Genomic DNA, 101,192 nt, shown 5'->3' on the forward strand with positions numbered 1-101,192 from the left:
CTTAGGTCCAAAAATAATGCCCAAGATGGTGCTTTGGACGCCAATATTGCTAAGAACGCCGAACAAGATAATGCAATCAGTCACGCCAACGATCGCAATGCCGCCCAGAACGCCGCTCTTGAAAAGATCGTGAGTGAAAATGAGGAGCAAGCAAAGAAGATTAAGACCATCCAGACAACCATTGACAACATGAGGCAGTTTACCACCGATCTTGTCAATAAGATGCTTGATGAGTTCTCCGCTACGATGCACAAGAGTGTTTTCGCAAAAGATATGTTCCTCGTCATGCTCAACTCCTACATTTAAACTGGACCGGAACAGCTTCACTGGATCACCGGATTTGCCAAATTATTTTTCTATTTTGCTTCTAGCGTTTGAATCTGCAAAAGCGTTTCACGAAAATAAGCTGGGTGAGGTGGTGGAAAATGTATCGAAAATAAAAGATCGCATGCATCTGTGCGCAAGCGTTAACCTCGGGAATGGAATCAATCCGTTAAAAAAATAAAACGATTTCAATTGGTAGTCAATAATGGTTGTGCATTTTTAAGTTCAGGTTATTTCAAAGTTGACTTTAGCACAACAGCTTTGAATTTACAGTGCAAAACCAGATGCGTTAAACACGTGTTATAGCTAAATCTTTATCCTATAAAATGCGGTAAGGTCGCACCACAGAAACTCACTGCGTTATTTGCTTTAAAAATCTTTCAGTTATTTTTTGAAAACATGACACGAGTTCAAATCAAGCATATTTTATATATATGCAGGCACTGCTTTGTTTGGGCTCATGTTTAGCAGAAAATTTTGTCAACATATCTAGTATCAAAATAACACGACAAAACTTGTGTAAGTTCATAAAACCTCAAAGCGGCACACATACGTATATGTTAAATCAAACTCTGTTATTTTAATCCTTTATTAAACTATCCATTATAATTATTTGCTGCCGTAGCCATGCAGTTCTTGGGTGATACAAACAAGTTTCTTTATTGCAGGAACCGGATAAGGCCACTTTACAAAACGTTGTGTTTATTTAGAACAAAAACTAAACTTACAATGAAACAAAGCAAATTCATTTTTGAACAGCACTTTCAAGTACAACAGGAGAAGACATTCCCAAAAGCATTTTTTTCCAAAAAAAAAATAATTCGATTTTTGATCAAAAACAAACACTTTACCATGCTTTTCTCTTTGGAGGTTTGTTTGTACAAAACCACGCATTGTACGTCAGTGGTAAACCTAACCACAATGCATTAAGAGCTCTTGTAAGCTTCAGTGGCTCTTCACTTGAGTTTGCTAAGCAGGAAATGAAATTAGTTGTTTTTTGTACTGGTACGTTGGCATAACACTCATGCATAAGCGTTCTAGCAACTTGCTTTTCACGCACTTGTGCAACACTGTCGTCAATGAAATGAAAACAAAGCCAAACGAATACGCCCCTATTGTAGCAAAGAAAAAGGGAAATGAAGCATAAATCGGTTGGTCAGTGCGTTGGACATGCACTAGGAGGGCAGAAAGCCCGCTAGTAGCGTTGACATATTTTATTTCGTTTAACATATAAGTGAGCAATAAACATTAATATGAATGTGGTCCAACCGAATTTTGTATTTTTATTGATAAAAATTTCTGTTGCACAGATTTGTGCCTAAGTAAAACAAAACTGTTTTCTGTTCAGAAAAGAAACTAAGCAAGAAACATGAAGTTGATTTCTGTTGTGGCGTTTGTGCTGGCTGCATCAATGATTCTGCCGGAAGCCTCCGGGTACTACTTGGTAAGTTGATTTTCGTTTCATTTATTGGACTGCATATACCATCCATTTTCTCACGTTTTTTTCTGACAATCGCTGGTATGTGTTTATGCGTTAGTTGACAAATTACAAACCATGCATCGATAATAGGGGAAACCATTTTTAACAAGGTCACTTAACGTTTATTACTTTCAGCGTTGCAGCACTTTTGACGGTTACAAACGCGATGTGAGCCGTGCCTTCAGTTACCGCGACTCGAGAATCAACTCAATGAATAGTTACGCTGCAGCCATCAACAGGAAAGTTTGCGCTGTCTACACCATTGTGAGAAACTTCAACAGCGCCCACGTCAAGATGGAGGCCGCAATCAAAAAGCAGTCCTCCATCAACGCTCAACTTGCACGTGACATTTCTTACCTTTACAATGAAAACAAGGAGCTTGAAGCGCTGGTGGCTAAGATCCGCATCGGAGTTGCTTCTGCACAGAAAAAGAACAACGACCAAGATGCCCAAATAAATTCTCTCAAGTCTCACAACTCCAAGCAGGACTCGCGTCTCGCTGGACAAGAAAATGTCAATGCCGACCAACAGAATCAAATCAGTTCTATTCGAAGTGTCAATTCCGCCCAAGAAAGTCGCTTAAGTGATGTTAGAAGTGTTAACAAGAGGCAAGACGACAGTTTCAATATGCTTAGATCCAAAAATAATGCCCAAGATGGTGCTTTGGATGCCAATATTGCTAGAAATGCCGAACAGGATAAGGCCATCAACCACGCCAACAATCGCAATGCCGCCCAGAACGCTGCTCTTGAAAAGATCGTGAGTGAAAATGAGGAGCAAGCAAAGAAGATTAAGACCATCCAGACAACCATTGACAACATGAGGCAACTGACCATCAATCTTGTCAACAAGTTGCTTGCTGAGTTCTCCTCTACGATGCACAAGAGTGTTTTTGCAAAAGATATGTTCCTCGTTATGCTCAACTCCTACATTTAAACTGGACCGGAACAGCTTCACTGGATCACCGGATTTGCCAAATTATTTTTCATTTTTGCCTCTAGCGGTTAAATAACAACAGAGTTTAATGGGAAAACTAGGGTGTGGTGGCGGAAAGTGTGTCGATAATAAAAGCGCAAATATATCTGTGCACAAGCGTTAGCCTAAGGAATGTAACCTTCAGACTTCGAAATAAATACAAACCTGCCAAATCGCTGTCAACGTGTGTGTATTTTTGTGAGATTTCAGAGGGTGACTTAAAGTCCTAAACAACCACATAATCCACTAGATGGCGCTAAAGGTCTGTTTTGCGTATTTTTGAGACGAAATTGGGTTTGATGCTCCAGGAGACTCCCGGTCAAGTTTTTTTGTGTCTGCTGTATATTAGCCAGACGCGTCAGACCATTCGGCCAAGTTCCAGGGTTCTAAGCTGGTAAAAAATGGATTTGATAAACCCTTTCCTCGACCTTTGTCCACTGGGTATGAACGCTTGTGTTACATATAATCTGGTTAGGGTTATCCAACTTTTTGTTGTTGGGGGACTTTAAAATCGTTAACTTACTCCGCGGGCTAGTGCCTAAGAAATACTGTTTCTAGATTCCAGTGATTAACACATCATTACCAAAATCCAGACATCGCATTTATTAGGCTTAGATTGCATAGAACGCAAAAAACATAATTTTCAGATATTCTCTGTCGTTTAATCCTCACATTTTGGGACATCGAAAACAAAAATTATCCTTGTCAATAAAACGTTGGACTTTCGCGGGCCAACAAAAATATCTCGCAGGCCACAATTGGCGTGCAGTTGGACCACGTTGAACCAGTTAATACATTTCAAGGTCCGTTAATTTAAAATTGTCTATGTCGTAAAATCAAACACTCTTATATCTTCCTCAGCTTAATTTTTCACCGCGATTTTATACGTCTTGTCCTGTGTTGAAGTATTTTGGAAACAAAAATTAAATCAACGTCAGTAAAAGTAATTTACATAAAAAATGGGCATATATCTTTAACCCGTACGATTCTGACCAAAAACAAATTTGAAAATAAAAACTAAAAAACAATTAGCCCAACAACCAACAACATTGTCTGTTTAATGTCCAACAAAGCAAAACCAACAAAGAACGAAATCATGCTTGCTACAGGGATTGACCTATAAGGGCCATGTTACCCAACTTTTTTGTCTTATTGGACGAAGTTCGGCTAATAAACTTGCTGTCCTGACCTGCTGGTCAACACCACACAATGATTGGCAAACTCTCAGTCACTGCAACGACGCAAGAACCATAAATCATAGTTCCCCCTTTTCACATGTTTAATCAGAGGAACGTTTCGTTTTAAAACATTACATCAGTTGTTTATTTTAAAAACGACATTTACAACCAATTTGTTGTTCCCTCTACTTGTCAATGTTGTGAAGCAAAATGTCTTTCTAAAGCCTTATCGATGAAATAGTGACTATAACGTAACATTTCAAGCACCTACAGTTTGGACCTGTCCCTATACTTGTCAATGTTTACTTTTTTTGTTTCTTTGCTTACTTCTTCATGGTGCTCGTAACTGAGGAGCGAGTAATTACACACATTTAAGCAAACTGACGCAGCCTACCTTACCCAAAGCAACTTACACGGGAAAAGCAAGTCGTCTCTCATTCCCAAAACAAACCACAGGCAATAAGTGGTACGTAGGAGTAAATAGGAGAACTGAACTGCACATAGTAAGTGTCAGGCAACATTTGAGTAAGATTCCACAAACCGTAGTGTTGGGAAGTTGGTACAATTAGGAGATGATTCGTGATTTATATTCGGGTTATTTTATATGTCAGCTACCGTGGTTAGCTGCATGACTCAGATACTACAGCGGCTCGCACCCGTTAAAACGGCTACAATTTGTGGTTGTTTGGCCACTGGCGCGGAATTTCCGTGGTGCTGTAAGCATATCAATTAAGGCGGAAGATAAGAAAAACGAAAAATGTATGGTCGGAAGCCAGGGTCATTTCCCACCACTACCGTGGGACCTGCAATAAACAGTTAAGTGTTTCAAACGAACAACCGAAATAAACAAACAGCTGTTTACATGTTTTTGCTTTATCAGAAGCCGCAAAATGTCTGAGATCTTGTCATGCAATGTTGCCTTAACGATTCAAAAAACACCCAGTCAAAAGCATTTTCATTGTGTAGATACTATACGTTCAGAGGTGAACTGACAGCAACCGGTTAAGTACAGACAGTAGCGTTGTTTAATCAAAAGGTTTTTATCTGGCTTGCACAAATTTAACTACCTCTACACACGGCTACGCGGGCTGTGAGCGAAAAAGGCAGACTGGCTCGGTGAAGCATAAAGGATCTTGTTGATGTGCCATCCGATAGCACACAACAGTACTCATGAGCATCAGACAGAATGAGTGCAATGAGAGGAGGATATAAGTGGGTGACAAGTCGACAGGTACGGAACATGCTACAGTAAGAACTGCCATCAGATTTTAGGGCATGTATTGTAAGCGTTAAGTCTGGGCACCGTAGTGTTTATACCCCAGTGCTAGTGTTGGGCTGTGCGCAATGTAGACTAATACGCTAATGAATTTAATGATTATGACTAATGATTATGTTGATATCATGCATATGTAAAGCCGTTCAATATCAAAAGTACCTGCGTATCAAGTAAAGGGCATATCCAACGCAACTGACTCTGTGTTGTGAGAACCAACGGCTTTTGCACGTTGTTTGCCCCGGTGAAATAGTTTTGAAGTAACGAATTCCTTCTTTTATTATCCCTCGAGGGGCTTTCGTGGCCCCGAGGTTGTAAGCCGCCTTTGATCACTGATGCAATGGAAGTGCGATCGACGCGTTGTCTGCCGCAACTTTTATGGTACTAAGGTAGAAGTGTTGGCAAGGTGATAGGTTCTTTAAATGTCGATGTGTTTCTTAACAGATTTGACATGCGCGACCTGACATGCAATGCTTGGGGGCGTTGCTGCTTGCAAGGAAATTCGATCGTGTGTGTGATGTACTGACTTGAAATTTGCTTCAGAAATTTTGAAAGTAGTTTATTTTCAGCATGTGAAAGAAATACTGTTTGTATTCTTTAGATACCAGAAGGAAGAAATCTTTACAGTTAACTTACGTTCGTTTTTACTTAAAAGCTATCTGGTGTATTGGGTGCTGGACAGTTTGTATTGTCTTGCTAAATTATTCCAAGCAGCAAATATAGGTAAAATTGTTAAACAGTGATGTGTTACGTGGAAATTACGGAACAAATCTAAAGACGTGCAGCAGCTAGACGAAAATAAAGACACTAAGGGACGGGTAGTATTAGGTTAAATTGACCTCCAAATTGGCCGTTCACTTTGGCTTTGTTCGAGGGCTTACGTAGGAAATATTGCCTGATAGACGACCACCTTTTGACCGGAAAAATGTTTGCGGTTGGTATAGCGAACAAAGAAAACATATTCTAACCGGTTTTGTGCTTCAGTAAATAGAGATTCCACTTTTGTTCCCATCATTGTTTGCTGTGAGAACGTGTCTTTGCACATTTGATATTAAATCGCAAGTCGTATCGTATGATTGTCACACTTGCAATAACGGTACATTCGGTCTTTTGTTAAAGAACTGAGAAATGATGATGGATTAAAGTCAAAAATGACTTTTCTGGTTTTATCACGTAACAAAAGTATTGTTAAATCACTTTAAAATGCTCTCCAATGTATGGTATATAGGAGATTAACTTACGGCTCTTTTGTACGGAAACTCAAATTATGGTGATCAAACCATACATCACACGTTCTAACCGGATTTACATTTCTACAGGTAATTTTGCATGTAACAACGTCTGCAGTAGCAAACTGAAATGTCCGCACCATCCAAGAAAGCGCTGCAAGACAATAAAACATGTCAAGTTCGTTCAATTCGAGGATTCGTGTTTTTTGCTGGAATTGTGATGTGTGGACAAATGTCTCTGGCTATTTACAGCAAAAGCGTCTTAACCAATATTGAGAAAAGATTCGAAATTTCAAGCTCTCTCGCTGGTTTCATCGTTGGATCATTCAACATCGGCAATTTGCTGTTTGTAGTTGCGGTGAGTCAGCACCCTGACATAATCTAGTCCAGCATGTTGGGCGGTCGTCCAAAAACCGATCATGATTCGGTTTGTCTCGACTGGATTGCTTGGCAAGCGGATATATTAGGATTAATATGCCATTTTCTCCCCTGCAGTGGGTTTGTCCCAAAAAACAGTGTGAATGGGCGACAATACAGAGGATGACCTTTTGATCATAGACAAATGCAGATTTAGATTTAATTGTAGTTATTACAGGCCCTGACTTCTAAAATTAAATTAAATTTTCATTTGAACTTAAAACGAGACTAAAATAAACGGCATAAAAATAACCTGTATCTGGCTATTTCTTACAATACCTATTAGCCACTGGTTGAATCGCAGTCCGCCCAGCAACACATGTTTGGTGGTGCGGTACCGATCGCTTGTTTTTCCGACTTAGGGCATTGGCGAGTTTACATTGTTTTAATCATCACCAATTGCCGCCGCGACAAGTTCAATGTACATGCACCAAGTTCAAATGGTTTTTAAGTAGCGGCTTGTTCGCTATTCAGGATGTAATCGAAGGCAGGTTGACATGTAGGTTGACGACCAAAAGTACGTGCATAAACTGCTGTGTTGTGGTAACGCTGATCCCGTATTTGTGTGATTGAGAGGATATTTTTGCCCTGCCCGCATGTCAAAGTAACCAAGTACAGTTTTCCTGGAAATTGTGTTTTATTGAAGTTTTTACACAGTATTCCAGCAGAAAAATTGTCTTTGCATTTGTTTGAATAATAACGTTATACACATTCGCAGTATGAGTGGCGTTTCACATTCACGTTTACAAAAGGTTTTCATTTTCATACTTCGAACAAAGTTCTAATACATTTTTGCAACAGATAGGCCTACTCAAATAAGATATTTACATGTTTACCACAATCGTAAAAAATCAAGAGAATGTTTATTTTTTTCCTGTGTAAAAATGAGTTATCGCGAAGTAAAATGTTGAGCTCATCTTTTATGTGAACATAACAGTGTGGTGCATAATTTAAAAAAAACTACAAAAAAAATTCATCATAGGTTATTATTTTATTATGGGTCCCCTTCTATGAAGGGGACACATATTGTTTTTGTCCGTATTTTTTTTATATTTTTTTTTCTTTTTTTCTTTTTTTCTTTTTTTCTTTTTTCTTTTTTCTGTCTAACGCTGGTTTGTTAAACACGTTTGGTCAAGAAAGAGTGCTCCAAATTTATTAAAATTTGGACAGATGTTACATATTAATCCAAATTTGATCCTCCTAAAGTTTGACCCCGAATGACCCAGCGGTTCACCCACAGGCCCCCAAAACGTAATTTTTTTAAAACGGCTGTACTGACTAAAGTACATCATCTAGGAGTTATGTGCTCTGTTGGTTGGTGCAATGTCAGGTTTTCTAAAGAATTTTCTAACTTTTAACAGGATTTACCCATTTTTACCCCTTAAACCCCGAAATATTCGTTTCTGTCAAACGCTGGTTTGTCAAACGCGTTTGGTCAAGAAAGAATGCTTTAAATTTATTCAAATTTACACAGATGTTAGCTATCGTTTTAAACCTGATACTCTTAAAGTTTGACCCCGAATGACCCAGCGGTTAACCCACAAGCCCCCAAAACGTAAATTTTTTAAAACGGCTGTACTGACTAAAGTACATGATCTAAGAGTTTCATGCTTTGTTGGTTGGTGCAATGTAAAGTATTCTACATAATTTTCTAATTTTTTATTGGATTTACCCATTTTTACTCCTTTAACCCCGAAATAATCGTCACCCCTTAAATCCCGAAATAATCTTTTTTGGTTTTAGGCCAGAAATACAAGCCCTAATGTGCTGAAATTTGAAACATTTGTTTGCAGTGGTTTACTCGTTTAGTATTCAAAAATTTGCCTTAATCGGCCAAATAATGACTTTCACAGCCCATAGTTCGTGTACACTGTCAGTCAGACAGAAGTCCCAAGGGAGTCATTCACTGGTTAACGATTAAAACGGTTTTGTGCTGAGCGGGAGGGATCAGATTGACGTCCGGACAGACGTTTTAAGAGACAGTCTTTTCGGTGATTAGAAATCAGCTGTGTTTTTTTTCCTTAAGAATCTAAAAATCACCGCAACATTTCTTTGCTGTAAATCCGCACAGACATGCGTGTGGGGACCCATCAGTTTTTGTTTACAAAAACAATCATATGTGTAGATCAAATGATGTGTATAGTAAATTGGTAAATATCGTATAGAATATATAAAATGAAAGTATATCAAAAAGCCACCCTTCTAGTTTATCCCTTGAGTTACTTATATAGTAGCTGCAGAAACCCCGTTCACAAAGACGGTGCCGGTTTCACAAAGACGGTGCCGATCCCTAGTGTATCGTTTTTAAAGTATTATTGCATACCAAAAGGGTTTTACGATAGTGAAGTGTAAGGGCGTGGTTTTAGACTAGTGTAATCAAAACTTTAATTAAATCACAAATTTGGGAACTTCATAGAGGTCTGCTACAAAATCTACATAAACGTCAAGTGTATGATACACTTTTAACTGTGCAACTTAATAACATGTGTTATTTCCTATCATGTTCCACATACAAGATTTAAATTAGTTTGCTTTCGATAAGCGTACATCCCGAAATCTGTATATTCTACAACATATTTGATTCTATTCCCTTAGTACACCGCATACAGTATTTTCATGTGTCAAGCAAATAAGAGATATTTGACATTTCCTGCAATGAGCGCAAAATTGATGCTAAAATTAACTTTGGTTTCGTTTGATTGACAGGTTAGCAAGCTGAGCAGCAAGCGACACAGACCACGAATTATGGCATTGGGTTCTTTGCTGATTGCTGTTGGTGGATTTGTCAACGCCATTCCACATTTTGTCACCAGCCCTTACCAGCCATCGCTACTGTAAGTTTGTGGTTGGTATAATTAACGGTATTTCAAGTTGTATTGCCACAATACAATGCCACACTGTAAAGCAAAACCACAAGCATTTTATTTGCGATGTTAAACAAGAAAGAGGTTAAGGCTTCAATTGTTAAGGCACTGTGACGTTATAAGGCACTGGAACAATGTGACGTTATAAGGCACTGAAACACTATGTGACGTTATAAGGCACTGGAAACCAACACATCGCAAAGTTAAAGTTTGTAGTATAGTGCTGGCTATGTGGAGGACAGAAACAAATAGTTAAGTTTTTATCACAACCAACACAGAGATTAAAGACTGTCGCCAGCCAATTTCTACAACTGCTGTGCAGTGAAAATTTTACACACATTTCGTGTTTATGATGTAAAAGTATGTTGCGACCAACGTACAGTTTATGACGCGATTACTCCCTCCCGTATCCGCAAACCTAACACGATTTCCTTTGTGTTGTTCGGTGTTTTAAGCATATCCTGCAGTTTGTTCGTCACTTCCATCCTAGGAGAATATAACACCCTCATTAAACACTATTGTATTTCGAAGCACCGTATACAGTAGTTTTCTTGTGACCGGCGATTGTGATTCGGTTATTTCGGTTTTACATGGATTGTTCAGAAAAACTAAACGTTTTCCCACAAATCACAAGTAACTGTATTTTTAGAAACGAAACGCAATCAATGACCGACTGTCCTGGAACAAACAACAACGGTACAACTACGTATGTAGACAATGGAGTTGGGTCACATCTCTTTCTTGTGCTCATTCTGGGCGAAATTCTGCAGGTTCGTAATGTTCAAAAGGGTATAAATAAGAAGTAGAATCTACTATTTGTGTTTAGTTTGAAGAAGTAGTGGAAATCGTGTCTAAAATATGCATGAAACACAAATAATTAGCGAAACAATTAATTTATCGAAATTTGCTTTTTTAACGATTTATGCGCTAAAATGACCACTATAAATTAATACACTTCTCTACATTGCTCGGCTTGTGCAGAAATTATGGAATCATTCTACGAACAATACACATTGAGACGTCTAATAAGACAAATATGACTAAGCTGGATGGTTTCAGGATGCGAATATTCCATTGTTGCGGTGATTCAGTGGTGAATAATTGTTGACCATGCGGTCTATCCGTTCTATTGTCAAGCGAGCACGCATAGTCTACATTCGCGAAACGTGCTTTACCAGTGAGATCTGAAACGAGTAGTACTTTGACAAACCTGAATACACACGCGCAGGAATCTATGTGTCAACAGTCAAATAGCCACATGCCACTTAAAAGGAAAAACTTAGCCTGACCACCGCAGAAGCAGCCTGTGCAACCCCATTCACGCTTTAGTACATGATTTTCATGCAGTGTGATTGTATAGTTTTTTTTTGACAGGGCATTGGGGCGACTGTTCACATTCCGGTATCGTCCTCATACATTGATGACTTCGCTCTCCCATCCAGATCTCCAATATACCTCGGTAAGTTTGAGAAGTTACCTTAGACAAAAATATTTTGACGTAGATATATATTTTTACATTTCTACAAACTTAACATACTCGAAGATTTATGCAATAACCCAAAATTGCCAAAACCGTGGTTTAAGTTGAATGAAATTAACCCTTTCCCTCTGCATCGGTCTGTTGATCGTGTATGGCTTCTTCAGACAGTCCTGTCGATTACATTGACATAAATTGGCACGTGTTATGAATACATCAACTTGAACTTTACGCTTGGGTTCATTGTTTTCAAACCGTACTTCTTTCTGTAACTCGCGTTTACTGGCAACGTGTTTTTAAGGCAATCTAGCCGTTATGGTGAAAGCTTGGCATGCATGTGTTGTCAAATACTTTGTGTGAAGTTTTACTTTTGAACTTTTTGTTTTTTCTCAAAACATGTTTTGTTGCGCTCCGCCTCACGTTCACTTACGCCAGGGTCGCATCAAAAACGAATTGCATCTTATTTGAACGAATAATCACCAGCTATGGCAAATATTGTACGTGTGTTGGCTTTATTGGCTTTTGCGAAGTATCGGCACACATTTTTTGAGTAATGTGTGTGGTTATTTGGGATGCGAACCACTCCTTTATGGCTAACAAGCCGAAATTAAATAATAATTTAATTCACCACTATACATGATTTTTTACTTCACAGCTAACCTCTAGCAAAAGTCAAAAAACTATGATTTGGTTGAAATCGGCTTTATGTTTTCAGCATAGCTTAGCTTTTATATATATATATAGCATGGAGTTTTGTAAAAGGCGAGATCCGACAATAATCCTACTAAAATTTTCCCGAGAATATTACGTCCCATGTTGTGGGTTTGTCGTTTATTGCCAGCTTTAAAAACGAGGCTGCAGGGCTTATTTACCCTGAGGTAATAGGCTTTTCATCGTTTTGCAGGAATTTCCTTTGTGTTCCAAAACATCGGGCCGGGAATCGGGTACGTCATAGGGTCATGGACTTCAAACATTTACGTTGATTTTGATCGAGTCCCGGCGGGTACGATTTTTTTTGTTTTTATTTTTTTTGAGTTTATTTTGTAAACTACATGTTCGGCAACTGGGCACATCAAGCTCTGCTGCAAAATTTTAAACTTGCCTTGACGAGTAGTTACCTTACCAAGCTTTTGACATCTTGAGAAAAGAAACCCAGATTAAAGACAGGCAACACGGCGCGAATGTTTGCTTTGTGTTCCGTTTGGAGCTCACCATGCGTGTAAGATCCTGCACCGTTTGTCTTCAAACAGATTAGCGCCGCTGGCGTATTTTAACTGGCCGAAATCCGCTCAAGCCTGAAGCTGGCCTGTTTAAAAAAGGTCGCGGCCTTGGCCGACTGCCAATGCATGATTGGGTTATGCGAGTTTAGTTTTTCAGGCCTAATAGGACACTTGAAACCTATAGTATCTGTAGCTTATTCTATGCAAAAAGATAATAACCGTAATTATAAACACCAAAAGTAAAACAGTTCGTTGACCACAACTTGTTTTATGGAATACTCTCTTTTATACCACGATAGGAATACAAAAAAGTTTTAAGCGTCACAAAACGATTTACAACAAGTTTTCGATAATTTAGAAAATGTGACAATCACTAGTGAAGACAAAACGGTTTGGATCGGCGCTTGGTGGCTGGGCTATCTGGTCATCGGCACTTGGGTTGCGCTGGCTGCTCTTCCTCTATTACTCTTTCCTAAACGACTTCCAAAAGAAGTTGACAGTGATTGCGACCCCGACTGTGATGATTCGGATTCGGTGGAAATGCGACCTCTCGAAAACGGCGGGTCGATTGAGAGCAAAGAACATGGAAAAGGTTCAGACGAGGACACTAGTTTCCCGCTTGTGTCTGGAGATGCCTCGTCAAAAAATCCCACTCAAACGCAAAACGAAATTGGGTTCTGGCAAGGTAACTGTGAACTCCTTACAGTGTTTGTGTAAGTGTTTTGGGTTGGTTTGACTTCCTCCAAACTGCATCCAAGCCTTTTAGGATTTCAGCATATCTATATAACGTCGAAATGACACAAAATCGTATTTAATGTTTCGATCTGTTTCTGGGTCAATCATTAAAAAACTCTAAAAATAGACTTAAATATTTGTGCCGTCGTGCACATAAAATCCAAAATCATCAAACTAAAGTCTCATAAAACGATTGATTAACAGTTATTTTTTATATGTTTTAAAACACAACTATTTGTTTGAGTATGAATGCAAACATCCTGGTTGGTCCCCTTTGCTAATTTAAATGTGATGACATATGTAACATGAATGATTCACTCGGGAACATGATGTTCGCTGTTGCCAAAGTCGTGATTATTTCCTCGCCGAGGGAATTGTACAACACGATTGAACAATGTACTTGAAGTTGGTTTGGTTGTGTACCCTGTGTGTACAATATATTATTTGATACTCTGTTATCTCCTGATAACCTTAATAGATCGAAGTTGGTTTTTAGGCAGTTTTTACCCATTACCATCGAGAAAACATAGGTCTACCATTTAACCTAGTTAAACTTAATTTATACATTATCTGCTATTACAACTGCACGTTTTTAATCCGCTTTTCATGCACTATTTTTCAAGCGTTCTGCGTAACCCGACACCGATAATAAAATGAACATCTCATTTCCTACTTTGGCCTCTTTCTACTATAGCAGCAAATAGCCCCACATATTTCCGCTTATTTTCTAATCACCAAGTGTTAATACACTAGCTGTTCAGCAGAGTCTGAATGATCTTTGTTGAAACAACAACATTTTCGTAAAAACCAAAGCCGTGTTTGTTTTTATTCAATTACTTCAGCGGAACGTGAAACCAACTAACCACATGGCGATAAATCAAGATCACATTTTCTTCCGCAAAATTGCAAGTGTTTAAATTACACCTCCTTCTTCTTTTGTAGACTTTGTGACAACCGTCGTTCGTCTTCTTTCCAATGCGCCTTATGTCATGGTTATCTGCGGCTATTCAGGGATTATGTTTGTCACCGGTGCTTTGACGGCTTTCATGCCGAAACTTCTGGAACAAGCTTTCGACAAGTCGTCAGCCGATGCGAACTTCTTATTTGGTAAGTCGACTTGTGATGTTTCCTACTGCTTGCTTTCCACTTACTATTCCGTATTTTATTACTTGAATGCTCAGAAGAAGTAATTTTAGTTAAAGTTTGGATACATACAATGGATTTATGCTTGTCAATTCGCTGTGAAAGTAAATGGATGCTTTGTCTTGGTGCAATACGCACGATACGCCGATCAAAAGCTCATTTATCTTTAACTTATGGGTGGCCGGGAGATAGATTATTATCGGGTTTCGCGGATCTACGTTTGATGTATTACCGGTTTGGATTCTATGAAACGTGTTGCTCGCAGTTGTGTATTATAATCTGATTACTGCCTAAAATTTGTAAATTACACCATTTCTGCACGTCAATTTTGCTTCAGGCGTGCAGCTACGCTATTTGGGATTGCTACGGTGTTTTTATCTCATTTTTTATTGTCAAAGAAAACAGTTACTAGGATACTTGTAACAGGTGGCGAAACCTCAAAACGCTATCTCATATTTACCACATAACACATTCCGACCCCTTGCCTTTGCACCGTAAAGTTTGGTTTCACGCTAAAGTGTGCAAAGCAATCTCTTTGAGGTGATTCAGCTGGATTGTACAAGCTCAGTCTTGGACTTGAAAAAGAGGGGCGCCATAGCAAATGAACTCATTACCCGATTACTACAGCAAACAAGGGCAATCGTGCTTCCTTGTACTAGTTCAACGGTCGCCAGGGCGTCTGCAAGTGAATCACTCACCCCGGAAGTGCTACCGGTATTGCTTCCGTTGTAAGCCAGAGCGCCGACACAGGAAATTAAGTTACCGGCGTCAGGTTGAAATGTTGATATAAGGCTAATTGCTGAGTAGCATTTCGGGCTTTGGAATCTTGGCAGAATATCACTGAAAACTGATCCAAAAGGTTTGGGATAGCCAACTGTTGTTAAAAGTTAATTGCCGAGGTCTTTTAAAATAAACTTTAGGGCACCTTGCAATTGTTCTGATATCCATATTTGATGTTAGGTAGACTGTAAAGCAGCTTGCTTGTCGAAAACTCCACCACCGTACTGTTGTGACCTGGCATTTTGGGCTCCACGTGCATGTCAGTGAAAACTATGCAATTACTTCGGCAGCGACCCGTAACTTTTCAAGCGGTGTTTGCACTGTTTGGTTTATATCGAAATGGGTAACTTAGCGATGTTGTATTTGTTAGAATTTCGTGAAAACTCCCCAAACTAAGTCCACAAGTATTTACCTTTTAAACCAATTTAAATCACTGTCGTCTTGCACTTTTACATTGACATTTATTGTACATTATATGCTTAATCGTCTTTTTAATTATAATGACTTCATTGATTAAGCACTACCATTAAGCCGCTGCACCTGTGCACATAAGCAACCTTACGTTTTGTCTTTTCCTGTTTCAGGTATTGTCATTCCACCGGTCATGTGCATCGGGCTTTTGTCGGGGGGAATTATTGTCAATAGACTCAAGTGGACAAAAGATGAAATCCTTCGCTTCATCGTAATATGCGGAGTTGTTGCTTTAATTCCCATCGTTGCCGTTTACTTCATATCCTGCACCCCGGTCGATCCGGTTAGTCCTGTTCGTTTTTTGTGTTTATTTGTTTTACCTGATAAAAGCCCATGTTTTTTTAATATAAAAAGGATAACCAAACGTAAATGCCATGCCAAGCGTAGTGGTATACTGTATTTACGATGAAATAATTTTCAGGGCAAACCATCGGAGTTACAAATAATTTGTAGTGCACATATTATAGTGTGTTTTGTGGTGTGTTTCTGTTGCTTACGTTTGGTCATTACCTATATATGCTTTCATAGAAGTAAGCTTATTTACAGTTAGTGTATAAGGTAATCAAATTCTTAAAATTCCGCTTTAACCTACAGTCTTTGTTCTTTTAGCCTTTTGGCAATGGCCAGATAAGCAAGCTTGACAGATTCTGTAAAAATATTTCTTTTTTAAATCCGTTGTAACAAAAAGGCATGAGTGTGAACTAATCTTAAACAAATGCTTTTTATCGCGGTTCTCATTAAAGTTATAGACTTCTTTAGTTTTCAATGTTGACATTTTAAACCCTCGGTGGTTTTAAACAATGTAACGACGCTTCTTGTCCTATCCTGTTTTTTAATAGCAAAAAATACTTGACTTTGGCTTTCGATTCCCAATGTCTCATGGAAATAAAGTCGTCCAGGATCCGATAGTTTTTCTCGTCAACTACATCCTAGTTGCAGTCATTGTTGGAATGAATACCACTTGTGTTGGGCCCATAAACGATGTCCTAACAAGGTTTTATCCACAGGTGCCGACAGAATTGACTTGTTTATGATATTTGTGTCTTTGGCGAACAGTATGCCTAGCCTTGCAACTGTGGGGGTTGCCTATCGATGGGGATACGCGTTAACCTTGTGTGACTGGGGCGTTTTTGGTGCTTTTGCAATTTTCTTCCAGTCGCTTATTGTTCAAAATTCAGCAACATGGTTTCAGATTAAAGAGGTGCTTGTGGCTATCTCGTTGATGAGTGTTGTCTGTAAAATAGGAATGGGTATTGGATATTGGGTATTTGCTGTTTCGGTAGTCTTATACATCCTTATTGATTGTTGTTACGGCTACCGGGTGTATTTAAGCGACTAACGTCCGAAGCCACCAGGGTATGCACAGCCCTTTATTAGAGCTGCAACAAAGTTATTAGAGCTGCAACAAGGTATAAAAATATGTCTTTCGTCAATGCCTGCAGCAAATCAGCTTCCTTGTGACTTGTTAAAACAAGAAGAATTTGTCCTTGTGACATTTGCATTGGCTTCTACACATTGCTTTTCGAGAACCAACCTAACACGTTTGTCTTCTGTATTGCATGCTCCTTTTTCGAGCGAGAGTCATATTAACACTGTATCAGGAAACTTCGTTGTTGACTACTACTTCTCTTTCACAATTGGAGTTTTTCTGGTCGGTCCCCTGATGAGTAAATTTAAAAGCTTTAAGACAATGGCAATGATAGGCTGCTGTTGGGACGTTTTTACGTTTATTCCAACGCTGGTTGGCATCCGAAAGAAAGGTATGTGGCCTGTTACGCGAAGTTACGTCCTAAACCAGCAACACGGGTAGTATTGTTTGTCCTCCCGCCAAGCAGCTTTAGCTTTAGTGCTCATAAATCGTTTCTATAATAATACTGGCGTTGAAGAAAGTCAAATTGCTTCGTTCGCAAGCTGACGAGAGTGAAGACCAACCGTTGCGCCAAAAGTAAACAATGAAGTGTTTGCTCAACTCAGTATACAATTTGGATTCTCGTGCAACCTATACGCTGTTGTGATAAGACCACAGCTTCCTAACCTGAGGTTCTCTTGCAAGATTTCTTTGTCGGTCGATGGCAGCTACGTCCATTCACTTCAATAGGATTATTCTTAATTATCATGAGCTTGCTTGAATCTCTTTTCGCTATGCGTCTAACTTACGTTTTGTGGCAATATTAGACCGTTTTTGTGAGGCAACAGCTCTTGAAACTCAATTGCATCAGTTAAAAACATATTTGAAATCCAATTGTAGAGTTGCTATTTTTTGCTATTTAAATTTTAGACCAATATTTTAGAGCAAACATGTTTTGTAATAAATGAACATTACAAAACATGTTTTATTGCGACATATTTCAAGCAGCCAGTATACGACATTGTGCTTTTTGTGACAGGTACTCCTTGCATTTTGTAAGTCAATAACCAACGAAGTATAGTTTAAATATATTTCTTTTTATGGTCTGTTTCTTTGTTATCAACCCAGCATTATACTATAGCTTTAACTTTCTTTCAAACGCAATGATTTGCGGACCATTTAAATTTTGTTTTAAGATTCCAGCGAGTCGTTATGCAATGTAGTAGTTAGCCAGGACCACCAAAGTTAAACAAGTCTGCCAAATGACACATGAGTGGTAACAGAAAGTTAAATAAGCAATTATGCTTGTACCGTTGCGTTTTACGTTTAGAATGACTTGAATTTGGAAAATATCAATGTGGAAAAAGTTTTGATTTTTAGAGAACTGTGCTCAGGTTCACTGAAACCCATGACGACAAAGCAAACTGGAAATTGTCTTTTATCGCCCGATCTGTTTTACATCTGGATCTGGTACTACATTTAATCGAAAATTAACGCCACGACAAGGCGATAAACAAATAGAAAGCAATTGTTAACGCTTTTTCGGAACACATATTCCGATAATGTTGTTTTAGTAATATATGTTAACATAAGCAGTCCCGCCCTTCACATTAAACAGTCAATTATGTTTGTATGATTAATTTTACTGTTTTGAGCCTGCAAAGTGTGCAGCAGAAAAGTTCGTTTCTTGGTGTGCCATAAGCACCGAAACGGTCCCCCAAATTTCTCCAGCGGTTTCCCAAAATTTGGGAAAAAGCAAATATGGCTATTTTTTGGTATTTAAATGAAACACTTGCGGTCTCTTAAAACTACTTAGCTCACCCAAACCAAACCTTAAAAAAACCCTGGCTGTGATATACGTGTTGTTCATTTCATCAAACGGTTTGACAGCTAGACACACCAAACCATTTTTAGGAATTAATTCCCACTACAAAGTTACACACCCACTGACATAAACCCGCGGGAAGAAAGGCCACTTTATATCTACGACATTAAGCTTGCTATGACTACTTCACGTGAAGTAATGGTTTTGACATAAGCACTTATTTCGCGGAAACAGGGTTCTCGCAATGACGTTATGTCTTCTCTTTTTGAAATTAATTGCAGGATTGCAAGAACATGAACTTCACGTTGGGGGCCATGGACGGACCAACGCAAGTCATAAACTGTCAATCAGATTGCGATTCAATGACGGTGGTTTTCGTCATCGTGACGTCAATCGCAGCGTTAATTGCGGCCAACATGGTGACGCCAATATACACGGTCGTACTAAGGTAAGAGTTCGATTGGCACTTGTCGGCTCTAACTGGGACTTTTTGCATTGATAGTTTTGCTATATTTCTCTTTAGACTCACTAAAAATGTGTATGTCTGAAGCAGTGGTGAAAAATCATGGCATAGTTTCCAAATCGTTGCACAGTCTAACCTAGCTTAAAAATCTGCTTCTGTTCGCAGGTCCGTGGCGGCTGAAGATAAATGCACCGCAATCGGTGTCATGTTTCTCGTCATCCGAGTCCTAGGTAAGTTGTTTGTTCGTTAGTTTACATTCATATTGCTTGAATCTAGGATCTGCGCTTAAAAAAACCGCCAGTGACACACGAATGTTTTTTGTTTTTAATCTTCGTTCGTGACACAAAACAGAGTAAAACCTGTGTGTGGCCCGTCCGTATTTACCGTTTGTCAATCTTATCGTAATTAAGAAAGCTGTGTTATCAACTCAAAGTCAACATTTTTTGAGGCTATATGTCAAGTTTTAAGTTTATAAATGTAAGGCGCCTGGCAAAAGCTACTAAAACCAAATTTGGAAGGAGTTTTTTTTAAGTCAGGAAGCTTCAATTAAAAAAAATCCCCAAAACAAGCAACGTAATTAAATTTATAAAAGTATGGTGCTATCTCCGAGCAATTTGTTTTTGGTAGTTTTGCTGCATCAGGACTGACCTGTATTGTTTGTTGCAGGCCTTGTTCCGGCTCCAATAGTGACCGGTGCTGTGATTGACAGCACATGTTTACAGTGGAAGCAAGAATGTGGCGATGCTACGAAAAACTGCATAGCCTATGATGTCAACCGCTTCAGGTGTGGTAACAGATAGAGTTTCTGCCTTCAAGTTAATTAGCTGGCGTGTTTTCGCATACATATAACTATTTGCTTTGTTTTGTAGGTTGAGCTTCATCACCATTCTCCTTCTTGGAATCTTTGTCTGTTTGCTCTTCAACTTTTTTGCCTACGTTATTGTTCGGCGCAAAAACCGCACAGACTCCGGATCCGGCTCACTGTGTTCAGCTTTGCACGCATGCAGATGTTACTTTCGTAACTGGCGCGGCAATTCCGAATCAAATGGGGAAGTGCATGTTTAGCGGTCGTACTGGGGCCGAAAAACCGCAGAGGAAAGGAGGTGACGTCAACTAAAGGCGTAATTAGGCACAAACTTGACGCCAATATCCCTGCTATACCAGGCCAATGTCAGCTGTGCCTTACCATATTGGAAAGTGAGAATAATTGCCGTCGAACTGCTGGAGACAATTCTTCTGGGTTAGCGCGAAGTTTACGACCACATCTTTTACATGTATGTGGATTATTGATTCAGAGAAATTTTGTTACCCAAGGCAAAACGTATAAGGCTCTCTCTTCAAAAATGCCGCACGGTGACATGTTGGATTTTTGTTTTAAGTGCAAGATAAGATCAGCCAAACGCAAATTTAATAGAAGCAACCGGTTACGGCCACCTGCACGTCTAGCCCACCGATTTCAAAGTCCACGAAGCATGTCCAAACCATTTCCCATATCCATTTGTTTAAAGCACTGCTGCTTCTTACTTATACAGTAAAAGCGGCACAAAACGTTTATTGGATTATGTTTAATAGCGGAACGCCACATGACAATGCACATCGGAAACCAACCGAGATCCAGGCAATGTCGCTACAATGTGCTTGACTGCTGTGTAGTTGATGATGACAAATCTCGACCTTTTTTATTTTCCTAGACACTATGGTACTAAGGCTATGATTTCAGCATTATTTTCCGTTCTTGTTCGTCCACTGTGCACCAGTTTCAAGCATCGGCGAGACTAAATAATATGTTGTTTTGCATCTTGCCAAAATGCAGCCTATGTTTCAATTGACGCTTTTTGCTTTTCATTTGTACGCGTTAAGAATTTTTGATAAACCTGAATCACTCTGATATCTTACAAAAGACTTTTTGCTTGTAACTTTTTGAAGTAGATTTGGGCGAAGGCATATTTAGCCAATAGCTTATTTGCATCAAAACTCGGTAGAACAAAACCGGACGAAAGTCATTTTTACGTGTGTATGCAATTAAAAAACTAGGGGTAGGCAGACAGTTACAAGCAAATTTCATTTATGTGCCTTATGTGTGTTATAAGTCTGGTAGACTAAAAATTATCACTGAAAAGTTCGTCTGACACGCTGTGCAAACGCATAGATTAATTTCTGAGAGACTTTTCCAAACATTATAGAATATGTAGGCTGTTGACGGTTCATGGACCAAGTCCGCTTTGAACATTGTAACAATCACGCAACCTGTTTTTTTTTAAATATGTGCATCAACACTTTATACAGTATTGTCTTCTTTTAGCTTTTTGTTGCCTAAATGTGTTTGTTTTTCTTGATAATAAAGCGAACACGGCAATTATATACCGTGAAATTTGCAAAGACGACAAACTGAAATAAAACATCGCTCTTTCAACGATACTTCTTGTTATAGAATGCGAGGTCAGGTTGGGTATAGCGCATCAACACAACAAAATATAAAATATAGAAAGATCTGACAAAAGTAGAAAAATACAAATCTAAGCGAGACATAACAATCTGAATTTGTTCACAGTTGACGTAAGAACATCAAAAAATATTTAACAAAACAAATGTTATACAGTGTTAAAAAGTTGTGGTATATTAAAGTTGACGTTTGCTTTTTGTTCTCGGGCGCGAAGAACGTGGCTTTTGACGCGCCGATGACGTCATACTGCTTGTGTCGGTGTCGTCATCCTCGCTGACCAAGAATGCGATGGGAGCTATTCCACGTTTCTTTCCCACCTACCAAATGATAAGCATGTTTATTCAACGCAGACAAAAACAAGGCAAAATAGGCAAATGCAAGTTCAAATGCGTGCAAAATATCTAAAGTTGGGACGTTTATACGTTAAATCAAAAGCACTTGTTAACCAGCCATAAATGTCAGCATAATCCTAAAGGGTGATTTTCTGCCGGCAAACGCGGTAAGAAGATTGCACAAATAGGACTTTATCTGTACACCCGCTGGCTTATCTTTTGTCACGGCTTTTTGGCAACGAAATGATGATGGATGAATAAAGCCGCACGGTCTTACCATTTTAGTGCAGTTTGCATTTTTTCGCAGGCTATTTCTTTTGTTACCTGACACGTTTCAACATTACAAAAACTATTCTAATTGGAAACAAATATTACAGAAAACTATTGAAAGCAAATTTTAGACAATATTGTGTAGTGTAGGGCAAGGGTCGGCAACCTTTTTTGCTCTGCGGTCCGTTTTCAAAAATAAAATTTTATCGCGGCAAACGCCTAAGTTAGTTTATCATCCCCGGGATATACGGGCAAAATGTTAAACCTGAAAAAGAATACGGCCTGGTAACGAACTCCTCGCGGACCGTCAGCGGGCCGCGGACCGGCGGTTGCCGACCATTGGAGGCTTCCACAAACTTAGGAAGAATTCCTGATAACAATCACTGACAGCGATTCGGGTGCACCACTTATTGCCAAAAATACTTCGAAATGTTATGGGAGATCGAATTTGATCCTTCAACACACGATACGTCTGCACCAATACGCTTGGGAAGTCGTTTTGGAAGAGTGACAAAGTCAAATTAACTGTGAAATTGCTAAGTTTCGAAAGCACGCACCTGAACGTCGCAAAATCCATCGGGTCTCGGGGATCCTAACACTAGGACAGGAGATCCCTTGTTGAGTCCAATCTCCTCATCGTGCGACTTGTACGGGCTATCCACAGCAGGATCGTAGTCGTACAATGCTGTGGCACGTCGTATTGGACTTCCGAATAGGTTTTCACTTGCGCTCTGCTTGAAAAATTATATGGGCGTGCGACAAATGGAAATTAAACTTGACAGTCCCGGAAAAAGCGGCACAGTTTCTGTTGACTTAACCGTTATGCTGGTTGCATTTTGGCGTCGCCGGCCGATTTCAGGAAATGTTTTTGACCGAGCCCCGCTGAAATGTAATTTATCACATATGCTGCTGCCGTGCAGTTCAAAAGTACAAAAGTAGAAACAGTGCATTTTTAAGAGAACTCTGCATACCTTTAGTAAAGGAAAATTGGGCGCTACCACGACAAAACCGAATGTTTTTGTCTTGTGACGTTTACATTTTTTCCAATTGACACATCAGGTAACTTCAATCAACCGCATAAACGTCCTTTAACCCAGGGAGTCGGAACTAAATCCGAACCCGCAAACAAGTTTGAACGGTTGAACTTCACTAATCCCGAGCCGAACCAAACTGTAAATTTCATTTTTTTAAAACCTGAACCGGGGTTAAACCCTATGTTTTGTTTGGCTTTGAACCACAACTGGAACCGAACCAGTCAAAAAGGGAGGTCTGAACGAGTAATTTTGCCTGAACCGGTACAAACCTGATAATATACATATTTTGAACATGCACCGAACCCAAACCCCTAAAAACAATAGAAAGTGAACCTGAACCGAACCCGAACTCATATAACAAGTGGTTTGGCTCCTTGTGTTTTAACACACAAAAGTAAACGTGCAACGAAGCAGACCTTTAAGTGGCCAACGCTGCCATTACGAGGGGTTCTACCTCCCTCGCCTGATTTGGCAAACGAAACCACCAGGAACGAGGAATGCGCGAATGGGGCTGGTAAACAACTGACAAACACATGAATCAACGGCAATCCTCACGTAAATAGTTTACTACATGACCTAATATAGCCACTGATACCTTGTTACTTTGTTGTGGAGTGCTGGTCGACTGCATAACATCAGTGCCTGTTTGGTTAAATGAGCCGGCGAGTTCGGACTGTGCAGAAAAATCGGCATTCGGCGAGTACATGACCTCGGCCGGGCGTGACAGTGTTCCCACGGAGCTGACAGTTTTCACTTCAACGAGGAAGTTTCGAGTCAAGTCGAGGTCACCCAGGATCGCCTGTAATTCATTTTTTGGCAACCGTCACTAACAGTTGTCTGCTTGACAGCTTGCTGCTACAAATTTGTCTTTTGCCAGTGGTTGCCACCGTCGGCGCGTTTAAGCACAAGGGAACACTGATACCGATGGTTGATGGCCTGCCTGATATGGAGCAATGAGTTGATTGGGCAAAAGCATTTTTTTCAACGTCAAGATTACTATCCGTTACGCAAACACACGTCAGAACCCGATTTAGCATGATAAGTTTTTATCTGATTGAAATCATGCCACATACACCAAGGTTGTATATGCGAAAACACGTTTCCTAAACGTTATTGAAATTTGATTCATTTTCCAAAAATAATGTTCTACGAAGGTGTTGATAGGTAAACGACAGAATGCACACAAAATTGCGCAAGTCGGCATGTTGTTTGGACAAAATACATGTTGTTCAGTAAAAGAAAAAAGCCTTGAAGTCGCACAGTGCTTGCTGATCTCATTGTAACATTGAAGTGGATTAAAAGCTAAAACTGGCGCACATGGGCGTGGTACTTGAACATGCTAAAAGCGGTGATGCGAGTATCTCATAGCCTCTCATTAGTTAGGAAATCCGATAATTATTGTCTGATGCAACACCAGATAAAGAGCAAACGTCTGTGAGATGCCTCAATGTATATTGCTTATTGCACTTCAAAGAGAACCCGAAACGAAACCCAGAGATTTGTCAAGTTCAGAAGCGGTAACAGTTGGTCCACTTGTTTTTCATTTTAGATAACGAGGCAAAGTATGCCAAATATTTGGCAACATTACAATTATTTAACTTCTTAAAACTTTTTTTTCAACACATCCCTACACTAGTGTACGGTGGTTTTAGTCTGTTTTTAATCAAATAGGGTTTAGATTTGAAGTATTTTCGAAGCAGTTTGGTTTGTCAAACGAAATATTGCTATATGAAACAGTATACACGGATCTGTTTGTAAGTTTATTGAGAAAATTAACAGCCCAAATACACGTAAAAAGCGACGTGTTTTATTATTAAAACGTTTTGGCAAAAATATGATCATATCACTGAAGTTAGCATGAGCCGAAACGTTTGAATGATAAAGTATGTCGCTTGGTTACATCTTTTAGGTCGTTATTTTCCCTATTTAATCTTGCTATGTTATGAAACACAAATTGCTAATGATTTAACCTTGTTAGAGTAGGCGCCAGAAATCTGTACTCGTCTCTCCCCGTCGATCGATATTTCGTATCCAATCACTGGGATTCCGTTGCTTCTGGAAATCTGTATGAGAGAGGCGGTTAAGATCAATGTTAAGTGATATCGGCCCAGACACGTTAATTCAATTGTATTCGATCGTAAAGGACGACATACCACGCTACAGACAGATATTAGCCCTAAAATGCAATAAGGTTTATTTAGGAGAATTACACCTTACGGGTTTTAGCTCGTAGTTGGACTTTGTCTTTTCAGATGTTGATATACTAATACCGCACCTTTACCCAAAGATCTTACTCTGATATGTGATAAGCTATCGTCGCACAAGGTAATACGTGTTCGCCGAAGGCGGTCACTCTGCATTAACACACACCATATCAAGCACAGGCGGCGTCCAGCTGATAATCATACTCTTCTGTCCCATTGTCTTCTCGATCACCACAAACGTCGGACTTCTCGGCGAAGAGAGGACGCGCGGTGGCGCTAAAGTGCGCTCAGTGCTGGCGTTCTTGTCACGCTTGCTACGCCTCTTCAATGACGAATGCTCGTCTCTGCGTGGTGGCAAAGAGGAAGAGCGGCGGGATTGCTTTTCAGGCAAGAGCAATGGAGTACTTGACCGGACATCGATGTCCAAATCGCGGCTGATTGGCAGCACGGGGCTGATGCTGCGCCGCGATGACCTGCCGCTACTTCTTCTGGACCTTTCTAAATGACGTTTGCTCGGTGGTTCTTCTCCTTCGGCGCCTTTTTCGCTTGAGCGCGACTTCGGCTTCCTTGGCCACTCGCCCATGAACGAAGGGGAATAAGATGTCGCTGATCGACAACCGTCATCGTCAATGGTCGCGGCCCGTCTGTCTTCGCCACGGTTTTCCTGGTACTTTGCCGTTGAAGAGGAATACGGTTTGGTGGAACTAAGCGGCGGCTGATTTATGTCACGTGCAGACGAATCGAACGAATTTGATCCCGCAGTCGATTTACTTGACCGAGAAACCCTAAACATGCAAAAAACGAATTTTGCCGGTGTAATTTTTACCATACTATGTATGTGCGAAAGGTTGTTGTTACCTGTCGATCTTGTCGGCCACTAACAGATGAGCTTGTTCGAGTTTTCGATACAAATCAACTATCTTCTCAGGACTTGAGCAGGGACTCTGGAAATAAAATGTATGCACCCAAGTTCGACCCAATTATTGTTAAGTCAAAACTTTATTCGACTGTACCTTTTTCTTTTTCGACTTTTCCTGTACGAACGCTTGCATTCCTTCGACCTGTTCAGCGGCCACAAGGTGAGCTAGAGGCACGAAACCAATCTTACCCCTAACCTCAGCAAGTTGATAAAGCTGTAAAACGTGTTTATCCGTTTGAGTTAAAGTTGCGCAATTTAAGAAAAAATATGTATTTCGGATCAACTTTAATGAGTCATGTTGTACAAGTGTTACAAAGGGCACGAAAAATATTAAAACACAATTATCATACCTTTCCGTCCCCTCGCTTGTCTGGGTTACCAATAGCAACCACCGTGTCGCCAGCCAACACAGGTAGATCAGGGAGTAAGGAATGTGTTACTGGCGCTGTGGGGTCATCGTCTGAACGCGCCGAGGGGGCGTAATCCCTTTTGGCTACGAATATCCGATGAGTGGGCGGAGAAGGTGGTGACTTGCTGGATTTTTCCGTAAGCGAGCGAATGAGGGCAGAAGAAGGTCGCGGAGGTGAAATAAATTCTTTAAAAAAGGTGAATTTGTGTTGAAAAATGTCCGAAGTGATGCTTTTGCCATTAGTGGTATTTTTTGAACTTTTAATGAAATGTCGGGGTGTCTGAATTAGCCATGTAAAAATCCGGACAATAATGGTTTCAAGCTTTGGTGGATGAGTGATCCAGGTCAATGATCAAAATACGGAAATAGGTATTGTTAGTCAATACAACTTTTATGAGGTTGGCAATGAACCATATAGTACTTTACAAAATACTCACCGTTGCTTTTTCCTTTTTCGTCCTTTGAAGTTGTTGCAATCAAACTGTCTGCGTCCGACCAATCGCTATCCACCACGTTAGTGCGAATCAACGAATCAGCTTTCGCTAACATTTGATCCAAGCCGACCGATGACGCAACTGAAATGTCATCATGCGATTCGCTTACGTCATCGCTGACGTCGTGCTTTTTCTTTCGAAGTTTTAATACCAGTTTAGCCAGAAGCTGATCGCGCTCCAAACATTTGCGTTTAAGCTGAGATACTTTGGCCTGAAATTTACAAAAGCTTTAACTTGCGGTCGGAACATAAATTGTATTTCTTTGGACTGCATTCACTTCTTTTCGTGTTTTAAAGGCATTGACTTGGTAAATGTTTGGTACGTTACAAATCTAACAAACTAAGCAGTGTTCAAGTATGAAACTATTGTTAATGTACCTTTTCGGGAGCTAATGTAAGCTCGGCGTCATGTTTCTTTAAAACAAGACTGGTAAACTAAAAAGCACAAATTGAAAGGGTTAGTGCAAACGGGTTAGTTGAACACACAAAATGCGAACTGTAACTAAGTTATGAAATAAAATGACTCTCGTTAGTTTATGTCAACGCAAAATCTAACATTTCGTTCTACAACAGCAAACGAAAGACGCCAACAATAAGCAAGAACTCACGTTGCCTGCTACGTATTCAAAACTGTCTTTGATGCTACGAAGTTGGTCTTTATCTGCTGGAGAAAGTTCGACAATTGAGGGCGATGCTTCAACCGATTTCGATTTTCGCGGCGTTGAAGCTAACTCACTGGCTGAAGTGTTAGCTGACGGAAGCTGTAATTCGCGCAATGGGGAAGACGGTTTCTATGCAATATGGAAAATAGTTACAACGCATGAAGTATGAAATTCGTATATCTGTAGTGATCTGATCTTCAGTACATTTATATGTACTTGAATTGAATAGCTCAACAAACCGTGTTTTTATTACGAGTTTCGATCGATCACTCGTGAAACTAATGAAGTGAATCTTCTACAGCATGGGCGAATAGAAAGTACTATCCGTAAAATATAATAAATTCAGTGTTTCTTTTTTCTTTCCTTGTTGCCACCGCCATGTAAGAAAACAAGTAAAATGAAGTAGTCCGATACATATGTCCCAAGTACAGATTGAAAACCTTAATTACTAATAGTATTCGAAGACAAAGTTGTCGAAATTGAAACAAAGACTACACACCGAAGGAAAACAATCTCTTACTCTTTCTTTGTTTTCGTGTTTTAAAACTTCAATGTTTTCCTTGAGCTTTGCGTTTTCAGCCTCGACTTCCTCTTTGTCAAGCAGATGCGCTTGAAGAAGAGCGCTTCTTTCCCGAGCCTCTTCCGCTTTTCTATTGGCTGCAGCAGTCTGCGCGCGAAGCGTTTCGAGGTCACGTGTCACTTTATCTACTTCTTTCTGTTTCTTCTTTAATGTGGCATAACTGTGCGAAGAAAGTTGGTTAAATCGTGTAACACTAAAAAATATAAACATGTTGTTTTATTGTGGCCATTTTTGACATGTAGTTTGTAAATAACACAATATACTTTAAAACCCAACGTTTAAACGGCTATTATTAATTGATTCTATTATTAGTATTAAACACTTGGCAATCAGTTTTGTCATAAATATAGAGCAAGGGTTCTTAACCTGGGGTGCGAGAACTGTTCCTAGGGGGTGCGGGGATGCTGAATCATTAAGGTTGGTTAGGTCTATTCTATTTAAGCAATTACAGAAGGGGGAGCGAAAATTGGTTAGTGATTTAAAAGGGGGTGCGAAAATTGGTTAGTGATTTGAAAGGGGGTGCGAAAATTGGTTAGTGATTTGAAAGGGGTGCAGCAAGGAAAAAAGGTTAAGAACCACTGATATAGAGTGTCACAAAGTCAATCTTTTATAGTTTGCTTACTTATCCTCGATGTCCTGCAAACGATCCAGTTCGCTCTCTAGCTCCGCCAAGCGTCTGCTCATGTTGCGTTTCTCACGATCTGATTGCGTCACTTCCTGAAACCACTTGCGCGCCTCTTCCCTAGCCTTCGTCACTTCCTGTACCAGCGTAGGGCGATCGTCGGGAAGAAGCGAATGCTGATTGGCCACTGCTCGGTCACGTGCTTCGAAAATGTCGGTATCATTTTGTTTGGAATCGTGTGGGGATTCCTTGCCTCTTTTTTTCTTTTCTTTACCTCTTCTTTCCGAGTCTTTAAAGTTTTGACTCGATTGGTCGGTTTGAACAGTTTCAGCTCTTGCTTCTCTCGGTCGTTGAGAATCTAGAGGTGATGATGGTTGCCGGACCGAAGACAAAGAAGATGTGGAAGACGAAGACATATTGGTGCCTCTTTTTTGATCTTCATCTTTTGTTTTTAGTAACCCATTAGGAGAAACGGCTTCCTCTGGAATCAAACCTTCACCGATGGTTGAAGATCGCGATGGACCGATGGGATCTGTTGCCTCTAGGGTTGCGTTATTCGAAGGCACAGATATAACACTAACCAAGTCTTCTCTCATAGGATCCGTGTTATGCAGTTCAGTAAGGCTGTCACTTTTAAGGGCGACTACATCTGGTTCTTGCACACCTGTGCCAAGTCTTAGGTTTTCATCAAACTTGTCAATTGATTTTTCCTTTCCGCCCTTTTGTTTGTCGCCTAAACCAGGTACATCTTGGACTGAGTCGTCTTGCCCGAAAGGTGAGTTGCTTGGAGGGGCATTTTGTGTGTGGTCTTGAACGTCCATAGGTGAAGAAACGTTTAAGCGATTAGGACGCACATTTCCCAAGCTAACAGACTCAGAAGATGATGATGAAGAACTGGTCTCGTCCTCTTTTTCGGGTTCAATGGGCTTAGCATCCGTTCCAATGTCTTCTGTGCTGCGATGAAGACCAACATGTGGCCAAATGTTAATCGGTTCCTTGTGAATGGGACTCTTAACAGTGGAAGCGCTTCTTGGAGTATCAAGTACATCGCCAATATCGTGCACCTTTTGTTTCGCACTTTCGATGCCGCTGCGCAAAGGGCTTCTCATACGCTTTCCGTCGGAGTCTTCGTCAACCGATGAACTGGCTCTGACCGGTCCTGTCGACGATTCAAAAGATTCTGCACTGCGATGGGTTAAATCGCTTTTGCGTTGTGGCGAAGTTCTTGGGGTCGAGGAACGGGAAGATGACCGTGATCGGAACTGCATTGAGGTGTTAGGAGAGCGGAATGAGGTAATTGGTGACGTCGGCATTGAGTTGACGTCGTTCAACGCTTGTCGAAGATTGTCGATTCGTTCTCGGAGGCTCGCGTTTTCCCTCTGTATTGAAGTTAAAATCAAAAAATGGAACACAGGTCAAATATATAAGGTACAAGTAAACATGTGCTTACCTGAAGCGATTCAATTTCCCATTTCAATTTTTCGATTTCTTTGTTCTTTTTCTGAACTTCCTTCTGCAATTTTTCGATCTCAAACTCTGATTCTTCAAGTTGATTGCATTTGTTTTTCAGATTGTATTGCTTTAGCTGAGTACAAAAACGTTATGTCGCCAGTAAATTCGGTTTACACAAGCCAATTTGCAAAGTTGGGGAGTTGTGTTATCGGGGTGATTTTATAGATTGAGTTCTTAGCTGCTAAGACTTAGCATATTACGTTGCATTGTAGGTTCGTAGCAGAGTTGCAAGCGGGCTGAAATCGTGCCCCAAACAGGCCCCGACCGATTTTTTCAAAATCCAAACACGAATGAGGCCCCAAAAGTGGTGAAAATGCCGTAAAATGACGCCGCGTGTCAAGTCAGACCGAATCAAGCCGGCCCTAACCCGATCCGAAAAACCGGGACTTCGTAGAAACAACTCTGGTTCGTAGAAACGCAAATAATGTGTAATGTGTATCTATAAGAGGCGTTTTAGTAAGCTGAAGTTACTTGATCGTGTATATGCGAACCTCAATCATTTCTTGACAATCCTCGACTTGCTTCTCAAGATCCCGAACTTCCTCCATCATTTCCGTTTCCCGCTCTTTATTTTTCTTTTCCAGTTTTTTAGCTTCCTCATGATGTTGTTTCTTTACATTTTCTAGTTGATGTTGTAGCTCGTCAACCATCACGTCGCGATCTGAATTACAGATAAATATGCGAAAATTTTTTTTTGTCTGCGCTCTTACCTTAAATTTTTGGACTACAAGGCATTTTAGATAAATCTCGAGTTATTTTAAAGTCTGCCCACATAAACAGTGGTATTTTATACTTAAAACAGCTTACCTAACGACATTGACCCCTAGACAAAAAGTTTTTATTCGGAAGTTTTGGCATGGTGCCTTTTTTACCTTTAAGATCTTCTTCTTTTTCTTTTATCTTCGCCTTTAAATCTTCGGCTTCTTCCTCCAGTTCCAGTAGTCTTGCGTATTTTTCTCCATGGTTCGAGTTGTCGCTATCAGAATCACTTCTACTTTGTTGATCCTCATATTCACGCAGTTGTTCCCGAAGCTTCTCAGCCTGAACGACCATATAAGGAATGTTAATATTTAAAAATCTACAAAATTTTCAGCTTTATGTTTTTAAGAACGAAACGAACCATAATGTTCAAAGCTAACCAAGTATGGTAAATTATAGGTAAAAGTGTAAGCAGTAAAGAAAAAGAGTAGCATTTTCACGTGATACTACAAATGTTAGTTCTGATGGGTGTTAAAAGAAAAAAAAACATAAAGTAAGAGCTAAAACAGAATAATGTCTGTTCAACATTAAGTTGATGAAAACCATTACCGCATGCAATAGATTTATTTGTGAGTGAAGTGAAATTTATTTTGGTGCACAAAATCCAAATTATATCAGTAAAAACCAACTTCGGCCTTGAAGTTGTCGCATTCCTTCTGCAGTTTTTGTATTTCCTCGTATTCCATCCGCTTTTTGAGGGTGAGAAGTTGTGTCTGAAGATTCATGCACCTTTTGTTCGCCATGTCCAGGTCCTGTCGGGCAAACGCGACCACGAGTTTGTGAATAGTTTGGAAAAGTAAGCAAAGTGGGTGCCAGAGCCACTACATGCATTTCGATATGAAGTAGAACAATGAATCAGTCAGATTTTTGTTCAATAAGCGAATGAAGAGCTTAAAAAATAGAAGGCACCAGTATTTAAGCGCCATATTTTTCAAAGGCCACCTTTCTATTAGGCATGAGTGGAGCATGCAAGGGAAGACAAATTACATCAACAGGTGTAACGATATTCTGTCTCATCAAATTACTCACACTTCCTTTTAATTTAGAATAATCCTACCTTTCTGAAAAATAATTACATTTTTAAAACCCTTTTTAAAATACTTATATACCTGTTTAAGGTCTTTTCTCTCTTGGTCCGAAAAAATCCGATTGTTTCGTTCCAATAGCGCCACCTGGCCGCGGAGTGCGCTGATTTCACGTTCCATTGCTTCTTTGTCGTCCTGCGTCATCGCTGCCCCAGCTCCGTCGAGTAGTTCCTGCGCAGCAACAGTGGAAACATATAATGGAGCTTTATCTGCTAAAGCAACAATGAACAATCGGCGACCCTTTGGCCTCGCGCTGACTTTCAAAACAAACCCGAGACACCTGTGACGGATTTATTGAAAAACTTACGGAAACTGTGTGGTGTATCTAGACAGAATTGCTACACTGTACTTTTCTACATTAAAAGTGTATGAAGGTTATCCAACAACATTATCTTTTACTGCCAGGTGTTTATACTAAGTTATGAAACGTAATTTTACGTGAGTTTTGTCCATCAATTCTTTTATCCTGTAGACCCGCATCTATTAATATTACATAAGCATTAATTCGCACATGCACAAGAAAAAAAACTTTACACTCTTTACATACACCGTTTAGATATGCGTTTGCATCAGCGGGTAAACCCACTTGGGTTATGTAGCCTAATACATTAAATGCAACAACATGTTCAGCATTTTATGTTCAAAGACTAAAACGAACAACTTCTTACTCTCTCAAAAACACTTTTTGCCTACTGACCTGTCTCAGCATAGCGTCGATAGTGTTTCAATTATCCAAAATACCACATATCAGGCATGACTTTCTTGCATTACCAACTCGGTATACATTGAGCTGCCACCTTCGTAAAAAACTCCTATACCCGTGCTGTGTTGACTTCGCTTTAATTCGTGTTTTAGTTCGAAAATCGAATCACGCTAAACCTTGTTTGGCTGACAAATTTCCAGTTAGTCTGTGTCCGCTCAAAACGTAATGCGATGACCTTGTGTTTTTGGTTCGTGCGAGTGGCCACAAACGCTGAAAAGAAGTGTGGCGGCCCAAACTGACAAAAATAACACTAGCTCCATTATGGACGGACACATTCAACTTTTGTTGATTGACGCAATAAATTGAGGTGAATAATTGGTTGTGCTATGAGAACTTTCACATGCTCGGTTTGTTTCAAGTATTAGCATTTATGTTGTTTATATTTTATCGAAGAGCTATAATAAACATTGAATCCACCTACATAAACTAAAAGTGTATTAATACTACGCCAGACCCTTTCTTGGAGCTTCTAAGCATCTTCTCAAACCCATAACAGGTGCTTCTCTGGCGCTGATTAACTAAACTACACTACCATAGTAGCAATAGCGTTGAAAAGCCAAATGTCATAATGTGTCTGCGGATGTGACTTACCCATCCGCCTTAAACAACAACGCATTGTCCAAATTTTCTAATTCAGGCAAAAACTATTTTCAGTAACAACGACTTGAAACGTCTTTTCATACCCAATCTTCGTTTGTTTCCTGAAATCCAAACACACCTACCTGATTTCGCTTCTTTAGTTTTTCGATCATGAGCTGGTATCCGACAATTTCACTCTGCAACGATTTTATTTGATCACCGAGCGATGCCCCCAGTTTGGTGGCGATCGAGATAGATGGGGGTTCGGAGTCGGGGGTCGTCGTACCTTCCCCCTTTTCTGTTTGGGTCACTGGGGCTGGTATGTCGGCTTTATGCACAAAGAATAAACTTTGATAAAAACGACCTTGTGTACATTCAAGACACAAACAAACTATACCATATAAATGTAACATATTAGAGATAGTTATGCTCGTAAGTAAAGTTTATGAGAACAGTTGCTAAAAACATATAGCTTACCTTCATTAAATCGCTCTTCGTCTGGTGCAAGTTTTTCACGTATGATACTACGTTGCAGGAGCAAGTCGTTCGCAAGACCGTCGGCCCCTGTACCGCCACCTTGTGACTCTGGTATTGTTAACAATTCCGCCGCCAAACGAGTTGCCGAACCCGACGAGTGCGAACTGTCTATGTCCGAAACTTCATTTTCTGTGTAACAAACTACATAATAATAGCAAACTACATTTATCCTGGATCTAAGCATTCGAAAAGTGCAACTCAACAGGGACCTACGTACGATCAAACAACTTAGTAGGCCATAAGCTTAATCCAATAAACCATTTAATTAAAGTAACCTTCTTGACGTTTCGCTTTATTATATTTTAAGCCAGCCAAACAGGATTTTGCTTTTCAAAATGAAGAAAAATGTAATGAACGATGCTTTTTGGTGCAAAAAATATTAACCCACCAGTGTCAACCACGCCGTTTGTAGCTAATTGTCGTTGTTTTCTGGCTTTCTTTGTTTTCTTGAGTTCGCGTATAACGTCATCGAGGGAGAGTGTTTGGACGCACGCGTCGCACGACTTGGGTTTCATTTCGACACCATCCGGGGTCTGTAATACCAAGCGGTATATTGTGTCGTTGCGCCCTTTCCCACAAGCGGCCAGATATCAAGTGGTAAGCATTACAACACAAACACGGTCACTGCACTTAAATTGTGGGTAAGGTTTAAAACTATGCAACTATAGAAGATAGGTATCGCAAACACAGGATGTTTTTAGCCTTTAAAAAGTCAATATTTTGGTATTCTTCATAGTGTGCCATTCGCAAGCTTTGTAAGTTGATGACAGGTACATATCATTGTGTAGTAATTACATCGCATTCAATATTGCAAAGCGTGTTCTGTCCCATTTACTCTGCATTAAAAGTGATAGCAGTCAAAGCAAAAAATCTCAATTCAGGTTTAGTAAATGACATAAATACTCCAATGCTGCTACACTATTTTTATGGACTTAAAGCGTTAGTCCCCACGGTGCGTTTGACAAGACTTTTCAACGTTACTCTGAAAGTTAAAATTGTCTTTGGAAGAAAGAGTTTAAGACTCCGAAATAAAACATTGAATAGTAACTTTCTGGTCGAATTATGTAAACATGGAAAACAAAATTGTACGTAGGGAACATAAATATGATACTGTCAAACTCAACATCTTATGAGCTTTTTACAACGTCCTTTAGAGTTCGGAGCAGCATAGTAAGATTACTACAAACAAAACAAAATGGAATTCTAAGAAAGTTTTAAACAGCTGACATTAGTCGACTTCATTTACACTGTTTCGACTTCTGGTGGTTTAAAAAGTCCTAAAGTAGATAATTTTACAGTCGTCTGGTCAGCCTGTCATAGCGCTGATCCTGTGTGTTCTGAGATCTTATCTGTTCAACAATGAATATAGACCCTTTTGCTCCTTTTTGTAATTTGCTGAACTTACAACTTAACTCATTTTACTCGTTGGCCTACGCCCTTTTGAATGTGGCACATCTAGAGTAGCGCTATTCGCAACAATGAAACACAATGGCGCACATGTAAGCAAAACAAATACGCGATACGCCCATGTATGTTTCATACGACGGTCCTTTGTTGTCGCCAGCGTCCCTAAAACTTTGTGGCGGCGAAGGGGCCATTTTTAAACTTAATATTGTTTTATATTCCAGACTGCCCTGCAATTAACGTTCAGTGTTGGATGATAAAGTCACCTACAAGCTACTACAAGAAAATGAATATAAAATCTTTCATAAACTGCTGCTTTTAACGATTCTTTAAAATGTGCCTAAACAAATATCTACATGATTTAATATCTCCATTACTAAATATATTAAACTGTATGGCGCCATAAAACTGTATCCAACGTCATGTATAATTTTAACATGTAAACCAGCTACTGGATCCTTGAACCTGTGAACAAGTTATACATGCCCTACGATACGATGCCAACCAAAGTTTATGGAGAGACAGAAACTTGTCCGGACATGACCCGCCGTTTTACAACCGGGATAGGAAGGGAATGGCGAGTAACGACCCGCCTTGTGTACTGTTACAATGCGACGCAAGCTTTGCGGCAAAAGAGCTTGTCGTGGCGGTGGCGTCTGTTCTGTTTGCGCAAGGACAGATCGATCTGGCGACCCCTAAGATTTTGTGTTGACTTCCCGAATTCTGTTGCCTTTGCGAACCGAACTTTATACCAAGAATATACATTTTTGAGGTTAGTCTGGACAAAAGGACGATTTATAGCACAATAGGCTTTGAGGGATTGGCAGCCATGATGAACAACCCTAAAGCGGCGAAACTAAAAAAAATTGGCTCATTGGACAAAACATGCTATATAAATAACGTGAAAAGTGGAGCGCTTAAATGCATGCTCCACCTTAAAACTCTACAAAACAATCATCAAAACAATAAAACCAGCTGCGTAGAACTAGGTATTTAGCATTAAAACTAGGTATTAAAAACTTTGTCAAGCAAGTTCGGGCCTGATTGGTTGTTGAAAAGACTTTGAGGGGTTTTTAAACGTCGCAAACAAAACAGACTCAAACAAACCCTCATTTCTTATTCAGTCCGACAACAGACAAAAATTGCAATTCTCCTGACTCATCACCCGTCACTCACCTCCACATGTTGTTCGCTTCCTTGGCGCATCATCTTCTGACACTCTTGATCGAGGTCAATCAGTCGACATTGAAGTTCATGGTTATCCTCTTCAGCACGTTGCAACTGGGACCGCAGTTCTTCAGCCATTTTCTGCACCTCCTGGTATCTATTAAAAAGACGAGACAAAAGTGTCAGGTTAATGCTGCCATTTGTTGTGTAATAGTTACTAATCACAGTTTTTAGTATTTAAGTACTAATGTCGGTTTTCAATATTTTATGTACTAATGTCAGCAAGTACTTATGTCGGCTTTTGGTATTTGTTCGGTAATTTCAGATTGTCGCACAGTGTAGAATTCTTTTAACTCGTTGGTTAAGCAGTTCTTTTTTAAAAATCATTGCACTTGTATTTTTTGCTTTGAGCGAAAGTACGAATAAGAAATACGTTTAGTCCGCAAACTCTCTTCACAAAACAAAACTGATTGCAAACTCGTCATATAAGGTCATGTAAATATAAATAAAAAAGCAGACCGCACCAAAATTCTTCACTTGCCTTAAGAACATGAGCCTAAAGATTTTTTCGTTACCAATCGAAATAATCTTGACCTAAATTACTTTATATTGACATACAGTAAACGTTGCTAGCGCAAAAGATCAACGATTGCCCTGATACAGTTTGTTTAGCTCACGCTCTAAGATCTCTACGTAACAAAACAAATATTTGTACCTGGTACGCCATTGATTTTCGGCACCAGAAACTTGCTGCATTTGTGCCGTCGCTTCTTCCAGCTTTTTGTTTTTTGAATCCAGCTCCCCTTTCAATGAACTGTTGGTCGTTGATAGTTCGTCGATCTAACACGAAGTTAAAGCTTTTTTAATCAAATGTTATGTTCGGCGTGACCACCCTACCATTGGCTTACGCGGTAAGCCGTCAGTGCAGGGCGACGTTGTATTTAAGTTAGGGGCGGTGATGCCGCTTTAATCATGGATGGGTTGGGTAAGCTTACTTTATTTAGTAAAAGTTAACCACTTCGCCTTTACCAAACATCCTGGGCCAAATTCAGATCACCTAACTAATTCGAACAACTCAAAGATGGACTTAACAAGTATGTTTCATGACAGGCTTGGTTTCAAAAAGTTTCTTAATTGCTTTCTCTCTTTCTAAGTTTGTACGCTATAATTATTAACAACGTCGTATATCAAGAAACCATCACCCTGAAAACTGTTTCCAAAGTCAATAATATAGGCTCGTAAATGACGCTTGGTCGCTTTTACTTTGGCCTTGACAACGTTTCATTAAAAAAACTTGAAATTATTAAATACTGTTTTTATTTTACTCCACAAAAATGCCCACAATCCAAATGTTTATCAACCGAAATTATGCACAATGACAGTTTACCCAACCACTTATATAATCGCAACATACCTGTGACTGGAAATTCTCATGTATGGCACCAAAAAACTCGCTCTGCATATCCTCGTTGTGTTTGGTAAGCTCCTCAACACGATCTCTTAGGGACACAGTTTCTTCTTCCATCTCTTGCACCTACATTGTCCGTAAAATTAACACCCAAACTCCGCAATCGTTAAAGCACTCTTAACTTTGTGACCAGGTCGCCACAAATGCGATAAATTTCTGGGTGACACAGCTAGACGACATCGTAAAGTATGCTTTCGCGTGTAGTTATTCAATACGTCAGCAATATGAATGTGTGCGTACACGATCGAGCTTGGATCTATGTCAACATAACCCATTGTTTGCGGTCGTCCTGAAAAGGTTATTTTCCGATTTTGGCGATTTAAACGATTTTAATAGTCGACGATTGAGCATTCCAATTCGAGGTTATAGTTACTTGCTGTCACGCTCTTGTTTAAAACGTCTTCCAAATAACGTAGAAAGACATAATAAGTTGTAAACTGACCTTTGCTTTATATTTTGCTATTTCATAGCCTTATATCTGCTATTTCCTAAGGAACTCTTGGTGTATTTTACATTTACTCCTTAGTAGATTTCGCTGCTTAAATATACCCAAAGTTTCTCACAATACCTAGACGCTGGTTGGCCTTAAAGTACCGCTGGTTGAGACCTTCTATCTTAGATGATGAAGACCACGTCAGTAATAATTTGAAATTTTTAGCATAAGGTCAAATGATTGGGTATTGTTTGCTTAGGTGTGGAATCGACACATACTGGTAGAAGCTGGTAAACACTTAAATAATGCAAACACAATGCGGAAGAACGTGATGTTTGGTGACGCCGAGCGTGTTGAGACTCATCGCGAAGCATGTGGTCATAATTATTGTCAATCACGACCGTTTTTAGAGGTAATGTCTTTTACAAATCTTTTAAGCTGTAATAGTACCAATTCGGAGCCAAACGATCTACCTGTCAGAAATGGGTCACGACTACAGTAATACTGCCGTATGCCTTTTGGCCTTGTTGTAAACTTTTTCAAATAAAAAACTACACATTAGAAAACATTTTAGGAACACGCAGAAGTTAATTGACGTTGTTGTGAAGCGGGATTCGATTCCTTGTAATCAAGACTCAGGTCCAAGGTTAGGGTTTATCATGGTTTATTAGCTTTACAAAAGATAATAAGTTTTAGAAAACATGAAATACACAGTTGTAAACGGGCCGGAAATTGGAGCCCGAACCTAAATCGTTTTTGAGAAGCCCCGTCAGGCCCAAAAGTTTGGATGACAGGTGTATACAAAGATGTCACCGGAAAGACAAATACAACAAACACAAAAGACAATGGCCTTAACCATGGCGTTTTTGTGCTGATGGGCAGTAAGTTAAGTCCAGCAACTTAGCTAGTTAAGTTCATTTGAAAAAAATAGGCCCAAATTAAGCCCGTTTTTTTTTCGAAGAAGCCTAAGCCCGAAGCCGGCCAGAAAAGCCCGACTTTACAACTCCGTACAAAACACTTCAGCTTACATAGCAATGAATTATATACGTTTTCGGTAGGACTACCAACCTGCATAAGAAGTTTGGCTGCAGCATTTTCGGATGCCCGAAGTTTTTCGGTTAAATTGGTTTCTTGAATGATTCGAGCCGTATCGACGTCACAGTCGTCTACGTAACGCCCTGTGTCGTCATCATGACGTGGTTTCGGTTCGCTCTCCGCGATGCTACCGAGCTCGAGTTTCGGAACTGGTCGTTCAGTCATCTCGGTCAGACTATCTTCCAAAGAAGCGATCTTAAATCGTAAAGCTTCATTCTCTGAACGAAGTGAGAGTGAGTCTTCCTGCGAAAACAAATACATTTCTTATTTGTCACTCCTTCACTGTTCAGCTTCATTTGGGGTTCACTAAAATGAGTGTTTTGTTGAGATTTTTTCCGTAACTAAACTTTTATTCAGATGTCTTTTTCGTAGACTATATATTGCGGTTTTATAGGTATGACCGGTATGCAAATCGTATAATATGCCTACTTTAAACTGCATAGTCATTAGATACCTATATTGTAGTTACGCTTTTAATATTTTATTTGTAAAACAATTGGTCTGAAAAAAATTATTCTTTTCATTTGAGACAGAGTTCTCTGTATAAAACGAACACGTATTATTTGTGTAAGCCGACATGGTCCGAGTTAAACTAATTAGACAAATTTACCTGTAACCTAACAATCGCAACAGGGCTGTCTTCGCCCTCCGTGTTTGTCTCTTCCATGCTGGGTTGTAGAGATACGTCACTAACGTCATAGCGGTTATCACCAGAGATGTCAGTCCACTGCAGTGATCCCCGAGCACTGTCGCTTTGCATCCGCATAACTTCCTGTTCTAGGTTTTCTTTGTCAATTCTGAGAGTCTGGATCAGCTTTTGAGCCTGTACAAGCTCTTCTTGCAAAATCGAGGTCTCCTCTTCAAGTCTTTTTTTTAATGTAGAATAAGAGCATAAATGATTAAATAAACAGCAACAGGTGTATTTTTGACACAAACAGCTATAGGTGCCTTAAGCGCATTATTTAGTCTCTGACGTGACACAACTAACACCAGTCACAAGTCACAACATGCAATAGGTCCACGCCCTAATTAAACTCACATTACCACTTGAGGAAAAATCAATAGTGTTTGCAAATATTTCAATGGTTTCGTATCCGGACAAACATAGCGACAATGTGACAATCGATGTATGCAGGTCAATGACAGTATTTCAAGCGAATGCTCTTTTCACAGTTGGGAACAAAAACTTTGCTTTATACATTATTATACACAAACTACTCTGGACAACACATAATTTCAACCATGTTTAAACTATTCTGATGAATGTTAACGCCTTTACGGGCTGGTTCAAATACAGCCATGTTTGTCGTTAGTGCAATTAAGCTGAATGCTTATCGTCAAAACAAAACTTTTATGTAAATGACCTCACTTACCCTTCGTTTCGATGAAGTTTACTTGCTTCGAGATTTCTATCAACATTGGATCCACGTTCATCTTCCTTTAACACGCGCCTTTGGTTTAACTGCTGATTCATGGTATTGTTTTCCTCCATGACCTCAGCAATTTTCATGTCGCGTTGCTGGACTTCGGCAGTCAACTGATCGCATTCATTGCGCAGCGTGACCACTTGGTTGTTGAGTTCGTCTATGGTTGCTTGCATTAGTTCAATTGTTTCAGTGAGGTCTTCCACCGTGTGCTCGAGGTCGTCGTTTTTGTCTCGGACTTCCTGCGTCTCTTCTCTCGCGTTGATGAGACTCGTGTTCATTAGTTCACGTTCCATCTGAACACAGTGGAATAGCAACGTGAGCGACACAAAAAGGCAACTGCAATGAATCGAAAGATTATATGTGACAGCAACGTTTTTTCTGCAAACGTGCTTAACGTTTAGCAAATGCCTAGTTTTTGTTCTAAGTGTTGATCTGGCATGTTTGCTTTTTTGGTGGTTTTATCCGTTGTTATTCTCTAATTAGAGTCGTACATAAAACAACTTATTGTAGTGGTTCTTAACCTGGAGTGCAAAACCTGTTTCTACAGGGGGAAAATACTGAATCATCGTTATTCTAATGTTGATAACTTGGCGGAAAATACAACAAGACCGCGAAAACTAATTGGTGACTTTAAGGTGGTGCCGACAAAAAGTTAAGAATCACTGGCTTATAACAATGCAGATGAATCTAACAAATCATTTACCTACTGTTTATTATACTTTATCGCAAATACATGTTAAAAACGACTTTAATCAGCTACAGACACTGACCTCCATCGTTTCCATATCAGTGGCGAAATCATTCTCATCTTTTCTCAAATCTTCAATTTCTTTCTGCAGTGTCTCGTTTTTTGTCTCGAGAAGTAAAATCTCCTCGTGCAGCTCCTCACTGCTCATCTCAGCTCTTCTCGCCTCCGACATTGATCTGTTAATCATAATTTTCATTTAAATCAATCACAAACATAACAAATCTGATTCGCAATTTTTTAAAGGATTCTGTCCATGGCCTGCTGCTCAACAGGTTCAATAAGGTCATATTTAAACAACCGGTAAAGTTAGTAACTTCCTGCCCCAAGATCGGTTTGATCCGATTGGGATTGTTGACTTTTACAAGACCAAAATCATAAAGCAATTACATGTCTTTTCGAAACCAAGTGAATCGTGTAAAAAAAATCCTTAATCATACTTGTTGAGTCCATCTTTGAGTTGTTCGACTTCTTGCAAATGTTGTTGTTCTCTTTCTGCGATCATCTCATCCGCATTTTCCATCGTGCTCCGCAGCGCCCCCTCTGTCTCAGATAGCTCACCCAGTCTGGAGCTGAGGACTTCGATTTTTTCTTCCCTGTCGCTTAATTCGCTGCTTAAGCTGGCAATGTTTTGCTCTGTAAACAAAGGTTTGTTAATAGCAGAAAGATGCATTGAATTTGTTCCTTGTTTTTGAAAAACATCTTTTGCAAGTACCATTAAGATCTACAGTCGCCTTGAACTTGTTTGCAGTTTCTTCCAAATCAGTTTTTGCTTGTTTTAAATCATCAATTTCAACTTTTCGGAAACGCAAAGTTTCGTTCAACGTCGCTTCACTTTCGCATTTTTCTGTAATACAACACAAAGTATAAATGACTTGCAAAAACATGTCTAAGGTAGCTTTGTAACATCATTCTGACCACACGATCTCATTACACGACTTGCAACAAAATCAAATAGCAACAAAAATCTTCCTAAAAAACGGGAGTAGCTGTGGTCCCTTGTAAGGATTTAATAAAATAATCTTACCACTAATTTGATGCTGCAGAGACTTAAGAGAATCGCGAAGTACATCTTCTTGTTCACGCATCGCTGATCTCATCGTTTTCAGCATTTCATCCTTTTCATTCAAAAGCAACTTTACTTCGGAATTTTCTCGTTCAAGCTTTTTAGCGTCCATTGCAAGTTCTTCTTTTTCTTCGACCTGTAAAGTTCATAACTTTGTGATTTAACCTGCTCTAATTGTTTGGGCTTCGAAAGGTGCAGGTGTAAATGTGATTTAAAAACAGTATATGGTTCGGAAACATTTTTGTTATGTAAGGAATATCCTGCAAACAATAAAATGTAAAGAATAAAGATTAAAATTAAAATTAAAAACTAATGATTTAAACTTATTTGAAGTGAAATATGTATTTCTGTTGATTTAAAGAAAGGATTTATGCTTTGTACGTGTTTTTTTATGAAACAGTCCTAATATTCGGTATGTGGTTTAAACGAACGAAATACAAAGAATGTAGCTTCAGTGCAGTTTGCCTACCGTCAAGAGATTGTTAAAAAGCCCATAAAAACCGAACGTAGTGTTGTATTGTTAAATTTCCTTCAAGGGCATTTTTAAGCCATGCCGCAAGTGTATCCTAAAGGTGCGGTTTTGCCTGCTAAGTGCCTACAAAGCACAGTCGAAGCACAATTTCAAGCATCAGTAACACGCCTCATGTATTTTACACACTTGAACACAAGGGCACTTGGTCCAATTATAAACGTTTAGAATCAGAACTGTATGTATTGTACGTACAACTTAAGTAATTAGCAACCGTATCGTATTTTGTTCGAAAGGTAAACACTGGGTAAAATTGGCCTTAGGATTTTGTCTGTTAAAGCAGGGGTCGGCAACCTTTTTTGCACTGCAGACCGTTTATGAAACTGAAATTTTATCGCGGACCGGTCTTCAAAAAAATTACAAATATTTAGCATTGAAAACGCCAAAGTTAGTTTATCATCCCCCGGATACATGGGCAAAATGTTTTATAGCATTAACCTGGAAAAGTATACGGCCCGGTAACGAACTCCTCGCGGACCGGTACCTGGCCGCGGACCGGCGGTTGCCGACCACTGTGTTAAAGTATACTGTTTCTGCGTTTTGAGTATTCCTGTAAATTCATTTAAAAATCAATTTGAACCCTTTTAAATTTGATCACCTGTCGGTTTAGTTCAATATTAATAGAATGCAATTTTCCTTCCATTCTTGAAAACTTAGCGTCGTATTCCAGTGTTACAGCTTCCTTTTTATCTTCAACACGGCGAAGATGTTGAGCTTTCTCGTCAACGTCGAAACGAAGCGACTGGATTTTATCCTCAAGTTTTTCTATATCTTCCTCTTTGCTTTAAATCAACAAAAACATTTTTTTTTCTAATTTAAATACTTCGTGACATGGGAAGTGCAATTTAAACGTTCGCTATTTTAACCTTCTGGCAGTAAATTAGGTATGTTCACATTTACTTGTACGTTGGTAACGAAGTCAGAAATCTTTTTTTAACTACTGAATCCAAACCAATAAAAAATAAGTCGAGTTGTCCTTAACTGGACACAATATAACGGTATGTGGTCTGCAAAGCAATTTACCTTCTAATGCTTTCCTTCGAGTTAGCTTCATTCATTGTCAGCAGTTTCTGCAGTTCAGTTGTCTCATCTTCTTTATTTGCTAGGTTTCTACTTGTTTCGTGCAATTTTTCCTCTAAATCCAGGGCCTAAAAAATTCAATTTTTTTACACATTTGTAATACTAGCTCCCTTTCACAGTGCACCATGCTTGAAGGCGTTATTCCGAATCAAGCCGGTTTCACCAGCATTCTCATATGACAAGGCACAGGCTATTTATGATATATATATATATGTATGCCGTGATCGCTGTGTCCTAGTTACGAATGTATGTTCATTTTACCTCCCTAAAGTATATTGCAACTAACTACCTCTTGTTCCAACTCGTGATTTCTTCGTTTCAGTGAATTAAGAAGATCCCTCGAGTCCTCTAGTTCCGTAGTAAGTCTTTCAATTTCCTCCTGTGATTTACAGAACAAACAAATTAATGTAGCAAAAAATGCACACAATGCAAAAATTTTCAAAATGACTGCAACATGCTACAATGACCGCTTTTTGTCGTCGCTTATGTTAATAGCTTAGTCGACCCGTTTTTTTAAATGAGCCGATTATTACCGCTAATCCAAAGCACGCGCGTATTATACCTTTCCCTCCGCGTAATCATCACAGAGGTAAGTGAGGACTTTATCAAATGGAGCTGTTTCCCATTCACTCATTGAACCGAGTGGGGTCGACTCAGCTGCCTTCTGGTGAGCAGCAAGCGATGCGGGAGAAGACTTGGACAATCTATGTACAGAATGTGAACAATAGTTTGTATAGAACTTGCAGTAACAAAATGCTGTGACCCCTCCACTGTCATTTTTAATGTTATTCGGCAAGCCATGAAAAAACCCTGGTCTCATGCATAAAGCTAGTGTTCACTTTAGAAAAGCTACGTTTGAAGGAAATATGGATATGGCAAAAATACATGGCAAAAAAAACTAAATATGGCAAAAATACAAGTAAATGTCAGCTAACTCATTTACAAAACACAAGTAAATGTCTGCATACTTTTTCATAAACATAGTACATACAAGTTAGGCCCACTGAAGGCGTCTTATGAAAATGTTTGGGAGACCGGCTGGACTCGGTACAACGCCTTTAATAGGCCTGGCGTGTACTATGAACTAAATGTCAGTGTGGTAAAGTTATTAACAAAATGTGGGCTTCAAGTTTCAACTTAAACCAGAGAAAGCTCAATAAACTTATATTTGAATTTCGTTTTGTATTTCACACCCCGCTCTTCACCGTCTTTCACTTATTTATTATCTAACCTTTCCTGTTTCAGATGCATCAATACATTTTCGATAACAGGGTGATCAGGTAATTTTAACTTCTGCTTGACCACGTTTAACTCGTCGCGAAGTTTCTGATTCGACACACGAAGATCGGTGTTTAGGTTTTCCTCATGTTGCATCTTGTTCTTGCATGCGATCACTGTACAATCTGAGTCTTGTAGTTGCGCCTATGGTGACAAGAAATTTTTCATTTCAAGGGTATTTATCATACCAGAATCCCAAATCAGGCGCAAGAGTTGGTGTAATTGTGACACAAAAGAGAATGATTTTAAGTCATGCTCGAGTCAGGCCCGTTTTGAGTTTATTTCGCTTGGTGAAGGAAGCATAGCGACACAAAATCACCAAGCCGGAAATAGCTGAGCAGCGTTAATTAAACGTTATAGAGCGCAAAACAGTGAAGGGCACAATTGGTTAATAATGGCTTAACGCACTGCAGCTAAATCGTATTAAATAAATCGACTTATAAGCAAAGTACTGTATCCCAATTTAAATGTAAAATATTGACCACGCATATACAATGCCACTGGAAGATAATCAGGTAAAATTTGTTTGCAAATTAGCAAAACATATTCAAGACTCACCATAAGACGTTCTATTTGGCGTTTGTCTTCTGCTTGGCGTGTCCTCCTCTCTTGTAGAATCGCCTCCGGATCGGATTCGGTTCCACTTTGAGCATGACTTTCCGCTTCATTGAGTTTAGCTCGTAACTCGTTAACCATCGCTTGATATTCGCGAACACGTTCCTGTTAAAGATTTACTTGGGTTTTAAAACGGCAGAAAGCGATTTGCAAAAAACTATTTTCAATACCATGCCATGCAAATTGTTCTAACTTTGTCTATTTGTAGTTCTACAGTCACGCATAATAGCTAGGCAACGAAAGTAATTATACACACAACAATAAACGTGCATTTCTAATTAAACTATACCGGAACAAAACTTAAATAATACTATGCTATATTAAATACAAACCATGCAATTGCCTGATACGAGATAGGATCCCTTCTGATCTGCAAGAACGAAAAACAGGCCATGCTTCACACCACACACGCAGATGGTTAGTTAAAGCAAACTCAAGTTCACACGGAATTCAAACAGTGTTAGGGCTGCGCTTTCGAAGCTGCGAGCCTCGTGCGCAGATTCTCAAGCAACAAGATGTAACGTGCAGTAAGTCGAACCCGTTTACGAATGCGCTTCATGCGTCTTTGTACCTGCAGCGCGTCCCTTCCGATGGCTTTGTCCTGTGCGATGCGCATCATAGCGACAAGACGTTGATTTTCGCTTCGTAATCTTTCCAGGCAGTCCGCTTCTTGGCCGGGCAAGCTTTCTGTCACACTGTCTAAAATGACTGGCGCTTCTATTGTAGGATCAAGCAGTAACTGATTGGACTCAGTGGCGCTTACATTCCCACCAGACGGTAAACTTGGCCTGTCGGAAGCACTACTCACTAATCGCGAATCCACTTGCCCTTCATCAACAGTCCCGATATCACTGTCAAAGTCAATTAAATTATCCATAGTTTTATTCGACCCACTAATATCCGATGCTTGAGCAATCGACGAGGTACCCCTGGGTACGTTCGAGCTGTTTTCCTGCCCAGCTGCGATCGATAACTGTTTCTCTCTATAGTTGTGTTCACCCTCGACTTTCGAGCACTGTTCAGGGGTCCTCTCAACTTCGCCAGTAAACGCGTTACTTCGGTAATCACTGGTCGACGACTTGTCAGCTGATGGGTCATGCGTGATTGAACATTGTATGGCCATGTCACGAGGTGCAGATTGAGGTCGCAAGTTTCTTTGTTGATTTTCTGCTTCCTGTTGGAGAAGCAGGTTTTCTTCTTTTATGACTCGCAATTTTTCCTCATTGTTAAGTATTGTGTCCTGCGCTTTATTGCATTCGTCTCGAAGCTGATCAAGTTCTAGTTGAAGGTTCTGATCTTGCAACGCATTTTCTTCGGCTTGAGGCGACTGGCTTCTCAACTTTTCGATTATCCGGTTTAAACTTAGGTTCTCCTTTTCCACTTCATTCAGTTTTTTTACTGTTTTCTCAAGTTCGGTTTCTAGTTCAGCATACTGAGCAAGCTTGTTATTCAACTCCTCGCATAAACTCTCGACTCTGGTTTCTGCTGAGATAAGTGAATCCTGTAGCTCGGTTATTTGGCGTGTTTTTGCTTCAAGGGCTTGTTCCAATGATGAATAATCCTGTTTGTCGACCGTGTCTTCATCTACGTCGGATTGTGCCTTTGTCTTATCGTTTTGATGAACAGTAGATATCTCTTCCTGTAGCTGGTCGTTGTTGAGTCTGAAAATACGCAAGGGAAAAATATTAACAAGGACTTGTAAAGAAAGTTGGATACAGACCTTAGACGTTCAATTTCGCTTTCCAGGGCAGACTTCGTATCCTCGCTTTGATTTTTATAGAGAACAACCTCTTTAGATGATTTGTCCCAATCTTTCTGCATTTGCACACATTGACTGTGTAAAAAACATTTATTAGAATTAGATTTAAAAGAGAAACATTTTATGTTGACCTTTACCAATGCAATAACAAAATGGAATAACAGAGCAGCCTTAACACAAATGATTTTAATCAATGGTACGAGTCTCTACAAAAGTACCACATTTTTTTTCACCTTTCATTGCGGTCGGCTCTTTCATTCGCTTCCTTTATTGTTTCTTGCAAGTTGGCCGTTGTTGTCTTCATGCAATCCATGTCGTTTTGCATATCTTCAATACGCGAATACAGCTGTGTAATCTCCTTCTCAGATTGTTCTTGAGAATGCTGAAAATCTGCAATCATTGCATCATTTGCTAGCAACTTTTCCATTTGGTTTTCGTTGCTTTTTTGAAGATTTTCGCAATCGTTTCGTAGATTCATATTTTCTTCCTCAAGGCGTTTGTTTTTATCATTAGCGCACCTGAGAGCTTCGGTTTGAGATTTTAAGGCTTCGTTTATGTTATTGGTTTCAATCTTATTCTTCTCCACTAGGTTAAACTTTTCCTCCTGAATAACCTGAACACGCCTGATCAGTTCCTCTCCAGCAAGCTGCGTATCATCTAAGCATCTTCTTGTATCCGCTTCTAACTTCTGGACCTCTTCCAGCTTTCTTCTTAGGTCATCAATCTCCTGGACACGCTCCGAAAGTTCCTTTTTACTTTTTGATTTGACTTCTTGAAGCTTTTCACGAAGCAATGAGGTTTCCACTTGAGCTTTTTGTAAACTTTCTCGTAGGGAATTTACTTCGGCATGTTCGGCACCTGACGAGGTCTGTTGTTGCATCATAATTAGCTCGGCCTTTTCCTCTTGAACCTTTTGCATCCGCGAAACAAGTTGGTCACAAACTCCTTGGGTTTCTGAGAGTTGGTTCTTCAATTCTTCTTCCACCTGTTTGGAGAGCTCCAAGTCGCATTGCACTTTCCTCAATTCACAGCTTAGATCATTTTCTTTGCCTTCCAGTTCCCCGACTAACAAATGTAGTCTCACGTTTTCCTCATGTGAATCCTCGCTTTTTGTGATGCCTGGAAGGCTATCGATGTTCCCAGAGGTATCATGTGGATTATCCCTGCAACATTAAATTATAGGTTACTTGTTTTTGTATAAAAGTATTTTTAATTAGCAGAATAGGTGTGGTATAAGATAGTCTATCTACACTTCAGTTTTTCGAAGTAAGTACAATCCTAAGTTAACCGAGATATCAATGCGACTCATAAAACAACACAAATCTTACCTGAATTTAACAATCTCTTCTTCCAGTTCTGCTATTTTGTGTTGATTTTCAATCTCTCGGGACCAAAGATGAGTTAGAATTTTGGTACTGCACACCAGAGTTTCCGCTATTACATGACTTTCGCCGGCGTCTCGCTTAAGGCCCTCCAGTTCGCCCAAGCCATCAGCTCGCGGACTTTCTTCCTGCCCGACCAGTTCGTCTAAAGTCAAACCATCTATAGAATCAACGTACCCCACAACCGTAGCTTCTAGTTCGCGGTCAGAAGGCTGAGCAATGTCAAGCTCCACCTCAAGACCGTCGAGTTGTGGAACACGTGGTGTAGCCGCAAGATCACCAAGAGCCAGTGTCGGGACAGGGGAAACACCACGTTGAGCGGCTTTAGGTTGGCTAGCCTGTATTGAGCGCAGTGTGTCGACGCAAGAATCCACAACGGATTTTAATCGATTTTTAAGATTTGCTCCGATCCGTGCCTGCACATCCCTCACGCTTGATTTTATCCTGAGCGTTTGGAGTTCGGCTAGAAGCGAGCGCTGACGTGTCGCCATCTCATTTGTCTCCAGCATCAGTTGCATGTTGGCGCGCTCAAAGGAATCAGAGAGCTGACCCTGTTAGGTGCAGATAGAAAAAGTGTGACGGAAAATGCGCACATGCAATCAGGCAGCAAAATGGATTAATCGATTTGATTTGTGCTATAAAAACATCAAACATAATTAAAACTTGCAAATGACACGACAGTTGCATTTGTAACCAGAAAATCAAAACCACTCGTGCAAAAAGTCAAACCTGTTGGTCCGAAAGTTTAGCTTCCAGTTTTTCTTTATCTGCATGATGACTTTTGCACTTTGCTTCCAGTGAACACTTTTCGGAGATCGCAATTTCCAACTGATCCTGCAGCAGATCGAAGGAAGTAACTTTGTGTTTTTGATTGTCAAGTTGTGACTTTAGAGTCTCGATGTGATCCTGCCAAAACGAAAAAAGCTTTCATTAATTTTCAATATATTACTTTTTTTTGAATTGTATGGGAAATAAAACGTGCATTTGGACATTCATAAATATAAATATAATAACTTGACTGACCACAAAAGGCTGGTCAAGAGAAAACAGTATTAGAACAGTACTGATGAAGGCGTAGCGAAAAAAGGACGTCGAAATATTGAAGAAGTTGCATACCGGGGGAGCAAAAGATAGTTTGCAAAAAACATTTATTCACATTTAGATGGATTTCAACGTTTTCTTCATGAGTTGCTGCGTTGAGTTTTCTCTGAAGTTATTAAATTTTATTAACCTGCAAGTCCGAAATGCGCTTTGTCAGCTTCTCTGTCATGTTTGCATTGAGTTCCTGCTCAGATTCATACTTTTCCTTGTACTCAGTCAAATTAGACATTTCTTCCTGCAGAGACCTAGACAGCAAACACAAAAGACGCCGATGTTTTAAAGCTACTCGAAAGGGTAATTGGCAAACAAAAAACTTGCTTTTATACCATGTACCTTATTTTCTGATTTAGCTTTTTATTCTTTTCGTTTGCTTCACTGCTTTCATTGCTCAGTTCATCTTCCATGCTTCGAATTTGTTCTGTCAGACATGTTTTAACCACCTCCAGTGCGGAGCATCTGTAATGGTATTAAACATATAATAGCGGTTAAATACATTAGGAGCATACAGAAACTGCATCAGTTCTGTTTGGTCGAGTGCCGAACAATTTACATTAATGCTTGCCTATAATTTAATAAAATTACATGTATCTCGTATAATACTCGACTAGTTGTCGTTTTTCTGATATTTGAGTTGCTGCCGACTTTTTAAGTCGTGTATGAGTACAGGCCGATGTGGGAAAACTTTTTTAATCTTACGTCGTAACAAAAATATAGCTTGATAGTTTGTTAATGTAATCCGAATGTAAGGTTCAACGGTTGGGCAAAATGTTATGACCAAAATTGGCAATGTGATACTATATCAAATATGTGACTAACATAACCACAGGTCAGTGCATTAAACCAACTCAATTTAGCGATAACGTTATAAACACATCTTATAACCAATGTTTTGTTACACCTTTGTGCACACAGAGCAAGCGTTGCAGCCGTTGTCACGGTAACGTTATGACAACACAAAGCAAACACTGATATTAAACGTTGTAGCAAACCTGTCACTGAGAGCTGTACATTCGTTCTTTAAAACAGAGACCTCCTCATTAGATTCCTTTAGCTTCTTCTGTAGAGTAGCGTCTGATTTTCCTCTGTCAGAACACTGAAAAAGGCCATGTGATAACATTCAGCACTACCATCATACGGTTCTTTATATTTACACAGCTCCGATACTATTTCGGTTATGTCATAGGAGAAAAGTCCACATACTTTTGCCGAGAGAAGCGCGTTCTCTTCCGCGAGCTTGGCCAGTTTGTCCACAAGCTGGTTGGTTTCGTTTTCAGACACAGCCAACTTATTCCTCAGGTTGCTACTCTCCTTCTTTAAGTCGTCAAGCAATGATTTTTCAGCGTCGATAACAACTGTAACAAACCTGATGCATAATCAGCTTTTTTGCATTGTACTGACTCTTACCTAAGCTGTCTTCAAGCTTTTTACAGTGATCGCCCAAATCCTTGTTTTGTAGCTTGAGGTTGGCTTGCTGATTTTGCGAACTTGTCAGTTGGTCTTCTAGATTGATCACCTTGCATCGCAACAAAGCTTCGGATTGCTCCAGTTCCGCAATTCGCTCCTTCCGAAATACAACACAATTTCATTGAGCAAAAAGTAAAGTTCATGCTTTTATTATAGTAAAGATGATAAAATGCATAACTAGGAGCAGCCCTGTATAACGATATGAGGCTTTTATGGACCTAGCGCACTATAATGGTTTTCTTGGGGTCTATTACCAAAATTAAATTAAAAGTTGTTAAGTTAGGTCATTGTACGGAAATGGCTTTACAACATGAAATACAAGCGTCATTTAAGGTATTGAAAGGAAACCTATGGCATTTGCTAAACATGCGGTATATCGTGTAAGAGCACATCATGTATGGTCACAGCTGTATGTTTTTCAGGTGATCGTACAAAAGATTAGGCACAAAAGCCACCATTGTACTTGCGGCTCACTGCTATCTCTGTATACTCACGTCTTGGCGCGAGTGCTTTGGCATTGTGGTCGGGCCTGTATCTTATTTCGGTGTTAGGAAACTGACAGGGAACTAACACCTAACCATTCCATGCAATTTGCCACTATCCGTATACAGTACTACTTCTCCACATGTAAACATTTGTAACACAGTTACAGTGCAAGACATATCTAAAAGTTTTGTACCCTACCTCTTTAATTGAAAACAAATGTTTGTTTTTACTGAATAAAGATGTCGAATAGAGCTAAACTGCGGAATTCTGGTCGCTAGTAGTTTGTTTAACAATACGTCACCTAGCAACCACTTTCACTGGGATCTCGTTGTCCGTTTACTTAATACACAACATATATTGCACCACGTGGGCATAACTGGGCAAATAAACTTGCTTGCGCTTCAGTGACTACCTCTCACTCTCTCAAGAATAAAACCCGCGCGTTTCGATTTAAATACAGTACATCTGTCACAACAGAGGACATTGTGAGCTGCCATTGTACTATACCCGTACCAAAGCATAGATCTGTTATGGTTTCATACAGTTGATACCTTAAAAATCCCCTTCCAACGGTTGAAACATAAACTTCATTGCTGTCTACAATAAACCATGTTTATTCGTCAATGTAAACTGCTTGCTGTTGAGAATATCAATTCAACTCATGCTTTACGTTTCTGTACACGAATAAGTCTGGTTACACACCGTCCGATAGATTGCTGATTAGCTGGTTGTTGCTCGCACTTCAACAACACTTCAGGCGCACTGACTATCGCTCATCGGATGTTTTTCTACCCTGGACTCACATTTCACGCTAAATTGTATAAAGTTCCGAAACCAGTTGCGAAAACCGTTTTGAACCACATATCTGATATTTAATCAGACCAATCGACCATCAGGTAACATATATATATCAGCCACATTGGCTACATGTTATGTGCTTAAACTAGAATAGAAACGGAATTAATGAGTTTCTTAATACCATGCAAAAACGCATGTAAACTGGACAACGTAGGGACTTCACATCTACTATACACACCTGGTTGATGTCATTAGTTGAAGTTTCGGTCCGTTTCATCCAATAACTGACTTGATCTGTCAAACGAGCTATTTCTGCATCCTAAATTTAAATACAAAAGTCATTAGAAACAACCACCGGATATTTCACGGCAATAGTTTACCTTGACTTGTATCAACACACGAAGTTTTTCTTTAAGGTGCAGTTCTGTTTTTTCGCTAGGTGGCGACAGTGAACCAGCAATTTCATTGGAATTGTCCTGTGCCTTTATGGTTTTCATGCGTTCTATCTGTCAAACGTTAAGAGAAAAAGTAGTCGTTTGTAAGAGTGTAAAATGTATGTTACGTCATTGCATTCAAACGTTATATGATTTCATTGATAAATATGCAAAACTATGTAACTTACTTCGTCCTGGAGACGAGAAATTTCCTTTCGAAATTCCTTTTTTTCTGTTTGCCATTTAGCCTCTCTCGGGCTTAAATAACGCCCAGATAAAACCATCGGACTTTCCGCTCTGACTTTTTCCTGTAATAAAATGCGTGAGAAAATGTTTCTGCTGAAATCTGTCAACTCATATTACCTGCAGCTCTCCGTAGGCTCTGTCCAAATTAACGTTTTCGCGATAAAGAAGTTTAAATTGCGCCTCCAGTGTTTGTCTATCGTCGGGAGTTGCTGCTATATGAAGGTTTTCCGATGACGAAGACCAAGATTCTTCATCACGGGATAGCCGCTGACATGCAACAAAGCGTGAGTAAAATAGACCTTTACGTCTTTCGTTTTTACCATACACCTGAAGTTGACTTGACAGTCTTATAGCATACGGTTCTGTTCTCACTCTTGCAAGGATTTTCTTTAGTTGCATGCAATACTGGCAACTTGTTATACTATAATATAGTTTTACTAGTTAGTCGATTTTTATAACATTGCTGTATTCGTGAACAAAATATGCCAAAACCTTTAATGAAATACACATTCTGTGCAAATATTATGTTTGACCTAAGGTTTATTACACTGGGTTTTGGATTAACAAACACAAGCCATAATACCACACAGCACTATTGCATGCATGCCCATAAGCACGCTTTACCTTGCAGGTTGCCAAGTCCGGTAGAAGGCGTTTTCGAGTTGCAGGACTCTGTAATACGAATTTAACTTTCTGCATATATTGTACAGAATAAATTTCAAAGACAAAAGGTTGTCACCATTCTTCCGGCAGTGCTTAGGTCTCCGGTTGAGCTGTATCTTTTCATTCCGCTTTTCTTACAAGCATTTAACACCTAGAATGCGTTAATAATGTAAGAAAAACACAATACAACTAACTCTTTCTAAAGTACAACACCGATATCTTACCGCACGTACGTCATCACTTTGATTAACAGCTCGGTCTTCGGCGTCACTTGATGCAGAAGGATTTTGTGCAGAATTGTAACGTCTCCTTTTACCCCCACCAGCGGATTTTTGTCGTTGGGTTTTCTCTACGTCTATAGTAGTAAAAAGTGTTTGAAAGAAATGAGTAAATGCACGCATGATGAAACCATAGAGCAACATTATTTGCAGGAAAGATAAAAGCCAGGATTATATAACAATACAGTTTACATAGCATAACGTTGCGAAAATAAGAATATTTAAGTAGTGAACCTATTTGTTATTGTCCATATAGTCATAGTGTTACTACTATTTTTGACAATAAGATGCAATACGTATTGTAACTTACGTTGAAAAAACAATGATTCGTTTTTAAATCGATGTTCCACGTTAGAAGGAAGTTTTTTGGGCATTGCCGATTCTTCCTTTGTCATGTGTGCGCTGTCTTCGAAAACGTCAATATTTTCGCACTCTCTGATTGTAGTTACGTCATCAAAAGTGCTGTCGTCATCATCTTTGTCCTTTTAAAGAAAGTGAAATAGTAAGTTTGAAACGCTTGAAACAAGTTTGAAACAGGTTTTCATAGTTGCTGTGTTATTTTAACAAGAGAAAAACTTACTGTGGGTGAATTGTCCCTCAAAGACACAAATTAGTTTAGGCGCGGTCGTTGCAGTCAAGTGCAACGAAAAGGCTTTTTTACCTGGCGCAGATACAGCATTGAGACAAACACACCTCACTTTGCATCAAGAAACTTGCCATAAAAGTAAGCGTCAAATTACCACACCAAAAATAACTTACGATTTCCTTCCTGGTTTGTCTGTGTTGCCTCGTAACACGGTGAATGAAATCTTCGGCGAGGAATTCACCTTCAAATGCTTCGTACGAGGCTGTAACGAGTGCAGATTGCTCAGATGTGGGCGATTCTCGGGTCGTGGGATGCCGACATTCATCGCCAGTCATTATATGTTCTGCTTTGTCTTCCGTGTTGTTTGATGTTTGCCTGTTTACTTCGTCATCAACAGTCGCACATGTTTGTACATTGTGTACAAGCGTGCCCCCCTGCAAGGCGCTTGAGTCTACGGACGTATGATCTGGCGGTGTACTGGTATCCATTGCTTATCTGGTCTGTTATGAAAATAGTTTCCTTAACTACGAGTACCGTACAGAAACCTCGGCCAATACATATCGGAAATGATAGTTTGCACCAAAAAACTACTCTTGGCAGATCGCAACCTTAAACCCTAAAAAACTTAACAAACGCAAAAAATGTTAAAGTCTTACATCTGATAATAATCAGTAAAGTTGGCCAGGTGATAACGCGTTTCCTGATTGCTAAACAACTAAATGAACAATCATCCACTCTATCCATAATAGGTTTGTGGTAATACTACGCCTAGGTACCTGTAAGGGTTACCATTGTTGATTGGGGAACCATTAATCCGGCACCTAACATGATATCTAATTTCTGCCACATTGATTGTTGTTCTGCCAGATGAGTTTTTCTTTTCAATTGTTACGTAGAAATTCCACAAAATGCATTGATCACTGTTCTCTGAAGTACTGCTATAATGTTCATTGTTAAATTTTAGCACACACAACCATATTAACATTCGTCATTAGTACTACCAGATTATACATTACTAAAAGACAGGGTTGCCATCGACACAGAGCTTAAAATAAGGACAACCGAAAAATAAGTTTCCATACGAAACAAAACAAATGTTTTCGAACAAATTTTTGAATTTATACAAACCATGACATATCACATGCCATATTTTTTGGCCAGAAACAATCTTTTCCAGTAACTCCTTGTTCGTAGAAAATACTTCGTACATCTTACGACAGCTCAGGTCTAGGTTTACTTTTACTTGTAGCAGGGATTTGACTTGTAATTGTTGAAACTAAGACAAAAAGGACGCAAGTCAAAAAGAAGGACAAATCTTAGAAATAAGGACGGTATGGCAACCCTGCTTATAGATTGCTTGGTCCTAATTAACTTCTGAAAAATGCAACATTTAGGTGAACAGTTGGCATTTGGTTGTAATTTAGGTGGACAATACAAAATGTTACCTACATCTTTAAATATCTTTACCAGTGTCGTTCGTTCAGCATTTATGGTGTAGCTTTGAAGTCGTTCGGCAATCTTTGCAGAACCTCCATAGCATAGTAATCTTAAACACAAGAAAACTGAAACAAAAGAAAAAAACAACACAAGTTTTGCCAACACAATCAAAGCACCTAAATTTCATTTACTTTGAACCGAAAATATGAGAGAAACGCATCAAATCTTTACTTCAACAAGTTGTTTGTTTTGCTCTTGTGTCGCACATTGCAGGGTAGAAAGGCTGCGGATTATTACGTCACAATCCAATAACCTCATTGGCGGGAAAAGATTTAGTATAGTGCACAGGGGAGAGTCACTGTCCGTTTAAATAAGAAGTTCTGAAGTTAATTTAGGCCACGGATCACCAAAAAGTCATCAAGGACCACCTTTTAAACATAGTAATTCTTTCGCCGAACCTCGGGATTCGGGAAGCCGGAACCCTCAGAGAATCGGTCTATATCTTAGTGGCAGCTTTGTGTTTGCATGGATGGCAATACAGTGTGGTACGTTCTGCTTTGACCGTACCACTTACCTCGTTGCGAAAAACGTATTGTATACCACCTTACCAAACCAAGTGTCAAAAACCGAAATGTACCGTGCCTTCAAAGAAACAACTAGAATCAGATTTGGATCAATTTTACAATTAGGACTTGCACTGCCCTCATAAATGGGTCCACAAAACAAAAGTTTGCAGCCAGCAAACCAAAGAAACGTCATGTTTGATTTGGAGATCAAATATATGATTTCTATATTGATAAATTTCAGAAGTTTTGCCGGTGAATGTATCGTTTTTCACATTTGTATAATTTTGATTGGAAAAAAATATCTCTTTAAAAACCGCCTAAATTTGTTGGCATATTTTGTAAGCTGTATAACGCTAGCTTTTTGGTAAAATGTTGTTAAATCAACAAACAGGCGCATTTTTTGAAAAATTGCAGGATAAAAGATAGTTCGAGACATTCTTTTCTTGATATTATTAGTATTTCCCTGGTTTTAAGATTCAATTTAAACTTGACGTATAGCGGAATTTAAAATTTCAATTTGGCGCATAGCGACACCGTGTGGTTACGTTATATCCATGGTAACGGCAAGTTTACTAGCGCACAAAATCGTGATTAGGCAGTCCATTCAGCGCCAGCGCTCATGTGCTACACGCTAGGTCTTATATTGTAGGTTAAAGTAGTGTGTTAAAGTAATGATAAGTATGTGTGGTCTGTTACTCTGGTAAAGCGACAAAATTGTGTTTTAATATGTTTATCAAGAAACATATGCCAAACTATTTTCAACAATTACAATTGTAGTTCAACCATCACAACACCAAGATTTCAAGTAAGTACACAGCATTCAATTGCAACAAAAACACCCGGTATAGGTAATATTTGTGGCACCCATTGTATTCAATTATTATATAGGTGCAAATTTTGTAAGCATATTTTTGGTACAATATAAAATTATTCAACTGTAACAATATAAAATTGTTCAAATGTACCTGCAAAACTTACTTGCTATGTTAAAAGTATAATATTTTTAGCAACAGAAAATGCTTTTAAAACGGTCCAAAATGTGTTGTTTTGGCAGTTTGTTGAATAGCTTTTTAACCACATGTAGTTACAGTTTGCATCACCTTATTTGAGCAAATTTAGATTGTACATAAGTACTGTAAATTAGTGTTTGTACAGAACTGTTCAAGTTAACAAACAAATGTATCATACCTGTTTTATAGTAGTACAAAATCTTTTCCACTATTCGATGCAAAAAAGCATGATTTTATTTGCAATATGTGTCAATGCAATGTTATGTATATGGTATAGTTTTATATATCTTAACTGTATGTAATTTTATTGCACAAAAAGTCTAATAAAAACTTTTTACCTCACAAAATTGCGGAAAAAAATAGTTATGACTTCAATTTAACAAGAACAAATCTTCAGAACATTTAACTCTGCAAGGACATGTTACCCAAGGTTGAATTTGCTTAACAACAACATAATTTTTACATATATAAGCTATTGCTGCCAGGCATAGTATCAAGTTTAAAGAGCTCTTCTGGTAAATGTGATTTTATAAGTCAAAAATGCTTTCACAAACAATGTATTTATTCAAATCACAATTTTCAAAATATAATATCCACTATGTAAATATGCCATGATGTTTCTTTGTCCTCTTGATTTTTACTTTGAATCGTGTTGCATGTCTGTGAATTTAAATTGCGAAGTTTTTCAACTTTCACACACTGCTTTAAATTTCTGGATATTTGTAAATGTAAATTTTAGGAGCAGTTTTACCAATTTACAAAAGTTCTGCAATAATTCACAATTAGTATACACATGCAGGGTTTTTTTAAGGTTTGGTTTGGGTGACCGCTAAGTAGTTTTAAGAGACCGCAAGTGTTTCATTTAAATACCAAAAAATAGCAAGTCCAAATTTTGGGAAACCGCTGGAGAAATTTGCACCTTAAAAATTTAACACCTTAAAAAAAAACTGTACACATGTATGACAAACAAAATCGGTGAATAAATATTATTAGCAGATGTGTAACCAGTTATTCATGTGGTCAGTTGTGCTAATCAGTTGTACCAGCACCTCACCACGTGCTGCTGAAATTGTGCATTTGCTAAGAGAATAACATGGCCCACTTTTGGTCTCACTTGACTGCACTTGAACGGGCTGTCATCCACGAGCCAATGACAGGTCAAATCAATTAGGTTTTGTTAAATACACACTAGAAACACCAAGTGCGACACACTTACGAACAATTGATGAATAATTTCAGCATGCGTTGGCGGCAAATTTCAACCCGCCGGCAAAAAAACTTCGTTTTTCGGGTGTAAATTGGTTGGAAAGCTGGTGGCCTTTGTGTTACAATCAACTGATGTTTTGTGTGTCAGACAGGCGCTGGAATGTTTACGTTGGATCGAGTTTTCATCGCACTTGCGCAACACGAAACCCCTGCCGTGTTTTGTTTTGAATCACTGTTGCTACGCACAATTGTTGATTAGCCGCTCCCGTGACGCACGTAACTTTACGTTCGAATTAGGATCCTATGCTGGTTAACTTATAATCTAGTATTTCACCAAAGTCAAAACACATCTATTTACAAATTGATTTCGTGTAGCGGCTCCTGAACATTTTTAATGTGCATTTGTAATGGATGTTTACCACTTTCCATTAAAATGTTCTTACAGCCTACGGTATTCTACCGATGCAAGATTAGAATAATATTTTCCTAACATACGCAAAATTGCCGAGAATAATCACATTAGTCACCAACTAGAACACATTTTACATGCTATCAGTGTCATCAGTTCCCCAGCTGGAAATTGATTTTTGTTGTTGGAACAGGATAGCCTACTTAGTCGCTGCATTTAATTATTGATGATGTTGCAAAAGACGAACCGACATCATAAAATATTCACCTGTTTCTCGAATACGCTCCAATCAGCTTTTTTTTCCATATACCGTCTGACCAACGGGACTCCACCTGTGCAAATTCAGCAACACTGTGCAATTTTGATTTTACAAAAAGCATAGCGCATCAGTGCTAATAAAATTGTACGGCATAGTTTTGTAGATGCACAAACACCGTTTAACATAGGATGGCTAAAACAGAAAAAATGTTTTTTTTTAATTGTTTCATTTCTATTCCGTTTTTCATTTATATTCACGCTGAGTTTTTACATGTGTTTTTTTAATGTGTAATGCAGTGTGTGACATTTAGGGTAGCAGTTAGGGGTTTAATAGCCTGGACCTCATGCAGGTGACCGGCAATTTGTAGAAATAAATGAGAACGTACATTCGAATTGAATCGATACAGCAGGTGACACGTTTGTTTTTCGGCGCAGACGCCCATCCATCGTCGAACGTCGATTTAGTGCCGCCGCGACCGGCTCATCAGTTTTAGGAAGGAGCTGGTTAGGACTGCACTGGCCTGACGGGCACACGCAATGTCAACGTTGGTATTCGAACAGCAGCATCAACCTCCGCAACAGCAGCATAATACTCTGGTACCGATGCAGCAGCCTGAGACAGCCAAGAACGTTCGCGTCTACCTCAATGGCGACCGTTTCTTTCCCGGACGAAAGTTTGTCGTCAATCGCCGCCACATCTCCGATTTTAATGGATTCCTAACTCAGGTGCGTGTAATTGTGTGGCTGTGATTCAGCAAAGCCTTATACTACTATTTTTCAGCGTGAGATATTACCCTTTTTGCCTATGTAGAATTGATTTAATGGATTAAGTCATTAGTAAGCACTGGCCCAAAAAGTCTCATTTAGAGCGTCACGAATTAGTAAATAGACCATCAGGATATTTATTTCGTTTTCAAAATTAACCCAAATTTTTGCAACCAAATTTTAACGAACACTTTATCATGGGGATCAGGTTACCATGGGGATCAAAGCCCCATTCGGAGCAGTGCGCAACATCTACACACCCACAGCAGGTCACCGCGTTCAAGACTTGCAACAACTGCAAAACGGGATGGATGTGGTCGCCGGAGGCGTGGAAAAATTCCGTCCTCTTGTGTGAGTACATTATACATATATTTTGGCGTGTATTGGGTTTTGTTAAAATAATATCGAAAATGGTTGCTCTTAACAAAGGTCACTCTGGAAAATTGAATTAAAAATTTTGTGGCCTTTTTTTTCCATTTTTTGTTACATCGTGGTATGTTCGTCGGTCATTAAATCACTACAACATTTCCCGTTTTTTGTGCTTTATTTCCGGAAAAAATGGGTCCCGTGCCTTAAGGCCTCTCGGAGAATGCTTAAGGCCACGTTCTATACATTTTTTAGAAAAGATTCATTTTGCGGTTTGGTCAAGCATAATAAGACTTTTCCTGTTAGAACGCGTGTCGGGTCGAAATTTTATTGCCCTTTTTGGTCTTTATACAATTGATCTTTAAATTACGGCCTATTTTTGGTAGCTTTATAACACTAGCAAGATCACGTACCTTGCACCACAAATCAAAAGAACTATGGGACCAGCGAGTTGGACCATTATTGGTAAATAAATTCTCGTGTACTGCACGTTACAACCCGTGTATAGTAGATTAGAAGCCGTCGCTATGGCTATGAATGGTATCAAGCGAATAGTTATACACCGGGTTACATAAGCGTCAGGTACACCAAAAAACAATGATTATTTCTGTTTGATAAATATTTCCCGAAATTTAAATCTCGTGTATCTTTCATCGATTGCGGGTCCACGTTTGTACGGTTTGTTTTTACAAGCAAAACAGATTCGTGGGTATTTAGATTAGATTGCTGGGAGGCACTTGGTTACTTTGAATAATTGATGATTCATTGTGCAGGGGTACTTCTCGTCACATTTTATCCACTTATAAAACTTCTCAGTAGCCATTGGAATCTGTTGAAATTTGGACATTCCTTTGATGACCCAAGGCTATTTTGTCTTCTGTTTGAATTGGGATCCTTTGATCCAACACCAGGGGCATTTTCGCGCAAGAGTAGCTAAATGTTTGATCCTCAGACATCTGGAGTTATACCAACAGAGTCAAAATGCAACGTTTCATTTTTAAAGCCATCTTCAAATTTGTTTTGCGTTACAGGAAGGTCGTTGCTTTTTTAATTTGTTGTTTTAATTCCTGACAAACGTAAGATGTACTCTGGTACCGCAACCTGTCTGTCATAGGACCGCTTTTTTCCTATATAAGATTGTCACAATATTTTTGAATTTGTCATTTAAAAACGTGTATTCAGATTTCCAATTTACTATTAGTTTTGTCTGTTCAAACAGGAAATGAAAAGCCAAGACCCCACGAAACGTGTATATCGTACAACCGTAAACCCGTTTCGCAACGTGCCAACGGGAGCAACGTGGGGTGTGGATGACCTGGGGTCGTCGCACCCTCGGTTGCTCTTGAATGCGAAACAGCGGCCGGCATTACGCAAGTTGCTTCACACCCTTTGAACTCACAGCGTACTTTATCACACAAAGGGTTCTACAAACCGCAGCTCGTAGTAGGACCCGCCCTCTTCATGCGTTGGTTCTAAAATAAACCTTCACGAAACGTTACCTAGGCAACGCAAACTATTCTCCTTCATTTGTGTTTGCCTAAAACCTTATGTTTGTTTGTTAGATGCCAAAAAATCTTTGTTTTCATGTTCCTCGGCAAATACCAGACATTGAATTGGGGCTAGGTTACTTACGAATTCCTCGGTTCACAGCCGAAGTAAAACTTCCCTTTAAACTCGATTAAATGTTGCGCAACAATATTCACATATGTCGCTTAGACGTTAACATGATGAAAAACCCAGGGTAGATCATTAAGCAAATATTGACCTCTTTATACGATGATCTTCTCGAATAGTCATTTTATCATAATCGTGTACGGGCATTTGGTTGTTCTTACACGTTGAGAGGCTTGGATAAGTGACATAAAAGCTTGTTTGCTTTCCGCATGCCGCAACGAGCTGGGCCTTGTAAAACACCCAAACCGACATGAATTGTTCAGTCAACATACTGTTGCTGTTGGATTGCCATGTCAACATTTTGCTCGCCCCCCACCGACAGCGGCACTGCGAAATCGACGTGTTGTGAAATTGTAAATTCAAATTACTGTTTTTCTGAACAGGAATAAATACGCCTTTGAAACATTAAACTTGTCACAAAAACTATTTGTTTGAAAAAGAACATGCGTACAGTTGCTACAGTAGGCCATCACAAAAAATACGTTTGACTTTGCAGCCGATTCCGGTAGTTAGATGCCCGAAACTCGGAAACAAATATTTGTACACATATAGGGTAAACGTTCCCATTCACAGAGGTTCATCACCATTATACGCAGATCCGCTTCAATCATCAGACTGATATAAGTGGACAGTACCATGATGCTACGTCGAGTTGCTTATGTTTCGCTTGACTGCCAAAACGGCGTCGTTGCGTCAGGGTTGCGTTGGTGAGAGATTGGTCGCTAGGGTCGGTGCAACGAATTCGTTTAACAATCGTATCTCACGTTTGATATAATGGCATTCCTATATGTTTGGTCTTTCGTTGATACCACTCTAAAATAAGTGTTGGAGCTGTCAAACAGTTTTCGCCGCATGATAATTCAAAAAGTTTTAAGGAGACCCCTTAAACAATATGGACTTGGCTAGGCGACAACAAGGACCCTTTTGCCCATAATAGTGTGTTTGCGCAACCGGCGGGTATCTGCCGTCAATCTTCAGCAGTACACACTCGTGGAATAAGATTAATTGAAACCACATAAGTCACGTCCACTTGAAGATAGTGACACAGGTTAAGGGACGCTATCTTGTGCTGTTTGGATTTCTTCCGACTCTATTAACAATCACGACTTGTCTTGACTTGCCGCGGCCAAGCCACCACCTGCATTCGTTGTTTGCTCTTCGAACCAGCGCAATGATTTCATTCGAGTTTGATCTCTCGCCCACATTTGTTTACCCCCTTAAGCTGCAAATAGCAACCACCACTTGCTGTTTGTGACTAGGGTGTGTCTCATTGGTCAAAAATGCAATTCGTTTCGGGTTTTTGGTTTAGTTTTAAAACCTGCTAGATCTACCTGTGAGGCCAATAAAAATCTGTTTCAAGCATATGGCGTTTGTGCACTGATGAATAGAAGTGATACACAACATCCTTTCGGTTTTGAATTTTATTGCCCGTCTGCACAATTGGTCTTTAAATTCCGGCAATTTTGGTAGCTTTATAACACTAGCAAGATCACGTACCCTACACCACAAATCAAAACAACTATGGGACCAGCGATTTAAATCATTATTGATAAATCAATTCTCCCCAAGCCGTGATATAATTGCAATGTCGTAGCTAATTAACCGCTAACAATTCAAATCATAACAAGCAGCAGAAAGTTTTCGTTACTCCCACGTACGATAGCCGTGACTTCTCAAAGCCACCCATGTTTTCTTAAGTCTGCTATTGCTAATGTCACTCAACACTGAGTGGAATATCGACCACCGACTGCTTCTTCGCTGTTGACGTTTTCAGTTAAAAATATAGTGTAAAGCATTGCGCCCTCCCGTGATAGGCCAAGGTACAAGAGACAATGTTGTTTGTGCCTTCGCTGTCCCATGGCCCTTTGTTAGTTGTTATGTTAAGCGCTAGTAGTGTGTTTGTTTTGCCCCGGAGATTTCGTCGGTTTACAGCTGGCATTCAATGTTTTCAGCAAACTTGAACGTGTTTGAGCTTGTGATAGTAAACTCTATTCTGCGTGGAAGTAAACCGGCCTATAAAATCGCTGTGCAAGATTTCTTGTAGTAAATGTGCGACTTGTTGTTGACTGAGTACTTACAAATTTTATAATTTTTGACAACGATTTGTTTTCAAACTGTTAGTCTATTATTCTGCAACATGCCGTTTTTATAGGGATTGGGCCTTGACGAAGCAAAAATGATAAAAAAAAAACAACTACAGCACTTGAATCCATAGCTTTCCAGCTTACATTTAATAATTATTGAAAACAAAAGCTAAACATGGCATTTATGTTGTAGGTACAAAGAGATCGGACAGAAAAGAAGACCACCGCCTCGTCGCAATGTGTTCGATGTAAGTACCATGCTGTTTATCTACGGTTTTACGTGACAACCGTTTACCGGTATTGTCAATTGTAGTTCAGAAGTGCATAAGTAATCTTTGTTGAATTAGCTTTACATTTAAACACATTTAAACTTGTACAAGCCAACTTAATATTTCCTATAAGTAAGGACAGGGTTTTATTTCGTTGCTACTGCACTAGAACCAAACATATATCGATTTGTTATTCGTGTCCAGGTATGTTTCAGCGTTGTCAGTTTACATCATCGAAAAACTTGCTGCGAAACATAGACGAATTGATTTGCGGGTTTTGTAACGGGAAATTACTGATGCAGGGCATGTCCATTAGGAGTCTTCCTTGTGCACCGCGTCCTTCGCTAATTGACTGATCGTGGTTTCTAAAACAGCTTCTAATTAGATTTCCTTTCGACTTAACCTTCTGTATCTTTTTATTCTTGTTGCCAGAAATAACTCTGCACTTACGGTTGCAAAGCACCATTATGGATATGTTTACAGACTTGTGGTTGCCTCTTTTTGGTTTGGAAATGAGACCATTTGTGTCCTTTTGTGTTTCTAACCCTGTGAGGAGTTATTGCACATAAACTTTTCACGCCAATTTTCAAATTTGTTTACGCTTGAAACACATTGTTTCCTTGACGCCAATAAGTTAGTAGGAGCCAATTAGTATAAAGTACATTACACTTCCAAGAATAGTTAACAACGAAACATTTTGTGATTGACCCGACGTTTCCAATCACCCATTGAACCAAGGGAACCAAGGAACGTCATTCATGGCATTGTTCTTGCGCGGATTATCTTTAGATAAATTGATCTCTTCCTTACGTGGTCACTCTAAGCTGACGTTGGAGCACGCAGCCTCCTGTAATTAAAATCGATAATGCGTTTTTTTCCCTCTGCTGACGCGATGCATGCAGTGCAACGCCCTGAATACGCACAATCTTGTGCTAGCAAAGGCAGGACAGAACAGTTGTTTGGTCTTTTTGACGAAAACTTTGTAAAGCGTTGGATCCTAAATTTCTTTAGCGGCTGGCTGTAAATGATTTGAAAGTAAAATAAACTGTGTAAAAAAGTTACTAGATGCTTTAATAACTTTCGTTTTCTTTTCTACTATCGATAACTTAGCGAAGTACTCAGCATTTGTTTAAGGAATCAGACTTCAACCTTGTGGTATTTTTTGCGAGGTAAGTTATTTTTTCCTTACTGCTATATTTGTATCACATCACAATAAAGTATCTTGATCTCACAGGTCATTTAAATAGAGCGTCCAAATATGTCAGGCATTTTGAAGTGCTGCTCTGTCTATGTTTTTGCTTTTGTATCAAATATTTAATTCCGAAAGGTTGGCACCTTTTTTCTCTAACTCGTCATCGATTCTTGGGAAGTTATTGACCAACATTTTTGCAATGTGGTAATGAAAATATAGTGTTGTTACTCAGCCTGGTTTCCCAATGTTCACAAATATTGAAAAATACACATAAATATGTTTTCTTGGAAAAGCTTATTGCTACACAATGACGTTTTATGTTTGTGATATCTACGAGTTTCTTCGAAAGACTATGAGGTTTTAAAACAATATTTGTTCTTGTTGTTTCTCTTTTCTACGTCATAGTAGCGATCTTTACTGGCTGTTGTTTTTTGACGCTTGCGGTGTAGACGAATCTGACGGCGACGAGTCACCGTGCCCTCCACCTGCATTATTAATGAGAATCCGTCGCGTCTTTATGTGCTTTATTGGCAATGGTTCGAGAAAATGTGACTTGGCTCGGCGCTCAATGGATATATCCAGACTCTCCAATGCTATTTTGCAAAGTGTACCACAATTTTTGTTCCCTTTTGCCAAAACTGGATACACAAGCGTCGACAGGCGACTATATTAGCAACAAGTTTTGTTTTGAATTAGGCTACAGTCAGTTTTGTGTTAAGGTACTAAAAGCTTTGCAGTGCACGAAACCTGAGAACAAATGTGGCACACTTCACAATAGAGCATTGGATACTTCCAGTAACCCGAACTTCCCAACGACACCCGATCTTTCGTCGTCATGGCTACCAGGCCCGTAGCACTACTTGTTTGGTTTTAAACACTTCCCGTAGCACCTCATAGTATCGACTTGACTTACACACGCTTATGCTGTCGCCTTCGCTCCACATCGAAAGGTGGTGAGGTTTTCCGATCGGGCAATGTTGCTTCTGAAAACCGCCGTGTATTAAATGACAAGCCTGCCTGTATTGCCATAAACACTGTATTGATGTGGCGACCAGCTAAAACCTAAATAGATTTGTCCTCAAATGTGACCTTCTTTGACATGTTCGTTGAGAACTCTGATTTATATTTGGTCTATCGAAGCATACATTATAGTTAAATAATGGCCCTGGTTTGGTAACGTATGTGGTCTAAACTTAAAAAAAAAACTCTGGCAAATAGCTATACGTACAGTAAAACGTCATATTTAAGTGTTTATATGATAAGCAGGCAACATCGCCGTTCGTTGCATAACGACCCCGACCTTGCCAACCCTCTTCCGTTTGCCGATCAATGCGTCGTACCCAATCAATTTCACCAATGCATTACGGGGAGGCACAATCAATAAAAGAGACTCGCAGCTGTACCGTCACCTGACGTTTACGAAACGACTGCCGTCTGCCATTTTGTCTACTGATCACTAAATATGGGCCAAGTCTCTGTATAAAATGCTTTCCTGTTATTGATGCATTTTTGTTCTAATCTTTAAAAGGTTTTGTTTGTTTCTGGCCCCAATTTTTGTTTTTACACGGGGTTCAAACCGTGGACGCTCCCGGAGATAAATCCCGATCAAGGTTTTTTATGTCTGTATTTGGGTCAGGAGCACAAGTTTCTGCCCAAAGCATTCCAGTTAATATTACACAAGGACTCTTTTTTCCAAACGCCGCAGTGCGGTTGCCCTTTACATCATGGAAAGAGCATATTGTTTCCTAAACAAACCATGTCTCATCAACAAACTGGCTCATTGTTGTTCTTACATTCCTGTAGTTATATTTTCCACCTCCAGCGACTTGCGTACGATATGGGCGTTGAGGCTCAATGCTCCTTTACTTCATTTAATCTCCTTGACTGACGTTACCAATGCCATTGTCAGCACTTCTTAAAGCTCCTTCGAGATGCCAGGTGCTTTTTTGTTATTGGAACTGCTCTAATATCGCGATTGCTTGGGACGACCGCTTGTGATAAGGGTTTACCGGGTAGTACCATGCAGTGCAAACACCAAACATTTGAAGAATGATGCAGAAGTTTCTGTCTTTTCATGTGATGCCTAATTTACCCCGACTTATTCGGGTTACCAAGGCTACACAAAATGAGTGTACACATATGCTCTTTGTTGAACTGGATGGGTTTTGCAATACAGACACGATGACAAAAGCAAAGTATTAAGTGCGTTTATGACCCAGTTTTATCGGCTGGTTGACCGCCCCCCTGCTGCTTGGATTCATATCAGCGCGACGATTTTTAGGCAAAGTTGGATACACTCCAACTCGGATGCATTGACCCAATTATATTGCATGTGAACTTTTGACACATTTACTTGTGTATTTCAACTTTGTAAGAGGAGCAGACTTCGGCAGAACAGCTCGCGCTGAAGGATTATCTTAAGACACTTCGAGAGGACGTGCAGCCTATTAGTAACAGGCTTTCAGGGCGTTTTGCGCATACCTGCTGTCAGAAATCAGCTCGACACAATAGCGCACTCGTGGCAGCATCATTAGGCAGGAAATTACACAAACAACCACCACACAACTACAACGGAACCAAGCGTTTGTGAGCTGTTCTTGGTGTATCAAGGACCACTTGTGCTGGTACTTGGCGGTCGCATCTGATCTGCCCCGACTCGTGACAACTTGAAACAATGGCGAGCTGAGGTTGTGATCCGTCTAAATTCACAACGATCGGCGATGTGATATTAGTACGTTAGCTTTAGTTTGACAGCATTACAATTACAATCCGTCAATGCTGATGTAATTTTTTTTAGTGGTTAACTGCTTTGGTTAGTCAGAGTCATTCTGAAAACTGAATATTGATACAATTTTGCCATAATCCATTTTTAAGCGAGTGTGTGTTGACTGTAAAGAAGTATGTCTAACTATGTTCGCTTTTTGTGGACGTACATTTTGCGCAAGCGTCATCTGGGTGTCGTTTTCGATACGAGTGAAGATAACGCAGAGGTTGAAGGGCGTTGACGATTTTTTTCTCTCGTCTCTTGAAATCGACTGCCCCTTGTCAAGTCGGCCGAGTGTGATAAATGTATTGTGAACTTCCATTGCTGGTCTTCACTCACAGTTTATTTGTGATCTAACAAGAACATGTTATTGGCAGTACAGAAGCGTAAAAGTTTGTTTTATAGTGGTATGTCGTATGGAGGATGTAGATAAACGACTCCAGTGGCAGTGAGCGGTAAAAGTTTAGATATTAAGAATAAAAATGGCGTCGTCATGTAGAAACAGTAAGCAGTGGCAACCCGACGGCCACATCCTGCTAAAAAGGCGAATTTTGTCACAAAGATTGCAACTTACTAACAAAGTACGTTGAGAATATTTTTTCTTCGCGAATTTTAGGACGAACTTTGTTTTGCTCAACGTCTAACATATAATCTGTATTTTGGTTTTTAGATTCGTCACCACAACAGAATGAACGTCTCCGCGAGATGGCGCAAGTACGTCAAGGATCCATGCGTGATTTTGTAAGTACATTTTATTCCTATTCCTTGTCTGGCTTTCAGTATTTTTCAGCTTTCTTATTTAAAAGGATTTGTCTGTAAAATATAACTTTATGAGTTTATTGCTAGTTTTCGGTTTAGCCGTGCATTGCATGAAGCCTTTTTGTTTTTGCAGCGTATACGCAAATGGCGACATAAATGCTCCAGCCCTTAAGCTTCTCCTCATTCCTCGCGTGATGAAGTCGTGGGATCTTGTTTTGTCCGAAATCACTGAAAAGATAGGCTTGCGAACTGGCCAAGCTGTCAGAAAGTAAGCTAATGGCACCATCTTTTTTTAATATCCTGAACAGCATGTCTGTATGATTTTAAACAAGCAAAATGTTTCCGAATAAGACTAAAAAAACATAAAAATGAAAACGTAAAAGACAATAGAACTTAACCACAGAATGTTCACATTATGGCCCCTTGTAATACGTCGTGTATACATCATTTTTATTGCAGACTCTACGACATGGAATACCGTCTTGTGCAGGATCCATCCGAGTTAGAAAGCGGTCATCATTATGTGGCGGTTGGCACCGAGCGACTAAAGAAATTTCCATACGGCGAAATTACAGCTAGTCTCGCATTTCATCATTCTCCCCGCAGAAAGTAAGTCTCTACAGCGATATCGATTGTCAAATTTGCGTAATTTAGCGCAATCAACAAAGCGGTTACCTTTTGTTTAAAGTCCTGCATTGCCACCATTGCGGAGAACTTACAAGCCTAAACCTCCACCCAAAGAAGGAGGTGAACAGACGTACACGAAAATGGTAAGAATCGATTGTAGTGCTAATTGCATCTAATCTATCACTCGCACTTCATTTTATGCAATTTCTTTAGTACGCCCATCGAAAGCAAGTTAAAGAACAGGAGGAGACAACTGTGATGGGAGCAAGCGCTGTGACTGGTTACCGTCCACTAAGAACGAAGAAATACAAACCGCAACGTCCGTCCGGGGGTTAGTTGTGTTGCTTGCACAGTCATGGTTTTGTAGATTTATTGTTGAAAAGCTGCCATCGTATTGTTTCCTGTAAGATAGTTTATGTGTCCATAATTAAGTAAATTGAAATAGTGCTGATCTTTGTACTTATATGTTTGTAGTTTGGTTAAACCTCCAGATGATATAGTTGAATGCGTATACTGCCCATCAGAGTGAACATGTTTCTTATTTGCTTAGTTGTAGTCTGTACGTTTTGTCTTTAATGTATTTTTCCCAACACCAGGTGCTCCTCCAACCCACGAGGGCGAGTCAGTCTTCCATGCAAAACCGGTGAAGGTGAAAAGGTCGGGAGGAGGGAAGTCCGATCAAGAGCCGCATCCGCCCACAGGAGAGAGCGACAGTGTCTTCCGTGCCAACAGTCGTCCCATCAAGGCGGACGAGGTTGATGAAGACGAAGACACAAAAGTCGATCTGCCTATTGACCAAGTAAGCTGAGTTGGAGGGCGGATTTTTATAAAGTGTTGAAGACAAGTATTGCAACTTTATTTGCACCATAAGGTCTAACGCTTTCTGCAAACCAACTTGTATGCGCAATCTTTTTTAGAATTTTTTTCTTAGTTAGTTTTTAGGGGTGTCGCGAGCTATTATCCAAAGTTGCTATGGCCTTGTTTAGTTAACATGTCCAATTTCAGCAAAACTGGTCATTGAAATAAAACTAAAAGTGAGACTCAATTTGCCTAATTTGTCGAGCTACACAACTAAAAATGACCAGTTACTTAAGTTTGACTATTTTTTCATAAGCAAGTCTGAAAAGCTTATCTAACTTAACGTGGGCAAAAAAGGCGGAGAACTGTAGTGGTTGTTTATAAATTATGAATTACCGCTTGAGGTTCCCGCTGACGTAGTGGATGATGACGACACGCCGCTCACAGCACGTGACGATTACGCGACGGGCGGCGACAACCAGGAGGATGTTCAGGTTAGCTTATCTGGTCGCAATGCTGAGGAACAAATCGAGGAGGAAATCCGAACTGAAAGAGAAGAGGCTGAAGATCTAAATGATAACGGTAACTAAATCAGGATGGCGTTGTCTGTTAAATAATTAAACCAGCCTATAAAAGGATGTTTTGATAGGAGAGTGTCTTTTAAAAAAGATAAAAATCATAAAAAGTCGCAATATATAAGCTATTGCTACCAGGCATAATATCAAGTTTATAGAGAGCTCTTCTGGCAAATGTAATTTTATTCCGACGTTTCGACGTCCTATACAGTTGCTTGCGTTCCATTCTTTTTTCCTTTGTTTATCGTGCACCGTACTAGTCGCATTCAATGTTATTTACCCTGATGAAGACGACCTGTATAGGACGTGAAACGTCGGAATAAAATTACATTTGCCAGAAGAGCTCTCTATAAACCTTATAAAAAGTCACAACTATGTGCTAAAACCATGATCTTTTCGTTGATTCCTTAAAGCTAGACTATGCTCGTTTTATTTGCGGTTAAAATAATCGTATGTCTTTATTCAAACCACCTTCGTTCAATAAACTTGTCACTAACCGACGAATCATGTCTCATCATGATCGTGAAACTATAACCCGGTAAAACAGGCGTGAATCGTGTACTGATCTCGCCACCCCTATTCCTCCACTCTCGTCCATCCACATCCGACCCCAATACTAGCAGAGATAACACCCCTAGCCCCACTAACACTGACCCACCACTCGCAGACGCCGCTGCCCCACAGCCGACTGCTGCCCCAGGGCGCGGTGAATCCCCCTCCCATGCTGATGACGAGGCAACACCCCGTGATGACGAAAGAAGAGAATCAGTAGATGAAACTCAGGTAATTTGCTTAATACATAACATTTCGAAAAAAACGTTTATCAGTGGAATCTTTCATGTTTTTTGTCACTGTTTGGAGTTTTGATTTGCCCTCAGTACATGCTAGCTAGGCAGTCAGCAGCTTTATGCATTTTCTTTGCATAGAAGATTAATGGTAGCTGCATAGGCAAGGTTGAGCAACTACCTCAGCATAAAGAAGCATAGAAATGGTAGAAAGTTTTAGCACAAACTGTCATTTTTGAAATCTTGTGCACAACTTGTTTGTTTCCTGTCTTTCAGTGTAAAAAACTTTGACTTAAGAAAAGAACAGTAAACTAGATTGCGTTCAGGCTTAGAAAAACTAAGTTTAGATAATCGTTGCTTTTCTGATAGCAAGTTGTTGTAGAAACATAACCCAGAAGTACATACAAATATAACATTGGAGTCGTGTACACAGAAATAAGATACCGAAGTGTCAAACAGTTTTAATTTTTAATTTTAACATTAAAACAGCATTTAGCCACTAATTATTTCTAAACAATACCACCAGATGTTATGATCACACACTTTGCTTTCAGTATCAGGAAAATGTTAAACCACAGAGGAAATCGAGAAAACGTAGCAAAGTTAAAAAAGCAAAGAAAGCAAAAGTCAAACAGCAAGTGGGTTGGAAGACTTGATAGACGTACAACATGGAAGTTGCAGTTGTTATTTTTTTGTTTGGGATGTCTCAGTGTTGTCGTTCGGTTTTGTATAGTTTCAGTTAAGTGCTGCTGTGTAAAGATAAAATATACATTTTTCTTGTTTTTGTCTAACTTTGTGTTTCTGTGGCCTACTACGGTATTCACTAATGCTGCTACTATAGTTCTTTTGTAAAAAACGACGAAGAAAACCGGTTACCGGGCGAATAATTGTCAAAATTCAAACTAAACACCATCCCTGTTTCGCAAAGGAACATTCCGGAATGAAAGGCTGAACTAAAAGCGGGCTGATTTTAAGTGAAAAATATGTATGACAAAAAAATGTGTGGCAATTTTTGTTGCTCACTAATTCACAAAATAAACAGGTTCAGATTTTGTCTACCAAATAACTTGGGATACACTTCGTATTCCATTCTACGAAACAATTCGTTTTAAAACCCCAAAGTACTGGTCATGCGGCGCTTTTCCAGATTTCAAACGATGATGAAAATTGGCACACTTCGCTTACATGTAAATTTTCTGGTCACAGGCTGCGCAAAGGGACCAGCAAGACAAGACAAGCCCAGGGCGAAGTAGGACCGTCAGCAAACGGGCATAAAGTGACATTTTCCGACCTCCAAAAGTTACAGTATTTCGCTGTGTGCCATAATTCACCTCAAAACAACCGAATAATTCTCAACGGTGGTCTGTGAAATATTGCTAAACATTATGCGTAATATGCTGTAGGCTTTGCAATAATCTCCGCCAACAATCTTATGCTTCCATTGCAAAAACTTCTTAAGATGTTCGGTATAAATATCTAATAAAAAAATAAGGGAATTTGGCGATGTTACTTTAATTATATCCCATAATCTTGCCCAATGCATTGCTATAGAATACATCGTGACCTCCATCTTCGTTTCAAGCTTGCCGCTTTTTTAATGCGATCAATTCCGTTTTTAATGGCATACCATATTTCTTTATCCTACTGAAAATACACGATATTTGCTATGGTCTGCTTTTGTCTATGCGAATCCTCGAAAACGTCAGCCTTTCTTTCCCCAAAAAGTAAGTATGGTAGTCATTAGTTATTACCTGAACCATGTAAGTCAAAGCACATGGACACAGGCAATCTAAATTGTAGCCAAAACCTTTAACCTCCCCACCATGCATGCACTAAACAGTATTGTCCGCTTTAATACAGTACGATGACGTGGCCTCGCGTCACGACTCGCCACCAGCGCCACCCACCGACAGCGCACGTGACTCGGTCTTGCGAGAAGACGACCGAAGCAACGACGCAGTACCCGAGGAAATCAATAACGACACGGAAGTACCAGTCGCTGACAATACAGAGGCATCCTTTGCTTCAGAAAAACAAGACAGCCCTCAGCCCCCGAAATCAGCGGAAAGTCACAGTTCTCCTGTGAATGATGAAAGCATTGATATGAACGCTAAACGAAACGAAAATTCGGATAATGAGGCCGATGATGCAAACAGCGAGAAATCAGCAGCAAGTCGGCCATCAAGTGTACAGGAAGACCAAAAATCAGAAGATACTCAAGAAGACTTAAAACCAGATGAGACTCAGGACGAAAGCGAAACAAAACCAGCAGAAACCAGCGACGAAAGAGCACAGACTCCTGACAAAGAAGAGGTTTCGCCTGAAGACGATGATTTGCCTCCGAAGGATGACGTCAATCAGCAGGATCCAGGCGAAGATGCTCCCCCTGAGGATAATTCTGAGACTCCGAAACCTTTGGAAGATGACACTAATAACGAAGATGATGGTCATTCCACGGATGACGAGAATGTTCGAGATGAACTCACTGTTGGTGACTCAGAAGACGGCCAAGCTGACAAGGTATCACGTGATCCTGATGACTTGAACTTGCTTACACCGTCGTCTCCTCTTCCGGGTGGAAAGCAAAAGTCAGAGACAGGCGATGCTGACAAAGAGGAAGATGAGGATTTATCCCGATCTGCCGCAGATGGTGAGGCTCTTGCAGGATCGCCGCGTCCTGATAAGATACCAGGGGCGGAAGACGACGCAGCTTCAGGCATATCGGAGAACAATAATGATGCCCAGCCCCTTGATTCGGAAAGGTCCAACCCCGGCGAAGAAGCGAGGTTTGTGACAACCAGGTATTAATATCATTGTGAGGCGTACATAGGGAACAGCTTGTTCGTCTCTACCTGTTCGCACCCATAAGCATTTATATAGCATCCATATGAGAATAATAAAGCACAGTGTAGCTGATTCATAACCAATCAGTCAAGAACGTCTATCCTTTTTATTGAATAACTTACAAGTATATGAGTTTTAGGTCATACCAACCCTAAATATTACTTTTGCGTGTGATCTTGAGGACACGAAAGTGATTGACATCACAGACTCTTTTGTACGTTTTCAGACCTGACTCGAACGCCCTGACTGTGGACGGTGACACCAAAGCAACCACTCCGAGCAGCATTCCAAACGGCACGGCACCCGGCGTACAAGAAGTACAGCCATGATTTCCAGCTTTATGCTATTAATCCACAGAAGGTGTACGTCCACAGCGGCCATCTGCAGAAAAGGCGATTTTCGTCTTTTGCTTGTTCAAATGGAATCAATCGTGTCGCAATGTACCGTTTTTTTAAGTTCCGATATCACAGTATTATAACCAGTAAAGCGTTGTAAGCGTTATTTTTAACCGTCGTGCGTTCGGCTTTGCAGTTGATTGTCGTGCAAGTAACCAACAGCGAGTCAGGTATGCGTTAAATTTTGAAACTTGTTAATTCGTGTTGTGAATCGATCTGTGATGTTTGAAACTGTTGTGATATTCCCGTTGTGTGCTTTGGGACAAATAATAATTATTACACAGTTTTACAGAAAATCGGCGAGAAACATTTTCTGTTCTCAAAGGTTTAACCTACACAAGTAGTGACTCGGTATAAAACCGTCCTAATCAAACGTCTTCCAATCCGTTCAACCTCATATCGAGTTAAAAAAGAAGCAACGAACTATTTTACAGTTAACCACGACTGGCATTTATTCATGTCTTGTAACATGGCGTCTCGAGTCTCCAACATACAAACCGTCCAAATTTCTTCCATTTGTTGTTTACTCTGCACCCGTATTTTCCGTATTTGGTATTATAATAGCAAGCGTTTGCAATGTTAAAGCGTGTATTGCGTTCTGTAAACGCTGTTCACTAATTGCAATCACTGTACATGGAGATGCTGTACACCCTTCCTAAACATTAATATATTTTCATAAACACCTGCAAAAATTCTTTACAATATACTGTGAATGTACAATACCCTCGCTGTGTACCAAGTGTCCCAATCGCACACGCTTGCATATATATTGTGGGTGTCTGTTGTCGTTCCTTAAAGTTTGTTACGTATTTTCGCATCTGTTTGAAGCGTTGTCAAAAAATATCGTATTGGAGACCCTACCTTGTATACGGTAAATGCTTTACAAATATCTCGGTCAATGCCTGGTGGTGTTCGCGTTGCGTCGTCTGTTAACAAGCCATATGTATGAACGAAAACCAACTAAACACCGTGTTGTGTAATATTCGTGTACTCATTACCCGCCAGAAAAAAAAAATATCCTGTCAGCTTGATGTGGCATGTTTTGCTGTCAGCTTGATGTGGTATGTTCGGATTTAGAATAATCAAGCTCGTTTACTGTTTCAAAGAGATTGTAAAGACTACACCATCAAACAGCTTCTGACATTATTGATATTTGCGGAATTCTTGAATGGTGGTTTACGGTGGAAATTGATGCACTATCCCAGGGGTGGGCAAACTACGGCCCGCGGGCCGCATGCGGCCCGGCAAAGGAGTTCATGCGGCCCGCCAAACGTTAGTAAATTTTGAATAGAAAGTTACCGAGCAACGCTGAATAGTATTATAAGCACAGGCGTAGAGTTTTTAAAAATAATAAAAAATACCGAGGGTGCGACTTTCCGATACCTATACCATGTGCAGTATCTGTACCCGCACCATACTTAGGAACTAAACACAGATACTTTTTACGTCCTTTAGCCTGTTGTTTCTGCCACGTTATTATGCAAATCGTCACTTGACACAATTTCTTCGTTCGATAAAAGTAAAAGCGAGTCACGTTTTCAAATACAGTCCACTTTGCACTGTTGACATACATGCAATGGCAGCCGTGACGTAACTAAAACTATTTTTCCAAATATTTTGATTTTTAATATGCTGAAAACAGATTTCGTGAGACTGGAAATAAGATTACCAGCCTAGTAATTATATGCGTCAGGCTTTTTATTCGCTTATTGTGTGCAAACAATGCGAAAAAACAGGCACCGCAATCGTCACAATACAGATTATGACGTCATAAACAGTTAGCTTCGTTTAGCTAAACCTATGCACCAAGTCAGAAATTATTAGTCTGAGAATTTCAGGTGGCTTTAAATGGTATATATATATGATATAAACCAAATTCTTTACACCAGTTATTTTGAAACAAAAACAAGCGAGCAATTATCGGCCGTTGGTAAAATACTATGCGGCCCCATAAGATTAAGAACTTTTGAATGCGGCCCTTGCACTGAAAAGTTTGCCCACCCCTGCACTATCCTAATCCCGATTTGTTGATCTGAAACTGCCAAATCCTACAAATTTTTTTGCTCTTTGAGTGTGACTAACTTATTTGTTAAAAAACTTTTTTGGAATAGAGCATAATTTTTAACAAACAAGACCTTATAGTTTTGTTGCTAACATTATGTACCAAATGCAACTACCAGTTTGCGAAGAGGAAGACGCCATAAAACTTACTGAGGCGTTGTATGGATTCGTGGATGTTAAAGCAACAAAACTTTACGGTTATGACGATAAAAACTTTCTTATCAAAACTCCTGATCACCACAAATATGTGTTGAAAGTAGTTAACACCTTCGAGGCAAAAGTACCAGGTATGAATACTAAAGTATAAAGCAATACAACTTTTTACTTGTTCAAAAACTATTTACGGTTAGCGAGCATAGATTTGTTTTTAAAACACTTCTCAGCTTAAACTCGTAAATTTAGGTCTAAAACTATTGTTTTCTGTAAATATAGGCGGTTTAAACCTTCATATGAAAAAACGCGTTGGCGACGGTCTAGAGCTCCGCAAGGGATGTTTTTATTTCCGATTCGCGCCGCTTTCACATGTATATTTTGTCAAAGAAAGATACACCGAAATGTGTGATCTGCTGTAGGCCTTATATCAGCGCGGCTTTACTGTTCCATGTCCAATTAAAAACCGATGGAATTCTTGGATTTTATTGAAGTGTATGGGTAAGATGGCATAATCAAATAAACAATTATACTATCAAAAATTTTACAAAGCCACAAATACAGATTACGTTTCTTTTTTTAGGGATTGTTAAAATGTATTATAGGAACATATTTCAAAACAGTCGGAAACTTATGTTATTTTGCTTCTGGGACCAACTAAATCACTTTTTGGCCAAATATTATATTTGCAGGCAACACAGTGAACCCGAATCTTATCTTCATGCTGTCGTTTTTACCTGGAAAAACTGTGGACGCAGTACAGCTGGGCGAGAAGAACTTCCATAAACTGACCACAGATCTAGCTGAATTTGTGGCTAAAATCCATATAGAATCGATGGTAATATATATTGACTGTCTTATGGTTAAACGGGAATTCATAAAAGTAAAACAAAATGCACGTAAAAAGATGCAACGCATGTACATGACCAACAATGGTGAAACATAGCCTCTTCGCCATAATACTATACACACCATCGCTAAACGTTTCAAATAAAATCTAACATGTTCTGAAGGATCCAAACATTACAAACAATAAGTTAGCAAAGTAACACAAGATAAATGAGACACCGGAAAAGTGACGTGACAACTACAATTTCAGAAAATTTGCGTTAGGTTTCAGAATTTTGCATATACGTTTCACGTGTTCATAATGGAAAAATCTTCATGATTATGTCTTCAGGCACACAACTACAAAGGTTGGGATGTTTCAAAAAACCTTTGGAGAATGGAAAGCATCACTACTCGAAACACAGCACCCATTCTCCGCCTGGTGGAAGATTTAAACCTGCGGCGAATATGCAGTAGGGTAGTGGAAAAGTTCGAGTCGACAGTTTTGACCAAACTCGATCAACTGGGGTCAGGTAAGTTCAGTTTCCACAACCATCAGGATAAAATTCGTGACAAAACCTTGGTCAAACAGTCGCTTCCAATTGCGATACTGGTGACCAAGTAGGTAGAGCTACTAACACCATAACTCACGGCAGCCGCACATTTAACTAAATTGCTATAGGTAGCGCAAAAAGCACGATCACTAATCTGAAACAATGTTAAACTCTAAAAACTCTTGGACTATTTGGGTCGGGATAAGGTGTGATATATGTAACGTACCTTCTGGACAATTTTCAAAACTTACTTCCAAACCCCACCCATTTTTAGCAGCTAAATAAAAAATTAGCTCTTTGTGCTATCTGTGAGAATTTTGCTAGATGTGGTGCTGGCACGAGTTATAGTGCAAGTCGCTCTACCGATTAAATCAGACTCGATCGCCATACCTCACCCAGAAAGTTTGCAATTATAAAACCGAACTGGATGCGGATGAACCTTTTTTAAATGTTATTTTCTCTAGGAATAATTGACGAAGCAACAGTGCTTCCTAATCAAAATCAGTCAACAAAGTTGTTAAACGATATATATTTCACCCCAAAGGGGCATCTTCAGTCGTTCTGTGAAACAACGGGTGTAAAAGTAAGACAAACCAAGCAATGAACTAAATACATATTAAACACACCAAAGAGAAACGGCAGCCTGCTACAAGCCCTTGCTAACTATGCAAGATCTGCAACAGAACTGCGTCTAAGCTACACGAAAGGCACACACTGCAACAAGCGATAAGGGAACAGTGCAACCAGATAAAAAAGGAGGAAAAGCGGAGAGACGAGATAACCGTCTAGTCCAGGGGCAACGAAAAAACTCTGGAGTGAACACAAACAAACAACCCAGTCCAAATGAAATATCAAATAAAATCGATAAAAACCAGTAAAAGAAATAAAAAAATATATAATTCACATATAATTTAAAATATAATCAGTGATCGTCGACAAAAAAGATGCCCACTACTTGCGGGATAGATCCTGTACCAAACAATAAATGTTATTTTCTCTAGGTGTTATTCATGACGACTTGAACCAAAGAGTATAGAAAACATGAGTGGAACCTCTGACGTAACAATGGACTTTTTTGGGTTTTCCTTCGTCCTGCGTCACGGTTCAGTGCATAGAAGTTTGTTCAACATTTTGTATTAGTTTGCTATAGATAAGTACGCAAAACGAGCCATGTGTTTGTAATTGTCATCGCATGTTTCGAATTTAGTGCGAGAGGTAGAAAAAAATGTCAATAGCAGTATGGTGGTACTAAATGTAGTTTAGTTTCGTTTATTCGCACTCTTTTACGGACGAGATGGCGAAAAACCTTGATTTCACTTATAGTCAGCCACTGCTGATTCCAATGCATACACGCTTGCATATTAAAGAAGCAAAAAGACTCAATCCATATAACGAAACTGAAAAAAATGGTTTGTGGATATAAAGCGAATTAGGTCTTTGCTTAAGTTTTTACGAAAAAAATGCAAACTTTCGTGCAAAATGACTTTCATAAATATTTTTTACAATCTTTCTGCAATTCTGCAACCCGCAAAGGTAAGTGTTTTTTTACCATTCTTGAACTTTCATTGCCTGCCAGGCAGTCTGATGAGCTCTAACAGGGCGAAAAAGTTCAATTACTTTAATTTTTCATTAAACGTGTCTAAACTCTGTTGTATGCCACATTGTGATATAGGCCTATTTAATGTTACTTGCAAAAGATAAAAATTTATCTCAGTTTCTAAACACAAAAATATTGTACATACATATGGGTTGGACCAACAGATTTAAAGCTGCTCAAAAAAGAGTGGATTTGTGAATCTCACAGCTGTCAGACACTGAAGTTTGTATTTGTTTTTTAACCATTTAATTGTTTATGTTTTTTGATTTATTTCTTAAAGGGCCCCGGCAGCGGCGATGTGACTTTTTCTACATTTTAGATATTTAGAATTGCCAAAAATCAGGGATTCCGAATCACTAATTTTTTTTGTCCTATGATTTCTCGTTTTCGAGATATTCAATCAAACAATGAGCTCTCGATCGACACCTTGGTTTGATATGTAGCAGCGATTGTTACGTCACCTCGCACCAACTTCTAACAATGGCGTTGGTCAGCTGTTGTTTTTAATGCTTGTTTTAGCTTTGATGCGTACATTTTTTTATTGTTTGCAACTGATAAAATTAACGTAGTATACGTAGTTGACAGTTAAGCAACAAATAACAACTGTTTGCTTAAAAAGGTAGGTGTTTTGTTGTTGACAAAAGGTATTTTCCACGTAACAGAATTATTGTAGGTGTTTATGTACTAACTATGTGATAATGGAGGAGAGAAAATCATGCGTTTGCTGCCATGAAATTAGTAAGTGCAACAGCAGTTAGCCAAGTTCAACGAATATTCCGAGTCGAATCTGCTTTGTATAAAAGTATATCCTGGATTTGAATCTACATGTCTCAACGTGTATTAGAAGCAGCATGTTATCGATTTAAACGTCAATTGGGAAATCATGATGAGGGTAATTAACACCCGTCACGAGTAAGTTTTACTGTACTAACTACTAACATGCAACCAGCAATCTCTATGCGTTACAGGTATACTGCCTACAGAAAATTTGTTGAATGGTGCTGGGGAAGACTTCAGAGTTACGTTGCCAGACTGACAGCCACTTGTCAACTATAAGTTGTGAATTCCCTTGTGATGTTGCTGCACAACAATACATGTGGTTGCATATGCTTTTCACCCAAGGTCCCAACTCTTTGCAACATGCTTTGTTAGAAAGTGCTGTCAGTTTCTTTTGGATTTCTGAATTGAAAACCATAAACACAAATATACCGGTGTATGCTCATCTTTTATTTCTATCATACTTGTAGCTACATGCCAAACATAATGTTTTGTTTCTGATGGTTCTTCACTAATGTATTTAATGATTTGTGGATGCCTGTCAGTCACAAAGGCTTTAATAAACAATCCTTTGCTTGTGATGTTTTCAATGCATCCCAAGAATCCTTTTTCCATATCATTGCTGTTTGCCACTTCATTGCTCTAGAAAATATTATGAAATTACCATCTGAATACATTAACAAGGTTAATAGCAACAATTTTATTGTTGCAAAGATCCATCATCCATCATTGTGTATGTACTAAATTTAGCTGAGTGTCCAGGGAAATCTGCAGTTAATTTACTTCTGGTACACCATTTAAGAGGTAAAGAAGTTTTCCTTTACACACAATGTATTTTGGTTCATAGCTTAGATTGGGTGGTTCCGAAATGAAAATGTATTGATATTATCACACCTTTTTTTCATAACCACACTTTTTTGTTATTACCAAGTAAATGGCATGCCAATAAACTAAATTAGTATGACATAATGGTAATATTAAAGACTATAATGTTAAATGAGATTATGTCAGAAAACAGTTAATTAAAGCATACCATGTGCTACTTTTCTTGCAGCTGCTCTCAATGCCATTTCTTGCTGAAGAAGACTGTTCTAATGAATACATGGAATGGCATTTGGCTTTAACACCAGAACTTTTGCCATACCCCTGTCTGCTGCATTTTATTTGTGAAACATTCATCTGTGAAATGTAGGCTACAAAGAACACTGTATTTCGTTGGTCCCTTTTTTCACGTTAACAAATTTAATCCAAGCTGGCCGCAATCGCTTTATATTTGGAAAGCGAAAAAGTGTCATATTGCTGGCCTTTTTATTTCCTCTTGAATTGCAACCATACAAAGAACACACTGCAGGCATTTTTTCACACTTGAGTATAAAAATGAAAACATTTTAACACCAAAATACCTAAACTAACCTACGTAATTGGCGTCGCAGAACGTTAACAACCACCGACTACAAACAAGCTCCAAACCAAGTTGGTACGAGGTGACGTCACATGGCGTTTGAGCTCAGTGACAAAATATCCGCAAGGTGTCAGTGTTTTTATATTTAAAACATAAATATTTGACTAGTAACATCGATTTTTGTGGTTTTAAATTTGAAATCGTGTTTATAAAAATACGACAAACAACATATTAAAAAATAATTTTCCGGTGCCGGGGCTCTTTAAAAGACAGCAACAAAAAATGGAAACCCATTAACAATAAACAATGTAAAGAAAGTTTTAGACAACTACCAGCACAAAAGAAAGTGATTCAAACTTGCATTTTAAAAGCGTTCAGCAGGCTCTTTAACAGCCTTAAAGGAGTATAACAGTAGTTCAAAGTTAACTTGTACTTAAAAGATGACCGAGTTCAGCACGTGTTTGTTTGTTGTTTATTCTGAACTTGGAGTGAACGCCAGTTTAGAGGAAAAGACAGCCATATTGAGAAGTTGCATATCAGGGATATCACCATGAGGCACTTCCATGAAGTACACTACCAACATGAGTGAGCCGCTGAGTGAAAGCTTAATAGTCTGTGTGGAAATGAGTGCAAACTGGTAAAGTTCAGTGTTTTGTTTTACATAAACATTTTAAACATGCCTTGCTCATATTGTATGTCTTATACTGTATGAGACAAAAGTATCTGTAAAATGAATAAAAAATAAAACAGGATTACCATAGTATATATAAATTTGTTACAAATTGCTGAATAAAAAAACAACCAGTTATCATGCACTCTTGTCATATTTTTTTTGTTTTCATAATCAAAACTGTAAGTCTTAAAAATACAACCTATCAAATTCTTACATGCCTGACAAACTATATAATTGTTGGTTATAAAAATAACACAGTTCTAGAGAGGGAAAGTGCATGGCTTTGTCCGTACTGAACATGTGGTAAATCTATCTTTCTGTTAAATATCTTGTGAAACAAACCACCCTAAAGGAAGTTAAAAAATGTACAAATTGCATTGCAAGGTAACTTCATTTTCTCTAATTTGAAACTACCACATGTGAAGTTTGCCACATTCTTGTCACTTTATAGGCGTAATAAACCACTCTACATAAATGCCTCAACTGAAAAACTTTGTCATAATACCTGAGATGCTTTATTGTAGAAAACCAACCTTGTGACTGTCTTGAAACTTTGTCTTCCTCGTTTCACATTATAGCCATCTTATATCGCAGTTTTTATAGATTTTATAAAAATTCTACAATTATAAGACAAATATAACATCATTCTTCGGCCAACAATTAAATCCTAACGCCTGACGACCGATTATTGCATTTATTATTAACTTGCAGTCTGCTATCAAGTACATACAATTTCAGCAAAAAACGTGCAAAACTTCTATGCACTGAAGCGGAACGGCGTACGAAACTAAATGGTAAGCACTTAATGTAAAGCGGCAGGTCCTGAGTTACCGTTGATACACAAAAATAACAATCAAAATGAAACGCGCTTATGACGTCATAACCACCCTCCCGCATAACTTGTTTAAGCTATTTGCTACTTGCAACAAGGTAAATGATGCGGTTTAAATCATTTTTGCTATATATTTGAACATTTTTTAGTGATTGTTTTATGTAAAATATTAGTATTTATAATTAAAACAAGTATAAACCAACGAGATAGTCCTTGTCGGATATTAAAGTGTAAATAATTAGGCTTTTCAGTGTTTGACATCAGACAAAATTATTAAACAATATATTTCCGTTCGAATGTGTGGCAAATATCAATAATTTAATTGATCAAAGGTTTTTTTCTGTACTTAATGGTGACCAATGTGGGCTCTTTAGCTAAAATCAAAATTCCTAATCTTATCCAATGTGGATTTAATTCAGTAAAATTGCACATAACATTTTGTGCATATTGACTGCATAAGATGTGAATATTTGTTATGGCTTGTTTGAGATTTTTACTGGCCACTTTTAACTTGAATAGCAATGTTACATAAAAAACTGTTGCATTTTTTTATTTTGCAGCAAATTAAAATGCAGTACATAGTTGTTAAAAAATGTTACACAAAATTAAATTACAGTATAGAACACAACAGAATCAAACTTGTAAAAGATAAATTAATGTCTTTCATTTTGCAAATAAGAACATTTGTTCTCGTTGAATGAATGCTGGTACCACCACATGCAATGTTAAACTATTTTGCAATTTACTGTTGGCCAAACATAAAGAAAATAATCCAGAAACTTTCAAAGTTGGTTTCAAATTTCCTAATTAATATGATGTCAATCTTATAATAGCAGTAAAATTTGTAGATTGTTTACTTTTAGGCTTTCTCTTAAAGACTTAAATCAATTCAATTCACCATAGTATACATATCATAAAATGTCTAGTTTGGTTGGCTTGAGTTTTTATGTTTGGGTAAAATAGTGGTAGAGCATATTTGTAGTTCTTGGGTCACATGCAAACAGCAAGCATCCTGACAATGACAAAAACAAAGGAAACATTTCAAAGTAGAACTGATGCCAAAGACTGCAACGTTTGACTGGAACTGTACTTGTCACACTTGTATCACCGATCCTGTGGTTGGATCAATTTGGAGGTTTATCTGAATTGCAAGAATTTTTCATTTTTAAATTGGGAATTGTTTGTTTAAATGTAACAATTTTGCATTTCAAAACTGTATAATAAACCGATTTAGATGTCCTTTATCACTGACTTTTGGTATTTGGCCAAAAGTGCTTTCCTTGTGGAGATTTGATAAGTTGTGGCAATGACAGTTGGTTGGCATCCAGCAGGTATATGATAGGCCTACCATATTCCCATCCCCCAAAAGAAGGACACAATTTTAAAAAGAACATGAAAAAATACTTTAAGGCTCCCCAAAAATAAAAGCTTCCGAAATTAGACGGTATACAATAGTTTGGATAAAGTTTATAACTATTATCACGCCACAACACTAAAATAAGCTTGCATTTTCAAAAAACGTAAAACCTGTGTTCTTCAAAAAATCAGCTGAAGATGTATATTTGGGTGTTTTCAAAGGTATGATTGTCACATTTGTACAACAGCAGCACTCCTGCATGTACAGAAAGGTCTTAAAACAAACATTTTTACTTGAAAATAATGCAGTAATCACAAAAATATTACTTGTAACTTACCACTAGCAGGCTACAATTTAAAATTGTAGAATCGACTACTGTAAGCTGTAATTAGGCGTATCACAGCATTTAAAGAAATGGACTGCGATGTTTTAAGCATAAAATTTCGAAAACCACAAGCAAAAAGGATTTGCTGACTTTTTAAAAATAACTTACCAGCCGTTGCAATACATTTACCTCTAATTTGCTACAGCGAATAACCTCGACAGGGGTCACGCACAAAAAGGATGGCATCTTTAAACACACAACTGACAACTTTCGCTCAATAACTAATTTAGGAGTTTAACCGGGCTCAAAAAACACCATTTTTAGTATTTCGCGCCAAATTCGTTAATTTCTTCTTGACAACGGTAACTCAGGACCTGCCGCTTTACATTAAGTGCTTACCAAACTAAATTGAGCTTAAAGAGCCCCGGCACCGGAAAATTATTTTTTAATATGTTGTTTGTCGTATTTTTATAAACACGATTTCAGAATTAAAACCCTAAAAATCGAAGTTACTAGTCAAATATTTACGTTTCAAATCTAAAAACACTGACACCTTGCGGATATTTTGTCACTGAGCTCAAACGCCATGTGACGTCACCTCGTACCAACTTGGTTTGGAGCACTGATCTCTGTAAACCCTGGATTGCGCTATTGGCCGTCACGGTTGAAGCAAATTGAAGCGTAATGGCGGCTGAAAAGGAAGCCCCAAAAATGCATTGCGGGCAATGGGGAGAGAGTGGAAAAATGACGATAATTTTTGTTTTAGGCATTTTTATAGCGATTTTTGCAGATATGATTTGTAGATTAATAGGACGCATGTATTCCAGTGTGTAATAACCTATAAATATGCGTAGATTGACTGTGATGTGTATTAGTGTATGTGTACTGGATATACGTTATTAAGTTAGTGTTGAAATAAATCATTACTAAGTGGAAATAAACGTTTTATTATGCAATATAAGCAGTGGCGGCTCGTGCCTAAAATTTCTGGGGGTGCTGCTCCAAATTTTATATAGATTAAGCGAGTTTTCTAGCCATTGTTTTGTGTAGAAAAACAAGTGATACAAATCTTAATTAGCAACTCCATTGTGACGTAATTTTTGTTACGCAATAATGTACACGAGTGTAAACAGCAGACGGTATCATTGGGAAATTTTGTTTACTTGCACAACGACGGGCCAAACTCAATAACATGCACTAATAATGTGGCACAAAAACACACGTGACACAGACTCGAAACCAAGCGGTCATAAATACGGTAAAACACACAAAAAATAGTAAACGAATAAAATAGTTATAAATGAGTCGAAAAAGGTCGAAGTATTTCAGTTGGACAACATTAAAAAAATGGTCATGTTTCACTGAAGTAGCTTATAGTCACAGTCAGCGTTTTCAACACAGTCTAAGACACTTCACAGATTATTGCCACTAAAAAAAAACTAGCCATACAGCTTTTTATTGGTATCATAACTGACAAATTTAACAACCACATTAAATTTGTGTCAAAAATCTTTTCTTTGAATTTTATGTACAGACTATAAATTGTCTTTCAGTTTCTTAACTGCTATACCTGCTTTGTTTGCTGGCAAATAGCTTAAATTCCTTTTTTTAGTGCAAAACTCCTTCAAGTATTAAAATTTACAACACTCTCACTTAAATTTAAACCATATTATTAAACCGTGTGCTTCCTTTTTACAACCAAAATGAATGATACAGTTATAGTTTGGGCATGATAATTGATAGCAAATGACAACTAAGAAACTGTTTTTCTATTTAGTGCTAGCACTGCAAGTGCAAGTTTTTGGGAAATAATGGTGTTCCTAAGAAAAGTTTGCATCCTTCCTAAGAAAAGTTTGCATCCTTCAGTGCTGATAAGAACTGTTTTGTCTTTGAAAGACTCATGGAAACAGCAAAAAGGATATTCCATCCTAGTAATTTCACTTGTCAAAACATCATCTAGATTATTTTCAAAGTAATCATTAACATCAGATCTACAGAAACATTTTCATTTCAGTAACTAGCTTTTCTTTGTCAACAATAGGATGCGCTTGGTGGTCACTCTATCATGTGTGTAGAATGCTCATTCTCAAGAAACACTTCCTGTGAAGCAATTTAGCAACTACTGTTTAGAGAAACAGTACATGTCCAATATATTAATACAAATGATTGCACTTGGTTGCAAATACTGTCCACATGGTGTGTTAAGAAACTCAAAGTTTAAATTGTCTTCACTCAGGTATTTCAAAATTCCTGCTGCTTCTACAATTGTTTGTTCTTCATTTGATATTGCCTGAATTTCAGTGAGGCATTTAACTTCACAGTTTTTCTTTGGTAGCATTAAGAGCTAAAACGTATTTCTTGTTGTTGCCTATTCCTGCATGAAATATTTGGAGTAGCAGATCTTTTGTCCCATATTTTCTTAACTTTTAATTCAGTTATTTATTATAAAGATTAAGCGTGACTTTTCAAAGTGTTAGCTGACCATTTTTTTCTTTTTCAAGGTGATAGATACACTTATTTAATTCAATGATAACTGCAAAAACTGAAGCCCACTGACAGTCATCTTAAAAACTCACGACTAACAGTCAAACAATAAATTTAAAGATGGCAAAATAATTATTTAACTGTACTCACTGTCGAACTTAAAAGTTCATGACACGGGTTTGGCTTTGGAGCTCACTGACGCGAAACAGACAACACAACTAGCGCTACGTCACGGGAGGGGCTGCGCGAGCCACAGCCCCCTCTCGCCTATTTCGCCCGGCATGTAGCTTTTCCAAGTGCGCATGCGCACAACTGCAAACGTCACGAAACTGGAGCTGCAGCTCCGCCATAGATAACTTATTATTATTGTTATTTAAAAAAAAAAATTTAAATAATACAAAATTTTTATTATTTTTATTTTAATAAAATGCCGATTAATGCCATAAAATTATTCTTAATATACACTGATCAAACATAAAAACTATATGTAAAGATTGTTTTGTATAACTACTTGGAATAGGAATGTCAAGTAAAAATATAGGGGGTGCTGCAGCTCCGCAGCCCCCTCGCACGAGCCGCCCCTGAATATAAGTGGTCTGCGTGCTTTTTTAAGTATTTTAGACATGAATCCAACAAGATGGCTACTTTCTTCACACAAGATGATGTAATTCTTTGTGTGACATTACCTTGTGCTAATCCAAACTGCTGTTTTTGACTGTTATCAAACTTCAGGAAATTCTGACCAACATGTGGAATAACATTTTAATTAAAATCACAAAAACTAAAATAATATTTCAACTATTTGACTTTTTTTTCTCGATTGAGTGCATTTGGTTTGGGTCTTTATTATCTTGCCATGGTGATATTATGAAATTTTGCAATTCCATTTTACATTTATGATAAATTTGTTTCGAAACATTTCAGACATAATAGGGTTTATATTTCTCCAATAAGCAACCTTTGTTGTCTCTGGTAAAATTCCACTGGAATGTTTCAGTCTCCTCCCAAACCCTCGAGCTTTATGACACTGCAAGAATACAATACAGCCTTTTTCGACAACAAATACACTACAGACGGATTGGAATCAGATCAAATATTTTTGTGTGTATACTGTTCTACTTCCACTGTGTATGTTTTGTAATCATTTCTGACACTGCCTGTAACATAATATGCTGCACATTTTAAACTTAAACAACTTTGAGGTTGTTGTTTTTTATTTTGTGAATGCACCATCTGTTATAATGGTGATCATCTGAAAAAAATACAGGATGTCTGTATGAACTTGGCTGGGGTATTTGTTGCCTTCAGTCCTGTTTAGCAAGAATTTAAGTGTTGGTGATAACTGGTGTGCAGGTGTGTTTTTGCAGAAAATGGCTTATTAAGTAGAATAAAAACAATATTTCATGATTCTGACTGAAATGATACATAAATAGGCAACTCATTTGGGTAGTTAAACTTGTCCACCCTAATTGCTATGATGTCTTAAATGCATTTATATGCACATGTATCTCTTTGAGATATTAGAATTTTGTTAAGAGTTTGTAGTTTGAGAATTCACAACATTAGAAAAAATTTATTCAACACATGTTGGTTGCAAACTGAAAAGGGTAGATTAAATCAGCTAATTGTGAGCTTACTAGATTTTGCTGACAATCAAAAACAGCAGTTTGGATCAGGACAAGGTGATGCTAAATAAAGTATCACATCGCCTTGTGTGAAGAAAATAGCCATTCTTGTTGGATTTGTGTCTTAAATATTAATAAATGCATGTAAACTACTTATATTGCACAATAAAACATGTACTACCACTTAATAATGATATATTTCAACATTAACTGAATAATGTATTCCCAGTACACATACACTAATACACATCACAGTCAATCTACGCATATTTATTGGTTATTACACACTGGAATACATGCGTCCTATTAATCTACAAATTATATCTGCAAAAATCGCTACACAAATGCCTAAAATAAAAATTATCGTCATTTTTCCACTCTCTCCCCATTGCCCGCAATGCATTTTGGGGGCTTCCTTTTCAGCCGCCATTACGCTTCAATTTGCTTCAAAAATCACCCAACCGTTCGAGGGAGTAGCGCAATCCAGTGTTTATAGAGATCAGTGGTTTGGAGGTTGTTTGTAGTCGGTGGTTGTTAACGTTCTGCGACGCCAATTACGTTAGTCAGTTTAGGTATTTTGGTGTTTAAATGTTTTCATTTTTATACTCAAGTGTGCAAAAATGCCTGCAGTGTGTTCTTTGTATGGTTGCAATCCAAGAGGAAATCAAAAGGCCAGCAAAATGAAACTTTTTCGCTTTCCAAATATAAAGCGATTGCGGTCAGCTTGGATTAAATTTGTTAACGTGAAAAAAAAGGGACCAACGAAATACAGTGTTCTTTGTAGCCTACATTTCACAGATGAATGTTTCACAAATAAAATGCAGCAGACAGGGGTATGGCAAAAGTTCTGGTGTTAAAGCCAAATGCCATTCCATGTATTCATTAGAACAGTTTTCTTCAGCAAGAAATGGCATTGAGAGCAGCTGCAAGAAAAGTAGCATATGGTATGCTTTAATTAACTGTTTTCTGACATAATCTCATTTAACATTATAGTCTTTAATATTACCATTATGTCTAATTTAGTTTATCGTCATGCCATTTACTTGGTAATAACAAAAAAGTGTGGTTATGAAAAAAAGGTGTGATAATATCAATACATTTTCATTTCGGAACCACCCAGTCTAAGCTATGAACCAAAATACATTGTGTGTAAAGGAAAACTTCTTTACCTCTTAAATGGTGTACCAGAAGTAAATTAACTGCAGATTTCCCTGGACACTCAGCTAAATTTAGTACATACACAATGATGGATGATGGATCTTTGCAACAATAAAATTGTTGCTATTAATCTTGTTAATGTATTCAAATGGTAATTTCATAATATTTTCTAGAGCAATGAAGTGGCAAACAGCAATGATATGGAAAAAGAAGGATTCTTGGGATGCATTGAAAACATCACAAGCAAATGATTGTTTATTAAAGCCTTTGTGACTGACAGGCATCTACAAATCATTAAATACATTAGTGAAGAATCGTGAAAAAAAGAAACTGACAGCACTTTCTAACAAAGCCTATTGCAAAGAGTTGGGACCTTGGGTGAAAAGCATACGCAACCACATGTATTGTTGTGCAGCAACGTCACAAGGGAATTCACAACTTATAGTTGACAAGTGGCTGTCAGTCTGGCAACGTAACTCTGAAGTCTTCGCCAGCACCATTCAACAAATTTTCTGTAGGCAGTATACCTGTAACGCATAGAGGTTGCTGGTTGCATGTTAGTAGTTAGTACAGTAAAACTTACTCGTGACGGGTGTTAATTACCCTCATCATGATTTCCCAATTGACGTTTAAATCGATAACATGCTGCTTCTAATACACGTTGAGACATATAGATTCAAATCCAGGATATGCTTTTATACAAAGCAGATTCGACTCAGAATATTCGTTGAACTTGGCTAACTGCTGTTGCACTTACTAATTTCATGGCAGCAAACGCATGATTTTCTCTCCTCCATTATCACATAGTTAGTACATAAACACCTACAATAATTCTGTTACGTGGAAAATACCTTTTGTCAACAACAAAACACCTACCTTTTTAAGCAAACAGTTGTTATTTGTTGCTTAACTGTCAACTACGTATACTACGTTAATTTTATCAGTTGCAAACAATAAAAAAATGTACGCATCAAAGCTAAAACAAGCATTAAAAACAACAGCTGACCAACGCCATTGTTAGAAGTTGGTGCGAGGTGACGTAACAATCGCTGCTACATATCAAACCAAGGTGTCGATCGAGAGCTCATTGTTTGATTGAATATCTCGAAAACGAGAAATCATAGGACAAAAAAAATTAATGATTCGGAATCCCTGATTTTTGGCAATTCTAAATATCTAAAATGTAGAAAAAGTCACATCGCCGCTGCCGGGGCCCTTTAACAATGCAAATAGTCACGTGACTTGCCGGAGTTTCATCTCATGGTTTTAATACTCTTTGCTTGAACCCAGCAAACGCCGTTGTGGAGAAAGTTGAAACAATCAATGGCGCAGATTTGTACAAACTTTCAGGTATGCCGATAAGGTATATTCAGAAGGTAAATAAACGATGTCGAGTACTTTTCTTAACTCATAAAATACATACGCGAAAAATAAGCTATATGCACAAAATTTACTAACTTATGTTGAAATTTGGCCAGGAAAAAGTGCAATACTAATTAGCACATCTAGGCTTGACTTATTGTGGTGAGTAACGAGTCATAAGCATAGATGCATGACCGCCTCATATTTGCAGGTCTTATTGATTTTGTGGAAATGAAAAAAAGTAAACTGGTTTTCGAGGTGGCAACAATGATTGCGTTTTGGATGTGTCTTGCACAGAAAAGAAAGTTCAATAGAAAGTTGGTCACAAAGCAAGTTCTGGAAGGTTACGAACGGCATTTGTGTTTGTCGGATACCGAGAAACAATGTCTGAACTTATCTGTGATGGCCCGTCTGGTCAGTTACATTTGCAGTGCAATGAGCAACCTGAATAGCCGTGACTACGACACCCAAGATTCAAATTATGTTTTGCGCATGTTTGATTCAACTTGTTGCATTTTACGTTCTCTTAGGGCAGATGATGACTAATTCACCCGATCCGTCTGGAAGTCCCCGATTAAAATCGGGCTGCGCAAAAAAGTACGTTTCTTATCGAGCGGGATTAGAATCTTAATTTAGAACCTGTGTTATAACACAGCCCGATTGCGGACGGTTTTATCGGTAATGGCAGTGAAGCATTAAATTTGTTTTTTATTGGCAAATATGTTTTTTTCTGTGACAATAATCGCAGGTGAATTGGGTTTTACATCATAATAGCAGTTAATTCTAAAACAGCAAGACAAAAACAAATGCATTCTAAGCAGTGAAATAAACATGTTAAACACTAAAATAGGCCAAGAATCAAGATTGAAGTACCTGATAGGCACCATGTTCTGGCAAATAATGAAGCAATGCAAAGAGTTCTTTCAGTGAGTAGAACTTCTAGTCCTCACCTTTTTAAAGCAAATTGAGGACCAGCACACTGTCATATGAGGGACTTGTAGATTGTATTTGAATTGAAGTGATTCACAGTAAGTAAGTTTATGGCTGCCATGTTACTGCCTTTCTCAACTTTTTTTGTATTTCTGGCTGATGTTATTTTGAATTTTTAGCTCAGTTAAAACCCCCAATATTGAATATTTACTCTGTTTTATAACACTTAGACTGCTTATTGGTGTCTAAAAAACTCAAGCCTCGTTTGTATAAACCCATAATTGTCAAGTAAAATGAGCATACACTTTATCTTTAATTTTTTATTGCAGTTCACTATCTGGACAAATGATTAAAGCTTGAAAAAATCAACAGAAACATTCCATGTGAAAAACGTTGAAGAAAGTCTTTGATTGTGGAAGTCTTTGGAAGTTGTGTGGGCAAAAATATTTCTCTTAAAGTGTCAGCAAAATCATTGATGTATACAACCTATTACTTGCCTCACAAGAAAATTGTATGTCAAGATATGCACCACATACTTTAGTTTCACATGAATTAAGTCAGCATATGCGTTATTTCTTTTCCACTGTTCTACCTGCATGCAAGTTTATTTATTAATTCTTATACCCAAATTAAGAATTTGCATTCAAACATTTATTGGTGTTAATGTTATTTTACGCCCACAGTGATTATGGTCCCATGTAAATTCTGAGAATGTTTTGCACTCTGATGGAGAATCTGACAGTAAAAGTGATTCATCAGACATTAATGGAGAACTTTTAGTTTTGACCAGTAGTCTGCATGATAGCATGTTGTAACAATTGTGTGGTTTAACCTCATCTTTCACATGATACCCGGTTTAATTTTCTTAGTAATGCAGAAAATCATTACATTTTCAGCTGTACAACATTGTTAATGTTTCACCTTTCTGTTTTATTTTAGTCTGTTTACTTAAAGATTCTTGTTTAGAATGTACTACTTGTAAATGCAGGTTTTTAATTGACCAATCAACTAATTGCTATGAATCTAATTATTTATTCTCTTTGCGTTTATTTCTGCTTTCATATAACTATGGGACTCAACTTAAAAATGTTGTAGTGTGGAAATTGGGTTCAGGGGGTGCTTCATTTTTTTCCATCAATAAAGTGTTGTCCTCACTCTGCATTTGGTGTTTCATCATTTTTATTAGTACGCTTTAACATGTTTACCGTAAGTCCACAAACCAGTTGAGGTATATGCATACGGTTTCACACATCAACTCCAAACAACATTCAGTAAACGCTTGCAAAATATCATTTAAATCTAATCATAACCTCAAACATGAAAGGCCTGCATCATAAGCGAACGCAGGGCATAACCGCTTTAAAAATGATTTTGGCGTGGTCGCCCAATGTAGCCTATACAGGCTCCACATGACAAACGGTTTAAGGTAAACGCAAACGGTTTTCACAGGTCAACTCTAAAATACATCCAGTAAAGGCATGCAAAATATCGTTTAAATCTAATCATAACATCGAAAATGAGAGGCGTGCATCATAAGCGAACGCAGGGCATAACCGCTTTAAAAAAAGATTTTTGCGCGGTCACCCAATATAGCATTTACAGTCTCCAGATGACAAACGGTTTAAGGTAAACGTAAACGGTTTTCGCATGTCATCTCCAAAATACAGCTAGTAGACGCATGCAAAACATCGTTTAAATGTGATAATAACTCAAAACCGTTTGTCATCTGGTACCTGTACATGCTGTAGGCCAGGGGTCGGCAACCTTTTTTGCACTGCGGACCGGTTTGAAAACTAAAATTTTATCGCGGACCGGTCTTCAAAAAACTACAAATATATAGCTATAAAAACGCTTAAATTAGTTTATCATCCCCGGGATACATTCGCAAAATGTTTTATAGCATTTAACCTAAAAAATTATACGGCCCGGTAACGAACTCCTCGCGGACCGGTACCGGGCCGCGGACCGGCGGTTGCCGACCACTGCTATAGGCTACATAGGTCGATCGAGCAAAAATCATTTTTGAAGCAGTCTAGCCCTGCGTTCGCTTATGTTGCATGCCTCTCATTTTCGAAGTTATGATTAGATTTAAACGATATTTTGTATGCCTTTACTGGATGTATTTTAAAGTTGACCTGTCAAAACCGTTTGCGTTTACCTTAAACCGTTTGTCATGTGGAGCCTGTATAGGCTACATTGGGTGACGTGACCGCGCCAAAATCATTTTTTAAAGCGGTTATGCCCTGCGTTCGCTTATGATGCACGCCTCTCATTTTCGGTTTTATGATCAGAGTTAAACGATATTTTGTATGCCTTTACTGGATGTATTTTAGAGTTGACCTGTGAAAACCGTTTGCATTTATCTTAAACCGTTTTTCATCTGGAGCCTGCAAATTCTATATAGGTCGACAACGCAAAAATCATTTTTTAAAGCGGTTATGCCCTGCGTTCGCTTATGATGCAGGCCTTTCATTTTCGATGTTATGGTCAGATCTAAACGATATTTTGTATGCCTTTACTGGATGTATTTTAGAGTTGACGTGTGAAAACCGTTTGCATTTATCTTAAACCGTTTGTCATCTGGAGCCTACAAATTTTATATGGGTCGACAACGCAAAAATCATTTTTTAAAGCGGTTATGCACTGCGTTCGCTTATGATGCAGGCCTTTCATTTTTGAGGTTATGATTAGATTTAAATGATATTTTGCAAGCGTTTACTGAATGTTGTTTGGAGTTGATTTGTGAAAACCGTTTGCATATTCCTCAACTGGTTTGTGGAAACATGTTAAAGCGTACTAATAAAAATGATGAAACACCAAATGCACAGTGAGGACAACACTTTATTGATGGAAAACAATGAAGCACCCCCTGAACCCAATTTCCACACTACAACATTTTTAAGTTGAGTCCCATAGTTATATGAAAGCAGAAATAAAGAGAGAATAAATAAGAGAATAAATAATTAGATTCATAGCAATTAGTTGATTGGTCAGTTAAGAACCTGCATTTACAAGTAGTACATACTAAACAAGGATCTTTAAGTAAACAGACTAAAATAAAACAAAAAGGTGCAACAATGTTGTACAGCTGAAAATGTAATGATTTTCTGCATTACTAAGAAAATTAAACCGGATATCATGTGAAAGATGAGGTTAAACCACACAATTGTTACAACATGCTATCATGCAGACTACTGGTCAAAACTAAAAGTTCTCCATTAATGTCTGATGAATCACTTTTACTGTCAGATTCTCCATCAGAGTGCAAAACATTCTCAGAATTTACATGGGACCATAATCACCGTGGGCGTAAAATAACATTAACACCAACAAATGTTTGAATGCAAATTCTTAATTTGGGTATAAGAATTAATAAATAAACTTGCATGCAGGTAGAACAGTGGAAAAGAAATAACCAATTCTGATTTAATTCATGTGAAACTAAAGTATGTGGTGCATATCTTGACATACAATTTTCTTGTGAGGCAAGTAATAGGTTGTATACATCAATGATTTTGCTGACACTTTAAGAGAAATATTTTTGCCCACACAACTTCCAAAGACTTCCACAATCAAAGACTTTCTTCAACGTTTTTCACATGGAATGTTTCTGTTGATTTTTTCAAGCTTTAATCATTTGTCCAGATAGTGAACTGCAATAAAAAATTAAAGATAAAGTGTATGCTCATTTTACTTGACAATTATGGGTTTATACAAACGAGGCTTGAGTTTTTTAGACACCAATAAGCAGTCTAAGTGTTATAAAACAGAGTAAATATTCAATATTGGGGGTTTTAACTGAGCTAAAAATTCAAAATAACATCAGCCAGAAATACAAAAAAAGTTGAGAAAGGCAGTAACATGGCAGCCATAAACTTACTTACTGTGAATCACTTCAATTCAAATACAATCTACAAGTCCCTCATATGACAGTGTGCTGGTCCTCAATTTGCTTTAAAAAGGTGAGGACTAGAAGTTCTACTCACTGAAAGAACTCTTTGCATTGCTTCATTATTTGCCAGAACATGGTGCCTATCAGGTACTTCAATCTTGATTCTTGGCCTATTTTAGTGTTTAACATGTTTATTTCACTGCTTAGAATGCATTTGTATTTGTCTTGCTGTTTTAGAATTAACTGCTATTATGATGTAAAACCCAATTCACCTGCGATTATTGTCACAGAAAAAAACATATTTGCCAATAAAAAACAAATTTAATGCTTCACTGCCATTAACGATAAAACCGTCCGCAATCGGGCTGTGTTATAACACAGGTTCTAAATTAAGATTCTAATCCCGCTCGATAAGAAACGTACTTTTTTGCGTAACACAGCCGATTTTAATCGGGGACTTCCAGAAGGATCGGGTGATGACGCACGACCGATCAAAATGGCCAAAAAGGGTTCACTTTCGACCTCAATATCTCGCGAACCAAACAAAGCTGAACAGAAAAATTTGCACGCAATACTATTCGAGGAATTAACAAACCAACGATGACACTCGCTTGAAAAATAATCAAAACCAAAAATATTAATACGCTTCTGAATATGACTGCTTAATGCTCTTTGATACGTTTCGCGGCATAAAAGCCACTGCCATATTCTTTTTCTGCAGAGCATGCCGTTTTCAAAAAGCCCTAAATCGTTATTCTAACTTTGGGGCCACTGCTCCTAATATTCACTTGAAGTTCATAACTCGCGCATTTTGCGGCGGTCCCGCTCGCCAGCAAACAAACGTGGCTTTTGGCGCGAATGCTCTATTGCGTCACCTACCGGAAATTAGGATCGTTTTGAGGTTAGATTCTCGTAATGGTGTTAGTAGCTCTACCGGCTGAACAACCACATTGGAAGTCATTTGGTGTAAAATGTGACCGATTAATGAATATTGGTTTGGCGACCTTGGTGAATTACCGCCATGACGTCATAATGGTTACGTATGACTGATGAATATTATTTTGTGGTTCACAGAAAAACCGTTACCGTCGCTATTGACGTTGTCGTCTTGATATTATTCGTCAGTGTTGCCTTTAATTGCTCAACAAGAACATTCGTTGCTCATGGAATAGTGGGTCGTCTTAGAGGACAGGCTGTAGGACGGGCGCGGTTTACAAAAGGGTGTCTAGTGTGACGAACGGCACAGGGCCAGGCTGCGCGCCTAGCGTTCGTTTTTTAACTGGGCGTTGAACACAATCTGCAGTTGAAATCAAGTTTGCAAAGAGCAACCTGAATCACCACGACTATGACACCCAAGATTCAAATTATGTTTTGCGCATGTTTGATTCAACTTGTTGCATTTTACGTTCTCTTTGGGCAGATGAACACTAATTTGTACTGGAAGTTCTTTTGTGAACATGGTAATGTCGACACATTTAAGGAAGTTTTATAATTTTAAATCGGCTTTATTTATAACATTACGGACAATGTGTGATTTTGTCCGTCGAAATGAGAATGGCCAGATGAAAAGTTTTATAAAACATACTAAACTATTCGACCGAAAGTATCGTGTTCTCCTACAGATCAGCAAGTTCGGGCTATTTTTAGGGTATGTGCATGTAGGAAATATTTGGGTTGTCATATTTCCACATCATTATTGTTAGTGTTGGGTTAATAATTTGTTGCACTTTTCTGTTTTATGTATAGGCTACTCTGGGAGCCAATACCAGTTATAATTTACTTTAGTCCGAGGGCCATCAAATTACAACTTTTTCACCTGGCCCTCGACAATACGTATGAAACACAGTTGTTAGTTAGGTTTGTAAAGCAATAAAATTTGTTTATTTCTTTCCGGTTCCGATATTTTTATTTCGTTGCAGTTTATCCGAAACAACGTTTTTTGGCTTTTGCTCTGAAGAAAAAAATATCTCTTCGAGGTGTTTACAACTCTTAACCAAACAACAATTATTTTCGGCTATTACGTCGCATAACATTTGTCATTTGTCAAATTAAACAGATGACACAAGCAGGAAGTGGAACAGAAACTGAACTCTAACCAGTGAACTGGTTTAAGCGCTTTAATTCAGAGAAACAAAAATTAAGCAAACGGAATCTTAATTAAGCGGTTTAAAAACTGAAAACCGGTTCCTACCGGATGATTTGCCCGAATCGAAACAAAACCAGAAAATGTACTTTTTAAAAAAAAACTGAAACGAACCCAAACATTTAAAGACAATAAATAGTGAACCCGTAGCGAACCAAACCTTAAACGCATATGACAAACGCGGTTTATACTTCCTGGGCACAACATCGTGGGAGCCATAGGCGCCTAGTAGGCGGTGGCGGTGGCTTTGAGTTTGTCTTGTAGTTGCCGTGTCAGTGACGTCTCATCAAGTGACGTCATATTTACGGCCGCCACCTTGCATTTTTTGTGAAACTCGGCGCCTATTGGAG

General features: G+C 38.7%; 5 protein-coding genes and 2 long non-coding RNA genes across 14 annotated transcripts; 4 read left to right on the top strand and 3 right to left on the bottom strand.

Moving 5' to 3' along the window:
- Window positions 1–1,686: 1,686 nt before the first annotated feature.
- On the top strand, window positions 1,687–2,900 carry LOC145239163 (uncharacterized). Its single transcript, XM_080102450.1, has 2 exons — window positions 1,687–1,768; window positions 1,940–2,900. Exons 1-2 carry the CDS (start codon window positions 1,694–1,696, stop codon window positions 2,738–2,740), a joined length of 876 nt encoding a protein of 291 aa, XP_079958576.1. The 5' UTR covers window positions 1,687–1,693; the 3' UTR covers window positions 2,741–2,900.
- Window positions 2,901–5,107: 2,207 nt separating this feature from the next.
- On the top strand, window positions 5,108–21,615 carry LOC145202695 (solute carrier organic anion transporter family member 2B1-like). 2 transcript variants are annotated; one of them, XM_080075725.1, is made up of 13 exons: window positions 5,108–5,188; window positions 6,550–6,817; window positions 9,583–9,710; window positions 10,390–10,510; window positions 11,115–11,199; window positions 12,122–12,220; window positions 12,796–13,122; window positions 14,115–14,279; window positions 15,680–15,849; window positions 19,021–19,187; window positions 19,368–19,432; window positions 19,869–19,986; window positions 20,072–21,615. In XM_080075725.1, exons 2-13 carry the CDS (start codon window positions 6,590–6,592, stop codon window positions 20,265–20,267), a joined length of 1,869 nt encoding a protein of 622 aa, XP_079931851.1. In that variant the 5' UTR covers window positions 5,108–5,188; window positions 6,550–6,589; the 3' UTR covers window positions 20,268–21,615. The 2 variants fall into 2 exon arrangements, with proteins under 2 accessions (XP_079931851.1, XP_079931850.1); XM_080075724.1 differs by lacking the exon at window positions 5,108–5,188 and adding an exon at window positions 5,819–6,164.
- LOC145202693 (uncharacterized) lies at window positions 21,592–54,017 on the bottom strand. Of its 3 annotated transcripts, none has more exons than XM_080075722.1 (48): window positions 53,941–54,017; window positions 52,359–52,515; window positions 52,155–52,306; window positions 51,944–52,047; window positions 51,288–51,410; window positions 51,085–51,199; window positions 50,583–50,759; window positions 49,800–50,404; window positions 48,705–49,634; window positions 48,433–48,546; window positions 47,284–48,373; window positions 46,656–46,817; window positions 46,051–46,241; window positions 45,382–45,523; window positions 45,109–45,198; window positions 44,763–44,887; window positions 44,338–44,521; window positions 43,172–43,346; window positions 42,860–42,991; window positions 42,585–42,780; window positions 42,170–42,323; window positions 41,346–41,692; window positions 40,583–40,838; window positions 39,946–40,215; window positions 38,391–38,510; window positions 37,692–37,816; window positions 36,986–37,133; window positions 34,794–34,938; window positions 34,346–34,534; window positions 34,012–34,196; window positions 32,551–32,697; window positions 32,071–32,193; window positions 31,555–31,723; window positions 31,174–31,343; window positions 30,621–30,755; window positions 29,171–30,549; window positions 28,489–28,708; window positions 27,915–28,097; window positions 27,685–27,741; window positions 27,251–27,518; window positions 26,755–26,999; window positions 26,499–26,618; window positions 26,344–26,429; window positions 25,652–26,270; window positions 25,252–25,344; window positions 23,877–24,080; window positions 22,805–22,978; window positions 21,592–21,962 (listed from the first exon to the last, which is right to left on the bottom strand). In XM_080075722.1, the coding sequence occupies exons 1-48, from the start codon at window positions 53,977–53,979 to the stop codon at window positions 21,822–21,824; spliced, it is 11,475 nt and encodes a 3,824-aa protein (XP_079931848.1). In that variant the 5' UTR covers window positions 53,980–54,017; the 3' UTR covers window positions 21,592–21,821. The 3 variants fall into 3 exon arrangements, with proteins under 3 accessions (XP_079931848.1, XP_079931847.1, XP_079931849.1); XM_080075721.1 differs by having other exon boundaries at window positions 22,805–22,981; XM_080075723.1 differs by lacking the exon at window positions 53,941–54,017 and adding an exon at window positions 52,913–53,770 and having other exon boundaries at window positions 22,805–22,981; window positions 34,346–34,546.
- Window positions 54,018–54,043: 26 nt separating this feature from the next.
- Window positions 54,044–58,100, bottom strand: LOC145237856 (uncharacterized). The gene is made up of 12 exons (XM_080100846.1): window positions 57,523–58,100; window positions 57,359–57,455; window positions 57,038–57,185; window positions 56,686–56,847; window positions 56,083–56,409; window positions 55,634–55,805; window positions 55,270–55,400; window positions 55,122–55,196; window positions 55,007–55,054; window positions 54,500–54,649; window positions 54,325–54,444; window positions 54,044–54,208 (listed from the first exon to the last, which is right to left on the bottom strand). The coding sequence occupies exons 5-12, from the start codon at window positions 56,395–56,397 to the stop codon at window positions 54,044–54,046; spliced, it is 1,176 nt and encodes a 391-aa protein (XP_079956972.1). The 5' UTR covers window positions 56,398–56,409; window positions 56,686–56,847; window positions 57,038–57,185; window positions 57,359–57,455; window positions 57,523–58,100.
- Window positions 58,101–58,103: 3 nt separating this feature from the next.
- LOC145238160 (uncharacterized) lies at window positions 58,104–77,723 on the top strand. Of its 5 annotated transcripts, none has more exons than XM_080101237.1 (14): window positions 58,104–58,717; window positions 61,231–61,521; window positions 61,769–61,911; window positions 65,878–65,932; window positions 70,580–70,650; window positions 70,802–70,936; window positions 71,128–71,277; window positions 71,357–71,438; window positions 71,509–71,626; window positions 71,892–72,094; window positions 72,498–72,675; window positions 73,336–73,451; window positions 75,314–76,254; window positions 76,524–77,723. In XM_080101237.1, exons 2-14 carry the CDS (start codon window positions 61,333–61,335, stop codon window positions 76,624–76,626), a joined length of 2,484 nt encoding a protein of 827 aa, XP_079957363.1. In that variant the 5' UTR covers window positions 58,104–58,717; window positions 61,231–61,332; the 3' UTR covers window positions 76,627–77,723. The 5 variants fall into 5 exon arrangements, with proteins under 5 accessions (XP_079957363.1, XP_079957364.1, XP_079957367.1 ...); XM_080101238.1 differs by having other exon boundaries at window positions 58,105–58,717; window positions 75,314–76,239; XM_080101241.1 differs by lacking the exons at window positions 58,104–58,717; window positions 61,231–61,521; window positions 61,769–61,911; window positions 65,878–65,932 and adding an exon at window positions 66,930–67,122.
- A 4,743-nt stretch (window positions 77,724–82,466) lies between these two features.
- LOC145239181 (uncharacterized) lies at window positions 82,467–83,383 on the top strand. The gene is made up of 2 exons (XR_013862240.1): window positions 82,467–82,794; window positions 82,851–83,383. It is a non-coding gene; the product is annotated as an uncharacterized LOC145239181 (long non-coding RNA).
- Window positions 83,089–84,042, bottom strand: LOC145239180 (uncharacterized). The gene is made up of 2 exons (XR_013862239.1): window positions 83,693–84,042; window positions 83,089–83,301 (listed from the first exon to the last, which is right to left on the bottom strand). It is a non-coding gene; the product is annotated as an uncharacterized LOC145239180 (long non-coding RNA).
- Between the last annotated feature and the right edge of the window lie 17,150 nt (window positions 84,043–101,192).

Source organism: Phallusia mammillata, chromosome 7 (genome assembly GCF_965637545.1).
Source record: "Phallusia mammillata chromosome 7, kaPhaMamm4.hap1.1, whole genome shotgun sequence".
Taxonomy (NCBI): domain Eukaryota; kingdom Metazoa; phylum Chordata; class Ascidiacea; order Phlebobranchia; family Ascidiidae; genus Phallusia; species Phallusia mammillata.

Coding starts and splice junctions, on each gene's coding strand:
- LOC145239163 (XM_080102450.1), top strand. CDS start 1,694: ATGAAGTTGATTTCTGTTGTGGCGTTTGTGCTGGCTGCATCAATGATT. Junction 1,769..1,939: donor AAGCCTCCGGGTACTACTTG/GTAAGTTGATTT, acceptor TATTACTTTCAG/CGTTGCAGCACTTTTGACGG.
- LOC145202695 (XM_080075725.1), top strand. CDS start 6,590: ATGTCCGCACCATCCAAGAAAGCGCTGCAAGACAATAAAACATGTCAA. Junction 11,200..12,121: donor CAGATCTCCAATATACCTCG/GTAAGTTTGAGA, acceptor ATCGTTTTGCAG/GAATTTCCTTTGTGTTCCAA. Junction 14,280..15,679: donor CGATGCGAACTTCTTATTTG/GTAAGTCGACTT, acceptor TTCCTGTTTCAG/GTATTGTCATTCCACCGGTC.
- LOC145202693 (XM_080075721.1), bottom strand. CDS start 53,979: ATGAAACGGACCGAAACTTCAACTAATGACATCAACCAG. Junction 43,347..44,337: donor ATATTGAACTAAACCGACAG/GTGATCAAATTT, acceptor TGAACTTTACAG/GTCGAAGAAAAAGAAGAACT. Junction 32,194..32,550: donor AGAGAAAAGACCTTAAACAG/GTATATAAGTAT, acceptor TTTGCCCGACAG/GACCTGGACATGGCGAACAA.
- LOC145237856 (XM_080100846.1), bottom strand. CDS start 56,397: ATGGATACCAGTACACCGCCAGATCATACGTCCGTAGACTCAAGCGCC. Junction 55,806..56,082: donor GACAAACCAGGAAGGAAATC/GTAAGTTATTTT, acceptor TTTCTTTAAAAG/GACAAAGATGATGACGACAG. Junction 54,650..55,006: donor CGGACTTGGCAACCTGCAAG/GTAAAGCGTGCT, acceptor GTTGCATGTCAG/CGGCTATCCCGTGATGAAGA.
- LOC145238160 (XM_080101237.1), top strand. CDS start 61,333: ATGTCAACGTTGGTATTCGAACAGCAGCATCAACCTCCGCAACAGCAG. Junction 70,651..70,801: donor AAGGATCCATGCGTGATTTT/GTAAGTACATTT, acceptor TTGTTTTTGCAG/CGTATACGCAAATGGCGACA. Junction 76,255..76,523: donor GCGAGGTTTGTGACAACCAG/GTATTAATATCA, acceptor GTACGTTTTCAG/ACCTGACTCGAACGCCCTGA.